Raw genomic sequence first — 111,732 nt, 5'->3', positions numbered from 1 at the left:
ATCTCACGAAAGCCATAAGAAAGGATGCGAGGTCAAAGGTGATTATACACGTGTGCTCAAAGGCAGGGCCAGGTTTTATAAAGCTTCTTTTAACGACCGACTTTGTGCTTACTGCGCGATTTCCATTTCATAGCGGTGCTAACCGTAAGCACAAGAAAATGCATGCTTACCTTCCGGTGCTTAGACTGAACGGAAATGAATTACGTCACAAGGCAAATCCATGGTGAACGTGCAAGTTGGCCAGTAATTGTTTTGCCAACCTGTGAAATACGCTTACACCTTAGCCCCTTTTTTCCTGCAACAGCAAGCGCGAAAATGTTAACGTTAACCAGCGCTATGAAATTGGGCCCTGATCTCTGGCGTGTTTAATGAGCCTTGAAATGTGACGTCAGATGTTCAGGCTAGTATCGGGTATGCAATATTATTACAATTCATGATACCATTACCTGTATGATATGCGATGAAATTCTCGCACTATTAGTAAATGTCATCCACCACTAGTGCTGCCCTTTGATTGGTCGGCGCATCTTCAGAAGGCAACCCCCACATACCACCACAGCGCCAAGCAGAGATTGTACTTGAAAAGACCACGAGACTCCAGTATGCCAGATTGCTGGCTGGGAAGGAACCGTCTTTCGTGTGTCGCAGTAACCGATAAAATTGTGTGAGCTGGACACTTTTCTTTTTAATTTGCTGAGTTATCATTGGACATTCATTGGAAGATTTGGCGTAACTTACTGGTGTCTAGGACGCCGATAGAAACGGGAAGATGCACAACACGCAGTGGGTTAGCTTCATTAGCGCTGTGGTTATCGGTAAGTCAAATTTGTTTTTATGTCAGTGTGTTTAAACAATTATTTAATTTAAAAAAGTTCTGCTTTGCAAACTAATTCGACATTCGCTCGCGCGTGGAACTGCCTTTAGCCATCGGGCAATATCGGTGGTCTTGTTCGTAAAGGCAACTTGGACGCAACCAACTGCAGTGCATGCTTCAGGACCACCTTGGTATTAACACGTGATTGAGTAATTTTGCAAACAATGTCTTACAATTGATGTGGCATTTAAATGTGAATGAATTATCTTCTTGGAGATTGCCTGGAACTGGTTGCCTGTAAATTGCCTGGTGTGACATGGCCCGAAGACATCTGTTCGAGTTTGTCAAAGGTCGTGGGTTCGAATCCCATCCGAGAACTTTGCATGGATAATTGTTCTTATAGAATTCGGGAAAGTATCGAGTACACAGTGCTCATACTTCGTTGTAAGGGTAAAACCAAAATTACATGTTTGTATGCATTTATAAAAAAACCTGTAGCGGTCGAGGTTTTATACCACCCCCCCCCCAAAAAAAAAACCATGACCGCTACAAAACCATGGAGCATGATTACGAAGCTTGATTTCGAGACCTCAAGTTTAGAACTTGAGGTCTCGAAATCAACTATCTAAACGCACACAGCTTCGTGTGACAAGGTTTTTTTTTTTCATTATTATCTCGCAAGTTCGATGACCGATTGAGCTCAAATTTTCACAGGTTTGTTATTTTCGGCATATGTTGAGCTACATCAACTGTGAAGGCTATTTTTTGACAATTACCAATAGTGTCCACTGCCTTTAAATGCATGCACATTTTATGTTGATAGTCCAGTTTTAGCTGTAAATATAAATATTTAAAATGCCATATTTAAGGTGACGTTAGATATGACGCTTGATAACGTCATCGTGATAGGACCTAAAATTGAAGATGTTACACATCCGACTTTAATACATGTAAGGTTCAAAATTGATTGATTATTTCTGTCTTTGAAATAAGATCTTTTAACATTGCACCCTTTAAGGTGATGTCAAACTCACGTGACACTTAGTGGCGTCAATAGAAAGTGACCCTAATATAACATTGGAATGTTATTCGCATCCCAGCTTGAATACGTGCAAAGTTTAAGTATTTTTCTTATTAATATAAATCTTTAAAAATTGCACCTTTAAGGTGACGTCTTGATGACACCATGGCAACTTTGTTGTGATATTGACGATGTCTCATTTGGCTCATAGCTTGGTATATTATTTGAAGTTGGTCTGATATACACAAGTTTAGATTTTGGCCCGGATTTTCCTTTTTTACAGAAAAAAAAGGCCAACTTTGAACTTCCGGAACGACCAAGAGTACGATGTAGTTCAGCAATTAGCAAACGGTCATTTTTAAACTTAAGTGGCTTGTAAGTTGATACCTTTATGACGTTATGATGACGACAAGGGTGGATCCAGACAAAATAATATCTGGGGCAAAATCTGTCCACTGGAGTGTTCGAGCCTGGAGCGCGTCTTTAATACGGCGTGGGATTTGCGGCCCGCTAAAGGCCCCGGTAAATTTTGCATTCTATTATGACCTATCGTTCAATCTATATGTTATAGGTCAATATTAAAGGGACACACCGGCCGAATTGGGCTATTTGGGCCACAAAATAGACTAAGATATGACTTCAACGGTCTTCCAGGAATGAAGAAGAACACTCCTTAAAAAAAATCATCAAATTTAGCCGTTTTTGAGCATTTTAAGACAAAAACGCAGGTCGCGTGGTTGTTCCAACCAAAAAGTGGTACAAACAACCACGTGACGTTCCGGGCTAGTTTTACTTCCAGCCGTCTAAAAGTAACTTACTTAACAAAATTTAATTCTTTTTTTACAAAATTATTAACGAATAGTTGACGAAAAAGATCATGTATTCAAATTATCGCTACAAAATGTAAATAATGGTGAAAAATCTAACGTAAGATTCGCATTCAAAGAGTCCGTGTATAACGGAAGCTTGTTGTATAGCCCACGGCGTGAAGCAATCAGAACGTAAGCCTCGGGAAATTATACCATACCGCGCATGCCGTGTCTCGTGGGGGGCTGGAGGTGTAATGTAATCCCAGGCGCTATGAACTCCAAGCGTGCGGGTCTCGCCGTTAGCTTGGGAGGGGTTGGGAGCCAGACATCAAAGTACGTGTTTGTCATCGTGGGTTTGTCAGTCGGTACACCTCGTGTCGATTCCGTTATTTCCTTTGATCGCATAATGCTCTGTTTTGTTTCATGGCTCCTAGTTTCTTTTTGTTATGAGTTTTCAGGTAATTAAAAAAGACTGATTATGTCAAAACGTAGGAATACCGCATTTTGTTATATTGACAGTGTTATTGTGTGAGTAGCTTAAAAAATGTTTTACAAAGAAGAATAAAGGATAAAAAAAAAACGGAGACCCCGCGATCGTAAAAAAGGACAGGTGAATAAGAATTTTGTAAAAGGTTGAAACAAAAATAATGATAAAAAAAATTCATCAAAGCATTTTTTGTCAACATTTTTAATTTTTTTTATTCTGTGAATGAAGTGTTATTTTTGAGATTGTTGAGGCATTATTTGGTTCTGTTCCAAGCTACGCAGATACTCAGCTACGCTTACGTTCCTTCAAATGAGTTACGCTATAATATCAACAGGTACGTTTTCAAGACCGAGTCAAGATACGCTTAGGTTCCAAGATATGCTTACGTTCCAAAAGATAAGGTTATGTTCTAAGCTACACAGCTACTCAGCTACGCTTACATTCCAAGTTTTGCTTACGTTCCTTCAAGTTACGCTATAATAACAAAAGGTACGCTTTCAATCCTAAGTCAAGTTACGCTTACGTTCCATACGCAGCTACGTTTACGTTCCAAAAAACCCAGCTACGCTTACGTTCCAAGATATGCTTACGTTCCAAAAAATATGGTTACGTTCCAAAAGATATGGTTACGTTCCAAGCTACACAGCTTCTCAGCTACGCTTAAACCAAGACACAATTAGGTTCCAGTTACGCTATAATCAAAAGGTACGTTTTCAATCCCGAGTCAAGTTAGGCTTACGTTTAATACGCAGCTACGTTTACGTTCCAAAATACCCAGCTACGCTTACGTACCAAGATATGCTTACGTTCCAAAAAATATGGTTACATTTCAAGCTACGCAGCTACTCAGCTACGCTTATACAATCCAAGATATGTTTGGGTTCCAGTTACGCTATAATCAAAAGGTACGCTTTCAATCCCGAGTCAAGCTAGGCTTACGTTTCAAGATTTGCAGCTACGCTTACGTTTCAACCCCCCCCCCCCCCACCACCGAGATAACAAAATCTTTCACTGTGAACAGGGCCCATTGATCAGTTCATATGTTTAGCAGAAAATACTGCTTACAAATTGTCTTTACTGTTTGAAAATTTAGTCGGGCATCAGCCAAAAGTTTTCAAATTTAATTAAAATTTGGCTGGTAATCAGTTTCAGCTTTGCAATACTATTTTGTGCTAAGCAAATTTTGTGCCACTATGAAGACATTATGAAATTGGGTCCTGGCACGTCGGGAGCACATAACGCCACGATCGCATTCCAAACTGCATCATGGCTGTGCGGTAGTATGCCTAGTTTACTGGGCCCAGGAATGCTTTATTTACTTGTCCCTGTCCCACCATATTCTGGGTTTATTGTGTTCTTCGTGACGATCTTTGTATGTACGTCTACGTCTATGCCGTTTATGCTGGTTGTATGGATAGACTGGATTCTTATGCTGCGTCATAGTAAAACGTTGCTATAAACAAAGCACCATAATTGTAAGCATACAAATTTCCTTTGAAACGAAAGTTGAAGAGCTGTTGAAAGTATAAACATTGTGAGAAACGGTTCCCTCTGTGAAATAACGTAGTTTTGAGAAAAACACGTTATTTCTCTATTAATTATTAAAGACCTGCTTGAACGAAAATGTCAAGTCGTGAACTTTGCTAAATTTCCTTTAAAATGTTTTCAATGAATAAGACAATCGAGTCACATGATTATATATAGATTTTAATTGTGTAAAAAAATCATATCAAGCGCTTTTCAGAAAAAATTGCGAAAATTTCCGTTACGTAATCACTCTCAAAGCGTCATAGTTGTGAGCTCCAATTTGTAAAGCTGCTTTGCTACAGCGTGAAGATATAAATGACGTCAGCGGCATTGTCCTTTGACGCGCGCCGTCAACGGCAGAATTGTTGTTAGTTTTTCAAAACCTTTAAATTTGGGGCCTGGGGCCTTATTCATGAAGCCCTCGTAAATCGGTCACTTACGTGGCTCTAAGTAAGACTTTAGTAAGACTTTAGTAAGCCCTTACGTGTTATTCACGAAGCATTCTTACCGCTTTACTACCGCGTTACTTACTAAACCTCTCGTAACGCCTTCTTAAGCGGGAACGCGCTTGAGCTGAACAGTCATGGATTTGTTATGTAATTCTATGGAGCGTGATCTCATTGTCCAGAACGAGTATTTATACAGTGACTGGACTGGCGTCATTTAGAAGTTATTTGTCACCCTGCGAACATGGAGAACTAGACTAAAGCAGGGAAAAAGACCGTTCAACGCGAGGAGGAGGCAAAGGGGAATCATTGGAAGGCGAAGTTTCTCGCCTGCTGAGATAGTGAAGTTAGTTGACCTTGTTGCATTGATATGGTAGGTGCTTTTAACAACAAATTTTCAGATGTTGTAACGCTGAAGAGAAAGGCCGACACCTGGGCAAATCGCGGAGAATCGACTGTGTTGGAAGTCCTCAGAACTACCAAAGTGGTTCATCACAAATGGGATGACATTCAGATCTTTTGCAAGCTTTCACACGACGCAAACATGCAATGAGAGTACAATATGTAGTTGGTTACACCTAAACTAAAAATATAAAATAAATAAATAAACGAAGTAAATGAACGAAGTAAATAAAGTAAATGAAGCAAATACTACAAAGCAACTCGTTCGCACCTTTGTAACCTCCCGACTTGATATGGGAAACTCTCTCCTCTATGGACTGCATAATAATCAAATTTACCGCTTGTCTCGCGTTCAAAATATTGCCGTCAGAATTGTAACCCGGTCCAACACTAGAGTCACATCACACCTATCCTACAATATCAACAACAGAATCATCTTCAAAATCCTTGTGTATGTCTATCGCTCATATCAAAAGGCACGTTATCACCATATCTCTCAGAAGGACTCCAACCCCATACTTCAAACCGCCAGTCTATATGCGATCTAATAACAAACATCTTTTAAGGAAACCCCTGGCCAAAACATCATGGGGTGAAAGATCAATTACTTCTGCTGCTCCCTCATTATGGAACGACTTGCCGGATCATGTTAAACTTTCTAAATCAATAGCTTTGTTCAAAACTTCCCTCAAGCCTCATCTAATGAGGACTTCATAACTTTTCCCCGTTTATTGTGTCACTGCGCCATGAGCATATTTAGATGGATACCCGCGCATTGTAAATGCCCACTATTATTATTACTATTAACTAAATAAATAAACATAAATAATTATTTAACGATAAAATAAAATAACAAAATCACGAAAAATTTACTAAAAAGTGAGAAAAAATAGGTAAGTAAATTCTCAAAAATTTTGGTAAAGTGAGAATATGTCGCAAGGATTGTAGAGCATATTAAAAGTTGTTGCAATTGACATAAAGCTCAATTCGCCCGAAAATTTTGGCCAGGAATGTTGAAAAGGGGCTTAAGAAAACGCTACGAAGCCGAAAACACCCCACGTAGCACTAGTAAGGACTTACGCACTCGATTGAAGATACGAGTGCATGCTTCGTGAATATGACGCAACTCGCCAAGAACGAACTAGTAACAGGTAAGTGCCTACTAAGGCCTAAGAAGGCTTCATGAATAAGGCCCCTGATTTTTTAATCAATACTCACGAAAAATTCGTCATCAAAATTACATTAAAATGGTGAACAAGTGCATTGTAAACAAGTTAGAATACCATTTCCGTTAAAAACATTTCGCTCAGGTTTAAGGACTTCAGGCCTAAAGCCTTTTATAAGGCATCTGAAAGCAAGCAACCAGGGTCTTTTTCTTTCATTACTCTTTTGCAACTTCGACGACCAATTGAGCAAAAATGTTCACAGATTTGTTATTTTATAAATATATTGCATACAGCAAGTGAGAATACTGGTCTTTGACAATTACCAAAGGTGCCCAGTGCCTTTAAAACAAATCTAAATTGTACAGCAGCCGTTTCATGTGTTAGGCCTTTTGTGGTATGAAATGGTTTCTGCAGGAAATAGGCCTACTACTAGTTTTTACTGAGAAATAAGTGTTTATTTTTTAGTTGATTCTGAAACACGTTTCAGTTAGTTTTTTTACTTGTTATATTGCGAGCTTTGTTGGGAATTATTGTTATTAATTTGTGTGTGTGTGTGTTTTGAAGGTTAAAGACAGTGGACACTATTGGTAATTAATCAAAATCATTGTTATCATCAAAACTTACTTGGTAACGAGTAATGGGGAGAGGTTGATATTATAAAACATTGTGAGAAACGGCTCCCTCTAAAGTAACACAGTCTTCTAGAAAGAAGTAATTTTTCACGAATTTGTTTTCGAGACCTCAGAATTAGATTTTTAAGTCATGAAATCAAGCATCTGAAAGCACACTAATTCGTGTGACAAGGGTGGTCTTTTCTTTCACTTAATGAAAGAAAATATAGTAATACTATCTCGCAACAGGTTTGTTATTTTATGCATATGCTGAAATACACTAAGTGCGATAACCAAAGTGTCCAGTGTCTTTAAGTCTGTTTCCCTCAAAATTCATCAAAAATGTGTTGTTAAAGGGACACACCGGCTCACCGTTTACGCAATTTAAGGGTGTAGAATCATAAATAATGTTTTTATAGGTGGTTGCTGTAAAAAAAAATCATCAAAATGTCACGTATTTAGCGAAAAATTATTTAAAAAAAACAAAGCGGTAAAAGGCCAGCGTATACGTGTTTCCAGCCGTTGCAACTGTCAAATCTTCGTGACATTGTCGCTCAATGTTGTAAGTAGACTGGTGCTTTGTTTATCAATAGTTACCAACAGCGTAACTTATGCCTTTAATGCGAAAACACCGCGAGAGCGAGGAACCGCCTGCGCGCGCCAACACAGTACAGTAGTGAAATCTCAAAAACACAAGAACGAACGTCAGAAATTTTGAAATAAACGGCAACTCGGATGGAAAGGCAACTCAGGAATAACCGAACAACTCGAAAATAAAATAACTATTTTTTGTTTTTATTCATCCTCTAAAATAAACCAAAATGACAACCTATTGTTTTTTGTAGGTCGTTACGCCGCGTCAAATACTCACAGCCTACGGAATACTACTTTTTGAATTCATTAACTTATGACATTATAATGAAGATGAATGAACATCACACTAAAACTAATTGTTTTCTCCTTCATTGTCATGTTAAAAGTCAAATGCGAAGGGGGAAAGTAGTTATGGTTTGACAAAGCCTTTACAAATAATTGTTGTCGTCCTTCTTAAAAAGAAAATCACCAATAAAAGTACAGGTAACCGTTATCGAGAAACACTTATTGTTCCCTTATTGAACCTTAAAGTCACCTGGAAATAGAATTTGTTTTCTTTCAAACATAAGAGTATATGCCTACGAACAATAAAACAATTTTTTTTTTAGTAATTGTTTGTCACGATTTATATGTTTAAAAAATTTATAAAGTTGTTTGGGGGGCTGACTCCGCCTACCCCTTTTGTAACGTCAATCGAGGCAGACTTTGCCTGCAATGCGTATAGTAAACACACGTGCAAAGTACATGTACGTCCAAGTCGTGAGTTGGTACGTTTCAAAAAGTGTTTTTCTGAATTCAGCAGCAATACACCTGGTCGGCATTGCCGGAAAAAACAAAAAAAATTGTTTTGAAACGTACAAACTCACGACTTGGTCCGTACATGTGCGCAATTGTGTTTACTCTACGCATTACAGGCAAAGTCTGCCTCGATTGACGTCACGAACAGCGCCCTCTCGGGTCGGGGTCTACTCTTAAATTTGTAAATAACATAAGAACTGATTTTTTAAAACCTTAGTTAACTGTTTATTCAAATTCCACTCATCAAAACACATGTATTAGTGGCAAAAGCTTTATTTTGAAAAAATACCACTTCCAGGTGACTTTAAATAATTTTTTATTCATTGACAAAATTAACGGAACTGAAGATTTTAAATGTACGTAAACAATTAACAAGCCATGATATAGTTTCAAAATTAAACCACGACTCTTGTAACCCATTATTTTTTATTTTCTGCATAATGTAAGCCAGGGGACAGAAACGTCTGGTTATAACAACATTTGTTAATTTTTAACTATTTCTGTGACGTCACTCTATTGTTGAAGGTGTTGATTATAATCTACATTTTCGTTACGAATCTACATTTAAGTATAAGTCCAGTAGAAAACAGCTACAGTTGCAATAATGACCGGCCGAAGTTTGGACAAATGGAATAAAGTATTAGAGATGCCAATAAATACACAACTTGATACGTAAAACATGGACATGATCGAAAAAGCTGATTTCTGTTCGACCTGGGAGAACCTTCAATTAGAAACTCTACCTTAGAGTAAAACTTAAAACTTTACGCTGACAGTTACTTGTGTGTATCGATAGAAAACATCCAGAATCATAGTACCTAAAACGTCCATTTAGCTATATCTGTACCATGATAGTGCAGTAGGTCCAACTCGACTTTACATGTAATAGGTATATCGAAAATCGGGTTAAATATATCAAAATGACATACATGCGAATGACAAGTTACAGCAAAAAGTTACGTTCTACGGAACTCACCCAGATATTCTTCTGCACATCAGGTTGATGTATGTATCATCGGTTACAGTATTACTCCAACATAGCACCAAGACTCACTTCCGGAATCCCTCAGACAAACCATAACATCACTTTCTTCCAGTAGAAAATCAAAACACAGTTGTTCTTGCTTGCTTTCCAACATCTTGACAAAACTTGACCGGTGCCTTTAAATGTTTCTCTTTTTCAGTATAAAGTGCGCCTTATAAATGCTGTAGTTTATTATTATTATTATTATTATATTCAATTGTATTAGGAAAACGATTGTGGCTGAACTTTATAAACGAAGGAAAACCAAGAGTTAACAACGCTCTATGTGAGACCCTTCCCTGGTGGCAAGTGTAGGAACGACTTCTTTGCGAAACTCGCTGTAACGCTTGCATGGAATTATACAAATAAAGGAATGACCGGAGCAGGTCACTGGACATTCCAATAGGCTTTGTCTCTATAAAGCAGTCAATGACTTTGCGGAATGCGAAGGCGGTTGGTTACACTAATAATCTTTTTCCTTTGAATCGAGACTTTCATTCTTGCTCCACTAGACAAGCCAGTCTTATTCATGCTTTTTTGTGGTAGAACAGTTGATGTTACTTTCATTCATTCATTCATTCCTTCATTATTGGTTTTTTATAAAAAACAAACTCCCATGGCGACCGGAGGTCGAATTACAGGAAAATATACAGAGATTAAAAATAAGAAAAAATCACACTAATACACATTATTTAAGAAATAATTGATGAAGGAGAGACAAATATTTACAATGTATCAAACAAATTGTTCTAAAAGTTGCAAAAAACCCAACCTGGATAAAAAATATTGCTGGCACAGTCAAAGGGCGCATAAAAAGCTGCATTCTATTGCAATTCAGTTGTTAAAAAGGCGTGTGATGTGAGGGAGAGGGCTCTTTCTAGTGCGCTCTGATCGGCATTTAAACTGACCCAGAAGTCCGGAGTTCCTAAGTTGGTACTCACTATCATACCTCTGTTTCATCCAATTATCGCTTTATTCTTCCAGTCGTTTACAATTCTTTTCCTATTAAACTTAGACAAGGTTTTCTAAATGTTCCTCGGAAGCACTTGGTTAAAAAAGAGACTTTTATTTCATTAAGCATAACCGTTTCCTATGTACACATTTGACTGGTCATACTTTTAAATAACAAATAATTCTTCGAAGGAATGAAATAGCAATTCGGGGAAGACAGTTAAAATAATATTTTATCGTTCTGTGAAGGAGAAATGAATTTTGATATATCAAAGCCTTAGCCTTTATGGATATTTTGTTCATCCCGATTACAAATGAACGTCGTTAAAGTACAAGTACATTTGGTACTGGGCCAGTGCTTGCATTAAAAAGGCAAACCATAAGGGTATGATGATACATAATGTACTAGGCCAGAAAGGCAAACCATAATGGTATGATGATACATCATGTACTGGCACAGTGCCGGCCTGATAAAGGCAAACCATAATGGTATGATGATACATCATGTACTGGCCCAGTGCCGGCCTAAGAAAAGCACACCATAATGGTATGATGATACATCATGTACTGGCCCAGTGCCGGCCTGATAAAGGCAGACCAAAATGGTTTGATGATACATCATGTACTGGCCCAGTGCCGGCCTAATAAAAGCAAACCATAACGGTATGATGATACATCATGTACTGGCCCAGTGCCGGCCTAATAAAAGCAAACCATAACCGTATGATGATACATCATGTAGTGGCCCAGTGCCGGCCTGATAAAGGCAGACCTTAATGGTATGATGATACATCATGTAGTGGCCCAGTGCCGGCCTAATAAATCCACACCATAATGGTATGATGATACATCATGTACTGGCCCAGTGCCAGCCTGATAAAGGCAGACCAAAATGGTTTGATGATACATCATATACTGGCCCAGTGCCGGCCTAATAAAAGCAAACCATAACGGTATGATGATACATCATGTACTGGCCCAGTGCCGGCCTAATAAAAGCAAACCATAACCGTATGATGATACATCATGTAGTGGCCCAGTGCCGGCCTGATAAAGGCAGACCTTAATGGTATGATGATACATCATGTAGTGGCCCAGTGCCGGCCTAATAAAAGCACACCATAATGGTATGATGATACATCATGTACTGGCCCAGTGCCAGCCTGATGAAGGCAAACCTTAATGGTATGATGATACGTCATGTACTGGCCCAGTGCAGGCCTAATAAAAGCAAACCATAACCGTATGATGATACATCATGTACTGGCCCAGTGCCGGCCTGATAAAGGCACACCATAATGGTATGATGATACATCATGTACTGGTCCAGTGCCAGGCTGATAAAGGCAAACCATAATGGTATGATGATACATCAAGTACTGGTCCAGTGCCAGCCTGATAAAGGCAAACCATAACGGTATGATGATACATCATGTACTGGCCCAGTGCCGGCCTAATAAAAGCAAACCATAACCGTATGATGATACATCATTTAGTGGCCCAGTGCCGGCCTGATAAAGGCAGACCTTAATGGTATGATGATACATCATGTAGTGGCCCAGTGCCGGCCTAATAAATCCACACCATAATGGTATGATGATACATCATGTACTGGCCCAGTGCCAGCCTGATAAAGGCAGACCAAAATGGTTTGATGATACATCATATACTGGCCCAGTGCCGGCCTAATAAAAGCAAACCATAACGGTATGATGATACATCATGTACTGGCCCAGTGCCGGCCTAATAAAAGCAAACAATAACCGTATGATGATACATCATGTAGTGGCCCAGTGCCGGCCTGATAAAGGCAGACCTTAATGGTATGATGATACATCATGTAGTGGCCCAGTGCCGGCCTAATAAAAGCACACCATAATGGTATGATGATACATCATGTACTGGTCCAGTGCCAGGCTGATAAAGGCAAACCATAATGGTATGATGATACATCAAGTACTGGTCCAGTGCCAGCCTGATAAAGGCAAACCATAATGGTATGGTGATACATCATGTACTGGCCCAGTGCCGGCCTGATAAAAGCAAACCATAATGGTATGATGACACATCATGTACTGGTCCAGTGCCGGCCTGATGAAGGCAAACCATAATGGTTTGATGATACATCATGTACTGGCCCAGTGCCGGCCTGATAAAGGCAGACCATAACCGTATGATGATACATCATGTAGTGGCCCAGTGCCGGCCTGATAAAGGCAAACCATAATGGTACGATGATACATCATGTACTGGCCCAGTGCCGGCCTGATAAAGGCAAACCATAATGGTATGATGATACATCATGTACTGGCCCAGTGCCGGCCTGATAAAGGCAGACCATAATGGTATGATGATACATCATGTACTGGTCCAGTGCCGGCCTGATAAAGGCAGACCATAATGGTATGATGACACATCATGTACTGGTCCAGTGCCGGCCTGATGAAGGCAGACCATAATGATATGATGATACATCATGTACTGGCCCAGTGCCGGCCTGATAAAGGCAGACCATAATGGTATGATGATACATCACGTACTGGCCCAGTGCCGGCCTGATAAAGGCAAACTACTATGGTATGACGATACATCATGTACTGGCCCAGTGCCGGCCCGATAAAGGCAAACCAAAATGGTATGATGTTATGGGCCAGTGCCGGTCTGAAAAGGCAGACCATAATGCTATGATGAAACTTCATGTGCTTGGGCCAGTGCCGGCCTGGAAATGAAAATGATAGCAGAAAGCTTCCTTTAAAATATTACTTGCTGAGGTGCTTTTTTTTTTTTTAAATTGGTAAAAATAAGCCACGGAAATTATTTTAGCATGCAAAACGTATTTTCGTGAATTTGTTTCACTCACTTCTGAAAACCTAAAGCACCCCAGCAATTAATATTTTAAGATTAGCTTTCAACATTGTGTTCTGTGCTACACAAAGGACCCATATCCTGCAACGGAGATTAACCTGGGTGCAGTTATGTGTTTTTTTTTAATCCAAAAACAAATTGATCGAACGATTACATTTTGAAAACTTACAATTTAATGTGTAAAACTTAAATAACATCGATAAACTTAAACTAAATTAAGAAATCCTGCTCCAAATCCTACTACTTTGGGCGATCAAGTGGCTACTTTTAGCCACCGATACAGCCCAGCAAAAAAAAAAAAGCGACACACTGTATGCGATAAATTTGGAAACTCACTTAGCTTGTGTTTGTAGACAAATCTAACGTAACATCAAAATAAAACTAAACCAATAGTCAACATTGGTACGCTTTGTTCCACGATGGCGATCCCATATAGATCATAAATAATTTCACTTTCACAGTTGACTTGTAAAACGTTATTGCCGATGAAATTGTTTATTCATCATCATTGTAGTGTCAAACAATACAGACTCATAGCATTTAATCAGTATGAGCATTTAATGCGTAAACGCATACAAAAGCTCTTTTGTTAATCGTTATAAATATTATATAATCACCATACAATTTCCCAATAGCCGTGAACGAGAGGCATACATTGTTCCCTAGTGACTTATCAATTATAAACCTGAAGTTAGAAAGAAACATGACGCCTATTGATGTCAACAATGAATAGATGTTGTTAATTCAAGGATAAATTATTCGTCAGTCTTGATGTCAAAATTGTGGGCGGGGTCTCTGGCCAAAAACCATCAAGACGTCGTCCGTTTTTACCAAGTTGTTTTTGTGATAACTTAATGTGTATTGTGGACATTAAAGGCACTGGACCTGAATATTGTCAAAAACCAGTGTTTTCACAAAGTTTTGTTTTTCTTCAAACATTTGTATTATGTGTGAGAGAGGTGCCACTCAACAATTAACAGCTCACGGAAAGGGCCTTAAAAAGAGCATTTTCAAAAATCGCAGCAAAAGAATCCTATCAAACACTGTTCACTGTTACCTTTGAGGTATTTTAAACACCTATACCTAAACGGAATGTTTGCAACGAAAACCGCTGGATAAGGGCAACGAAATGATTTTTTTTTTACACAATTAAAATATATTTATAATCATATGACTCGATTTCCATATTCATTGAAAAGATTTTAAGTGAAATTCAGCAAAGTTCACGACTTGATATTTTCGTTCAAGCAGGTCTTTAATTCGGCGCGGTGCAGTGGCCATTGACCCGGTCGTCGCCCAAGAAGGGAAACCCGGGTCAAAATGTTATTCCCTCATTAGTCTCGCGATGCCATGTATAGATTGTTGAACCAAGCGTAGCCAGCCGCAATCTATCCCTACCGTTGATCAAAACACTGCAACTTTTCTTTTACTTTGGATAATCTTATTTGAAACATTTTATTTCTTTTAATTTAAAGTGTCCTTGATGAGGTTCGCAACAGTTACAGCATTTAGTTGCAGCTTCGGGAGGGAACCGGACCCTAAGAAGAACGGCATTATACGGTGGGTCATGCCGTTAAATCACCGCCTTCGATGCCAGTGTACCAGCATCTACCCTGGGGGCATGAACACGTATACACCCGAGAGAGCGTTTGATCCGTTTTACACCGATCACCCTCTATTCACAGACCTCGATTGTGAAATATTCAACTACTTCGATTGTGAAAGTGAGTAGCCTAAAGACAGTGGACACTGGTAATTGTCAAAGATCAGTCTTCTCACTTAGTGAATCTCAACATATGCATAAAATAACAAACCTGTGAAAATTTCAGCTCAATAGGTCGTCGAAGTTGCGAGATAATAATGAAAGAAAAAAACAACCTTGTCACATGAAGTTGTGTGCTTTCAGATGCTTGATTTCGAGACCTCAAATTCTAAATCTGAGGTCTCGAAATCAAATTCGTGAGAAATTACTCATAACCAAGTAAGGTTTTATGCTAATCAGTATTTTGAGTGATTACCAATAGTGTTCACTGCCTTTAATGAAGATATTAAACCACTTACTCTTTTTTTTATCCCGATGGATAACTATTTAGAAATAGTCTTGTTTGGTCAATACTGTTTGTTTTTGCACCATTTGACTTTGTATTTGCGCATATTTTGATTTACGGTACAGGGCGAAATGTATCATTTTCACTTTATATCTGCCATTATTGGGAAGTCTACTCTACAAAACTTGTCCTAATCTTACTTCTTCATAAAGTGATTGTCATTATCAATCATTGTGATTACACGGACTTCTTATTCTCAGATTGCTCACTGACTAACTGTGAAAACGGAGGTACATTCATAAGGCCCATTCACACGAGCGCTGCAAACGAGGGTCCCGTGCGATTTCATAACATCGATGTTATGAAATCGCAAATCCACGTCGTGTGAATGCTATGTATGTTACGAAATTACCTGGGTCCCGTGTTGTTCATAACACAGATCGAGACCTCCTCCAAGAAATCGCATCGATGTTATAATCATGGGGAGCCATCGTCTGAACCGAATGCCTGCGATCGTAACGAGGGACCGCTGCGTTACCACGTGCAGAACTATGGAGGAAGAAATGGGCGAACTATAGCATGCATATACTTGTACATGTACATACACGTGATATATATCTGCTCAACGCTGGACAACGATCGTTTGGCTGGTGGGTTTTGTGGCCGGATGTTAGACCAGTCCAAACCTTGAAGCAAAAACATCGTTCAATCGGGAGCAGAATACGTCTTTTGGCAAAGCTTTTCGATGTTTTAATTCACCATTTGTTATGTCTCATCAATAATTCCATATTTAAAAAACATTTTCATTCAACAATGTAGCATTTTTAACGTCAAAAACTCTATTTGAATCGTGAAATTTTGTGTTTTTCTTCGACTCGAACATGACTCGACGTTGCTGGATCGCTGCAAAGCTCAAACCTTGAAGCAAAAACATCGTTCATTCGGAAGCAGAATACGTCATTTGGCCAAGCTTTTCGATGTTTTAAATCATTATTTGGTATGTGTCATCAATATCAATAATTTCATATCTATAAAGCATTTCCATTCAACAATGTAGCATTTTTAACGTCCAAAAAGCTATTTGAAGCGTGGAATTTTGTGTTTTTCTTTTTTTTAGCTTCGAAAACGTAACCCCCTTCTCGCCGGCCGCCGGGATGAGAGTTACGTTATCGCAAATGTTTTTAAAATATTCTACATTTTATGTGACTTAAAATGAAATTGATTTCAATGAAATTGATTTATTTTATTCCTTTTAACTGTAAGGTTTTTCGCCTACCCAAACGAGGGACGTATGTTTACATGTGTGTGTGCGTGTGTCGTGTGAATGCTCGCTAAAAAATCGCACGCGGTAAAGGTGACAGACGGCTGGCGCCCTTAACCAGGGACCCTCGTTTGCAGCGCTCGTGTGAATGGGCCTATAGACGATCCCTGCCATTGCTCCTGTGCCCCAAAATGGACCGGCAAAACATGTACTGGTAAGTGCAACTAAGCCAAAGCAACTAAGTCATTGCAACTTAGCCAAAGCAATGTACATATACATGTATATGCAAACCTGGATTTGAGATATTCTGCTTAGAGAAGCAAACACAATGACTGAACGGGCACTAGTTCCGATGGACTTCACATTAATTTGTTTCCCACCTAACATCTCAGAGCGAAAACAATGGACCGATCCGACCTGTCAATCAACTGTGCGCGTTCACCCATTTGACCAATCACAGCAATGATTGTGGTCGGACAAACTCGGTCATGCGTGCGCGTATATTTGGCACACGCGGCAGAATCGTGCAGAATGTCATTGGGAGTGCTCATACACGTGTCTTGCTCACGTGCGCGGTGGGCGGAGCTTAGTGGAAAGCCGGAACGGTCCATTGCCCAAAGTGTGAACGGCAATGCATTTGAACCACCGCCAAACGTCACTTAAAGAAACACGTTGCCTTGGACCGGTCGAGTTGGTCTTTGATAAGCGTTTGAAACAGTTTGTTATGTAGATAGATAATTTAAAAGTAGAATATAATGATCCACACAAATGTACCTCGAAAATGCACGGTTTTCCCTTAAAGGATTTGGGTACTTTTTAGGTACTTTTTGAGAAATTTTACTTGGTTTGGTTTGGCTAAAACAATTGACTCTGAGAAACCATGACTCGTATCTCAGTTTTTCAGCATGAGTCGTTTGTTAACTGTAGCGTCATTACTACCCGGAGTGACACACTAAAGACCCACTCACTGTTGCCCTTATTGTTAAATGAATCCCATGTCAGTCAATGTTATCAACGTCAATAGAAACTTGACTGCTAATCCATGAATTAAAGGCAGTGGACACTATCGGTAATTGTCAAAGACTAGCCTTCACAGTTGGTATATCTCAACATATGCATATAACAAACCTGTGAAAATTTGAGCTCAATCGGTCATCAAACTTGCGACATAATAATGAAAGAAAAAAACACCCTTGTCACACGAAGTTGTGTGCGTTTAAATGGTTGATTTCGAGACCTCAAGTGCTAAACTTGAGGTCTCGAAATCAAATTCGTGGAAGATTACTTCTTTCTCGAAAACTATGGCACTTCAGAGGGAGCCGTTTCTAACAATGTTTTATACCGTCAACCTCTCTCCATTACTCGTGCTCAAGAAAGGTTTTATGCTAATAATTATTTTGAGTAATTACCAATAGTGTCCACTGCCTTTAAATGTGTCTAAAATTATCATAAATTTCGTAAAAATAATAAGTTTCGTGAAAAAGCAGTACTCCACCAGACACTACATCAGAAACAACAAGTTTGCTGGTTTTCGTTACTCATAAACACACAATTTCTGCAGTAGTCCAGTCTCCAGACGGCTTTTATTTATATTAGCCATTATTTACCCTGAAGAGAAAATTGTTTCCAGAGTGTGCATTGACTGGCTGTGAGAATGGCGGTACGCTCGATGCAGCAACCTGCAAGTGTACATGCCCGAAACAATGGATGAGAAATGACTGTGCTGGTATTAAGTAGAAAGTCATGATTCATGGTCCTTAAAGGCCGAGTTATAGTCGGTCGCGCGATGGTCCGGCGATGGAAATCTTGACGCGCGATCATAAAAAGACACAGTTTTTAGGCCTCAGTCTTAGGATTGCGCGCAAGATTTCCATCGCGCGACCGACTGTAAACAGGTGTGGCGGTTTCAACTTTCCGCCGTGTTCAGTTTTCCGAATGACCAAATACGGTAACATTACGTCATGCGATGCCTGCGCACAGCAAGCAAAATTGGTCAATTTTTAGTGCTATATTGAGTCATCCGCGTTAATCTCCAGTAGCTGTCATGGCGGCGTCCACGAGTACAACGAGCGGCGAACGCGTGGATCGTATGAGAGAATTTGGTGTGGCACAAGCAGTGTGACCTGCTTAAAGTTGTACGCATGAATACGTGTAAAGATGGGGCAAGAGGATGTGACTAAACAGAAAAGAATCGTAATAATAAACAATTTGGGGTCACTGAGAGAACTACAGTACTCGCCAGGGTACTCGCGGTGGTATTTTTGTCTGGCTACGTCACCCGGAAAACTGAACACGCCGGAAAGCTTAAACCGTTCGAACAACGTGGTGAAATGTCCGGCTACGTAACCCGGAAAACCGAACACGGCGGAAGACTGAAACCGCCACACCGGGTTAGAAGGAACACGTTGCCTTGGATCGGGCGATTTGGTATTTGAAAAGCGTTTGAAACCGTTTGTTATGAAATGCATATGGTGAGATTGATAATTCAAAAGTAGAATATAATGATCCACACAAACATGCCTCGAAATTGCACGGTTTTCCTTTCACTTTGCGAACTAACACGGTCGGCCATCATGGAGTCCAAACCTTATTGACTCCACAAAATGGCCGACGGTGTAGCTTTCACGACATAAAAGGAAAATCGTGCAATTTCGAGGCATGTTTTGTGTGGATCATTATATTCTACGTGTACCGTAATGTTAATTTATTAACAAGTTACGTTCGAGAGATAGTTTTGTTTGTAAATTAATACAGAGTGTGCATTGAGGACGGATAAGGATTGTGCGCATGGCGGCTCGCTCAGTGACACCACATCGGCCTGCAAGTGCACTTGCACAGGGAATTGGTCAGGAAACACCTGTACTGGTGAGTATGATCTTCATCGCTTTTGGTGAGAAACATTGAGATGCTGACCATTTAGAGACATTTTTTACTTAATGGTTTGGTTTGGATTTTGTTCACAACAAACGTTTGAATAAACGTTTGTGTTGATTCTCCAACCATAACCCTTTAACTCCTCAGAGTGACACACCAACGACCCACTTCAATTGATGAAATTGTGAAGGGAGTCCTATTGCAATGCTCCCTTTTCACAGCCGATAGAAACTTTACTGATAGTCCACCATGCAATGTGTCAAAACTGTCATCTCTTTTGTAAACAAAACTCAAAATAACAAGGAATTAATGCAGCAGCCCCTTGGCTGCTGCACAGTCTCTGATGGTTTATAAAGCCACGAAACAAACTAAAGTAGGACAATCTAAATGTTCAATCAATTTCACCATCTATGCTTTAAGAGGATACTTTCTGCCTCACTGCAGAATCTGAACTGTTAAAACTGACATCATATGTATTGCCATTTAGATATCAAAAAGGAATACAAATGTAGTCCTACGCCATAATTTAAACACCATAACAAAGAACTTGAATCCCCACCGAACGACAATTGAAATAATCCACAATGAAATGTTTAAAATCTAACCATCTCTTTGAATAATTATCGGGGATTGTCATTTATTTATATTAACTTCTTGCAGCCTAGGCTCCAGGCAATTTATGTTAACACAATTTTTTAATTTTATTCACAATTTAAGCTCGAGAGATAATTTTGTTTGTATATTAAAGGAACGTTACATAATTGGTAAGAAACAAAAATCGTAACACGGTCTAATGATGATGATAGTTGAAAACATCCCTTGAAATGTTTCTGAAATGTCATATTTGATGAGAAATAAATAATCTAACTTCGCGTTTGGAGTTTATCGATCAGTGAGCGTCTTATTCATTTTTATTTTGGCATCGATGCAATGCAAAATTTGTAATCGGGTTTTCACTATTCTCTCATGACCCAGATGGCCGATCGATCTCAAACTTCTACAGGTTTGTCAGTTTATGTATATGATGGATTACATAAAGTGCTTACACTGCCAGGAACTGTTTTGTTAGCAAAAACCAATTCTGTAACGTTACTTTAATACAGAGTGTGCATTGGTTACCGGAGATTGTGTGAATGGCGGCTCGCTCAGTGACACATCTGCCTGCAAGTGTACTTGCACAGAGAAATGGAAGGGAAACACCTGTGCTGGTGAGTATGATCTTAATGTTTACATGTATGGACATAAATTGGTAAAACCTCCAATATTAATGATCATAATAACCGTTGATGAGAAGCAACGAGCTGCTGGCCATTTTGAGAAGTTTTACTTGGTTTGGTTTGGCTAATTATTCACCCAAAACAATTGAATCTGATAAACCATGAATGCATGACTCGTATCTTTGAATATTGAACTGTTGTCATAACTCCTCAGAGTGACACACATAAGACCCATTCACACTAGCCCTAACTAGCCCTAACTATCCCACACCTCTTGCTTGTTCTGTATTCTGGTTGGCTGAAACACGGTCGCGTGGGATGAACTAATATACTTATATTGACTGGAAACGAGGTTACTAGTATACGTCTATTCCCACGAGGGGACTTTGAGTGACCAGAAGCACGACCTATTTCCCGAGGCCGAAGGCCGAGGGAAATAGGTCGCTCTTCTGGTCACTCACAAGCCCTATAGGGGGAATAGACGTACACTATAGTCACCGAATTATGCCAGTCAATATGTGTTTTATAACACAGCTCGGTCTTAAATGTGAGATAAGAACAGAAATCTGGAAAAAAAGGGTTTCAGCCTACCAGAATACAAAACAAGCAAGAGGTGTGTTATAACACACCTCTTGCTTGTTCTGTTATAACACACCTCTTGCTTGTTCTTGCTTGTTCTGTAAACGTGACAGGTTTTGGTTGCTTTCTTAAATCCTATCACACATAACTCCCTAAAGTTACTCACCCACACTGCAAAAACTGGGGTGCTTAATTGACTTTCCTGGTATCTATATGTGACAACACCAACACGGTGTTATTTATCCCCGTTACTCTATCGTTGGTAAAATTAACACCGTGTCAGTGTTGCCACATATAGATCAAGAGAATCAATTGAGCACCCAGTTTTGGCAGTGCAAGGCCTACTTACAATATTGTCGAAATTGTGGAGGGAATCCCATTGCAATGCCGATAAAAATTTTATTGATGTTTCACCATGCAAAATATTAACATGAGACATTTATTTCCAGAGTGTGCATTGACTGAGTGTAAGAACGGCGGGACGTTCGATGCAACAACCTGCATGTGCACATGCCCGAAACAGTGGATGGGAATTATCTGTGCAGGTGAGTAGGATGTCTCTTATTATTTTACAGTTTAATAGATTGAGTTCCTTATTCCAAATTGGTGCATATTAAAATATTATCTGTTTCATCCTGATTGCGCAAGAAGAAAATACAAATAAATCTTCAAAATAATTTTAACCGTTTGTACCCGATGAGAGTACTTCTGCCCCACTGCAAAAACCGGGGTGTTAAATTTTACAGTTTGGGTGTTTCATAGAAAGAAACAAAAGAATTAAAGGTACACCTTAGGGTGTTCAGACAACACAAATTTCTATAGAACAGGTTGTTCGACGTGATAAGAGCATGGTTTTGTGCACTCGCTCCAACTGGTGGGGTTGCACCGAGATAAACATATAATTTGACATATGACATTTTCGAAACCACGGCTCAGGTTTGCTCAGGCTTCGTCTACCCTCTTGTGTTATTTATTATTATCGGTTTGTTAAAAATCAATGGCAGCCAAAGGCTGAATTGCGTCTAAAATTACAGAGCCTAAGAAAACATATATACTATTTTGAAATTACAGAAACAAATTCTTCCAGTCTCATATTTTCACTCAAACCGTCGTCTGCTGAAGTTGTCAAACAAACACTACAATCTGTACTGATTCACCGGTATTTATGTCCATGATGTTGCGTACAAAAGTCCCAAAATGATTTTTAAAAATCCACAAAAACGAGCAACATTAACGAAGAGAAATAAAAATGCGTTTGCAGCCAGCAAGGGGCGCCCTCAGCCAGCAAGGGGCCCTGTGAATCCCTTATGCAATGGTGAAGTGTCTTGCTTAAGGACACAAGTGTCATGGCTGGGGATTCGAACCCACACTCTGCTGATCAGAAACACCAGAATTGGAATTCGGTGCTCTTAATCCGCGCTCGGCTACGACACTTCCACGATAGAAACTTAAAGTCACCTGGAAGTGGTATTTTTTTCAAAATAAAGCTTTTGTCACCAAGATATGTGTTTTGATGAGTGGAATATGAATAAACAGTTAACTAAGGTTCTCATTTTATTTACAAATTTAAGAGTAGACCCCGACCCGAGAGGGCGCTGTTAGTGACGTCAATCGAGGCGCGATACTATCGATACTTGAAGAGAAAATGTGTAGTCTGGCCCCGTACACTACGTCTGGGTACCTGATCGGTATGATGCCTACGTAAAGAACTACGATCACGGAGCAGACTGCACGCACTGTATGGCTGCTGTGCAAGCGGACGGTCCACAAGGATTACCCTGCACGGTGAATCGCAAGCTAAAAACATGCCCTCAAAGTTCAAACTTACCCGAATTATTCACGTTTGGCATATGCTCCTCTAGGTTCGTCACGTCTTTCAGGTACCTTCTTTGACTTCCCACTCTGGAAAAGTTGTTGGGATGGCGTCATGTTTTAGAATAACCTTTCTCTTCATGTCAAAATGTGTGGTGTATACCGGATTCAGCACGACGGCTCGAAGTGTTCGCTGCACTGCGCTGAAAAAGACGTCGGACCGGACCACTATTGCTCGTGTGAGTCTGACTTTCGCGGCCCACAACCGCCCATACTTTGGATCTACAGGAAACACAATCCATGCAACCTGACCCCATCTTTAGTTGTTTTGCTGCATCCAGCAGCAATACACCTGGTCTGCATTGCCGAAAAAACGCAAAAAAACTTTTTTTTCGAAACGTACAAACTCACGACTTGGACCGTACATGTACTTTGCACGTGTTTACTCTACGCATTGTAGGCAAAGTCTGCCTCGATTAACGTCACAAAAGGGGTAGGCGGAGTCAGCCCCCAAACAACCTTTTTAAACATATAAATCGTGACAAACAACTACAATTTTTTTAAATATATTTTTCATAAGCATATACTCTTATGTTTGAAATATATATATATATATCCAGGTGACTTTAACTTATATTCCACCATGCAATGTGTCAAAGCTGTCATCTCTTGTGTAAACAAAACTCAAAATAACAAGGAATTTATGCAGCAGCCAAGCCTCTAGATGGTTTATAAAGCCACGAAATAAACTAACCAATATTAACATTTTAAGAGACGATTTTGTTTCAGAGTGTGCATTGACTGGCTGTGACAATGGCGGTACGTTCTTTGACACAGACTGCGCGTGCGCATGCCAGAAGCCGCGGAATGGAAATACCTGTACTGATGATGAGTAAAATGGCGTTCCTCATCTTCATCTTTTCCAAGATCGCGTTCCTCATATCAATTTTTTGCATTTCAAAATAATACTTGTTGCGTCCTTAGCGCTCAAAAGGAAAATCTAAATGTTCAATCAATTTCACCATCTATGCTTTAAGAGGATACTTTCTGCCTCAATGCAGAATCTGAACTGTTAAAATTGACACCATATGTATTGCCATTTAGATATCAAAAAGGAATACAAATGTAGTCCTACGCCATAATTTAAACACCATAACACACATTTATGCAGCAAGAGTTTTATTTATGTTATTTAAGCAACCTACGATATTAATTTTGATTCTGTCGTCGGTATCTTTTTGAGACAACACCCATGATGTCAATTACATCTACCCCAGTTTTTGCAGTGTATTCTTAAGTGACCATCATGCAGTAACACTGGTATTTCCCCCTGACAACTGCCATCGCGGCAAAGAAAGATCAGCAACAGAAACTGTTGTACAAAACTGTCGGCCGTGAAAACCGGCGTTTATGTTCACCGTCGTCTTTCGCTTGAGAAGGGGAAGGGGTTTACATAATTTTTGTTAATTCTAAAACCTATGACATGATAAAACTTAGTTTCGATTGTTAATGGTGGATACATATTTAATAATCAAATATCACAGACAACATAAACTTTATCGGTATTTCACCACGAAATCTGTAAAATCTTTTGATCGCCTTTGTTTACAAAACATATTTAATCTTCGGTGATTGTCGTTACTGACATGAACTTACTGCAGCCAACTTGGGCTTTAGACAATTTGCAGTAACCAGAAAAGCAAGAAATGTCATTTTCTTACATCTTACGTTTGAGGGATACGTTTTATTGTTTTTAAAATGATTACAGAGTGTGCATTGAATGCTGACGTTTGTGCGAATGGCGGCCAACTCAACGAAACAGCCTGCATGTGTACTTGCAATGAGAAATGGACGGGAAACACATGTGCTGGTGAGTATGATCTTGACCACTTACATGTAGGGTGTATAATAGGTATACTATACTCGGAGTTTTTTTAGCTTAACAACTTTTAGTGAAAAGCACTGCAGCTGTTGCTTGTTTTGAAAAGAATATTGGATTGTTGTCCCAAAAGCATTTGAATCTGAGAAACGATGCATGCATTTTCCAATTATCTGAGGGTTGGTGTCCGTTTGCAAATTCAACGGCCAGAGGTGCGGTTGGTACCCGCTGTCCTCACAATGGATTAAAAGTTCTTCTGAACCCTCCCCCCCAAAAAAAAAAAAAAAAAAAAAAGTGACAATGTTGAGGCTGCTTTCTCCAACCCTGCCCCATAACTCCTCCCCAGAGTGACACGGCCCCTAACAACTGCCGAAATTGTGGAGGGAATCCTATGGCAATGCTCGCCATTTCACCGCATATAGAAGCATTACTGATATTCTACCACACAATGTGTGACTGTCAAACAATTATCTCCTTTGTAAATTTGTTAGAAAAGGCATTACAAGACATTACAGCGAAACTAAGTTTGTTGATTGTTTTTTCACGGACTAATTGCAGCAGTCCAGTCTCTAGATAGCATAAGCCACGAAACAACTATTAACATTAAGATAATTTTGTTTTAGACTGTGCATTGACTGGCTGTGAGAATGGCGGTTCGCTCGATACAGCAAACTGCACGTGCTCATGCCTAACACAGTGGATGGGAATTACCTGTGGTGGTGAGTAGAATGTCTCTAATTATTTTACATTTTTATAGAAAGACTTCCTTCTTCCAAATTGGTGCATATTAAAACAGTATCATCCTTGTTTTAACCTTATTGCTCAAGAAGAAAATAGAAATAAATCTTCCAAATAATTTTAACCGTTTCTACCCGATGAGAGTACTTCTGCCCCACTGCAAAAACCGGGGTGTTAAAGTTTTACAGTTTGGGTGTTTCATGGATACACAAAAAGGAATCAAAGGTACACCTTAGGGTGTTCTTACAACCCACAGTTCTACCGAACAGGTTGTTCGACGTGATAAGAGCATGGTTTTGAGCACGCGCTCCAACTGGTGGGGTTGCACCGAGATAAACATAGAATTTGACATATGCCGTTTTCGACAGCTCAGGTTTGCGGACTTCGGCTTCTTATGTGTGAAGCCACTATAAGGACAGCACACGCTTTATAAATATCCGGCAGCCAAAGCTGTTGTTTCGTAAAAGTCAATATTTTTTTTACTGAGCCTGCGGAGTTAAAACAAAAACTTCATTATGATGCCGAAAGCGATCTAAGAGCCAACCCGCTTTAGGCCCGGTCACACAGGCCTCGATAACGAGAACGAAAAAGAGAACGATAAAAATGCACGCCCTTGATTGGTTGAATGAGCGTTGGCGTTTTCTGCGTGGAGCATTTCAACCATCGATGGCGTGCATTTTTATCGTTCTCGTTTTCATTCTCTTCATCGGGGCCTGTGTGACCAGCCGTCGATTTCACAAAACGCTAAGATTAATCTTTTCTCGAGTTAGGACGAGTAAGTCGTCCTACCTTAGGAATAATCTTAAGGTCTGCATGCTACAGTGCAGGGTTGGGACTCGTCCTATGTCTGAAGATTAATCCTAAGTTAGGAAGAGTTTTGTGAAATCGACGGCGGGCCTTTAGCGTCGTTATCGTTATCGTTTTCGTAATCGCTACAGTGTGATACAGCCTTTATGGATGTGTTAATCCACGGATGTTGCTCATGATATTTAATGTTTTCCTTCTTAATGTTTAAATTTAATTCTAGAGACCAGACACTACGACTGCCAAGACTACTACGATGATGGTGAAAAGGGGAACCGTGTCTACACTATTTACACATCGAAGTATCCACAAGGCCTCGAGGTACGCTGCGACCTGACCAACTGGCCAGGATCAATTGTAAGTTCCTCCTCCATCAACATTTATATTCCAGTTGCTGAGAGTTGTCATGTTCAATATGTCAAAGAATGTGGTCTCTTATAAGAATTTGAATTCAACTCATATTAAAACGTCAAATAAATTGTAAAAAAAAACAACTGCGTTAAATTCGTTATATTTGTGAACATCTTTACGTCAACACGTCAACATGTGGGCGGGCCAAATGTCAATACCTGATAACATTTGAGTCCGCCAGCATCAAATCCGCACCAAATTAAAGCGATTATCAATTCATGAATACTCTCTTCACAGAGCCTCCCATTGTTTAATTTGCCACAAATTTAAAAAAACAATCGGTAGGTTGATCAATACAAAATGTACAAGCTGATATAGACTTTTTGGCGTATCCATTGTCCTTTTAAAGTATCCATGTGAATACAACGTTAACAAATTAACACATTGCACAGTGGTTTAAAATCCTATGTGACCCCGACATCGACAAGTTTCTGTACAATAATCGGTCAAAATACCTTTATAATCGGTCAAAATACCTTAATAATATCTCAAACATGTCTCAATGTCATCTTTAGGTAGATGAAACGTGGTTATCCATTAAAATAATCCTCAATTTATCGATCCGTGTCGCGATTCACGAATTATTGTGACAATTTTTATGATGTGGTTTTGAAGCAAACAGAGGGCGCTGTATCTTCTGTGTGTAATGTTAATGTACACGATGTTTTTGGTTAAAAACAGCATTCTGAAAACTTAGTTTTTGGGAGTGAAGGCGATCTTGCGGGATTTCGGCGCTATTTTATTTTCAAAGCTAAGTAGTCACTCTATCATTTTATGGAAACAAATACAAAACATATGTTGGCCGTTGGTGGCCGATTGGGAAAATATCAAACGTTTTTATTTTATTTTTATTTTTTCCTTAATTTTGCGATGTAAACAAATGCTTTTTTGAAAATTCTCATTTTCAGGAGTAAAAAGTCATTTTCGCTACTTTACCGTGAATTTCTAGCCATAACGAATGGTTACTTTACTAATCTATTACATATTTTTAGCATTTCGTCCAGGCCCTTAATGGCGTATTTTAAAGATGTGTGGCGGTATTTTTTTTTTATAGGTAGCATTTTTTGACATTTTAGTCGAAGATTTTAAAGCATTTTTGCCGTATCATCAAAACTTCGGTCCGTATTAAATTTTCTACAGTGCGAAAGGTCACTTGAACAGGTAATTTAAAAACAATATTTGTTTTCTCAAACAATTTGTATATGCCTACCCAGGTATTTTTTTTTTAACATAAGGGTTTGTGATTTTTGCTGAAAATAAACGTATGTCACAATATACGAACTACAATTCCTTAAAAAACCTGGGTAATAAATTTCAAAATTAGTTCTTCTTGTTCAAGTCACCAAAGATATGTAGTTATCTCAGAAAACAAAATCGGATCTGATGTCTGGGTCTTAAACCACTGTGCATTGTGGACCTATAATACGGTTACACAAGATTTTTTTGTTTTTAAAAATGGTGTTTATCACCACAATAATACCTTGGTAAATATTGTTAATTAAGTTTGTTGGTGTTTCTGTATTCTTGATTTTGAAGGTCATCCAGAGGCGTGTAAGTGGTGACTTGAACTTCACCCGCGGATGGGATGAGTACAAGATGGGCTTTGGTAACTCAAACAGGGGGAGCTTTTGGCTGGGAAATGAGAGGGTCCGCCAGTTAACTGATGATCAAGACACCAAGTGGGAGATTCAAGTCAAGGTTTTGGATTCCGGAAAGACTCATCAGTGGAGTGATATAATTGGTAATTTTCGCCTCTCGGGTGAAAACTACACTCTTCATGTTGACGGTTCAGTGGACTGCGGAAACGGTAAGCATAATCTTCCTAATTCAATCACCAGACTCGTATTTTATGTTTATTCTGTGGACGCTGACCCTATCGAGATCCCGACACAATGCTCCTTATAAACATGAATTATAGGCAGAACCCACCACCATTTCCATAATCATTTTTGTTTAAACATTACTTTTAAATATGAACAAAACTTTTCAAAAAATTGTTCCCAACCATCAATTCAACTAAAACATGTGCAAATAAAAATGTGTCAATTAGGTTGTATGATTTTGTCTGCAAATGGCTTAGCAGGATCTTTCTCATTCAATCACTTTGCCCGTAGACTTGTTCTTAATTTGAGGAATTTGTATACTTGTTTCACGGACGCTTGTTGATTGAGATCCCGCCACAACACACCCTCTTGATTACAAAAGCAATTAACCCTCCAAACTTTCAATTTTAATTTTTTCCGTAGTTGTACATTTTTTCATCAGCAAAACCTGTATTATTGTCAGTAAAATTTGCAAACCAACGTGTTGCATTTTTGTTACTCAGGTGGTGTATTTTCTTCTGCAAATGGCAAGCCATTCTCAACATACGACAGAGACAACGATGGCGACAGTGAGAGGAACTGCGCCCGAGAGTCGAATGGAGGCTGGTGGTTTGATGGTTGTGATGATGGAGAGATTAATCTTAATGCTGAGTATACAAATGATGGCTTTTTAAACATAACCTGTTTCCCAAATCAGATTGACAGAACCAGGCTTGAAACCAGGCTTAAAATCAAACGTATGTTAGGAGAAACATTCACACCCTAAAGCAAACCCCAAATTGCCATAGATTCCTGATTTTAAACTTGATATTCCATGCGCTTTTCTGTTTAGAGCAAACCCATCGGAAATATAGAATGCTCAGTTCCAACAAAAGCCAACAGTCGCATCGGAATCAAAACAGCACTGTGAAGTATTCTTAGACTTCTATCAATGTATTGTAATTGTTTGCATGATCGAAAACGAATCCGGTAGGTAACAGACGCGTCTGGATTTGTAGAAACAAAAAATACAAATCATCGGAAGAAGTGTTGTGTTGTATGATTAGCTAATTGTTGTAAAGTAATATGTTAAGTAGGATTTGAAACTTTGCATGGTGGAAATACGATATACAAAGGTTTGCGGTAATACCATGTAATAACTATCTCTAATGAGTTGGGGTGGTTCTGAAAAGAACCATTGGTTTCAACTCCTATAAGTAATCTATTGTTGTAATTTTTTACTGGAGCCAAAAGCTTCTATGGAGTCAGGGAGGGGGGAGGGTCAAAATCTCAAGTAGCTTACTATTAAACAAAAAATTGATCAAACTTCTGTTTTTAATTTGAAGATTTTTTTTTTATATTAATGTCATTATTACTATTCTCCGTACATTTCCCCCAGTTTATGGTTACAAATATTTGTTTTATAAATCACTGATTAACTTCATGGTTGGAAATCCTTATTGTAATCAGTAGTTTTAAAGTTTAAAAAGTAATAATTTCTTAAAATTCAATTGGTGTATGTTGTGGTTTTTCGGACCTTTTAAATATTTTACCATTGTGAATCACTATTAAGCTTTTTTATTTTAGGTCTTTAAGTTCATCCTAAGCAAAACGTCATGTGTAATGAAGGGGAGTAGTTAACTAGTTAAATTATACCCGTTAACTATGCCGGGGGGGGGGGTAAACAATTTAGCTCTGATTTTGAAACTTTTAAAACCCATCAACAAGTGGAAATGAATGACAGCATACATAATTAGTGAGGCTTTTATTTCTTTGTATGCGACTCAATCTGATGTGAACGGTCCATAGGGATGAATATTCATTATGAAGTATCAAACGCCATTCATAATTCAGCGTCATCCAATACTCGCGGGATGAACGCATTCAAATACAAGTGATGTTTGGAGTACAAAGGGTACAAGAATAATATACAAAATAAACAAAGCTTATAGTATTGGCTGCTCGCAGTGAAAAAAAAAACACTTTTGGGCTAGGAACAATGTGTATAATTCACTTATTTTGCTCTTTTAAATGGACACTTGTCTTTTATTCGTAAAACGGAGGTAAAAATTCATTGCACTTTTAACTGCACACTGTTGTTTGATGAATGCACGTAAATGCAAGAAAATTATACGTAAAGTCACAGTAGTGTTGCCGTTGATGTGTTTTTAGTAGAAATGTTATTTGTGTTATTTATGAAAAAACAATCTTTTAAATTTAAGATAACAATGTAATAAAGAAATTCTTTCGGTGTGATTATATCTGGTAATAATTGAACTGCTTATGAAAACAATAACATTGAAAGAAACTAGCATGACCAAAACGTGGGACCCATTGAGTTACTGGTGCGTGCTGATGAGTCGCTTCACGACTTTTTTTAAGGGAAAATATAAGGGTTGTTGAAATCGTTCAAATTGTGTCGTCTTGAATAAAGGTATAGATATACTGTAACAAAATCATTGGTCGCGCTTTTGAGATATCGCCGAAAATCCGGGCGATTATGTCCTTGCCAAAATAATGGGCGGGCAGGCACATCCTGAGAGAGGTTACTGTAAGTAACGCTTCTCAGATTCAAATTTTGGTGGATAAACAACTTTTATTAAATAGCCCACAACTAATTTATATCACTATAAAGTGATGAGTAAGTTTGTACTGCCATTATTCATTTTAAGAGTGATCACTGTTTTCTTTGTCAGATACTGTGCGCGCTCTCTAAGTGCTGTATATTATTATTATTACTTGATTACCAAACGTTCATTCCTTTCAAATAAAAATAGAGGACCACAGCCCAGTGGGCAAAATACGTTGAAATAACGTTGAAACAACGTCATACCCCGACGTTGAAGTAACGTTGAATAAAAGTTGGAATTGCAAATAGTTTTCACGTTGAAATGCCGACGTAAAAACAACGTTAAAATCACCATGTTGTTTCAACGTCAAGTTTAGAAGTTAAAACAACGTTGAATAATAGTTGGATTTGCTAATCGTTATAACGTTGAAATGCCGACGTAGAAACAACGTGGCAATCACATTGTAGAAACACTGGCTCTTTAAATACCTAGTTGATTAATTATTTATTATCATTAGTGTTAGTTAATACTACTCTGTTGTTTACATGTACTTGAATAGCCCGGATCCCCTTTGCACAATTATTATTAGCATTCATTATTGTCATTCGATTCAAGGAACATGGTAGCCTTTAGTCAAGGCGCACGCGGCACACCGGATAGCACGCACAGCCCCAAAAATGTAACGCACGAAAAAAAGACTGTCACCGCGAGCGGCGAAGCCGCGGAGCGCCTTTTAATACCAACTCATTTTGGGGGCCTTATGTTTTTCTTTACATTTGCCAACGATTTTGGTGGGAGAAAATGTAACGAATTTGCATCGAACGTTCTTGTGACGTCATACAAGTAATTGTGGCTTCTTATTGGCCAGCAAACTCACCACGCTAATGCATTATGCATTACATTTTCTCCCACCAAAATCGTTGGCAAATGTAAAGAAAAACATAAGGCCCCAACTTTGAGTTGGTAGTCTTTTTTCGTGCGTTACATTGTTGGGGTTGTGCGTGCCATCCGGTGTGCCGCGTGCGCCTTGACTAAAGGCTAGGAACATGGCCAAGATGGAGACAGCATGATATAAAGGTATATTGAATAAGCTCCACAACCAATCGCTTTGTATGGCATTGCCATATTAAACGAAATTGCTGGAACTATCACTAAATCCGTTGCCTGCGTGTGAACAGACAAAACAGATTTGAAGTTATTAATTATCAAATTGCTACATGGCTACAATAACATTTTATTCTGAAAACATACAGGGCGTAACTGCCTAAAACTGTTTGAACACAAGAAGTGTTATCTACAATACAAGAAGTGTTATCATTGTTATACGTATTGCACAGCTCGTGTACAGGCGCGCACGATTTGATTGTTTGTCATCAAAGATGTCGGCCAACGTCGGAATTTTACTTCTATTTCGTTGGTTTACATTATTGTTTAAAAATTGCGGACGTAAAAGAATCAAAAACAGTATAAGTTTTAAAGCTTCAAGTTTCCAAAAACAAGAAAAGAACATTTGAGAACACTCTGAACTGTTGAAGGATATAGTGGTGTCTTTAAAACTTTATGGCCCCGTCACAAGAGGCATCTTTTACGGGCATCTTGGACGCAACCAACTGCAGTGCATGCTACATTAAGACAAATTCGGTTGCACGTGGGTCTATCTTTAAAAATTGTATTCCAACCCCCAAGAAAAAATTTAACGGCCGCATTTGAAAGAATTATGTTCTTTAAAGACACTGGACACTATTGGTAATTGTCAAAGACTAGTCTTCACAGTTGGTGTATGTCAATATATGCATAAAATAACAAACCTGTGAAAATTTGAGCTCAATTGGTCATTGAACTTGTGAGATAATAATGAAAGAAAAAACACCCTTGTCACACGAAGTTGTGTGCGTTTAGATGGGTGATTTCGATACCTCAAATTCTAAATCTGAGGTCTCGAAATCAAATTCGTGGAAAACTACTTCTTTATCGAACACTATGTCACTTCAGAGGGAGCCGTTTCTCACAATGTTTTATACCATCAACCTCTCCCCATTACTCGTCACCAAGAAAGGTTTTATGCTAATAATTATTATGAGTAATTACCAATAGTATCAACTGCCTTTAACCATTGTGAATCACTATTAATTTTTTTTAGGTCTCTAAGTTCAGCCTCTGCAAAATGTCACGTATTGCCAACGCGAACATTTTCAAAATGGCTGCCATGACTCAATTCTTGTGAAACTTTAGGTCATTAAAATGAAGAGTAGTTAATTAATTAAATAATACCAGTGTATTATGCCGGGGGGGGGGGGGGGGGGTAAACAAGTCAGCTCCGACTTTGAAACTTTTGAAACTCATGTGGTAATGAATGACAGAATACACTGTTAGTGACGCCTTTGTTTCTCTGTAAGCGACTAAATCTGATATGAACGGTCCCTTATTCAACATTTATTTTAATGATCAAAACGCCCTTGATAATTAACGTCAGCCTATACACGTGGGATGAACTCATTCAAATACCAGTAGTTTTTGGAAAACAATGGGTACTTAGAACAGACAACATACAGAAACAAAGCTTATAATTATATTATCGGCTGCTTTGACATGGAGTGCATTTTTTTTTTTTTTTTTTTTGGGGGGGGGGGGGGGTGATGCTTAAAACAATGTGTGTTAGTCCTTTTATTGGTCTTTTCACTGGATACTTGTCTTTTATTCGTAAAACGAATAAAGTCCGGGACACATTGAGTTGCCGGTCCATGCTAATGAGTCGCTTCATGACCTTGACCTTGGTAATCACATACAACAATCTGAAATTGGACACTCATATTGATTTTATGTGTAAATCTTTTAACCGTAAACTTTATTTTTTTAAGACAGTTAATACGTTGTAATATACCAGCCAGTGACATGAGAATTGAATATGCATCTCCTGTCTGTTTCTCTGGACTAACTCTGTGTTTGGATTGGTTGCAAAAGAAGGCCTTTCGCATCATTCTCACCTATGATTACTGTATGAGTCACCCTTCGAGAAGATTTGTAATGACTTAACTATTCTTCTCATATCACAGAGACTTGAAAAGTTGACAATACATTTCGGCAAAACACTCCTCAACTCAAACACATCCTGAGAGACGTTACTGACAGTAGCGCTTCTCAGATTCAAATTTTGGTGGATAAAAACTGATACAATAATCCAAAACCATATCACTTCAAAGTGACGAGTAAGTTTGCACTGCCGCTAATCATTTTAAGAGTGATTACAAAACGGTCATTGTTTTCATACAAATAGATGGCAACAGATGTTCTTAAATATAATATATATATTGTTCTAAACATAATTTACAAAATGTTGAATCAACAATTTAGTGTTAAGTAATAATGTATTTGAATGTTGTGCTTGTGTTCACAATTTAAATAAAATTGCACAAAACCCACTTCTGTGCGTTAAAGAGTCAATTAATGCCCGAGGTCATCACTCAGGCAGTGTAGATTCTGCACATAACAATCCGCGAACGGATGCTTGATTTCGGAACCTCAAAATCAAATTCTGAGTTCTCGAAATATAATTCAAATATTTTAGTAGAAACTTGCTTCTTTTTTTCGAAAACTACGTTACTTCAGAGGGAGCCGTTTCTCACAATGTTGTATGTTACAAAGTAAGTTTTTATGCTAACAACAATTTTGAGTAACTACCAATAGTGTCCAGTGCCTATAAACTTAATATCAGAAGAAATTTTGGTGGAAAATAAGTTTTTTGATCTCATAATATTACCAACAACAAAAAGATATCCATGTCAATAAAAACAAAACAACCCCCAAAAAAAACCTGGGAAAAAAAATTATGCGGGTTTTCACATACATGTTTAATTAGTACTTGATGACGCTTTCACCGGCTGGTTTTAAGGGGAAGGAGAATAGTTTCGAATTATTTCTGAATATTAATTTTATGTTTTTTACCCATACACCGATGTTTGTTAGCACTGTATACTCAGTACTTCCCGATTCCTTATTTCTGAATGTTGATTATACCTTAACTGTACACTGGTAGTGTGCCCGTGGCTGATTAGGACTACAATGTATACGTAAACACCCAGTAAATATGCTGCCACCTAGCGTTGCAAAGGCTCCAACTGGTGTAGACGGGTTTAGCCTGAGCATCTGACGTCACGCTTCGAGGCTCGTGATAAAGACAGGGGCCCAGTTTATAATACGGGTGTGCAATTTTATTAAAAGAAATCATTATTTTACTGTTATCTGTATAGTATGCAGTCACCTAGGCATAACATTTAACCGGCACCTGTAATGAATTCCCCGGTCTATATCGGTGAACTTCATCCATCGTTCATGCTGCCTTTTGATTGGTCAGCGCATCTTTAGAAGGCAACGCCCAGAGTTCACCACAGCGCCAAGCAGAGATTGTACTTGAAAAGACCACGAGACTTCAGTATGCCAGATTGCTGGCTGGGAAGTAATCGTCTTTCGTGTGTCGCAGTTACCGATAAAACTGAGTTTTACGCGTTGTTGTACATCTATCCGCTGTGTTTATTTTATGAATATTCATTGGAGGATTTGGCCTAACTTACTGGTGTCTAGGACGCCAATAGAAACGGGAAGATGCACAGCACGCAGTGGGTTAGCTTCATTACCGCTGTGGGTATCGGTAAGTCAATTTTAGCCTTTCTGCAATGTTGCATTTAATGATGTCTGATTTGAAAGTGATTCCATTATTAATTTTGTTCAATCTCCACATAGTTAATTATCCCCTCATCCCGGAGCTCAATTGCGAAGTTATCGGGATCGCGTAAAATGTCCCGGTTTCCAACAAATATCAATTCAGTTTTTCGCATTCTAATATAAGACATGTAATACTACATTATTGAACGATTCTTCAGTTGAATTTATACAGACCGTTTTTTCTGTATGAAAAAAAAATATCAATCCAATATTTTACCTGTTTACTGTACATAGGGCGACGTATGTTGGGAGACCGAACAGACTCAATTGTTAAACTGGCGTCAACCTGTCAACTCAATCAAGCAATCTCACTGATTTTCAAATGGTTTTCAACTATTGATCAAATCAGCGGCATGTGATGTTGAACGTACGTTAGTGTAAACCAAGGGCGACACCAGGGTATTGTTAGGGGAGGGGGGGACACGACACCCACACAACTTTGAGCCTAAGGGATGCACCCCCAATAAAAAATAAAAACAGAAAATTAATTACAAGTCTCAGAAAATGTTAAAGTGTCAAACTAACAGGATAACTTTAATAAGAGATGTTAAATTTTCATCGGGGATAAAAATTATTAATTGGTTTTTACCCATACACCGATGTGTGTTAGCACTGTATACTCAGTACTTTCCCGAGTCCTGTGAATAAATATCACAGGCATGTTACTCGGGTGAGATTCGAACCTATGACCCTTGCAATTTTAGAGCAGTGTCTTACCCACTAGACTACCGAGATTGCCCGGTAGCTAGAGGCAGTTCGATGTTTTGGCAGCGGGTACCGCAACGATAATAAGAGATGTTAAAATTGCATCGGGGATAACTTTACATAAACATGCATTAAAACACGTTATTTAATTGTATGACTCCATCTTTCTCTACATGTACCAGTTCTGATCTGACTGTTATAATCAGCGTTTTGGTGGACTGAAATCTAAAATGTTTGTCCTGCTCATTTTGGTTAATTTTTATGTAGACATTTTTAACAGGAAGTTTTCCACCACGACAAATTTTAGACGCACTTCTTTTGAAATAGTGTTTTTAAACTATTATTATAAGAAAAATAAGGGAAGCAGAAGGCAAAGGTTTAAAATTATGTATGTATTTGTTTTTCTTTTCTATAAAGATTAAAATATATAATAATTTCCCCCCTTATCTGTTGTATATTTCTTCTTGGAAAACAACTAGTCCCTTTGTGTATACTGGCTATAACCTTTACGATTTCAATAGAATTACTTTCGCTCAACTTGTTCTCGCCACTGTGCCAACCTTAATTGCGAGGAAAATAATCTTGAGCACGGAAGCTACAATAAAATCGTGCGAAAGGCTGAATAATTATCAGGAAACTATAATATCATGATGCCTGAGTAACCACATTGCTAAGCAACACCTAATGATAAATGATTACCAACAGCACGACACCATATCCGCGTGCCCGTAACTATAGTTGTAAAAACCGGGCCACACGGTCACTCCCTTACAATGAAACAAAGAAGCGCAGGCAGACTTTCAAAAAACACCCCTATATCAAAAGTGGATCACACTTAATTTAAAAAAAAAAAAAAAATCTGAAAGGGTAAATGATATACAAAAGAACAAACTCTACTTTTCCTTTTGAAGCCATTGGACCCCGGTACAGAACAAAAAAATATATAAAAAAATAACAGATTTACAAATAATTTACTGGGTTTACAGAAGGTAATGGTGAAACAATTCTCTTGAAATATTAGTACATTTAATGCTTTACTTTTTGAGAAAACTGTAAAACAGTATAAATTCTTGTTAGCGAGAATTATGGATTTATTTTAAACACATGTCATGACACGGCGAAACGCGCGGAAACAAGTTTTGGTTTTTTACCGTTTTTTTCTCCCGACTCCGATGACCGATTGAGCCTAAATTTTCACAGGTTTGTTGTTTTATATATAAGTTGTGATACACGAAGTATGGGACTTGGACAATATTGTTTACCGAAAGTGTATAATGGCATTAAATGTAAAGGTGCTTCAAAATTACCCTCTTTTCATTACTTAAATAACAAAAAGTGCCACCTTAAAAAAAAAAAAAAAAAAAAAAAAAAATGATTTTTGAAAGGGAGAAAGTGAAATCTATTAATAAATGTTGTCGATGTCAACAATACATTTTTTCTATTAGTTTGGTTTAGAATATTTTCAAATTAAATTTAATGAACATTGCTTCTTTTTGTTTAAGCATCCTGGTATGGGTTCGCAACAGTTACAGCATTTAGTTGCAGCTTCGGGAGGGAACCGAACCCTAAGGAGAACGGCATTATACGGTGGGTCATGCCGTTAAATCACCGCCTTCGATGCCAGTGTACCAGCATCTACCCTGGGGGCATGAACACGTATACACCCGAGAGAGGGTTTGATCCGTTTTACACAGATCACCCTCTCTTCACAGACCTAAAGATAGAAATTGACAACTACTTTGAGTGTGAAAGTGAGTATCTTAGGTAAAGATAAACAAATTGGATACCATTGGCTGCACCAATCAGTTTCAACATTGAACAAAAAATGAATCGATAATTTACTTAACTCTGAAGAGCCTTTCATTAAACTTTGTCTCATGTCCGGTGCACTAGCAAGTTTTGCTTGATGACGTTTTCCTAAATTGTGTTACCGCCTTAAAGGTCATTGTAAATGTGACCCACTTTCGATCGAAATTATTTTTTTCTCTCATAGCTTTCGTATTTTTCGCCCAACTACCATAAACATTGCCAAAAAACACACACAAAAAAACGCTCATCTCCAAACGCAAAATTAGATTCATTATTTCTCATAAAATATGAAATTCCAGACAGAAATATTTCAAGAGATGTTTTCTACTATCATTATCATTCTATATGTGAATCTGTGGTCTTCATGGTTTTTGTTTCCTACCACTTCGGTAGCGTTATGAAGGTACGTTACAAAAAATTTCATATGCATCGTGTTAGAAATATATTATATCACTATTAACATTTATACTGACTACCATTCTCAGATTGTTCACTGACATGTGAAAATGGAAGTACATTCATAGACGATCCATGCCATTGTTCGTGTGCTCAAAACCGGGCCGGCAAAACATGTACTGGTAAGTATTGCGGGCACAACTTAAGAACGTAATGTGGAATCCTTGATACTTCAGATAAGCAGACAGACTGACTAGACAGGCTCTTAGATGGACATAACCCATGTTTCCCCCAAAAATTTGTGAATGGAATCTGAAAGCAAGACCCTATTGGTTTGATGTTGTTCTTAAAGGAACACGTTGCCTTGGATCGGTCGAGTTGGCCTTTGAAAAGCGTTCTGTAACCGTGTGTTATAAAATCGATATGGTTAGAAAGATGTTGTAAAAGTAGAATACAATGATCCACACAAATATACCTCGAAATTGCGTGGTTTTCGTTTTACGTGGTCGACAAACACGGTCGGCCATTTATGGGAGTTAAAAATTTGACTTAATAAATGGCCGACCGTGATAGTTTGCGACGTAAAATGAAAACCGTGCAGTTTTGAGTGATACTTGTGTGGATCACTATATTCTACTTTTAAAACATCTTTCTAGCCATATGTATTTTATAACAAACGGTTACAAACGCTTTTCATAGACCAACTCGTCCGATCCAAGGCAACGTGTTCCTTTAAAGACACTGAACACATTGGTAATTGTCAAAGACTATGCCTCACAGTCGGTGTATCTCAACATATGCATAAAATAACACACCTGTTAAAGTTTTAGCTCAATCGGTCGTTGAAGTTGCGAGATAATAATGAAAGAAAAAACACCCTTGTCACACAAAGTTGTGTGCTTTCAGATGCTTGATTTCGAGACCCCAAATTCTAAATCTGAGGTCTCGAAATCAAATTCGTGGAAAAATTACTTCTTTCTCGAAAGCTACTTCAGAGGGAGCCGTTTCTCAGAATGTTTTTTACTACTAACCAATTCCCATTACTCGTAATCAAGTAAGGTTTTATGATTATTTTGAGTAATTACCAATAGTGTCCACTGCCTTTAATTGATACAGAGTGTGCCTTGACTACCCAAGACTGTGCCAATGACGGTTCGCTCAATGACGCAACCTGCACGTGTGAGTGCCCAATGAATTGGAAGGGAAACACCTGTACTGGTGAGTAGGCCTGGGCGAATTATTCGAATATCCGGTTAATGGCGAATAGGTTTTCCTATCCGTAACCGCGAATGCCTTTTTTTTCTTAACCGGATATCCGCATAGGGCGCGAATACCTATTTACAAACCGGATAATTCTGTAATTACAACCGAGTAACCGGATATTCTTTAATATCCGAATATCCGCGGACGTCGGGCGACAACTGATATGAATGTTTTGTCTGAATCCTTATGAAACTTCTATTAAGACAGCATAAAACAGCATATATTAAGTATTTAACTATGCTCACCTCCGTGAAGAGTTAAAACAATGACATTTCTGACGTAATTTGTTCAAAGATTACAAAAGTTTTCCTTCACGTAGAGTCAATGACGATCAAAAGAAAAAGCAAATCGCCATCTTTAAATTAGATCCGGTCATTTTTATGAATGAACCGAGTGACACTGTCTAAAACTAATATCAATCCGCCCAAAAGATCTCATTCACAAACGAACAGCGCCCTATAGCGGCAAAAAAATATATATATTTTTTAAACAGCGCCCTCTAGCGGCGAAAAAACTATTCCAATATCCGGTTAATTTCGGATAGTTGGCCAGCGGTATCCGAATAACAAAATTTCACTATTCGCCCAGCACTACTGGTGAGTATGATCTTCATTGTTCTCATGTATAGCCAAAGATTGGTAAATACTTGAAAATTAATGATCATATCAAATTTTGGTGAGAAGCACTGCAGCTGATTTTGAAAATGTATACGTCAAAGAATGGTTTCGGAAATGATTGCTCGGCCCCAAACATTCGATTTTATGAAACTACGAATTCATCTATCGTTTCTGGGTTGATGAGAGTTAATGCCCGTTGGCGGCCAGAGATGCGGTTATAATTCGATAAACACTGTATCGCCGATACCCGCTGTCACATCGCAAAGTATTGATGGATTTGATGTTCTTGTAAAACTTCTTCAACAGTTTGTTGTTGAATGTCTCAAGCAAAAATTGAGGATGGAATCCTACTGATATCCCATCTTGCAATGCGTCTTAGAACCTTGTCGTCTCTTTTATAAAAACAAGAAACTTCCACAAGAAAAGCCACAAGAATATAAAGCAATAAACTATAACATTGCTGATTGTCTTTACTAACATAGACTTAATGCAGCAGTCCAGTCATGGACGGACTTACATCCACGAAATGCTGTTAAAAATTATTTACCCGAAAAAGAGATAATTTGTTTCTAGATTGTGAATTGACTGTCTGTGAGAATGGCGGAACGCTCCATGAAACAACCTGCATGTGTCTATGCGAGGAACACTGGATTGGAAAGACCTGTTATGGTGAGTTTAATATCATTCATTTTTTTATATAAATATTTTACAAGTTTTCGTTCCGTATATCAAATTGGTGCATATTCAAATATTATTTGTTTCGTTCAAAAAGAAAATATTAATTTTCAAACAATTTAAAAGTAAGGGTGGCCGCTGTCAACAATTAATTTTCGTTAAGCGTTCCTATTATCGTGGCCCTTTCCCCCTTAAAACAAAAACAAAATGCCTCGTTGAAAAGCGGATTTTTGAGCTGTCAAAGATTGTATATTTTCATACTTGCTCTCTAAATGCTAAATAGTGAAAAGGCACTATTTGAAGAGCCATATGAAGGACAACTCCTTTTCGAGTGGTCTTTCACTCTTTGAGACTGAAGTTTGCATCTTTTTGAGTGATTTTCACTCTATCCTGGAGTGAAACCCCTCTAAAAGAGTGAAATAACCACCACTCTTTTTAAAGAGCCATTTGATGAGGGACAACTCAAAATGTAAAGAGTGGTGATTTTTACTCTTTTACATTCAGAGAGTAAAAAGGTAAACTAGACAGCGAAGCTGCCATGGCGAGCTGCCGATCGCCAGATAGACCCAATGACTGACAGAAATACCATTCTCTTGATCAACTGATGGTCAAAGAGGTTGAGACATTGACAAGTATGAAGTACTGGCCATTTAAGGTTTTCATTGTTTTAGCTCATTCAACTGGAACCAGTGATGCACTCTTTGAGTTTCATCCTTTCATATTATCTACATGAAATCAGCAATATTTGATTTAAATCTGTACATCATTGCAATAAGGAGTGATGACAAAGGAGTGACAAATTTAAGATTTAAGTTTGTGTTTGGTTCTTTAAAATCCAGATGTCAATGTTTGAGCCTGAACAAAAACATTAACATTTTTTTTAAATCCAAAAACTTATTCCAAAAACTTTAACATTTTTTTTCTCTCCAAAACTTCCAACATTATCGGAAAATATAGCTGAAATTACCAAAAATGATTGGCAAATACATAACAATCTCACACGGGCTTGTACATACCAAAAAAAAAACTCAACTTAAAGACTGAAACTTAAGCGCGGACGGCCGGACGGGACGGACGGCCGGACGGGACGGACGGACGGCCGGACGGGACGGACGGCCGGACGGGACGGACGGACGGACAAAATCGGTATTACTTAGGCTCGCATTCTGCTAAAGCAGCTCGCCAAAAAACAGCCCTATTTGAATTTAAAGGCAGTGGGCACTACTGGTAATTACTCAAAATAATTAGCATAAGACCTCACTAGGCAACAAGTAATGGGGAGAGGTTGATAGTATAAAAAATAGTGAGAAACGGCTCCCTCTGAAGTGGCGTAGTTTTCGAGAAAGAAGTAATTTTCCACAAATTTGATTTCGAGACCTCAGATTTAGAATTTGAGGTCAAGAAATCAAGCATCTGAAAACACACAACATCGTGTGACCAGGGTGTTTTTACTTTGTTTATTTTATTATTATCTCGCAACTTCGACGACCAATTGAGCTCAAGTTTTCACAGGTTTGATATTTTATGCATATGTTGAGATACACCAAGTGAGAAGACTGGTCTAACTTTGACAATTACCAAAAGTGTCCACTGTCTTTAGTGGTAGAACCCAACTTAAAACCCGATGATTACTTGTAAACATTCAATGTGGCTTCTAAGGACCTCATACTCCTAACTTTCAAGAAAAAAATAACATCCTGTTTGTTGGTTACAGCCTGGAAATGCTGCTTACAACTGTTAATTATAAATAATAATAATAGTAATAATAATACAACTTGTAATGCGCACGTATCCATCCTGATAGGTGCAATAAAAACCAAAAACAAACATACAAAGAAAAACAGACACAACAAAGTTAGTCCTTGAAAACCTGTGACATAAGATAAGTTTTGAGAAGAGATTTGAATGTTGTGGTACAAAAACAAGATCAAGCATATGGAAAAGTTTGCGGTAACGCCATGTAATGACTATCTCTACTGAGTTGGATGGTTCTGAAGAGTTCGATCAGTATGCCCTGATCGTCTTCTGGAGAATCTCCAGAAGACGATCAGGGCATACTGATCGAAACGTCGAGTTGAGCCAACGGTTCTCTTCAGAACCACCCCAACTCATTAGAGATAGTCATTACATGGCGTTACCGCAAACCTTTCCATATCGTATTTCCACCATGCAAAGTTTCAAATCCTACAAGATCAAGCATGGAACTTGATCGAAGATTCCTTGATGGAGTGTAAATCTGAAGAAGTTCAGAAATCTAGTGGATAATGCTGGATAAATATTAAATAATCAAAATAATATCACCGCAAACTGGTGTTCCGCCATGCAATATGTCAACTCGTTTGTACATACAAAAAATAGCATCTGTGATTGTCGTTACTGACATGAACTTACCGCAGCCGAGGCTCTAGAAATTATATTAGCGAAATATTAATTTTTAATATAATTTACGATCGAGAGATATGATATTTTGTTTAAAATTAATATACACAGTGTGCATTGACTCCCGAAGATTGTGCGAATGACGGCTCGCTCCTTGGTACAACCTGCACGTGTGATTGCAAAGTGGGTTGAATGGGAGATGGCCCTATTTTATAAAGCCTGTAAGCAAAAACAAAAATTGCTTAGCATGAAATTTCTTCCTTGATGATAACAGGATTACCAACCAACAAATTTCCATGTGATTTTCAGGATAAGCAAGCTGAATAACAAGCAATATGCAGCAAATGGAAACTTGATTGGTAATCCTGTTTTTATCAAGGAAGAAATTACATGTTATACTACGAACGATCGCCCACAGATGAGCAATATTTTCCTTTTTAATGTTTTCATTTCAATCTAGAGCCCAGATACTACGACTGCCAAGACTACCTCCAGGCTCATCCTGACAGTGCGATAGGTATTTACACTATTTACCCATCCAAGTATCCAGAAGGCATTGATGTATTCTGCGACATGACAAACTGGCCAGGATCAATTGTAAGTTCCTCTCCTACCAAAGATTGTACAATGATTAATAGTAGCACATTTTTTATATTACACTCACCAAGGGTTTTCATGCTCTATACAGTCAAAATATGCAGACTTTACATAATTATAATCTAAATAAATGTCTCATATTCCTGTCGGCGGACCAAACATAACATTGTATCCGCTAATATAAAATCCGCCCTTACTCAAAGCATTTATCAAATCACGAGTCTCTTACACAAAGTCATTCAAAAAGACCCTGGTAGCGACGAGTTCTTAAATTGCCGTTTAAAACCAGCAGGGTCGTGCGCTAAAGGCCGGCGAGGGCCTTGTATCGCACGGCCACGACCCTTCGTGGTTTCAAACGGCAGTTTTAGAACAAGTCACTACTCTTTTATTCCCATTTAAAATGCCTGTGTGGTTAAAGGGCGTAATTAAGTAAGAAACTTTGTAAAACTTTCCGTTTTCCGACGTCCTTGAGCTCTGTACGCGTATTGCATTTTTATGAATGAGGCAGTTTTGGGATATGCATTCGTGCGCATAATATGCATCTAAACGTATCCGAAAACAACCGGTTATAAACAGCCCAAGCTGGTCATTATCAACCTTTTAAGCACCCCGCGTGACGCGCTCTCCACCAATAGGTATAGCGAAACCGTAGGAGTTATTTATGAATACGCTTAAAAACACTCGAAGAACTTGATCAGTATACATTAATGTTATTTTTTTTGTATTTTTAGGCAGCTATAATAAATAATGAACACATTATGGAACCACGACGGTTGCAAATTGTAGTTTTCTTTGTACAGGGTGCTTGACTACAACAATTATAATTTATATGTTTATTTATTTTAACCCTTCGGACATAAATCTTTGTTGACAGAAAAAAAAATCATCAAAGCGATCGGCCCTCCCATAATATACCTAGGATGAATTTGTTGAACAAACTTGGTGATTGTCTTTCCTATATTCTTGATTTCAAAGATTATCCAGTTCCATTTAAGTGGTGACATCAGTTTCAACCGAGATTGGGATGAGTACAGGGATGGCTTTGGTAACATAGCTAATCAGAACTTCTGGTTGGGAAATGAGAAGGTCCGTCAGTTGACTGAGGGTGGCAACACCTCGTGGGAGATTCAAGTCAAGGTTAGGGATTCTTCAAGATGGTACTTGAAGGAACTCCGTAACTTTCGCCTCTCGGGTGATAGCTACACCCTTCATGTTGACGGTTCAATGGCATGCAGAAACGGTAAGCAGAATCTTTTTCATTCAATCACCAGGCTCGTAGACCTGTTATTGTTTATGTTTAGAAAACTGAAATGTACATCGCGGACGCTTCCTGAACATTGAGATCCCACCATAATGCTCCCCTCTTTAGGCAGAACACAACACGTTTTTATAACTTCAAATTCTCAAAATATACTGTTAACTTTTCGAAACAACTTTTCGAAAAGTGTCCCAAACCATTATAATGCAACTAAAAATGTACACAATCATGGTTGTTCCATTTACTCAGGTGGTGTGATTTTATCTGCAAACGGCATGCCATTCTCAACATACGACAGAGACAACGATGGCGACAGTGAGAGGAACTGCGCCGAGGAGTCGGAGGGAGGCTGGTGGTTTAATGGTTGTGTTGATGGAGAGATTAATCTTAATGCTGAGTTTACAACTGTTTGTTTTGGTAACGTAACTATTGGTGGTAGCGCGCTTAAAATCAGACGCATGTAGGCCTATGGAGATATGAAACATTCATACTCATAAGACAAAGACAAATTGGCCATCGAATCCTGAATTTCTGGGTGCCTTACAATGCCCTTTTTCTGTAGAAGCCAAACCACTGTAACAATCAGAAGCTCAATAATTTTTTAATCCAAGACCAATTACCCCTTCAACCCACCAGCGACTCTGAGGCTCTCGTCAGTTGGATTATCGCCCGGGGATCCAGTTTCAAAAAGCTGCTGTAAGCAGAAAAAAAAACTTCATAGCACATTTCATTGTACCCCCCCCCCCCACCCCCCCCCCCCACCCAAGAGGGAAAAAAGGGGGAAAAAGAGAAAAAGAAGAAGAAACAAACAGAGTAGGAACAATATTTTGCGGACTTTGTATTACTTTAGAAATAATTTCAGAAGAATGTAAGGTGTAACAAGATGTGTTTGAACCGGCCTAGATTGCACCAGAGAGCATCTACGGCGACCTAAAGGAGAGCATCTAAGAATGTTAACCTATATTTTTTGCTATAATAAATTGGGAGAAAGTTTAAGTTTAAAAGTAATCAATTCAACAATTTTTTTGTTCATGTTTTTAGGAAGACAAGGTTAGCGCTTTGTCGGACCTTTGTTATCGTAAGATTGTGAATCACTGAAGGGAAGTGGCTAATTTATTAACCAATACGTCAACTTTGTTGGTGGGCAGGTGTGGGGGGGGGGGGGGGGGGCTGGTGAACAAATTTAGCTCGTGAAATCAAAATTGTTAAACCCATCACTTTGGTGGTAAATGGTAACAGCACACCAATATGATACTTTTGGGGCGCTTGGTGGCAGCAGACTTACCAGGAAAAATCCATTGTTCTCGGTAATGTACAGAACTACGTATACGATGGGAATTTACCTAGTAAGTCTGCTGCCACCTAGCGTTCCAAAGTCTCCCATTTAACGAGGTTGTTTTTTCTGTGAATATGACTATATCTGATGTGATGAGTGGTCCAATTATGAATAATCATTTTGAACCAAGCGCCATCCATAATCAATTTTGACCTGTATAACGTGGGTGACCGCGCAGTTAAATGCCATTGATGATTGGAGTGCAACGGATACCAGAACAGGCAACAGAAACAAAGCCTGTAGTATACTAAACGTATAAATAAACATCAGCTGCCTGAAGTAAACTTATCTAGTTGTAGTTAGCTTAAAAAAGGTGTATCATTTAGACACCATTATTTTTGGCTCAATGCTTTTTTAGCTGAACATTGTGAATCGTGCTCGAAAAGCGATTGTAAACATTCATTGCACCTTTATCTGCACATTTTAGTAAACTATCAAAACAAACAACCGTAAAGTAACACTAGTAGTGTTGCCTGTGAAGTGATATAAGTAGAAATGTTATTATTTTGTAATAATTTATGAAAAACAATAACAACCTTTCTAAATTTTATTAACGATGTAATAGTTAAATTATTGTGATTTGATTATTGGGTAATAACTCAAGTGTAAAGGAAAACAATAACATTTAAAGATCGACTAGGACAAGGGACCCATTGAGTGACTAATCCACGCTGCTGATGAGTCGCTTCACGACTCTGCTAACAAGGAAAGTTTACCTTTGTTTTTTTGAAAGCATAAGATTGTTTTATCCTCTCTAATTATTAGGGAATAACAGTGCGAGTACCCGGTCTTCACTGCGTGGTAATGACCGGGTTGGTGGCTGGCGCTGCGCTGCTAGCGGACCGAGCCGGATGCGAGGTCCGTTAACAGCGCCAGCGCCTTCACTGGGGTCAAAGGAGGCAAATGATTGGACGATAGCTGGTCATTGTGCATTAAAACGAGCGCATGAGCTCAGCGTCAGTTTATACGCGCGCACCTGTCACACGCGCGCACTCAAAATTGATACATTTTCAGCGCGCGTACGCGTAAGTGCGCGAAGTTGCAATGAAACTAACATGGATATAAATAAGCATGCGATACAGTGCAACGCGCAAGGTTTACACAATGTATGCTGATTTAGGGGGGCACTTATTCGCTATTTTCCAAAGCCGGTCTTTGTTCGTATATATACCACCGTTAAAGGGACACACCGGCCGAATTGGGCTATTTGGGCTACAAAATAGACTGAGCTATGACTTCAACGGTCTTCCAGGAATGAAGAACAGTCCTTAAAAAAAAATCATCAAATTTAGCCGTTTTTGAGCATTTTAAGACAAAAACGCAGGTCGCGTGATTGTTCTACCAAAAAGTGGTACAAACAATCACGTGACCTTCCGGGCTAGTTTTAATTTCAGCCGTCTAAAAGTAACTTACTTAACCAAATTTAAATCTTTTTTTTTACAAAATTATTTACGAATAATTGACGAAAAAAATCATGTATTCAAATTATCGCTACAAAATGTAAATATGGGTGAAAAATCTAACGTAAGATTCACATTCAAAGAGTCCGTGAAACGGAAGCTTGTTATATGGCCGCTTTGGTTTTTTAAAATCATTTTTCGCTAAATACGTGACATTTTGATGATTTATTTTACAGCAACCATCTATAAAAACATTATTTATGATTCTACACCCCTAAATTGCGTAAACGGTGAGCCGGTGTGTCCCTTTAACACTCACGCACGTGACCGGGTTTTGATCAATCAGAGACTTGAAACCGTCCAAGGTAAAGTTAAAATTTGAAAATACCATTTCAAAAGGTGGTCGCGTTTTGCAGAATTCTCCAAAAGTCCGAGGCGGTTAATATGCCCCGCCGGAAGAATAATTTGTAAGAAGCGGAACAGACAATCTGAGAAACGTTACTAACGCTTCTCAGATTCAAATGTTGATGGATAACACCGATGTCCACAACCACATCACTTTGAAGTGATGTAAACAAGTACGTTTGTACTGCCGTTAATTTTAAAGGAACACATTGCCTTGGATCGGACGAGTTGGTCTATAAAAAATGCATATGGTTGGAAAGATGTTTATAAAGTAGAATACAATGATCCACACAAGTTTGCCTCGAAATTGCGTGGTTTTCCTTTTATTGTGCGAACTAACACAGTCGGCCATTTATGGGAGAACATTTGACTCCCATAATTGGCCGACCGTGTTAGTTTACGAGGTAAAAGGAAAACCGTGCAATTTCGAGGCATGTTTGTGTGGATCATTGTATTCTACTTTTACAACATCTTTCTACCCATACCCACATGCATTTTATAACAAACGGTTACACACGCTTTTTATATACCAACTCGATCGATCCAAGGCAACGTGTTCCTTTAAGAACGACTAAAGAGTGATCACCATTGTTTCTTTTCAGATATCAATAAAAGACTATATAGGCGTATTGTCCTAAAGACATTTAATTTTTTTTTTTTTTAATCTAACATAATTAGATTAAAATGTTTAGGAATGTTGTATGTCAATTTCTTGCTTCTGTTCACAATTTCAATAAAATTGCACAAAACCCAAGTCTTTGTCTTATAAATTCATTTATTTCCCGAGGTCATCACTCCGTTGATGTAGACTCTGTACAATCCTTGGACTGAATCGAATAGTCATTTAAAACACAGTTGAATCCCTTCATGTAATCCTTCATACACAAACTGACAAGACAAACCTGTAGAAGTTTGAGATTGATCACGAGAAAAAACAGAGTGAACAATCGATTACACATTGCATGAAATCGATTCAAAAAACAAAAAAAATGTTACACCCAGTGAGCGAAATATGACATTTCAGACAGACATATTTCAAGGGACGTTTTCTAATCATCGTCACTTGACCGTGAAAGTTTTATGTTAAATCTGTGATCTTAGACGATGCGTTAAGTGTTGACGTATTCTTTTCCGTATGTATTATTAGACTTGCGAAACCTTTTTATTTAACTTTATCAAGCTGCCGCCATTTTGGGCAAGTTCCCTGCATACAATGACAGACATGAATGCTAACATACACTACCCAAGAAAGGAACCAGACTATGTTTTCGTTTAGCCTCTGTTTAGTTACTATGGTTTGGATCGGAGAAAAATGAAGTCGTCCGCTTCCAAAAAAGGGTAAAGACACAAAGTTTACTTCACAAAAGGTTCATGGCCAACAAAAAAAATGTGTTTTTTTTACTACACTGCTCTGGCGTGATCCGTCATCAGAGAGGAGAAAGTAAAAACAGCACAGCGCCCTCTGTCGTTTGTATCTGGCACCGTTTGGAAATTATAATGTTGTTCCTGTTTTTCAGCGTATCGCGTGTTCATACAATTCATTCGAAACTGATGCGAAAGTTATACTTGGCAACGGCCATGCCAGCTATAAGCAAGACTTCACCGGTGGTGAATAATTGGCTGAAAAACACTAAATAGTGCACGCTTCGTCACTGAAAATCTACTGAAAATTAAGAAATTTAACTTTAAATAACTAGTCAACTTTAGGGATTGTTGGCTCTGAACAGAGCCGGTGTGGCGGTTTCAACTTTCGCTGTGTTCAGTTTTCCGAATGACCAACGGTAACATTACGTCATGCGACGCCTGCGCACAGCAAGCAAAAGTAGTAAATTGTTAGTGCCGTACCGAGTCCCGGAAAACTGAACACGGCGGAAGACTGAAACCGCCACACCGGTGTCCCAGGGATTCTATGGAGGTTCGGTCCCCAATAGGAGTTAAAATGGCTGTAGGAGGATAATTCAAAAGAGGGCGCTACCAAGAGAGGTACACAGTTTGCCATTTTGGGGGACCGAATTTCCGGAGGGACGGATCTCCCGCCACACCGGTTTGGTCTCGACGTTTCGAACAGTATACTTTGCTGTTCGTCTTCTGAACACAAGCTATTAGCTTTAAAGGGCCTAGGCATGTACACTATTGGTGATTACTCAAAATATTTGTTAGCCAAACCACTAACTTGGTAGGAAATGGAGAGCTGTTGGTAAATATAAAACATGAGAAACGGCTCCGTCTGAAGTAACGTAGTTTTCGAGAATTAAGTAATTTTCCACTAAAATGTTTGAATTTGATTTCGAGACCTTTCAGAAATCAAACATCTGAAAGCACACAACGTATACATAAAATAACAACCCTGTGAAAATTTTAGCTCAATTGGCCGTGGAAGTTGCGAGATAATAATTAAAGAACTAGACATTAAGTGTTTGTGAACAAACACGAAGCTGTTCCGTGTTGTTTTGCTTGGATTGTGTGCTTCATTGCACAAGGAATCTATATAACTTAAAACAAGGTTTTCAAGAATGTTGTGTAGCTCTTGATGTATGGTTACACTTCCGATTGAAGTAAAGGTCAACATTTCCTCACAGCTACCAAAGACTAATCTGCCATGCCAATAGGAGTCTATAACTGAAATAGTTAATAAAACGGTTGTGTATATCTTGATATAAGGTCCCACTTCCGGTTGACCCAGAAGTAAAGGTCAACCTGGGGTCACCGTTTTTCAAAGTTAATATTTTTTGCCTAAGAGTGTAAAACTGAAAAAAGTCTGAACATTGGCTGTGTACTTTTTGAGATATGGTCCCACTTCCGGTTGACCCGGAAGTAAAGGTTAACATCGGGTGTAAGTTATTTCAAACTTATTTGTAATGCCCAAGTGGTCTACAACTGAAAAAAGTTTGAAAATCGGTTGTATATTTCTTGAGATATGGTCCTACTTCCGGTTAACCCGGAAGTAGATGTCAACTTGAGGTCACGGTTTTTCAAAATAAATCTCCAACCCCCAAGGAGTCTATATATCTACAGTCTAAAATTCGGCCGTGTACTTCTGAAGATCTTGTGCTGCAAAGATTGTCTATTGTAATATGCAAATGAGGGTCACGTGGTTAATTAGTTACAAATTTAAACATTTTTCAAACAGAAATAAAAAGATGCCAACTACACGACATCGTCTTAGACCCTCCTCAAATAAGTCCTCTAACCATACAGGTCCACATTGCAATAACCATAGAGACAGTATATTTTTCAACACAAAATATCAAATTTAGGAAACGAACAGATAAATTATTTTGAAGTTATTAAGTTGTTGACTATTTAAATGTTGACATTTGAAGAGCCATTGTGTTTGTGCACAGACACAAAACGTGCAATACATGACGTCATGGTGACGTCGTCCGGATTTTAAGGCCAACGAATAGTTATGCAATACCCAATAAGTATTGAAAATAAATACGATCGGACGTATAGTTTTTGAGATATGGCGATCTAAAGATTGGCTAATTAAATATTCATGTCGTTATAACTTAGTTAATTAATTAATTAATTTATGCTAATTACAAATATCTGTAACTTCAAAACCTATGCTTTGATATGGTATAGGATTTGACTCTCTTATACTAAGTATGACTTTTGCTAGACACAAAATGCCCTGGTTAAACCTATGGGTTTAACGGATACAAAGAATAATAATAATAAAAACAAATAAAAATCTTAACAAAAACAATAGCTGTGCCGACCACTACGTCGGAACAGCTAATAAGAATAACAACAATCTCGACGAAAACAATACCTGTTCCGACGGTAGGTCGGAACAGCTAAAAAATACCCTTGTCACTTCAGATGCTTGATTTCGAGACCTAAAAATCTAATCTGAGGTCTCCCAAAATCAAATTCGTGGAAAGTTGCTTCTTTCTCTACTATATGTCACTTCAGAGGGAGCCGTTTCTCATTTTTTTTGTTTTACTTTGAACCTCTCTCAATTAGTCGTTTCCAAGTAAGGTTCTAAGCGTATGATAATTATTTGTAGTAATTACCAGGTGTCCAGCCTTAAAAACAAACAACAAATTACAACTAGAACATTCACGCGTAAGAGATTCTTAAACGTATAAACACAGGCAAGATTAAATAAATTAATTGATAATCCTATGGTTCAGCTTTCCAATATTAGCAGCAACTGAGGAATCATTTTGAAATGCAACAACTACATGTAGGTTAAGACTTACATGCCACTTAAAAGAAAAAGTGTGGTTCATTCACATAGCAAGAGCCTTGACGTTTGGTTTTAAAAGCAACTATATTTTTTATACAGCATCCCGAAAACTAACATCAAACACTAGCTTAAAGTTATTACGCCAATTGTTACGGGATACCATAATGTTGTTCGTTTTGCAAGAAAGACAATGCATTTTTCAAAAACAAACAGTTCACAACTTCCAATAACAACTTTCAGTAACAAACTAACACGAGACTACGTCAGCAACGATGAAATGAACAAGCAGATACAAAAAGTATCACACCATTAAAGGGCAACATTAATCACAGAGACCCGAAGGACAACAAACCCTATACATTTCGTCTTCCAACAACTTGGCCAACCTGTGTGGCGAAGTCCTCCATTTATATTCACACACAGAAAGAAAAAGTGGTTATCATATGTTTTTAGAAGAGACGCGTAAATCCGTTGTGCATTTCTAAAATAACGTTTCGTCCGCCGAGAAGAAAATTATTTCAATCCGCAAAATTGTGTAACACGTTTGTCAAAAAACGTACAGCACCTCTCAGCAAGATCTTTTGAAAAAGCTTTCTACCATCATTATTTAAACCGTGCACGTTTAGTGAGCATGTGTGGCGGTTTGTGTTTTTGCTCGATATCAGTGGGAATAATGAGTTTTATTACAAATTTAACGTTCATATGATAGACATCAAATGATTATGAAATATAAAAATACAACTCACAATTGGATTTATTCAATTCAATATTGAGCTTTTTGCTTTTATGCGTATATAAAAAATTGCTAAATGCAAGCTATAGTGGGCCTATGTTACAATATTTATTATTCAACTGATCTATAGATGACTACATCAACAAAACTTATATTTCATAGAGAAATTTTGTTGCCACAACTATAAGACCAAATCATTCTTAAATCTTGAATATCATATAAAAAAGAAATAGTTTTACTCTAACAGTAGACATTTTTTTTATAACCATATTTCTTGTAATTTTTGAGAGATGCTTACGCATTCTCATTTAAATAGTTGTGCATTTCGCGACACCCTTAATAGTTCCCACACGCCCATGTGATGAAAAAATAGGCCTGGCCCCCTATGAGTTCTAACCCAGAACTTTTTCAATATACATTGCTTTAACAATATTCTATAACAAAATCGCAAATAAGCTGAGCAGGCTTTAAAGCCATTATACACTTTCGGTACAGAAAAAAAAAGTTCACAGATTTACAAATAATTTACAGGGTTTACAGAAGGTAATGGTGGAAGACTTCTCTTGAAATATTGTTCCATGAAATGCTTTACTTTTTGAGAAAACATTAAAACAATATAAATTCTCGTTAGCGAGAATTACGGATTTATTTTAAACACATGTCATGACACGGCGAAACGCACGGAAACAAGAATGGGTTTTCCCGTGATTTTCTCCCGACTCCGATGACCGATTGAACCTAAATTTTCACAGGTTTGTTGTTTAATATAAGTTGTGATACACGAAGTGTGGGACTTGGACAATATGTTTACCAAAAGTGTATAATGGCTTTAAATGTTAAAACTAGACCTAAGCATACAACATTAAACAAACTAAGTACAGTGTAAACAGCGTTCTTTATTGTGTGCAATCCAAATTTAAAATTAAAACCCTAACACTGAAAGTTTTAGCAGATTGAGCCAGCAACCATACTCAAAAGAACAATACAGATACTTATATATATATATTTACGTGAATTAAAAAATAAAGTAAAACAACCAAAATGTATATGCAAGCCAATTAAACAAATTTGATGCAAATTTAATGCAAACTCATGTGAGAAAAATTGTTCGCTTAAAAAAAGGCTTTAAAAACCCATAACATTTGATGCAGGATTTAAAAACAGCATCATCTAATAAGGGAATGACTACAGCTGATAAGAACTAAAAATTAAACTAATATTTAAAGGTTAAAACGATTTTGAAACTGTTATACCAAAATGTTGAATTAACAAAATCGATATCTTCATCTTCAGTTGCATAACTTCAAACTCTGCAATCATTTCATGAACAGAATTTACTTCAGGAGTGATTTAGTATCCGGCTGCGGAAACACATCAGATGATGTAGAAAGTGGGCGAGTGGAGTAAGCAGGTGGTGGATTTGCAACCATGTAAGCCGGGTTGTCATACCCGGCTTTGTCTCCATTGCTTTGCAGCGCCATATCATTGGGAGTGGCATAGGGGTTCTCACTTTTGGGTCGCTCCCGCTTCACACCCCCCTCTGCACCCCCAGTTGGCATTCCTTGAACGGTGTCGTTATTAGCGTTATACGCTAGACCAGCATTGGAGAAGCGAGAGTTGTAGATGTGATCAGGAATGGGCACACCACCGTCCTGCTGCCCAGGCTGGTTTCGAGGTCTGGTAAAAAGAAAAGAAAAATCATATGTTCATAAAGTAACTTCATAGTACATAGGCAAGTTGAAGCACAAGGTTGAAAAGACCAAGTTAGTATAAGTCTTTAAAAGAAAGTCATTCTACTTAAAGGCAGTGGACACTATTGGTGGTTACTCAAAATAATTATATTAGCATAAAAAACCTTACTTTGTAACCAGAAATTGGGAGAGGTTGATAGTACAAAACATTGTGAGAAACTGCTCCCTCTGAAGTGGAGTAGTTTTCGAGAAAGAAGTAAATTTCCTCGGATTTGATTTTGAGACCTCAAGTTTAGAATTTGAGGTCTCGAAATCAAGCATCTGAAAGCACACAACTTCATGTGACAAGGGTGTTTTTTTCTTTCATAGTTATCTTGCAACTCCAATGACCAATCGAGCTCAAAACTTCACAGGTTTGTCATTTTATGCATAATATGTTGAGATACAGCAAGTAAGAAGACTGGTCTTTGACAATTACCAAGAGTGTCCACTGGCTTTAATCAATTTATGTATAACAAGTTGATCATAAAACTTCTATATTTTATTTAGATGATACCAGTTTTGATAGATGGAGGAGTTGGGGGCTTCAACATAATTAGTGGGGGAAGTTCTGATGCCCAACAGTCAGCCTTATTATACCAATACACATCCTCACAGCACTTCCCAAGCACAGACCAACAGTTTGCCTTATTACTAATAATAAGATCTTATATAGCGCATTTCACAGTAACCTTCTAAATGCGCGTTACATTAGTGCCCTGCAGCTGATTTCACGAAACGCTAGGATTAACCCTATCTCGAGTTAGGACGAGTAACTTTTCCTAACTTGGGATTAATCTGAAGGTCTGCATGCTACAGTGCAGGGTTGGGAATCATCCCAAGTCCTAAGATTAATCTTAAGTAAGGAAGAGTTTAATGAAATCGCCAGATGGTCATTGGGCCACTAACATTCCTTAAATCTTTCTCAGCTCCCTTCGGAGTAAACAACCTGGGCAACCTTTTAGCAGTCCATAGACTTTTTCATACACAATCAACCTGTACCCTCGCACGTACCCATTTACGTGTGTACCCCTGGGTGAAGAGAAGCAATTAAGGAGCAATCAAGGACACACGTTTTACAACCAAGATGCAAAGCCAGACTCTTTTGACTTAAAGGGAAGGTACATGTTAGGTAATAACTCAAAACAAATATTAACTTAAAACTGACTTGGTAACAAGCATTATGAAGAGCGGTTGATAGAATAAAACATTGTGGGAAACGACTCCCTCATGAAGTAACGTAGTTTTTGAGAAAGAGGTAAATTCTCACTAAAATAATAAAAGACTTCTAGCTAGAAGTCTTTTTTTCTTTTCTGAAAGCACACAATTGTGTCCAACAAGGGTGTTTTTTCTTTCATCATTTTCTTGCAACTTCGATGACCAACCGAGCTCAAATTTTCACAGGTTTGTTATTTTATGCATATGTTGAGATACACCAAGTGAGAAGACTGGTATTTGACAATTACCAATAGTGTACCTTCCCTTTAACTACCAGAACTTGAATTCGATGCTCTTTAACCTCTGGGCCAGGACACCCTAAACTTCAAACTGCAAACCCATACCTTCGCTTTCGGATGACCTTGAACATGATGACGGCCGCGATCAGAATAATTACAACGAGAAGAATAATTCCAAGTGGTAATCCAACAACCAGTGCTGTGGACTGAGCACCTGTTGGGCACACAATCAAATAAATACCTCAATCAAAAACAACTGTAATTTACCAAAAATTGTGTAACAAAATTACAAAGAGAGAAGAATTTATACAAATATGATTTTCACAAATGATACAAAAAAAAAATAAAAAATAAAAAAGTCATCAACATTATGGCACAGGACAACTTTTTCTTGCAAACCGTTATAAAGGTATCAGTACCCAATGTTTCTAAATTGTGGGTTGTATCTTTAGCCTCTCAACTTACCTCTTGTACCAGGCACATTGACATCATTTCCTAAAAATAAATAAAAAAAGAGAAATTTCTGTAGCTGTTGCAATCGGTACACACAAAAAGGTATCCGTGTGGTAATATTTACTGTCCAATCAATGTATCAAATTTAGACAGAATTGCTGCCTGATTTTAAGTCATTGTGCAAGTGAATAATGTCACAAATCAACTTCGAAACAAAAATCAAACAATAATTTATTTAGTTTGACTTGAGCATTGTATCTGACTATATCCATCCATGTTCCAGAATCACACACCAATCAAATGGACTTGAGATAATGTCTCAAACCTTCAAAGAAAAACCACAAATAATAGTTTTGCACATAGAGACTGTATTCAGTACAAACAATAATGGTGTTTTACCCTTCTCGCAGTTATCACCAGTGTAACCTGTTCTGCAGTTGCATTTTGTTTTGCCATTCCCTGTTGGATAACAGGTACCACCGTTAAGGCAAGCTACATCAGCACAACTGACATCTGCATTGGAATTAGAAAAATCAATCAGGTTATATTATTAGTCAATCTTCCATCACATGGGTGTAGTACTATAAATGAGTTTTTAATTTATAGAATAGCAAACAACACATCAATCATACTTAAAATTATTGTTTTGCGATTTACGTGTACACAAATGCAGGGCTATAAAATTGTTTTTGATCATAACATAGGTACATGTAGGCCTACACTAGGAGAGCTTTAGTATCAATCTGTTATCAAACGCCTTTACTTTCACAAACACATTATTTGAAAGATATACACAATTGTAGAATACAAGAGAGTTAAGCCTAAACTGAAATGCAGAAATATAAGAGACTAGGCCTTCTACACATTTGAAGAATGCAACTTTTAGAATAAAGTTCGCAATTGCAGAACACAATAGAATAAACATAATTGAAAAGAGCAAGAGGATATTGAAAAAAACAAAAGAATATCAACTCTTGAATAATATGAGAATACACAATATTGCAGAACTTAAGGAGCACATGTGAACAGTATCAAAGTACGAATAAATACACACATATTCTAAAAGCAACAGCATTATAATAATTGATGAATACAAGAAAATATACATAAATGCACAATACATTGAGAATATACAACTGCAGAAGGAGGGGGGAGGGAAATGACAAGAAAGAAAATTGCACACAATATTCTGAATGCAAGTGACTAAGGGCATATAATGAGGGCAGAATATAAGAAAATAATTTCACAAATGCAAAATTCATGAGAATATACACCTTGCAGAATATAGGAGCCGATTCAAAACTACAGCAAGAAAGAGAAAAGTTGTAGAGTTAAAAAAATATACACATATTCTGAAAGCAAAAGAATTGCAAAATACAAGAAAGTATGCACAAAGGCAGAATATATATTACACATTGCAGAATAATGGAGATTCAAAATTGCAGAAAAAAGAGAAAGTTGTAAAGTATAACAAAATATTCACATATTCTGAAAGCAAATACATAATATAATTGCAGAATTTGAGAAAATATGCACAAATGCAGAATACATATACACATTGCAGAATAAAGGAGATTCAAAATTGCAGAAAGAAAGAGAAAAGTTGTTAGGTACACAAAAATATACACATATTCTGAAAGCAAAAGCATAATATAATTGCAGAATTTGAGAAAATATGCACAAATGCAGAATACATATACACATTGCAGAATAAAGGAGATTCAAAATTGCAGAAAGAAAGAGAAAAGTTGTTAAGTACAAAAAAATAACACATATTCTGCAAGCAAAAGCATAATACAATTGCAGAATACAAGAAAATATGCACAAATGCAGAATACATGCGAATATACCTGTGCAGAATAAAGGAGATTCAAAATTGCAGAAAGAACGAGAAAGTTGTAAAGTATAACAAAATAGTCACATATTCTGAAAGCAAATACATAATATAATTGCAGAATTTAAGAAAATATGCACAAATGCAGAATACATAGACACATTGCAGAATAAAGGAGATTCAAAATTGCAGAAAGAAAGAGACAAGTTGTAAAATACAACAAAATATACACATATTCTGAAAGCAAAAGCATAAAATAATTGCAGAATACAAGCAAGTATGCACAAATGCAGAATACATGAGGAAATACACATTGCAGAATAAAGGTGATTCAAAATTACATCAAGAAGGAGAAAAGTTGTAAAGTACAACAAAATGTTCACATATTCTGAAAACAAAAGCATAATATAATTGCAGAATACAAGAAAGTATGCACAATGCAGAATACATATTTTTTTGTACACATTGCAGAATAAAGGAGATTCAAAGTTTCAAAAAAAAGAGAAAAGTTGTCAAATACAACAAAATATACACATATTCTGCAAGCAAAAGCATAATTTAATTGCAGAATATAAGAGAGTATGCAGAAATGCAGAATACATGAGAATATACACATTGCAGAATAAAGGAGCTGATTCAAAATTACATCAAGAAAGAGAAAAGGTAGGATTTGAAACTTTGCATGGTGGAAATACGATATATAAAGGTTTGTGGTAACACCATGATAATGACTATCTCTAATGAATTGGGGCTTGGGGGTGGTTCTGAAATAAAACCGTCGGTTCCAACTCTTGATAACAATAGTTCTTTTCAGAACCACCCCAACTCATTAATGATAGTCATTACATGGTGTTACAGCAAACCTTTCTATAAGAGAGGTTTGTGGTAACAGTGTGGATATCTCTTAAACCTCCTGTTGTTCTCAGAACAAAACATTCCTAAAACAAGGGAGATATCCACATGGAGTTCCCGCAAACCTCTCTTGTTACAATTAAACGTATTCAAATGAAAACAGGTTGATGTTATCCAACATTAAAAGTGAAAACAGTCTTTGTCATCGCTTTTCATCTACACTACGAAGGGTACAGGGACTGCAAAATTTGTGAAATTTTGCATCCCTCAAGCCATGAATATTTGATACAATTTTACAGGACTCACGTGTTCCACATGTTGAGCCAGAGTAATTGGGCAGGCAAGTGCATTTAACAACTGCAAACTCAACTCGACATGCACCTCCGTTAAGGCATGGGTTTGTCAGACAGAGGTTCGCTGCAAATAGAAAGATAAAGGTTGGACATCTTTATCTGATTCCAATTACACCATTAGGCAACAAATAGTTTCGAGAGAGGCCACACAATTATGTTCCTGACTTACGACACTTATTAACAGCAACATACACGATTTCAAAATCGAATACACCAAATAAAAGGGCAAACAAAATATTGAAAGGTAAAACATACAGCACATAAATAAATACATGAATGACTATGAGGAAAAAAACGTTTTCTGTTTTTCAAAAGATAAAAACAGAAAACAGTGTTTTTAGTGTTTTAAAGATAGTACAAAGGCCACAGGTTGGGCAATGAGTGACAATAAGATAAATATTTTACTGAACCCCCCCCCCATAAACTTTACCTTATATGCACAGTGTAGTAATTAATCCAGTGGTAGTTTTTTTTCTTGGCCTTTAAGAATCAGTTACAATATTTGACTCTCATTGCTCCTTAATTGCTACAATAATAACAATAAAAACCATTTTCTTTTATGAGGTTTGACTAAAAGCGATTCCAACATTTTGTTCGTTCTTTAAACAGCTCAGCTCCCTCAACAAATATTCACTACTCGGCCAAATCAATCACAAGAACCGTCCCTGCCCTCACAGGTACCCATTTACCCCTGGGCATGCTGGGTGGAGAGAAGCATTTACAGTAAATTGTCTTGCTCAAGGACACATGTGTCACTCGACCAGGAATCGAACCCACACTCTGCTGAACAAAAACATCAGAGCTTAAGTTTGGTGTTCTTCTCCGAAGAACTCAAGGTACTTGAAAGTAATTAAAGTAAGTGCACATTTGCCTCCATCCATCCCTTATATTATAAGTATGATAAACTAACCTGTTTCACAGTTTCCACCAGTGAATTCCTTGGGGCATGTACATTTTGTCCTGCCACCTCCAAAGGCTATGCATGTGCCGCCATTCAAACATGTTACACCAGAGCAATCAACGTCTACACATGGAAAAATAAAGTAACTCAATAAAAACCAGCACATGTGAATATACGCCTTGCACAGATGTCACACCAGCAACCATCTGCACCTTGTCTGGAAAAATTTAATAAAAACCTGAAAATACCCCCTCCATTGGTCAGTGGCATGCCAGTGTGGGGGAGCACCTTATAAGTAGTCATATAACCCTCAGCCAAAAACCTCCAGAAAATCTAAAAAATCCACTCCGCAGTTGTAGAATACACAGCAAGATCGTTATCTAAAGAGCACGATCTACCTGGCAAGTAGGCACTATAACATGGTGTTACCACAAACCAATATTTATATTGATACCTCACCATGCAATGCCTCAAATTAATCTTTTGGTATACTTACGAGTTTCACATCTGACACCAACAAAAGCTGCTAGGCATGTGCATTCAGCCTCTCCAGTAATACTATTGGGGGAACAACGTCCACTATTGAGACATGGGTTTGACATACAGCCACTCTCTGCAAACCAAAATTTGTACATACATGTATAAAAACGCTTTTAAAACCATTGAATTTTATAATTTTTGTATACAATGTTTACTGGATAATGTGATATTTGGACATGTACATGTAGCAATCTCAAATGAACTGCCTCATACTCTACATGTTACAGAGTAGGAAATCGTCACCTCCAGGGTCAGACGCAGATTGGTAATTTTTGCAGGCTCAAATTCGTAACATTTCTGTACTTATACTCTTAAGATTAGACTGAAAACTAGCTTGTTTAATAAGGCATATCTGTAATTGTTCTTTGGCATGCACCTCACCCAACAACTAGTGCTTGCACAATATTGCCTAAATTTCTATGGTTGACTTCCTCCATACCTACAATATTGTACATGTTTTTGAAAGCATACTCGTAATAGATAAACACTTAAACAAATTCTTACGTGTTTCACATGTTGGGCCAAAATAATTGGCCAAGCAAGTACATCTGACTGAAGCCTGGTCAGATTGACAAACACCTCCGTTAAGACATGGACTTGACTGACAGAGATTCGCTGAAATGAAAAGAAGAGTTGGAAATCTAAATTAAATTCCATTCAGGCTAAAATAGGCAAAGAAAAGTCTGTGGACTGGTGGAAAACCTACTACTTAGGTTGGGTAAACATGATAAAAAATTAAGGCCCTTATAAAGCGCTCTTACACAGGGTACCGCAGCACTTAATTAAGGAAACAGTACAGACTAGTCTTCAACATATGCGTAAAATAACAAACCTGTGAAAATTTGAGCTCAATCGGTCATCGAAGTTGCGAGATAATAATGAAAAAAACAAAAACATGTAACACAAAGTTGTGTGCGTTTAGATGGTTGATTTCAAGACCTCAATTTCTAAATCTCAGGTCTCTAAATCAAATTAGTGGAAAATTACTTCTTTCTCGAAAACTATGTCACTTCAGAGGGAGCCCGTTCTCACAATGTTTTATACTATCAACCTCTCCCCATTACTTGTTACCAAGAACGGTTTTATGCTCATAATTATTTTGAGTAGTTACCAATAGTGTCCACTGCCTTTAAAAACATGTACACCAATAATGAACTTTCAAACTGTCTTAGAGAAAAAAATAAGGACAATTACTTCTTTTTCACAACTTGCAAACATGTACAGTTGGATTGGAGACTATACAACCTTCCTTAAACAATTCAATATTTTGGATAAAAGTACATGTAGTTTTCCATCAGGAAAAAAACAAACCCATAAACATTGTTTGCAAGTTAATTTAGATTGTGTGATTAAAAGATCAGGAGGTTGAGATACATGTAATGCAAGCCCAATTTTCAAATGAAAAAGTAAAATTTCAAAAGATCACCGATAGGAAAAGAGTATACTCACGTGTCTCACAGTTTATACCAATGAAGTCACTTGGGCAGATACATCTTGCCCCGCCACTTCCATCGGATAAGCATGTGCCGCCATTCAAACATGTTACACCAGAGCAATCAATGGCTATTTATATGAATAAATCAAATAACTAAATAAATAACCGATTAACAATCTCATAATGTCACAAATTCAATATACCCCAATTTGGGGATGGATAAGAAGTACTTTTAGTATATACATGTACATGAGGCTATCCTATTTGGTATAACGATGGAGGAGAGTAACAAAGGAAAACCCTGACAATGCCCCTGTCTGACCAGTGGAAAAAGATAGGAGACCTCTAGCTGGACGGCCGATTAACAGGATTAACAGCAGGATTAGATCTCTTTGTACAGAAGGTGTGGTACTGCCACTCTGCACTGCTTGCCTGCTTGTAAAGATCATGAATCATTGGAGACAAGAATTGCAAAAATACACAGTCTTCGCATGCGCAGTGTGTTTTCTTTGTCTTTCATGGATGCGCACATGGTACAAACGATTGCGTTGTTTTTTCCGGTTCTTTTTTTTTCTTTTCACATGAAAATCGGAGTTGTAGAAGGTGAGTTGTGATTGACTTCTTCATTTACAGTTTGTGGTGTTTTCATGGAAATATCACAGTATATTTTTACATATATTGCAACTTTCCGGTCACTAGCGGTGGAACAAAATTTGGGTATATAAGCACACGAGGGTGATTGGTATTCAATTGTGTTTTTCGTTTTGGTGGGAGAGAGCAGGCACAAATTTTATCAGGTCTCAAAAAAGTATTTTTTTCTTTATTATATCCATACGACATACAACGCCATAGTTGCGTGAAGAACCAAGTGCACACGCGCAAACTCACATATGCCAGGTCCCCCATTGTTTGTGTAAGGTATGTGGGTGATTATGAGGTGTCCTTAAAACGACCGCGGTACCACAGGTTCGCCTTTTGATGTCCCTTCGCTCGAACTCCTTCTCTTACTTCCTCCATGGTATAACGACGAAATTGTGAAGTGCTCTTAATCTCATTCTTATTAAACCATTCAATGCACTATTGAAAATGGATTTTAACCGCTTCTTTTTTTGTTGAAAATCTCTATTACTAATGATTCCACTGTGACATTCCACAAAAAAATGACTCCTTCAAATTAAGTGTCAAGGTTAAGTTTGTATTTTATAAAGTGTTATAATCTTGGTCAACTTTATACCTTGTTTCACTATCGTGCCTTTTTGGCATGTTTGTAAAGTGAGGAGTAGTTAGTTGTAAGTTTAAAGGCACTGGACACTATTGGTAATTGCCGAAGATCAGTCTTCCCACTTGGTGTATCTCAACATATAAATACAGTAACAAATCTGTGAAAATTTGAACTGAATTGGTTGTTGAAGATGCGAGATAACAATGAAAGAATAAAGGCCCTTTCTGATCCTTGATTTCGAGACCTCAAAATCTAATTTTGAGGTCTCGAAATCAAATTCTTGAAAAATTACTTCTTTCGAGTAAACTACGTTACTTCAGAGGGAGCCGTTTCTCACAATGTTTTAAGCTACATGTATCAACATCTCCCCATTACTTGTTACCAAGTCAGGTTTTGTGTTAATAATTATTTTGAGTAAATACCAATAGTGTCCACTGCCTTTAAGTATAAAATTTCCTCGTGAAAAAATCAACAAAATCAATATATACTTACTTGTTTCGCATCTGAGTCCAACAAAAGCTGGTTGACAACTACATCCAGCCGCTCCATCATAACCTGGGTAACAAACCCCGCCATTGAGACATGGGGATGAATGACATTCATTTTCTACAAAATACAAACATACAAATAACTTGAAGTTTTCACCTTGATTGTATTATCAAATATAAAGAAAAATCTTCCAAATTCAGAATCAGTTGTAACTGTCTGGAATTATAGTCAGACAGCACAAATTATACATAAGAAAGTAATAAGAATGTTCTACTTTAGTGTTTGCCTTAAAATGACTGGAATAAGGAATGAAATAAGAAACAAGTGGGGAATGGGCTCTATGAAATTGGGTTTTATTTATAGCTGAAAAGAGCACACAACTTTATTTTGTTGTATTCTTAGACACTTTTGCCATTATGTCCAAATCTAAAAATAACTCACAATGGAGAAACAACCTGTTGAATAAAATCATCAAGTATTGTGATTGACACAAAATGGTCCAAAAATAACCCCCACAATCATTTTGAGTAATTATGTCCATTGCGCATAAGATGTTCCTACAGGTGTAGATGTAAACTTGTTCCTAGATGAAGCTTTGTAAAGGTTCCTGCACCAGGAGTGTCACCTATGATGTGACATGGCGCATTAGTTTTATTATTATTAAAAACATGAAAAGAGACGTTCCAACGTGGTAATATCCTGACTGATGGAAAAGGGGGAATGCAGAATCAATAGGGGACTTTCGGAACGCTTGGTGGCAGCAGACTTACTACGTGTAGGTTAAATCCATTGTTCTTGATAATGTGCGTGTTCTCAGAACTTCATAAACAATGGACAAATACATGTACCTGGTAAGTCTCCTACCACCTTTCATTCCAAAGTCTCCTATTACAGTATACTCACGATGTTCACAGAACTGCCCGACCCAGTCTGAATCGCAAATACAGTAATATGAATACCCATAGTCTTCATAGCAAGAACCGCCATTCATGCAGGGGTTTGAAGCACATGCGTCCTCTGTTAGGATTGAACACATGATTCAACAACAATTTTAGGCACTAATTAAATGCTCAAAATAAGAGAGGTTTATATTACCTCTTTCTGTAGTGTTACCACTATCCTGATACTTCAAAGAGACAACGAAGGGGATTGCCTCATTGCCCCATAGTCACTGCATGTGTGCCCTTGAAATTCTCCAGTAGAAATTAATATCCTGATAGGGTGTCATGGAGAAAATGCCTTGGTGCCCTTGCCCTTTAATAAACGAAGCATACAGGCCTGGTGACCGCGTTACCATTATCCTAACGTTAACTAATCTATGCAACACTGAACTTTACCCTGGGTCCTAATGATGGGGTTGAACATTAGCAAAAAGACATTGTATTTAAATGGATTGAATTGTTGAAGAAGTTGAGAAAGTATGCAGATTAACCCTTTTCAGCACTTTCTCAAAAATGAAATTGGCTGGGGCTTAAAGGAACACGTTGCCTTGGAGCGACCGAGTTGGTCTATAAAAAGCGTTTGTAACCATTTGTTATAAAATACATATGATTGGAAAGATGTTTTAAAAGTAGAATGCAATGATCCACACAAATTTGCCTCGAAATTGTGTGGTTTTCCTTTTACTTTGCGAACTAACACGGTCGGCCATTCATGTGAGTTAAAATTTGACTCCCATAAATGGCCGACCGTGTTAGTCGACGAGGTAAAAGGAAAACCGTGCAATTTCGAGGCATGTTTTTGTGGATCATTGTATTCTACTTTTACAACATCTTTCTAACCATATGCATTTTATAACAAACGGTTACAAACACTTTTCAAAGACCAACTCGACCGATCCAAGGCAACGTGTTCCTTTAATCAAATGGTAAGATGAGCATACTGAACCTACGTGATATACTTTTTTGTGTTGTTAATATTAATAATAATAAGAACATTCTGTTTTTATTAGCGCTTTATATATACACCGTGTCTCAAAGTGCTTCCAACGTTATTACGCCTGATCACTGGGCCATTTCATTCCTTAAACAATCTCAGCTCCCTGGGAAGTATACAGCCTGGGTGCCGCCAAAAATGTAGCGCACTTAGCTAAACCAACCAGAACCATCTCTGCCCTCACAAGTACCCATTTATCCCTGGGTGGAGAGAAGCAAAGTGTCTTGCTCAGGGACACAAGTGTCACGACCGGAATTTGAACCCACACTCTGTGCTCTGATATCCGCCTGCCACCACACCCCACAAGACTTATAGTTTGCTCAGTGATTTTTTTTTTGCTAAAGCCATACACATATCTATGTTGGTCACTTCAACCAATTATATATTGCATTGCCACCAGACCTTTCAAAACAAATACCTACACAGCCAGTTAGGCCTACATAGTGTAAGAAACAACATAAACTTTTGAAATGGCTGCCGATAAATTATGATTCTGGGGAAAAGTTTTATATGTATGGATAGCTTATGGACTGAACTTTCATATAAACACCAACAAGTTTGATAATATTTCCTGCGCTACCTAACTTTCTTACCCTTGACAAAAGTGAGCGATGCTCACCCAAGCATGAATTATTTCCAGACTTCCTGGTGTCATCTGAAAGTTGAGTCCATAAGCTATCCATACATCAGTACATATAAACCTTTACCCAAAGAACCATACAGTTTTTATTCGGCAGCCCATTCAAATGTGTATAGTTATTTTTAGACACGTGGTAAATTCAGTTCACAAATCCGCTTGGATTGATGCATTGTATTTCCAAAATGCGTCTAATAATAATAATTACAATTCTGTAATATTGCAAGTTATAATACTTTATTTAAAAACTTGCTGGGTGTTCGAGATGCAGTAACCGCCCCCCAAAAAAATAAATGAAAATGAAAATCTGTGACATGAGATAAGTTTTGAGAAGAGATTTGAATTTTGTGGTTCACAGACAAGATCTAGGATTAAGTGGTAGAGAGATCTACCTGTACTTACCCAGTTCTGTTTCGCATTCGACACCAGTGAAGCCAGTCAAACAAGTACAGAATGCCCCAACATAGATACCATAATCACCAAAACAATAACCCCCATGCTGACACTCGAGTTCATCACAAGGATCGCTTACATCTGCAACCAATCATACTTATATCCTTAGTAACTAAAATACTCACTGTAGTGTTTACCTCAAATCATTCACATGTTATAATTAAATGGGAATCAAACAGCAGTGCCTAATAACATGCCAAAGGGTTTCGCTACCTTTTGACATGTTTCTACCATGGTTTATAGCAATTAGATTTAAACCAAATCCTTTTTATGGTTTACTAACAGTAAATGTTTTTTTTTCTGTCTGATTTATTTAACTGAGGCTAGAAACTTTTACGTACCCGTTTCACAGTGAACTCCCGTCGATCCATAATTACAAGAACAATATGGAAAACCATCGTAGTAGGTGTAACAATATCCATCATTGCAATTGAAACTATCACATAGATCAGTAAATTCTTTAAAAAGGGAACAGAAAAACAATTACAATTAATTTTGTATGTACTTTTGGTAATACATGTATCTTAACAAGATTACGTAGGTAAAACAACCATTATGAAAAAAAATAATATTAAATTAAAAAAAAAAATAAATTGATTGTACACGTATAGGGTTGGAAATACACCTCGGCGACTAGTGCGACTAGTGTCATAGTTGCGATTTTTTATTGCTTCTTGGTTAATCGTGTCATCCTGTTGAATGAACCAGACATCGGTAACACAATCCTTTAATATTTTCAACAAGAACTTTACAACATTGTGCATGGGGCAAACATGATGCAATGCATCTCGTGAATTAAAAATTATTCAGAAATACCTCAGACAGTTTCGCTATTCCTATTGGTGGAGAGCACGTCACGTGGGTGTGTATAAATGTTTGTTTATGACCAGTAAAAAGTGTTGAAATATGGGCATGACACGCGAGCTTTGCACATGTGCTTATAAGACAGTTTCTTCATTCCTATTGGTCGAGAGCAACGGTGGGACAGTTGTGCCACATCACGCGATACGCGCAACGTGCACAGCATTCCCTTATAAGTAGTTGTTTACCATTTCTTAGCTGGAGGGGTGTTTTGTTGAAAGAAATCATTGAACAATTATAATTTTTGTATTTATTTTACTTTTTGACCAAATCTGTTGATGTTCTTTGACCGAAAAGGTATTTATGAATGGGAATCAAAGTGTGTTAGAATCGGTTTTCAACCAGTGGTTTAAACCCACCGAGGCCTGGTTCTTGATAATTTATCTTGACTCCGTCTCGGTAAAGTTATCAAGAACCAGACCTTGTTGGGATAAAACCACTAGTTAAAAACCTCTTCACCACACATTGATTCCCTTAGTCACGACTAGAGTCGAAGTCACAACTGTTTGAGGCGCGACTACAAGTAAACATTCACTCTTCATTCTAAAGAGGTTGTGCTTAAAGCTATAGGGATTTTTTTTTTCTTTTTTTTTTTTTCGATAGTTCATTGTTTTGATTCCTTTACCTGTTTCACATCTCAGTCCAGTCCAACTGTCAGGACAAATGCAACTCGTTTCCGACCCATAGTAGGATATACAAAAGCCTCCATTCAAACACTGTGTGTTGTCACATGGGTCCGATATTTCTAAAGTGAAGAGCGAAACATACGCAACATATGTTATTATGCAACAAAGTTTCCAAATAGACCAGTCAAGGCTGAATAAATGTTCACACATTTTTGCAACCACTTGTTTCCCCAGTGCATTGTACTTTAAAGGCAGTGGATACTATTGGTAATTACTCATAAGTAATTTTTAACATAAAAACTTACTTGTTAATGAGTAATGGGGAGAGGTTGACAGTATAAAACATTGTGAAAAACGGCTCCCTCTGAAGTAACCTAGTTTTCGACAAAGCAGTAATTTTCCATGAATTTGATTTCGAGACCTGAGATTTAAAATCTCAAAATCAAGCATCAGAAATTACACAACTTCTTGTGGCAAGGGTGCTTTTTCTTTCATTAGTATCTTGCAACTTCCGATGACCGATTGAGCTGAAATTTTTACAGGTTTGTTATTTTATGCATATGTTGACATACAGCAAGTGAAAAGACTGGTCTTTGACAATTACCAATAGTGTCCAGTGTCTTTAACGCGTCAAACTACAAACTAGCCCGCATTTTGCTTGAATTCAAGCGAAAACCTACACATTTTCATTGAAAGTACATTTCAAACTTCAAGGTCATAAGCTAAGAACAACTTATCAACATTGGTGTGCTGTAAACAAAAGCCCCAAAAGAACATTCACCATGTGAGTAATAACATTTGATTTGATAATGGCGTGTCATGACCTAACGGTTAAGTGCACCGGAGTCAAGCTCTGGTGTTTGATCAGCAGAGTGTGGCTTTGAGTCCTGGTCGTGACACTTGTGCCGTCTAGCAAGATACTTAACAATTGCCTTGTAAAGTTGGGGAGGTAGTGCTTTCTGCTCTACCAGCATGGCTTCTGATGGATGTTAGCCAAGCCTACATCCAAACGGACAGGGGGTAACCCTGTTTTCAGCAGTTGGTGGCAACAGCCCCTGGACAAAATAAGTTGTCCCAGACCTTAAAGTGGCCTTCAGGCCTTTTGTGTCTGGCGACTTGCATAAATAAAAAAATAAAACATTTACAATGTATACACCTTGGATAAGTTAGCCTTTTTTTGGAGAATCTGAGTCTTTCCACCGCCCGGTAACTTGAACTTTGACCGCATGAGGGTGCTCTCAATAGTATTAATTATCACTTCCAGGAATATACAGGATTCGTCCTACAAATTTTTAGTCAGCATTTTGTCGAATTTATTCCGCCAAGTTTTACAAGTGGGATGTATTGGCTCCTTAAAAAAGGTCTTATTGTCATGATGTCTGTGGTGGTTATGTGTTCCAGTCTTTACTTCCTGTTTTGGTTATGAATGAATAAACCCCCGGAAGTGATACAAATATGTTTGAGAGCGCCCTCACGCAATAAAAAATACGGCGCATTGGGTTATGATATGCCCCTCCTATTAAGCTATGGTCTCTATCATCCTTACCTGTTTCACAATGCTCTCCAGTGTAGTCATAACCATAACATACGCAGTAAGCTCTACCAAAGTTCAAAAAACACGATCCACCGTTATGACAGGGCCAAGAGTCACACGAAGCTGTCTCAATTGCTTTGGAAAAAAAAAAAGGGTTTATAATTATACTTCCATTGGTAACAACGGGGAACTTAACAGATTGCAAAGTTCATGTATATGTAATCATAAATTATTGAAAACACAAATTTAGGAAAATGATAAATACCATAAATTTATGTGAGCACAAAACAATGTTTTTCAACAAGTTATTTAGTCTTCGAGAAAGACTCTGCTAGGGTCGAAACGTCAGGCCATTAACTATTTTTTGCATTTATACTCTCGGTCCATTTGGTTGGTAAGTTGTTTGCAACAGCTAATTCTATTTTCTCAAGTTATTTAGTACATAAAAGTAATCAGTAGCAGAATCATGTAAGTATTTGCATATTAAATTAAAAGAAGACTCAGGCGAGTATTTGTGTAGTGAAATAAATATTTGTTGTTTGAGTACTTGGCTAACAAAAGACTTGAATAAGTTTTGCTTACCAATACTTTCTACCCTGTGAAACATTGTTTTAATTTGTTACAATGTAAATTGACCTTAAAGCCATTGGACCCTTTCGGTAAACAGTATTGCCCAAGGCCCACACTTTGTGTATCACAACTTCTATATAAAATAACAAACCTGTGGAAATTTAAGCTCAATCGGTCATCGGAGTCGGGAGAAAATAGTGGGGAAACCCACCCTTGTATCGGCACATTTCGCCGTGTCATGGATGTGTTTAAAATAAATCCGTAATTCTCGATATCGAGAATCGATATTGTTTTACTGTTTTCTCAAAAAGTAAAGAATTTCATGAAATAATATTTCAAGAGAAGTCTTTCACCACTACCGTCTGTAAACCCTGTAAGTTATTTGTACATTTGTGATTTTTTTTTTTTTCTGTACCGAAAGGGTCCAATGGCTTTAAGTGGAAATTATTGGTGGCCTGGCTAGACAAACATGCAATACTTCAGTCTGTTGGTACACTATGTACCAACTAGACCCGTGTTCAATTATAAGCACGAAGTACTGGGGGAAAAAATATTTGAATATCGGGTTAATTTTGGATACCGAATACCAAATTTCACTATTCGCCCGGCACTATAGTACCAACACTTATTCCAGTAATGTTGGTCATACATGTACACTGTATTATGCAATACAGCTCCTTTGTGGATTTTTAGCAAGACATGCTCTGAAAGTTCGATTGATGGACTGAATTGAAAATGTGACCACCTACATGTACTTACACAATTTTCTCAAAACTGAAACTGCTAGTTGACAAATAGTTAAATAATTTACTAAATTGTGCATTTTCATTAGAACTAGCAACAACAAAATACAAGGAGTGCATTGAGTCATGAGCTAACTACTCGGCAAAAGGGCATTACAATGTCAAACCCAGAGTCTTCAGACAGTGCCTTTCAACACATGTGCAAGGAGTGGAAGCCTTACTTAGTGCCTAATGCACACCTACTGTAATACTTCATGGAGACAATAATTATATGCAAATGCCCCATGAAATGTTGCAACAGAAATTCTTAATTATTCACAGAGGGAGCGCTCCCTTACAAAAACACTCACAAAATAATCATCAAGCATTAACTTGAAAAGAGACTTTCTGCTTGATACCACGACAGTCGAGTAACCACTTGGGACCAAAGATAAAATATTTGGTAAGGTTTCAGTTATCTAATATTTAAAAACTACAAAAATGTCCATTTTAAAAGTACTTTAGAAATTCAATAGGGTTATATTAATAATGTTCTCATAAAACAGCAAACAATGGACTTATGTGTTTCAATAAGATACAGGGATAACATATTTTTTAAGGTTTGTAGCTTTACTATCACATGAAAAACTCAAAAGTACTTTCAAAATTATGTAGGGCTATAATCTTCTCATATTCCCTCATAAAATAGTAAACAGTGGGCAGTCACAACTAGTCCCTTGTCCACGGTTTGTGTAAAAAAAATACAAAAAACAAATAAAGTTTAAACTACTTACATGTTTCACACTGAGGTCCTGACCAGCCATCAGCACATACACACGTCAAACCATAAAGGGATTTACATGTACCCCCGTTGTAACAAATGAAGCCTGGCGAATCACATGCGTCACCAGTTGCTGCAATAGGATAATAAAACAGGTTTATTCTAAGGGTCATTCTTCAAAGGGTCATTCTTCAAAACAAAATTTGCTGCATCATTGCTTGTTTTTAAAATTTGAAAACTCAGAGGAGTAAAAAGAATAACCAAACATGGTTATAAATTATTAGGAAGGTGTGACACAAAATTAACAAGAAATGAAATAAAGAAATTAAACAGAGGAGCAAAGACCTTTAACCAATTTCTTTCACAAATACTAGTACATGTATCAATAGTATGGCAAATATTATGTTGTGATGCTTACCACTTTCACACGCCAAGCCACTCCAGCCAGTTGCACAAATACAGAAAAATGAAGAATTAGTGGAGGATATGCAGATCCCATCATTCTGACAAGGTTCACTGTCACAAGCGTTGACTGTCAAAAAAGGTGAGAAAGAGAAAACAGTGGGTTAGGCAAAATTAAGAGCTGTTAAAAAGGAAGGGTGCATTTGATCTTTTTTAAACACTTCCAGGCCCTTAGGAAGCTCAACAATAATGGTCGCAGGCCCGTCTGAGAAGTTGATTTTTGAGTTAATGCCAGCGCAAAGTGCCAATATTTAAGGCATGGCGTTCGGGAGCCCACTTTGTATGGGAACAAGGTTTGATTCTAGATGTGCTGTGGTGAAATTTGAGGTCGATTTCTGACCAGTTTTTCCTCACTTTTTCTGTTACCCTGCAATAGACCTTTTAATTTCAATTTCTTATCTTAACACTATTATCTAAACATTTAGCTAAAAAGTATGTTTATCTTACTTGTATTTTCACACTGATCTCCAAAAAAGCCATATGGACATTGACACTCGTAAACATCGGTGTGTCTCCAGAAGCATTGACCACCATTCAAACATGGTGCTGATCCACAGGGTGAAAAGGCTGTAAGAATGCAACACAAAATTATATTGAAATAATTAGTGGAATGATAATTTAGGAATAGTTATACAACATGACCATTTTGTATAGGCAACTTTCCTTCCGTTTTATGAACTCAAAACAGTTTTGAATATTATGAAAACTTTCTTCCCATTTTCATGTTAACGCTGCAGCATGATAATTACTATTTATACCAATGTGGAAGTTCAGCCAAAAAAAAAAAAAAAAACACACAATCAGAAGATTTGTTTTATTTTCTTTTTACAAAAATGTGAATTGATAAAACAAAATATATATATATTTTCATTTATTTACCCAAGGTTTTCACTTGAAATTCACTAAATCTTAAATCCTTGGGTAATACACAAAAGGTCTTACTCATATGGGGTGAATAACAACTGAACAAAACTTCACCAACCTTTCTCAAAACAGGCATTGGAGCCTATGCATTGGGGGTTAATAATAATAATGGCATAACGCAGGCCTGGTGATACCCTACGGAGGCTACAAAAGCGATTGCTTCCTTGCCCCCTGGTCGCTGTCTTAGTGCCCTTGAAATAATACAGTAACAATTTACAGTTTCCTCATGGGAGGAATTCCCCCGTTTAGGAAGGAGAAAATGCCTTGGTGCCCTTGCCCTTTCAGAAACGAATCATAGCCTTCGGGCATACATGTTTATACGCATTGCCTCATCAGTCTGTCACAAAGTGACATTCCAGGCACAGATCCATTTAACAAAAGTCTGAGTTAACAAAACAAAGCGACACTCCTAGCATAACGATTTTTCATTTACTAGACTGAAATGTGAATGAAGGCATAAACAAATAAACAGAAGATGCAAGAGATGAGTTTTTAGTTTGTTCTTGAGTGAGCGGTACATGTTTGTATTAAGTCTTCTTGATGAGCTTTGCTCCATAGGGAAGGACCAGACCCGGAGAAAGATTAGGTTACATAAACATAGTCATATATTTATATGTACGTGTAGGCCTACTGTTTAGTATGGAAACTATAAGTGTAATATTGATACAAAACTAGAAACATTAGCTTGCAGAGACCTGTAAATGGTTTAAACTGCAAAATGGAGTAAATGGCTGACATTTCAACCCTTTTCAATTACATAAGCAGTGGAGTGGTAATACATAAATAATGAGAGAGAGTCAGATAGCACACATACAAAAAAGCATGTTTGTTGTGTTATCATTTCGCCTTCGAGAAAGACTCTGCTAGGGTCAAAATGTTAGGCCATTAACTATTTTTTGCATTGATACAAATGTGATTAAACATGGTACACAACACACACACAATTTGAACATAATTACCAAGCACAACACAGAGTGTTTACTTACATTGTGTACAGTTAATGCCATACCAATCTGGGCTGCAAATGCATAAGTAACCACCATCATCAAGCCGATCACAAGTTGCCCCATTTTCGCAAGGGTTCAGATACCAAATTTCGCATACATGACTTGCTGGAACTGAAAAAAAAAATTAAAAAAATTAGCACGGATCATCATTAATAATAATAATATAATAATAATGTTAGCATTTATATAGCGCCTCACAAAGATCGGAGCACAATTTACATACAAACAAACAATGCAATGGCAAAGACAAAAAAAATAGTATCAGGCAAAAACAAAATGGTAGGATTAAACGAATAAAATGAGTTTTGAGTCTATTTTTGAACAGCTCCAATGTGTTGGCTTCCCAGATGTTACGGGGAAGGGAATTCCAGAGCCGGGGAGCAGCGGCTTGAAAAGCATGATCTCCTATGCGTTACTTAGTTTTGGTGACATGAAGGCGTGTTTTGTCGTATAATGAGCGGGTGGCATAGACGAATAAGTTGAAAGAAATAGCCATGAGTTAAACTAGTTAAAGGCAGTGGACACTTTTGGTATTACTCAAAATAATTATAAGCATCAAACCCTACTTGGTAACGAGTAATGGGGAGAGGTTGGTAGTATAAAACATTGTGAGAAGCCGCTCCCTCTGAAGTGGAGTAGTTTTCGAGAAAGAAGTAATTTTCCACGAATTTGATTTCAAGACCTCAAGTTTAAAACTTGAGGTCTCGAAATCAAGCATCTGAAAGCACACAACTTCGTGTGACAAGAGTGTTTATTTCTTTCATAGTTATCTCGCAGCTCCGATGACCGATTGAGCTCAAATTTTCACAGGTTTGTTATTTTATGCATATGTTGAGATACAGCAAGTGAGAAGACTGGTCGTTGACATTTACCAATAGTGTCCACTGGCTTTACGCTTTAAAAGCACGATGTACATATGAGCGTGACTTCAATTGACCCATTATCGAAAAACTGTAAAAGACATTCAAGATAGCAAACTCTAGCTCAGTGTGTCAAGGCCCAGCAGTCTAATGCACAAAGTTCAAGTTGTGTGTCAGAATTATAACACAATGGGGTTTTGAATCGTCCCAACTCTAGTCCTTAATGAGCAGACACTTTGACTCTAATTGCTCATTGTCATTTATGTCCTTTCTTACAGATTCTGCTCGGTAAAGAACTAGAAATTGAAAATTTTGTAAACTTTTGTACAGCTTTCAACTTTCTACGACACACTTAGCATCATGTTTACCTTTAAAATACCAGTGAAGAGCAGAGGTTTTTATTCGTGTACATATAATGAGTTTATTGGTTGAAATTATAACAGGATCTGTTTCGTTGTAGGTATATTCTAAATGAGATGTTCTCATAATGGATCACCTTCTTCTACAATACAATACAAGGCATGGGCGAGTGGTTAGGGCATCAAATTCAAGTTCTGGTGGTTATTGAGTCACTGAGTGTGGGTTTGAATCCCGGTCATGACACTTGACCGAGGGCCATCACTATAATTTCTTCTCTTTACCAAGGGCAAGGGGTATCAATTTGTACCTGCGTAGGAAAAGGTCGATATTATGCTTGCAAAAGCAACTTGAGCGCGATGGCAGCTCAAGGCTGTATACTCCAAAGGGAGCAGTGAGATATGTTTAGTGAGAAATGCGCTATACAAGAAATTTTATTATTATCATTATTATACAAAAAATTTGAAACATTGTACTCACTTTCATTTTCGCAGTGCTCACCAAAGAAGTTACCCTGGCAGGTACAAATGACTAAACCATTCAGTGACTCACATGACCCTCCATTCTGACATGGATGGTCCAGTAAGCAGGGATCGAGTGGATCCGCTATCAAGAGAAAACAATAGCAGTATAGTTACACTTTTATTTGGAAAATTAATTGAAAACATGATTAAGGCAAAAGCTTAAAGGAACTGTGTCTCGACCTAGTCTTCATTGTGAGTTATGGTTGCTGGGTTGCAGCCAAATAAGTTAGGTCCATAACAGCGGCTAGGCACCAACCTGTTAATTATACCTTTCACCAAAAAAAACCTGTAAAAATCTTCAGAACTGGTGTTTTGTCCTTCCTCGTTGTGTTCAGAAATGTTCTTCATGTTTAAAGAGCTTTCACTTTGGTGTGCCACCTAATTTTTTTTACATACAGTTAACAAGTTATGCATATGTTGAGAACTGAAGACTACATGTACTTTGGGCTCTGTAACAATAGCAAGCAAGGGCTGTTGATCCAACCCCGTCTTGGGCTCAAACTCCGGCTCCTAGCTCTCTTTGATGTTGGAAACACTGTGCAAAATGCACATTGTTTAAAGGGTCTATGTAACTTTTCAAAATGTCCATAGATTTACATTAAACTTACAGGGTGTGAAGATAATGATAGTGGAAAGCTTCCCTTCAAATATTACTTACTGAGGTGCTGTAGTTTTTGAGAAATTAGTAAAACAATGTCATGAAAATACGTTTGTAAATGATTAAAATAATTTTCATCTCATGAGACGAAAATTATTTTCATGACATTGTTTTACTCATTTCCCCAAAACTACAGCACCTCAGCACCTAATATTTTCAGGGAAGCTTTCTACTACCATTTTAACTATCTTCAAACTGTTTAGTGTAAATTAGTGGACATTGTGTTTTTTGTCATAAAATAGTTACATAGACCCTTTAAACATGATATCCTATAATAGAGAATATCTTGGATGCTGCATTGTAGTGGTCAAGTCACTGTGCATTATTCAGTGAAGTGCACATTTTAGGCGACGCAGCGCTTACATGTTAACCTATTGACTAACCAAATGGTGAGTGTGGCACAGTTGCGGTGTGTGGCGTGCGTGCAATGGTGATCAATAATTTCACTTCAAGGAAAAACAATTGAAGAAAACACTAGTTATTGCAAAACAATTTTAATGATGGGTGTGGTTTACTACCGATCTCACAGTTGAGCCCATACCATCCCGGAGCACAGTAACAGTACGGTACACCCGATATCTCTGTACAGTTGCCGCCATTTTGGCAGATGTAACTCGCACACGATGTGGCCGTTTCTAAAGAAACAAAAAGTACCAAAAAAATTAAAAGATGTTAAATTTGCATCAGGGATAATTTTATTTTGTTTTTTTACCCACATATAAACCAATTTTATTTTAATTTATTTATTTATTATTTACCCCAGGGAAAGGTCCTCTCAGTGAAACACTGTTTTTAAAATTGTATTAATGCAAAGATATGTGTGATAGCACTGTATACTCAGTACTTTCCTGAGTTCTGTGAAAAGAAATCACAGGCATAATACATGGGTGGGTGTTGAATCCACGACCCCTGAATTTCCAGAGCAGTGTCATATACCAACTAGATGTTAAGACACCTGTCTGTTTTTATTTCAACGGAACTGGGGAAAGTATCGAGTATACAGTGCTATTAACACACACTGGTGTTTACGGGTTAAAAACCAAAATGAATACAAACAAATTGTTATTGCTATTGTATTGCTATTGCACTGACTAGTGCTGGGCGAATAGTGAAATTTTGTTATTCGGATACCGCTGGCCAACTATCCGAAATTAACCGGATACTCGAATAATTTTTTTCGCCACGAGAGGGCGCTATTTAAAAAAAATATTTAAAAAATATTATTTTTTTGCTAATAGAGGGCGCTGTTCGTTTGTGAATGAGATCTTATGGGCGGATTGATATTAGTTTTAGACAGTGTCACTCGGTTCATTCATAAAAATGACCGGATCTAATTTAAAGATGGCGATTTGCTTTTTCTTCTGATCGTGATTGACTCTACGTGAAGGAAAACTTGTGTAATCTTTGGACAAATTACGTCAGAAATGTCATTGTTTTAACTCTTCACGGAGGTGAGCATAGTTAAATACTTAATTTATACTGTTTTATGCTGTCTTAACAGAAGTTTCATAAGGATTCAAAAGTAACATTTATATCCGTTGTCGCCCGACGTCCGCGGATATTCGGATAGTTAAAGAATATCCGGTTACTCGGTTGTTATTACAGAATTATCCGGTTTGTACAGAGGTATTTGCGCCCTATGCGGATATCCGGTTAAGAAAAAAAAGGCATTCGCGGTTACGGATAGGAAAACCTATTCGCCATTAACCGGATATTCGAATAATTCGCCCAGGCCTAGCACTGACACTAACAAACCATATTGAATTCTGGAAGTATAATAAAACATAAATGCAAGACACACTCATGTGTTCAGATTCTACATATCACTGATGCATAGTAGCTTTATAGTTGGCAATTGACTTGTATAAATCATTATTTTTTCATGTCTCATAAAGAGTATCACTTAATTTTGTACAATATTTTCTGTATTTTAATGTCTTTTAGTGCAGGAGATCCAAGCCAATTTCTATTGAATACTTGAGCAATAAACAAATTAATCAATCAATCAATCATTCAATGAAAAATATTGTTTTAATACATACAATGTATATTAAAGGCAGTGGACACTATTGGTAATTACTCACAATAATTATTATCATAAAACCTTTCTTGATTACGAGTAATGGGGAAGAGGTTGATATTATAAAACATTGTGAGAAATAACTCCCTCTGAAGTGACGTTGTTTTCAAGAAAGAATTAATTTTCCACGAACTTGATTTCGAGACCTCAGATTTAGAGTTTCAGGTCTCGAAATCAAGCATCTGAAAGCACATAACTTCAGGTGACCATGGTGCGACAAGGGTGTTTTTTTTCTTTCATTAATATCTCGCAACTTCGACGACCGATTGAGCTCAAATTTCCACAAGTTTGTTATTTTATGCATATGTTGAGATACACCAACAGTGAAGACTAGTCTTTGACAATTACCGATAGTGTCCAAAGTCTTTAAAGGAACACGTTGCCTTGGATCGGTCGAGTTGGTCTTTGAAAAGCGTCCTGGCACCGCTTGTTATAAAATCGAATATGGTTAGAAAGATGTTGTAAAAGTAGAATACAATGATCTACACAAATATGCCTCGAAATTGCGTGGTTTTCGTTTTACCTCATCGACAAACATGGTCGGCCATTTATGGGAGTCAAAACTTTGACTCTCATAAATGGCCGAATGTGTTAGTTCGCGACGTAAAATGAAAACCGTGCAATTTTGACTGATACTTGTGTGGATCATTATATTCTACTTTTAAAACATCTTTCTAACCATGCATTTCATAAGAAACGGTTTCAAAACGCTTTTCATAGACCAACTCATCCGATCCAAGGCAACGTGTTCCTTTAAGCAGTGTGATGCTCAGTACTTGTACCAGTATAGGTGCCTACTTTTTCTTCTAAGAACTCAAGAAAGTACTGGGTGTACAGTGCTTAATCTGCACCAGTGTAATTGAACAAATAATTTATGTTCAGCTTTTGGTTTCCCCCGGTATTATCAACATAAACTTACCAAGGGCACAGTTATCACCATGGAAGCCAGGGAGACAGAAACAGACGTATGTACCGATGAAACTAATACAAGACCCATAGTTTCTGCATGGAGATGATGAACATGGATCCTGAAAGTCTGAAAAAAAGTCTACAGAAAAAAAAAAAAGATTATAAAACCAAAATACCGTGCCCTATGACTCATGTCCCTCCCTAACAAAAAGTTTTTGAGCATGCTATTTTACTCCGATATACAATTAATGAACAACTTTTGAGGATCCTTTGTGGTAGCATTGCAGCCTGCCCAGGTAAATCCAGATTGCTGAAAAACAACTTAAAATTCAAGGTTTTTAAATATATTTTCTAAAACTAAGTTAAAGAAATCTTTTTTGTGCGCGTTGGGTTGTGTGAACGCGCGTTTCGAAATAGATTACGCGTTATTACTAATAGCTACATGTATAAATTGCGTTCCAAGTAATACAATGTACATGAGCTAGCCACCCAGCACGCAGAAGCCAGCTAGTCTTAAAAAGCTCCATCTGCAGCTGATTTCACAAAACTTTACGCAACTGCGTTAAGTCCACTTGCCAAACAGATATGGCCAAACTTGCGCAAGTCGACTTACGCAGCTGCGTTAAGTTTTGCAAAACCCACTGCTGGTCTTTATCTTTATTGATGACTCTCCCCCAGTATGAATCGTGAAAATGTTAAATGAATAACTGTTTTGGGTGTGAATAAATACACCCCCAGGAAGTGATACAAATATTTTTGAGAGCGCCCTCATGCGGTAAAAAATATATTGATAATGAAAATTTCAAACACACCTGTTTCACAGTCCTCTCCCTGCCATCCATGATCACAGATACAAAAACCAGTTCCAAATATTTCTTGACAGTGGCCATTGTTACAGTCCATTGTGGCACAAGCACTGGTGTCAGCTACATAGAAAACAAATAAATAAACACCATTATTACTGATATACCCAACATGTGGGAAAGATTTCTTCATGGAAATTCATCTAATGTAACTAGAATCAACAGTCATTGCTTATATAACAGATGTACTTTTATTTTTCAGCTAGCTAATACAGTGCACCCTAAGTATAAAATAAATGGCATGTGCAGAGAAGTCTGGAAAGCAATGATCTTGCACTTGCAAAAGACACAGTTTTTCTTTTTTTATAATTCAAAGTTTTGACGAGGAGGGTTGTCTTGTATGTAAGGCATATTTGAAACCTCCAAGCGAGGTACTTATTTTTCACGAAACACAATTCCCAATTGTTTTACAACGAACCAGAAGTTTATATCAAAAAAATCCAAGAGAAGATATTGTATTCTTGTAGATTAAATTGTGCTAATTTTTCGTAAAGGATTTCATTTTATAAAGCACTATATGATCATGCCTTTTGTTGGAATGGCACTATAGGCACTGTTTTGTTTTTATTTGGTTGTTTTATTTACACGTAGATGATCTTCTCATCAAAGGAACTCAGCAAACTCCCAAAGGAGATATAAACACCAAGCTGGCAACACCCAATCTCTCTCATACTACATTGGTTTGACATCTATCATTATGAATTACATAAATCAAGAAGCTGTGATCCAGCAACTAAAAAATCAAAACTTATTCTAGTCGTTCTGAAATCAGCAGTAAAAGCTTAGTGTGATTGCAAGGCCTGCAACCAAGGTGACAAATTATTTACTTTAAAAATTGATGACCAAACTCTGAGACTCACCGTCAGGTTGTGAACAATCCAGACCAGTCCATCCTGGAACACAATCGCAGGTGGTTACTCCATAGTATAATTGACGGCATATCCCACCATTTAAACAGGTGTATATACCACAGGGAGTAGAGGCTGTGGAAAAAAAAAACACTCACATCCATCAACACTTTTGATAAAATCTTGACAAACCTGTTACACTGTCCCTGGTCAATCAGCCAGAAAGAAATAATAATAATAATGATGTACATTTATTGGGCGCTCATATCAATAATAAATGCTCAAGAAAGTCATCATAATAAAATATAAAAAAACTTTAATAACAAAATAAAACCTATTCCCCAATGTGTTTTTAGCTTTCTCTTTCATTCTGATATGCTGAAATTATGCTGGAGCATGACCTCAATGATGATGGTATGGGAACTCCAGAGAAAAGGGGAAGCTCAAAGGCTTTATATCCCCCCATGACCTGATGACCTGTTAGTTCTTATAACTCTAACAGTTTCATATGACGACCGGCCGACTCTTCCAGGAACAAAATGTTTGATATGATCATGACATGATATATATTCTGGTGCTAGACCACACAACCACTACGATAAACACAAATCCAGAGTAAACCAACAAATCTGAATGTATGAATATCTTACAAATACTGCAGCTGGGTCCAGTCCATCCGTAAGTGCATTGACAAAACACGTTGGAATCACCCCCATCACCTGCGAGTATTACACACGTAGCACCATTTTGACATGGATCCCTAGAACCGCATGATTGCCCATTGGGTTGATCTGCCATAACAAAAAGCATAAATAAATGTATAAATCAAATAATAAAGCACAAGGAAACTGACTGGGTAAATAATTTTGGGATAAGCTATCACATTTTGATTAGAGCAGGATCTCAACTAACAACCTCTGGATTAAAATGCAGGGCTTTACAAACTAAGCCCTTGTGTTGTAGTATCTTTGTTCAGGGGTGCCGGTCAAGTCACCGACAATAAAATAACCGTAAGAATACAGGAACAATAAACCTTAATTATGGTAAAGTGACTTATATCTAACATTTGTTCATTACAAGTTCTTAAAACACAACAGGGTCCAATGTCGAGCTGCTTGAGCACAACAAATCCCATGGCACAATAAAAGTTATTCTTAAACCAGAATATTGTGTCGTAGCCAGCCAAAATGCCATGTCACTTTTATGTTACTGTTCCCTGCCTACATTATTGTTATGCATTTAGGTACGCTATTCATGGTAAAACCATATCACAGCGTTTACAAAGAGCAATATACTAAACATAATACAAACAAACAACAATAGAAAAAAAAATCAATTAGGAAAGAGGTATGTTTTGAGAATCTTCTTAAACACATTCACTGTTTCAGCAGATTTAATATAGGAGGGAAGTTCATTCCACTCTTTAGCTGCTGAAACAGTGAATGTTCGATCTCCCGCCTTACTGTGAGTCATGGGAAAAGTAAGGCGAAATGGATCTGCATTAGAGCGAAGATTTGTACGCAAAGGTCGATACAACTACATGTATATACTTACAAGTCTCGCAGCTGTCACCCACATAATCTCCTAGGCAAATGCAGTACACAGTTTCTAAGTTGGTGTAGCACGATCCCCCGTTCTGACAGGGGTTGTAGTAACTGCATATGTCATCAGGAGTAGCTAAAAGATCAACAAAAAAAGCAGGCACTGACTTCAAAGCAGCGGTCAACGCAAACTAATGATCTTTAACATGTTTAAAGGCAATTTGGACACTATTGGTAATAATTACTCAAAATAACTGTTAAAGCATCAAAACCTACTTGGTAACAAGCAATGAAGAGCTGTTGATAGTATCAAACTTGTGAGAAACTGCTCCCGCTAGTAATGTAGTTTTTTTATAAAGAGGTTGTTTCTCACCGTCTCAGATATATTTAAAAAGGCTTCAGGTCTGAAGCCTTTTTTTAGGCATCTGATCTGAAAGCACACAAAATTGTGCCAACATTTTTTTTTATATTATTCTCTTGCAACTTCATTAACCAATTGCTTACAAATTTAACACAGATTTGTTAAATTATGCATAAGTTGGGATACACCAGAAGACTTCAATGTAGACAAGGTACTCATCCTAACTCGAGATAAGACTACTCTTAACTCTTTGTGAAATCCACCCCAGTGTCTTTACAAGCAAGAGTTAAACAAAATCCCATGAAAAGTTAGTGTGAGATTTACTTACTTGCTTCGCAGTTTGTTCCCCAGTACCCTGTGGGGCAAAGGCAGACTGGGTCACCATGGTCAGCATCACATACACCACCATTTAGACAGACGATGTTGTTACACGGGTGGGCATTCTCTAACGAAGGGCAGAAACACTATTGTTAAATTCTGGTAATCAGCACCAGGCCTGGGGGACCAGTGAAATTTACTTTTTGACAAGTCGTGCCACAAAAAGTTGCCACTTTGACACTAGTCGCAACTAAGATGCTTTGCAGCCTTAAGTGTGTAACTTGCCACAGGCGCAATACTCATGCTGGAAGTATTGAAGGATTGTGTCACTGATTCTTCAATCCTTCCAGCATGAATATCTGCAGATATCTATCAGACATCTGATTGTGTTTTGAAGGTAAATTATGGATTTGTGCATGAATAGCCCAATAATTGGTGAACCAAACAGGTAGTCGCGACTATTTATGTTGTAACTGTGTCGGCACGATTAACCAAGTAGTTGAGTGGTCCAACTCGACTAACTAATGACACTAGTCGCCCAGGCTTAAACAACACTATGTAGCCAAACGCAGCAACAAGTAAATCATTACAAATGTGGTATCATTTTAAAGAAGAACACTTCAGCTTTGCATTGATAATTTAACATTATACAAAGAGAGTAATAAATATAAACATATTATATACGTACTTGATTACAAAAAGTTTCCTAACTTTGTGTGAGCAGCTTATATTATTGTGAATGAAACTAGTAGTAAACAGGCCTGGAAAAACTAATAGCACCAACATCAATTGCTGTGGTGCCCTTTGCAAATTTCAAATACAAATTCCAATTTTCTTTATAAAAATGTCCCAAGTCCCCAGACATGCCAAAGGAAAATTGAAGTGCCCCTTCATAGGCCTACATTAATAACTGTAATTATGTACAAAATTAAGTTTAAGTTTTCCATACCACAGAAGGTTCCATGAAATCGTTCAGTGCAAAGGCAGTAAATTCCTTCAATTGTAGTGTCATCATGGTAACAGGTTCCTCCGTTTGAGCAAGAAATACGGGCACAATATGACTGTGTGGTTGCCGCTGTGAAAAAAAAAATCAACCCAAATGTTGTTAATGGTGACTTCACTAAGACATGAGGCCTCTATAGCAACTCAAAATTTACAATACTTTTTCTAAACGTTACACTATCGGTAGTTATTTGTTTGTTTGGTTATTTTAACAGGACTGATTATAAGAAGTTTGACTACAAAAGATCTGCAACGAGGTACACGTACAACATACAAATACATAGAACCATACATATGAGTAGCATTGAGTATGGTTTCCTTCTGTTTGTTGAACCCCTACGGCTGGTTCTGTAGAATGGTGGCATCCCTTTATTTTGTGGAAGAGCCAACCCAGTTGGGTTGGACATGCTGGAGAATGAGTGCGTCAACTGGGAATGAACTGCGTAGCACATAGTTTAACTTAAGGCTGTAAGCATGCTGTTCCTAAGACTCTAGAAATTGGGCCCTCCCTGATGATAAAGGCCTTGTGTTTAAATAAAACGTAGCCAGGCGGTATTAAAGCCTTACAACAAGTTTAAACATACTCAAATTCACATGACCATTGTGATGCTAGAAAGGTGTCAAGTTTGTGAGTGTCACATAAAAAAGTACAACCGTTCACGGTTTTGTGTTATTACGGTTTGTCACAATTAAAATGCTTTTAAAAAGCTTTTAACTGAACAAGAACTAAACAAATATCATGTCATAATCACTTTCATACCCAACAGAAATGAAAGATAAGTTGTTATTTTATCAGTCAACATTTAACATAATAGTTTTTTAATTTAAAGACTAGAAAAGATGAGGGGGATATTTGTATTCAAAACAACTGTTGGACATGCCAGTCAAAACAACTCTGGCAAGTGGCATCAGTCCTGCGATCCAGTGTACAATTTGAGCCATGTTGCATGGCTATAATGGTGCTTACCTGTTTCGCATGATGAACCAGTAAAACCCTCTCTGCAACCACAACGCCATGATGGGGGATTAGTGTACTCAATCAGAGAGCAGTGGCCATCATTAAGACATGGGTTACTGGTACAGACATCGTAGTATTCTGCAATGGAAAATAGACATTAGGAATAATTGGGCACAAAATATGATGTCTGATTGTGGTTCTCTTAAGTAAATTATGTTGTCGTGAATATAAGTACCGAAACTGTATGAGCATTGAGCATGCAACACAAATGGTTCACAAGCTGGAAGTCGCGACCATTTCTTTATATTCATGACAGCATGATGAACCGAGTTGTGTGACGACTATTTTGCCTTTGGTAGTGGAGGCACGATTAATAGCGTAGTTGAAAAAAATAAAACAGTTTTCGCAACTCAATAAGCAATCAATACTACGACAATATACTACTTGGTTTTGGAGCAATGCATGCAGTAAAATGAAATACAATCTGTCTTGTAAACACTAGCCCCATAATGTTCCGATCCAACCGGCACCATTGATATCAATTTCTTTTGCTTATTTATCTAGCCCCACTTGTGTGGCCAAGGCTAGCTGACTTAGCCACACGTCCATACCATTTCCTCACCCGAAGCGCAAACAATTACGAATGTTCCCATAAATAGTCGGGTTCCTGCAATTGTTGCAATTGAAGTACCATAGGGCTGATGTCTACAACTTCAGTGATAATAGCATTATTATAGATCTGTAAGTTTCATGATGGAGATCTTTGCAGACAAAAAAGCAACAGAAATTGATATCAATAAAAATAGTGATGGGGCCAAAAGTACGGCAGAGTGGATTGGACCCATTTATGGGGCTATGTAAACAGTTATGGCACAGGCCCGCGAAAGCGGGGGGTGCTAGGTGGGTGCTGCAGCACCCCTACCAAAAAACGGGGGTGCAAGCTAAAGCACCCCTAATTTTCTAATGTAATGGCTGGGAATAATGGCTCGGAATGCACGACAGGGGCTAGAGTATCTAGGACCAAAAACCTTCTGGGGCCCGCTTATTGGCTTCGTCTATTCTCTGGAAAATCCACCATACACCCATTGGAAAAAATGTGCTCTGGCGGGCCTGTTATGGCACTCTCTCTGTAACCATAAGAAATTTTTTAATAATGCAGACACCACCTGCCACACCTATCAGGACAGATCAGAGCCCCATGACTTTTTACTGTAATTTGCTGAATATTTTTAATGACTAATAAATTAATGTGATCATCAGACTGTCAAACTCTTGTTTTATTATATTTTTATTATATAATGCTATACACAAAAACATTTACTGTGGCATTTAATGTATATTTTAAACAAACCTGGAGTGTGGTGTGGAAGTCACAATTGCTAACATTAAAAAGTCAGAGAATGCACTTCGCATTTCCTTACCAACCACAACAATTAAACGGTTAAACCATAGAGTAAGGACAAAAAGAAATTTTGTCCTTACTCTATGGTTAAACTTATTCACGGTATAATAAAGAGAACCGAATTGCCTCGAAAATAATGTAAACCTTACCGATAATAACCTTCCGAGAATAGGGAACATCCGGTCACAATCCGCTATGAGAAACATTGGAACTTTTAAAGAAAAAGAACTTTTTTTGCATGTCCTGTGTTCTTATATCCGGCATTGTGGTGGAGAGTGAAGCAGACAACATCGACAGAAAATGAAAGTGTGCCAATTTTTTGCAGTTAGGCTGGTGCCCTGCCAAAGCCGTGTACAAACAAAAGGAGGCGTCTGTGAACCAGTTTAGTGACGTAACAGCCTGTAAGTGGTCACATGGGTTGTGTTTCCGACTGCCGCAGGCTCCCCGTGGTCAACTACCTCCATATGGTATAGGCAAACAACAAGTTAAATTGAACGTTTCTTAATCATGTCAGAAGAGCTTTGTTCTAAACTTATCTTAAGACTATTGTTTTTTTTTACACGGAGCCAGTCAGCCATAAATCAACAAGAGCACATCGCCACCCAGCGTTGCTGCTGTCAGTCCCTCATCACGGTCGAAAGACTGCAGTATTATTTTCACCACCACTAGAGGGCGCTAGAGCACTTTGACGGTCACGGCCACACCCATGACCCAATTTAATTCATGGCTCGCTTGTATTTTTAGCCGTCAAATTCTACGCTGAGACGATCAAGTTTGATCGCTATTAGCTAAACCGTTTAAGGCATCTCATTCACCAGTTAGCGCTTGCACAAAGTGTATTATGCGACAAATGAATGTAAGTTGCCAAAGTACGGGGGGGGGGGGGGGTGGGGGGCACATAAAACCCGCTTGGTGAATGAAGGGGGATTTTAACCAGCGAGCAGACCGATGTTGTGGCAATCTGGGGTTTACTGGACCCCCCGTAAATTTTACTGTTAGTTTTATTGTTTAAAGCCATTGGACCCTTTCGGTACAGAAAAAAAAAAGCTCACATATTTACAAATAACTTACAGGGTTTACAGAAGGTAGTAGTGAAAGACTTCCCTTGAAATATTAATCCATGAAATGCTTTACTTTTTGACAAAACAGTAAAACAATATCAATTCTCGATAGCGAGAATTACGGATTTATTTTTTAACACATGTCATGACACGGCGAAACGCGCGGATACACGGGTGGGTTTTCCCGTTATTTTCTCCAGACTCCGATGACCGATTGAGCCTAAATTTTCACAGGTTTGTTATTTGATATAGAAGTTGTGGTACACAAAGTGTGGGCCTTGGACAATAGTGTTTACCGAAAGGGTCCAATGGCTTTAAAGTAGTATGCCTTATTTTTTATTTTATTTTTAACGAGCGTTTTTATTCAACCTTAACACATTGTAACCAGGATATCATTATAGGGAAGGTTTTTTTCCTTTGGTTGTCTTGAAACTAAAGGCATTACTTTCGGTTAGAAGCCTACAACGTGCAGCTTGTGATAGTTTTAGCGAATTATTCTAAAAAAAAATGTTTACTTCCGAAAATGTTAATCTGAGAAGCGTTATTTCAGATTGTGTAGTGCTTAAAGATCGGGATATTCTCTTTGCAAGGACATATTCGCTCCAAATTTCTGGCAACAATGTCAAAAACGCGATGGCCAATTGAAATAATGTTAGTTTGATTATACACATGAACAATTGTATAGCCTTAAACGAATCGAACGGTTTAAAGGCAGTGGACACTGTTGGTAATTGTCGAAGACTAGCCTTCACAGTTGGTGAATCTCAACATATGCATATAATAACAAACCTTTGAAAATTTGAGCTCAATCGGTCATCGAACTTGCGAGATAATAATGAAAGAAAAAAACACCCTTGTCACACGAAGTTGTGTGCGTAATTAGATGGTTGATTTCAAGACCTCAAGTTCTAATTCCGAGGTCTCGAAATCAAATTCGTGGATAATTACTTCTTTCTCGAAAACTATGGCACTTTAGAGGGAGCTGTTTTCACCATGTTTCATACCACCAACCTCTCCCCATTACTTGTCACCAAGAAAGGTTTAATGCTAATAATTATTTTGAGTAATTACCAATAGTGTCCACTGCCTTTAAGAACAGTTTCATACCAAAACCTTTCGAGTCGAATGAGCCAAGGTGAGGCCTTTGCGGCTTTTGGTTGGGGCGCTTTAAGGGAAGATGTGCGATTGCTCTCGCAGGACAGGTGTAATTTAGGACACTTTAAATTAGAGGCGCTTTACACATACAAAAACCACACAAATCTCAAAAACCCTTACAACCTTTACTGAAATAAATTTTTTCACAGGCTTGTTGTATTTTCAATTTGTTTCATTTTCACATGTTTGTTGTAACTGCAATTTGTTTCATTTTTACAGGGTTGTTGTAATAATAGTATACATAAACCATTTCAAAAAAAAGAAACCGAGTAGGCCTACTGTGCTACGAAACTATAATTATTCAGATATTTACGCAAACTTTTACAATTATTGTGGAAAAAAATAAGGCTGTGTAGCTACTGTGTCAGAATTAATTGTTGCTTTTCCTTTACGGATTCTAAGGGACCATTCAAAATAGTCAATGTAAAATAACTTGTACAGTGATTTACAAAAGATAATACTCACGGCAGTTTTGGCCAGCGTAGTAGCTCGGGCAGAAACACACTGGAGTCCCGTGTACGTTGTGGCAAGTTCCACCGTTCTGACAGTAACCAAAGACACACGGGTCTGGTGGAATGGGCTCTAAAATCAGATATTAGGGAGAGAAAACAAAATTAGTCACTTCGCCTTCAAATGACAGTTTAAACTACCACCCTTACGGTCGATTCACGGACTCCAAGATTCAGGGTAGCACTACAGGCATTGGACTCTATTTGTAATAAATCAAAGAAGATGAAGCTTGAAAACGTCGGTGATAACGGGCAATGATATAAACAGCTGCAGCTGCCTCTATTAAAGTAGGCAAACCAAAAGTGTAAAATTACACTTTGGACGGCATAATTTGTTCAGTAAATATTGTTTCTGAGACACAGGTAATTTCTCACTCAAAATATCAAAAGAATTCAGGCCTGAAGTGTTTTAGGCATCTGAAAGTACACACAGTTTGTGCCTCAACAATTGTGTCTTTTATTCTCTCTTGCAACTACGATGAGTAATTGAGCCAAATTTAACAGATTTGTTATTTTATGGATACGTTTTAGTTGTGTGTTTTTCGCTATTATTTATTATTGAAATTAAATGATATACAACTTGAAGCCTATTTATATAGCTCATGTGCTTTTTCGTATGCAAAGAAAAACATACATAGAGTTAACAAACCTCTGAAAATTTTGGCTCTTTTGGTCATCGAATTCGCAAGAAAATTGAATTCCAAAGAAAATTTAAAAAAGCAATATTGCACAAGTTCAATAAATTATATTATTATAAGTTTGTGCGCTTACAGATGCCAAAAGGGGAGTTCAGGCCTGAAGTTTTTTTTTTTTTTTTTAATTTTAGTGAGAAATTACCCCCTTCTAGAAAACAACGTTACGAGGGAGCCGTTTCTCACTACAACAGCTCTGCATTGCTCGTTTCCTAGAAAGTTTTAAGTAACAACATTTCTTTTGAGTCATTACCAGTTGTGTCCATATACCTTCAAAGGGTCTATGTACTTTTTGTATGGCCAAAAACACAATGTCCACAGATTTACATTAAACTTACATAGTTTGAAGATAATGATAGTAGAAAGCTTCCCTGAAAATATTACCTGCTGAGGTGCAGTAGTTTTTGAGAAATGAGTAAAACAATGTCATGGAATAATGATTTTCGTCTCAGTGATCATGAGACGAACATTATTTTAGCGTGCCAAAAGGTATTTTTATGACATTTCTTTACTCATTTCTCAAAAACTACACAGCACCTAAGCATCTTATATTTTAAGGTACGCTTTTTACCCTCATTAACTTCAAACGGTGTAAATTTAATGTAAATCTACGGACAATGTGTTTTGTGTTACAAAAAAGTACCCACATCCTTTAATAAAACCACGGCCTTTGTAAAAACAGTGTGGTATTTGAATTGCGAGCTATGCATAATAGAGTGACCTTATCACCCCAATTAGTGATATTAGTACAGCCTGGCGCAAATGATGCACGTTGCCATGGCTGCGCCGCCATTGGCAGCAAAATCATTTTGTGTTTACTAGGAAAGCATTGGAAAACCCGTTGTCTGTGTTAATTTTTGTAATCAACTTGAGTGTCTTTCTCAACAATTTACACAATTTTTTGTCTTGACATGAGAGCATACAAAAATTATATACATTACACTTATAGATGTATTTGAAAGTAAACATAGGATGAGTACGTACTTGTACTGAAAAACTACCAAAACAACCTTGCCGCTGGTGACACATTTTTAAACTCAACCGTGTAGTTTTCGCGCCTTTTACACTTCTCCTATAGACACTACCTGTTGCATGAGCCATTTTCAGGATTCAGTGTTTGTTTAATTGTTATTTTTTCACGACATGGACATTTTGTACATTGTAAAGAAAGACACCTAACTCAAATCTTTACCAAATTATTAGATTACGATTTTTCAACTTCTTCGTATACATTAACGCGCTGCCACAGACACGGCAATAGGTTTCGTGGGGTTTTGTTAAACAGCCAATAAAGGATGATCTCAAAATAATATATACATTTTTCTAACAGCTGCAGTCCATCCAGGAAACATAAAAAATATAACGAGTCTCTTACCTCACGTTAAACATGGTAACAATGTTTTTTCTCCAGAACGCTCCAAGCAAAATTTCTAAAAAACGTGGGGTCAAACAAGCCCGCGCGACAAAGGAATTGTGACGTCAGTGGCGGCTATTTGGTGTGGAAATGCCAAAGCTGGAGAACTGTGTTCAAAACCAAAAGGGGAAAATCGTCACTGGCGTCCAGGTGATTATAATAGATAAGCCGTTTTTGACTCTCGGCTGAAAAAGCCGCGCGGCCGGGTGCATTTTTGACTCGAGTTATTTATTACTAAATGCAAATTTTGAGAGTAAAATGGTTAGTAACCGGTATCTGCGATGTCTATTTGGCCATAAAAAGGTAATAGTTGACATTTTGATATCATCCTTTATTGGCTCTTTAATAAAAGGCTTAAAGGTACTGTACAGTGGACACCTTCGGTAAATCATTGTCAAGAAGACCAGTATTCTCATTTTGTGTATCCAAAAATGTATAAAATAACATTCCTCTGAACAATTTGGCTTGTTTGGTCATCGCAGTTGCAAGAGAATAATGAATAAAAAAATAAACAAATAAACATACAAAAATGTTGCACAAATTTGTGTGCTTTCAGATCAGATGCATAAAAATGGCTTCAGCACTGAAGTCTTTGAATATTAAATTTTGAGTGAGAAATTCCCTCTTTCTCAAAAACTACGTTGCTTCAGAGGGAGTCCTTTCTCACAGTGTTTTATACTACAAAAGCTCCCTATTTCTCGCCATCAAGCATTTTTCTTTATGATAACATTTATTTTGAGTAATTACTAATAGTGTCCATTGACTCTTTAATCGAGAAATGTTGCGCAGCAGAGATTTTGTCGAGTGTTGCTTTGCGTTTGGTGTGGCTGTGTGTGTGTTGAGATGGGTAAGGCTGCATTTTGCGAATAATTTTGTTCATTTGTAAAACTGTTATTTCCATCTCAGAATTTGTGAAAGCTACACTCTAAAAAAACACTGGCACGGTATAAACACAAAATGTTGTTGTAACCACTTGTTAACCACGTTGATTAACATGCTTACTATTTTGACACCTGTCTGTCTGAGGTTATAATGTAAAAAGCGTGTGTACAAAATATATGCTTTCAACACTGTTGTACAGCGTACACTTACCCACTTGCGGCGCATAGGTTGTGCTGTCATCATCCCATGGCCATGTGCAGTTTACTGCGTGTAACTGAAGGCAAAGCAACGCTCCGAGCACCCACCCCACCGGGCTGCGAAAGACTTTCGCTGACACAACCATTCTGGCACTAGTTTTACTATCAGTAAACCATGCAGTGCTTCTGAACATTTAAACTAAAAACATAAGCCTGTTACTGCTGTGGTATGAGCAATTTGACCAGAATCCACGATAAGTTTGAAGTGGCGAGTTGTCTGAGTGACTACCAAACCGAGAGTGTTTATGATCTCTCTCTCACTAGTTGATCATGTTCTGCGAGCCGTGCCGTACCAGGAGTTGACACACACCATTGTACTCATTTTCTCCTGGCCCTGGTGCAGATCGAAACACACAAAATGAAATTGAACAGAAAAATATTGAGCTCAAGGCTCACTGAACCCTTTTCTGGATTTTCCCTCTACGTCCTGTTTCTGCCGAAAAACTCAATGTGTATAGAAAACGGAACAAAACCCTTTTCTGCGTTGGTATTTGTACAACTTGGGGCCCCAAAGGGTTTAATGGTTACGTTGGCATAGCAAAACTGTTAAGTCATTTTAAAGTAATTTTTGTTGGCTATCATACTCTTGCATTATTTTAATAACTGTTTTTTATTACTTGTATATATCCAAAGTATAATCTTTCCACCCTCAACATTTTGCGGGTTCGATTGGATTCTTTATATCTTTCTTATTCCCTCACTGTATTTGATTATGCTGTTTTACACATACTTTCGTTTCCATCTTATAAAGTTCCTGTTTTGTCTGACTAGTTAATGGCTATGTTTTCAATTAGATTGTGACGTCTTCAGTATGTTAGTAATAGTTTGCCTCTCTGTTTTGTTATTCTCATGGAGGTTTCACGCCACTGTCCCCCTCCCACCCCTCCAGTCGACCGAGGTGCTTATCCTTGTATTATACACCCCATTACGTTGGGAGATCAGCTTGAAGCACCACAGGAGCTGGATAGCTAAGCTTCTGTCTTACAGTGCTCCACCTTCCATGTTTTGGTGACCAGGGCCCAATTTCATAGAGCTGCTTAAGCACAAAATTTTGCTGAAGCAAAAAAAAATCCTTGCTCAGTAAAATCAGGTTACCGGTCAAGACTCCACTCAATTGTTATGCTAAGTAAACAACAGCAAAATACCAGTCACAAAGCAATGTAGATGGCATGAAATTTTTGCCAGTAACATGTAAAAAATAAGCGAGCTATTTTCGTGCTTTTGCTTAAGCAGCTCTATGAAATTGGCCCCTGTTGATACGCTGAGAGACAGGTTCTTTGGTGTTTCTGTAAGAGTGCCCTGAGAGTCTAAAACAATGCTGTTTTTTTTTAGTGGTAGTTTTTTTTCTCAAAAACATTTGTATACCGTCACCGTTTTAAGGTTATATTAGTTATTTGACAGGAGATCTTATTGGTCTTATTTTTCTCACAAAACACAAAATTCTTAATGTTTTTGAGGAAAAAACACATATTAGGCAAACATGCCTCGAGGCTGTGTAAACCAGGGCACAATTTGATAGAGCTGCTGTAACCAAAGTAGTTTGCTTAACACCTCTCTGCTTAGCAAAAAATAAGCGGGATTCCAGTCACAAGGTTATTTAAACAGGTGCACTTGAGTCTTTTAAAGGGAAACCAATTGAAATTTGCAAAATGACCAAAAATTTTCACAGGTTTATTATTCTATGCTTAGGATACACCAAGTGGGAATATGGTCTTCGACAATAACGTCTAGTGCCTTAAATCAATCAATCAATCAATCAATCAATCAATCAATCAATCAATCAATCAATCAATCAATCAATCAATCAATCAATCAATCAATCAATCAATCAATCAATCAATCAATCAATCAATACAACCTTATAAAGGCAGTGGGCACTATTGGTAATTACTCAAAATAATTATTAGCATAAAACCTTTCTTGGTAAAGAGTAATGGGGAGAGGTTGATAGTATTAAACATTGTGAGAAATGGCTCCCTCTGAACTAATGTAATTTTCGAGAAAGAAGTAATTTTCCACGAATTTGATTTCGAGACCTCAAGTTTAGAATTTGAGGTCTCGAAATCAAGCATCTGAAAGCACACAACTTCGGGTGACAAGGGTGTTTTTTCTTTCAATATTATCTCGCAACTTCGACGACCGATTGAGCTCAAGTTTTCACAGGTTTGTTATTTTATGCATATGTTGAGATACACCAACTGTGCAGGCTAGTATTTGACAATTACCAATAGTGTACAGTGTCTTTAAGGATTCGCGGTGACTTTGTGAATGTATAGCAGTTATGTACAGGACACAGAGAGTTCGTACCCGTTGGCACGTATGCAATTGCAAGTACCAGTGCGATGGATTAGCACTATATATGTTCTTGAAGATCGCAATAATAACAAAACTTTATAAAGCAAACAGTGGGTTTGAAACGCTTGAGTCTATCTGAAGGACACTCTTTCATTGATGTATTTACTTTCCTGTTCGTATGGTTTATAAACGGGGAAGGTAAAATGAAATCTTTTCAAAAAAATTCACATCCCAAGGTTTTTTATTGTAAGGGCCCGTGCAGTATATAGTAAATAGGTTTTTATTATAAGAGCCTCAAAGCATGTGGATGAGGTAATGATTTTCAAGTAATTATCAATAGGTATACGCGTATTGAAATCATTTGTATCACCTTATAGTGCTCAATAAGAATTGAACTATAGTATATAAGTTGGTTTGAGTATCACAATGTGTGTACTATCTATACCTGGCTATAAGTGAATTCTGTTTTTTGAGAACTTGTCTCGCTGTATAAAATATTCTCTACCGCGGAGTATATTTTTCGGAACTCGGGTGACTCCTCTGTTCTGAGAACCTGGTTTTTTTTTTAACTATACTACATGGGCTGTAAAACAATTGGCCGGGTTAGCTTTGTGGATCAGAGGGAATTCTCGTTTTTAACTTCCCTAATGCCGACTGAGTTCTTTTGTCTCAACGTATAGTTTGCTTTAGTCTTCATCAGGAGACAGAAAAGAAAGATTTTTTTTCTTGTTCCCCTTTTTACTAAGTTGTACAGAATAGCCAATTATGAATTGTCGGTGTGTGTATATCCGGTTGAATAACTGGTATAAGCTGGATCACAACCTTTTAATTGGAATTTTTAACATCCTTTTCATTTGAAATTTTTAATATTAAATATACAATGCGGATAGCAGATGACATTCCTCTCGCTTTGTGGCTCAGTGATTCGCCCCTCAAATTGTTGGCTTAGTGCCCCTCGATTCCCACCATGGCACTGTGTACGAACAACGGCACAATGAACGTGTCACCATTTGGTTGGTACTTGTTTGAAAAACGCCAGAGAGTATTATTTATGGTTCCCTTTTCTATCACACACGGCTCGTTGATGCGTATAAATAGAGACACAACACAAAGCAATGACGTAATATCTCGAAATAGACGGACCCATACCCTGGATCTACCATAGTCTGACGTCATAAAAAATTGTATTGAAATTCACCACTTACTAGATGACGATGTGTATTGTTGGTGTATACGAAAGAGATTTTTGTTCTCACACTGTTTGTGAAATTATTATGACGATGACAGAAAAAGGCTGTATTATGACAAATTAATGACGTATTGATCACTTTATAAGGCACTGGAAACAATTGATAATATCTCAAAATAATGGTAAGCATAAAAACTTACGTGGTAACGGGCAATGGAGAGCTGTTGGTAGTATTAAACATTGGGTGAAACGGTGCTCTCTGAGAAAGAAGTCATTTCTCACTGAAATTTTTGAATTGAATAGGTCTCAATTTCAAGGCATCTGAGTGAAAGCACACAACTTGTGCTACATGGATGTTTTTTTCTGCCATTCATTTATAACTATATAGGCATGTATGCAAAAAAATATTCCCATTGCACCGCAGTTAAAGGAACTCCCCACAAATAATTTTGCTAACAAAACAGTTGCTGGCAATGTAAGCACTAAATATAATCTACTATAAACTGACAAACCTGTAGAAGTTTGAGATCGATCGGCCATCTGGGCCAAGAGAAAATATTGAATACTGTTTACAAATATTGCATGACGTCGATTAAAACAAAAATGAACAAAACGCTTCAATAAACAATAAACCCCACATGGGAAATATATAGTTTTATTTATTTCTCACTAAATTTGATATTTCAGTCATACATATTTCAAGGGATGTTTTCTACTATATCACCATCATTAGACCGTGTAGGTTTTATGTAAATCTGTGATCTAAGACGACTTTCTTTTCTAACAAATTATGTAATGTTTCTTTAAAGACACTGGACACCATTGGTAATTGTCAAAGACTGGTCTTCACAGTCGGTGTAGCTCAACATATGCATAAAATAACAATTCCAGTGAAATTTTGAGCTCAATTGGTCGTCGAAGTTGCGATATATTAATGAAAGAAAAAAAAAACACCCTTGTCGCACCATGGTCACACAAAGTTGTGTGCTTTCAGAACCTTGATTTCGAGACCTCAAATTCTAAATCTGAGGTCTCGAAATCAAATTCGTGGAAAATTACTTCTTTCTCGAAAACTACATCACTTCAGAAGGAGCTATTTCTCACAATGTTTTATACTATCAACCTCTCCCCATTACTCGTAATCAAGAAAGGCTTTATGATCATAATTATTTTGAGTAATTAACAACATTGTCCACTGCCTTTAAGCAAACGAGAGGCAAATATGTTACAGCTTAGATAAATAAACAAGTTATAAACAGAAGCAAGCAGCCGTCAAAATGTCAAGATTCAGTGTTTTAGTAACCAATTTGGATTAAAAAAATCCAAAGGGAGGGTTTACCTTTGGTAACTACTCAAAAACGTAATGAGCATAAAAACTACACTGATAAAGAGAACTAAAGGGTTGTTTATCTCTTAAAATATTCTTAGAATCAACACCCTTTGAGGTAGTGTATTTTCACAGAAAGGGGTTACCTCTTCACCCAAACTTTTAAATCTTCGAAATGCATGAAAGCTACGAATTTCGATGATCAATTTATATAATATCTTGTGATTTTTAAGGACCCCCGGTGGAAATAAGCCGTTTTCAGCTTGGTGTGGATATCATTGGCTTTAATCAGTGATAAGTTTACGTATTTCATATGTATGTGTATGCTCAATTTAATGCCACAGTTTTTCACATGTTTTTGTGTATGCTTATATACCATAATTGCACCTAGGGATGATACTGGTCTTTGACAATTACCAACAAATTAACAGCTGCAACGATGGGTAATGTAAAATTGGAGAGGTAGTAGTGTAAAACGAGGGAGGTAGTACTGTAGAATTGGGGAGGTAGTGCTTTCTGCTCTACCGGCTAGGCTTCGGACTGATGATACCCAAGCCTGCATCCATATATTGACTGTAAAAGGGGCCGGGTAACCATGTTTCAGACCTAGGAGTCGTTGGCAACGGCCCCTGGAATAAAACAATATTGTAGCCCACACGTTGAAGTGGCTTTCCGGCCTTGTGTATCTGGCGACTTGCATAAAAAATATATACATATACATAAAAGAGGTAATAATAAACGTTCAAACAAACAAATATGGAGAAAAATGACAACCCAGCACACAAAACACAATATATAATAAAATTATGTCCAAATACACACTGAACCATATAGATTCCAAAACCTCAAGTTTAACAAATTCCCCCCCAAAAATATAAAAAATATAAAAATTGAAAAATAAACAAGTATTGTGGTTTATTATTTGATATATATACTATATATATAAAGAGAAAGTAGTACATTACTGTTCTACATGTGTTGACTAACCTCTAACCTATAAAGTGTTTGAAAAGGCCTCTATCAGGACTAACTTTATATTGTGATAGTTCAGTTTCACTTTAATCAGTTTATCTCTTGATGTTGTACCAACATCAATTTGATATTGGAAGTGTAAAGTGTCGTGGCCGAGCGGTTAAGAGCACCGAATTCAAGCTCTGGTGTTTCTGATCAGCAGTGTGGGTTCGAATCCCCAGCCGTAACACTTGTGTCCTTAAGCAAGACACTTAACCATTGCTTCGTGGTTAAAGCCGTTGGTCCCATGTGTTGTGTAACGCATGTTAAAGAACCCAGTGCATTTTTCGAAAAGAGAAGGGGTTCGCCCCGGTGTTCCTGGCTGTGGCTGCTGTATGCGCCGATAGCACCTTGTAAACCATTATAAGGTGCTAAATAATTGGGTCTCAAAATTCATCACTGCAATATTACCTATCTTTCTGAAAGTTTGTATATATACTCAGCGCCTTGAGTACCTTGTTTGGTAGATACGTGCGCTATATAAGACTTCGATATATATATATTCATTAGATTGATAACACTCACCACAGACGCACTAAAAGAGATTCAGAACACAGTGTTTTATTTATACTAAGAACCGTTTTTTTTCAGGGAGTACTTTATGTTATCCTGGGATTACCTTTTAATGAAGCGGAAGTCATAAGAACCGTTTCCTTTAAAATGAACCATATTGGACATTTCCAGAAAAAAACCCTGAGATAATCCACGTATAGTGTGACGAATTTTACCTGACTTGTATGGTATCCTGACACTTTCTATATGGAACTACATCAGAACCTGACTATTAATTTTACATGAAAAGTGTATGCTGTTTTAAATGTGATTTTTCAGGGACAATTACAAAAAAGAAATCGCCATGATATCCATCATTTTCGGAATCACCCCCCCCCCCTTCCCCCACCCAATTAGGTAAACTGGGTATGTAGTCAACTTTTATTAAAACATGACGCTCGAAGTCACGATTTTGAAATCTGGTATAGAGGCCTGGGGCCGATTTCACGAAACTTTACACAACTGCGTAAAGTCCACTTGCGCAACGTTTATAGCGTAAGTGCGCCATAAACGTTGCGCAAGTGGACTTACGCTGTTGCGTAAAGTTTCGTGAAATCGGCTGCTGGACTATAAAGATGAAGGTCTGTGTGTATGCGTGTAAACCACGACCCTTGCAATTCTAGAGCAGTGTCTTCGAATCCCACCCGAGTAACATGCCTGTGATATGTGTTCACAGGACTCGGGAAAGTACTGAGTATACAGTGCTAACACACATCGGTGTACGGGTAAAAACCAAAATTAATATTCTTTATCCCCGATGCAAATTTAACATCTATTATATATAATAACTTGTACAAAATGAAAACTTGATTCAGTTAATGAACAATAAATATATAGCAATAGACACCCTTTGATGAGGAAGTGTAGTTTCAGAGACAGGTGTAACTATTCACCCAAACTTTTGAGTCTTCTAAAGGCATGAACAAAAACTACGAAATTCGATGCTCAGTTTATATATCTTGTGATTTATAAGGACCCCCGATGGAAATAAGCCTTTTTTAATCAGCTTGTTATGGATATCATTGGCTTCAAATCAGTGTAAATTTCACGTATTTCCTACGTATGTGTATGCTTGATTTATTGCCACATATTTTCACAGTTTATTGTTGTATGCTTACACCTAGGGATGATACTGGTCTTTGACAATATTACCAAACAATTATCAGCTGCAATGGTGAGGTAGTGTAAAATTGGGGAGGTAGTGCTGTGTAATTGGGGAGGTAGTGCTTTATGCTCTACCGGCGAGGCTTCGGACTGATGATACCCAAGCCTACATCTGTATGGACTGTAAAAGGGGTAACCCTGTTTCAGCCCTAAGGAGTAGGTGGCAACGGCCTCTGGAAAAAATAAATAATTGTAGCCCACACCTTCCGGCCTTGCATAAAAAGTGAAACAACTATAAGGAGGTCAAAAACGTTCAAATAAACAAATAATATAGAGACAAATGACAACCCAGCACAAAAAACAAATACAACAAACTGTACCAAAACTAATCTAAAAATTGATTTTTTTTTTATATATTTATAAATATGTAAAGAGAAAGTTATTGTGGATGAAATAGAGATTTTAAATGTGTTGACCTACCTCTAACATATAACAATTCGTTATTGTATAAACACATCAAATGGTATGGTTAATAAAAACAAAATAATGTGTTTTTCTTTCTGCTGATTGATTTTGCTCTTTGAACTATTCTCACTATTGTCAGTGCAAACATGAAAGTATACATATTGAAGAGTATAACATACTCTGTTTTGTTTATAAATTTAAATAATTGTTTTTCACAACAACAGACAAAAAGAAAAACATTGAACAATGTTCATGTCATGTAGGTTCCTTGAATATGGTGCAAAGATCACACGGGTTGGGGGAGAATTAGTCCATTTTCAATCAAGTGTGGCACACAAATCCCCATAGAAAAACAAGTCATATTGAGTGGACAAGTCATTTTGAGTGGACAGTGCTAAATATATTGGTGTCAGGTAAAAACACAAAACTGTATTTTTTTTTTGTATCACGGGTTCGACAGATATGTTGCAGGTCTTAGAGTGCCTAAAACATAGCACCGCAAAATCACACACGAAATCTGAATCTTAAAACGGGATTTGCTACGGGCGATGATGTCAACATCATATTTAGACCTGGGCCCATTCATGATCTGCATAAATACAATGGACACTATTGGTAATTGTCAAAGACAAATGTTCTCACTTGGTGTATCTCAATATATGCATAAAATAACTAACCTGTGAATATTTGAGCTCAATTGGTCGTCGAAGTTGCGAGATAATAATGAAAGAAAAAAAAACACCCTTGTCACACGAAGTTGTGTGCTTTCAGATGCTTGATTTCGAGACCTCAAATTCTAAATCTGAGGTCTCGAAATCAAATTCGGGGAAAATTACTTATTTCTCGAAAGCTACATTACTTCAGAGGGAGCCGTTTCTCCACTGCCTTTAAGCAACAAATAATCCTTGACAATATTTGTCTGCTATTGCAGAAATGAGCAGGATACAAGTCACCAATAATTGGCTGGTAACCTTATTCTGGTAAGCATCATTTGGTTGTGCTTAGCTAGTTTTTGTGCTCAAGCAGCTCTACGTAAACGGGCCGTATAGATTGATGCATATCTTATATGGGTCTGGTGTCCTATCCTGTTCACAGTGATCTCCTTGCCATGCTGTTTGACAAATACAATACGCAGCACCCCAAGAATTCTGATAACAGCTCCCTCCATTAAGACAGGTCCAATTTGCACATGGAGAAGGTATTCCTGGAGATAAACAATACACCCAAGTTTGATATTGTAGTAAACACATTATATTGTATGTTTAATCGAACATTACTGAACAATTGTGTTTGCCCACTGATGTCATACGTCCGCCTACCCCATCCATTTTGATGGTCGAATTGAATGTAGTTTGTTTTTTACCTATTATTATATTGATGTGTATTGAACATTACTTATACAGTGCTTTCCCGAAGTCTGTAAACAAAAATCCACATGTAATTTTATTTGTCTTCAAATAAATTGGATTTGAGTGCTAATTACACATTGGTGTAGGGTTAAAAATACAGATTGTGTTCCTTATTCACAGTGCGAAAATAAAAGGTTAAATAAAATAACATTAAAGGTGTAAAAGATATGTTGCTCGTCTATATACCATTTGCAGAGAGCCTAACAGAAAGCACCACAAAATCACACACGAAGTCTGAAACTTAAATTGGGATTTGCTATGGGCGATGATGTCGACTGGTACATTTCTGCTTAGACCTGGGCCCAATTTCATAAATCTGCTTAAGCAACAAATAGTCCTTGACAATTATAATGTCTAAACTATGGTTACCGCTCGATAATCCGAAGGTTCGATGGTCCGAAGGTTCAATAGTTCGAAGGTCCGTTAGTCCGAAGGTTCGTTAGTCCGAAGGTTCAATAGTTCGAAGGTCCGACAGTCCGAAGGTTCGATAGTCCGAATGGCCTTTTAGTCCGAAAATAGGATAAGGTTAAATATTCCGAAGGTTCGGTAGTCCGAATTGACAATCAGGTTCGATAGTCCGAATCGACAATAAGGTTCGACAGTCCGAATTGACAATAAGGTTCGACAGTCCGAATCGACGATAAGGTTCGATAGTCCGAATTGACGATAAGGTTCGATAGTCCGAATCGACAATAAGGTTCATTATTCCGAATCGACAATAAGGTTCGATAGTCCGAATCGACAATACACACGCGCCATTGCCTGTGTAGAATTTATTTTGGTTCGCCATGGACGCGGTAACGATTTCACGTTCGAAAGCCGACGCGCAGAAAATGCACACGGGAGATAGGCTTTGGACGCGCTAAATGTCACGTGCCGACGGCAACAAGTCACGTGACCACGGCAACGCACAGAAAGTGAACAGGGGAGATAGGCCAATGGCGGACCCATGCCAGAACCCGTGTATGTACGCGCGGCCGATCTAGTTATTTCAGTTATTTTAATTTATATCTATGAACAAAACGAACTTCTTATTTAAATTTCCCGACGGTGTGCGTCTTTCGAACCTTAATCGAACCTTATTATCGATTCGGACTATCGAACCTTATTGTCAGTTCGGACTATCGAACCTTATTGTCGATTCGGACTATCGAACCTTATTGTCAATTCGGACTATCGAACCTTGTCGTCGATTCGGACTATCGAACCTTATCGTCGATTCGGAATAATGAACCTTCGGACTGTTGAACCTCGTTTTTGTTTCGGACTATCGAACCTTCGGACCAACTAACCTTTTTTAAATTCGGACTACCGAACCTTCGGACCAGTAAACCTTCGGATCGATGAACCTTCGGACTAATGAACCTTCGGACTATCGCATCATATGTTCGGATTAACGAACCCTATTACATTTTCGGACTAATGAACCCCCTCTTATGGAAAATTTGCGCGTTCGGACTATCGAACCTTCGGACTATTGCACCTTCGGACTAACGGACCTTCGGACTATCGGGCGGACCCCTAAACGATTGCAGAAATGAGCAGGATACAAGTCACCAATAATTGTGACATTGTAGTTTCGCAGGAAAACATGAACATGTAGGTTCCTTGAATATGGTGCACAGATCACACAGGTTGGGAGAGAGTGAGTCCATGTTCAATCAAGTGTGGCACACAAATCCCCATACTTAGAAAAAAGAAATCATTAATTAGAGAAAACAAAAACAAGTAAAGACTTGATGTTTACTTCTTAGCTTTGTGATGATACCCAATACATTTGCTCCGACACTCAGTTCTTTGATTTACACTTCTTCTATTGCTATAAACAGAGGATCATCAAGGGTTACAGCACATTAATAAGGGAATCAATGTGTGGTGAAGAGGTTTTAAACTAGTGGTTGAAACCCGCCGACGTCTGGTTCTTTGTAATTTTACCGAGACGAAGTCGAGGTAAATTAAAAAGTAAAAGTAAAAGTATTTTTTTTTTGTCAATGATTTATTTCAACACAACACCCCTCTATAGCTATGAAATGGTAAAAGGCCCTCTGGTAAAAACTCCTTATAAGGAGATTGAGGTGCGCGTTGCGCGTATCGCGTGATGTGATCGGGTGTTCCAGTCCAACGGTTGCTCTCGACCAATATGAATGAATAAACGGTCTTATAACCACAGGTGCAAGCTAGCATGTCAAGCTCCATTTTTACTGGTGTTAAATCATCCGTTTAAACACCCGGCCCCCAGCGTGATGCCCTCTCGACCAATTAGAATGGATAAACTTTCTTTTAATTAGGTATTTATAAATTTGACTTCCTCTTTGATAAGTGGCTGATTGATATACTTACTTGTCTCACAGTGTGTACCAGTGAAATCCTGTAGGCACAGACATCTTGGCCCGCTAACTCCATTTATGCATCTGCCATTCATACACGTTATAGCACCAGGGCATCTAGTTGTGTCTGTATTAGGGAAAATAAAACACTTAAAATCAAAACCTGCACTAGTCATCACTTGCTACTGTGCCATTTGTGTTTGTATTTAAGCAATCCTACTCTCAGTATAAAGTTCTTAGAATTGTAACAATAAAAAGTCGCAATAGCTGGGTTAGAAAATACTCTAAGCAATACTGACCAACAATTGCATTAAATTAGCCATCTACTATAGGTGTAATCAATTGTCACTATATTTTTCTCGTGACCCAGATGGTTGATCGATATCAAACTTCTACAGGTTTGTCAGTTTATGTTTGGTAGATTACATAAAGGAATCACACTGTCAGCAACTGTTTTTTGACAATAATTATGTAATGTTCCTTGAAATACTTAAATGAAAACATGAACCTTTTATGTATTTTCAAATTGTTGGTGAGTTACTTATGAGGTAAACTGCTACAATCTGTGCCAATCCATGAATAATTTGATCATGAGCTCAACAGGGTTAGAATTGTAATAATTTCATTCACATTCCGTTTTACCATTCATTGTTGGTTTATCCGTAAAAATAACACTCGGCTGTGCGAAGGAATGGAAGTCACGGGTGAGTTTACTTGTAATGGTAATTTTTTTTCCAGAGGTGTGGCGCAGCGTGTGAGAAATATCGGTCACTCGGTGACTTATTGGATATGGGCTCAAAAAGGGGTTAGAATTGTGAGATAAGAATTGTATTAAAGTGTTATTATGCTAATATACCTTTTGTAGACCAAGGTTTTGGCCATGACATTAATCCATAGCATAACCTGATAGAAGTTTCAGCTTCATCATGTTGTCAAGCTTTTTAGCAAAAAGAATCAACAAGAAAAAGGAATTCGACAGGGCGAAGTTTTCTTGAGAGGGAGATCATGAAGTCCAGTCTGGTAAATACGTTGTTTATGCTAAAATAATGTTCGTCTCTTGAGGCGAACATTATTCAAATTAATTTCGTGACATTACTTAATTTGTTTAACCTCTGTGAAGCGCCTCGTTACCCTTTTGAGGTTAAGGGCGCTATATAAAAACCGTTAATCATTATAATTGTTGTTCTTTACGAATTTTTCAAAAAAATTCGAACCGTGTAGTTAGATGTTAAAGGCAGTGGACACTATTGATAATTACTAAAAAGTAATTATTAGCATAAAATCTTTTGGTAACGAGCAGTGAGGAGAGGTTGGTAGTATAAAACATTGTGAGAAACGGCTCCCTCAACTGTCGGAAGTGACGTAGTTTTCGAGACAGAAGTAATTTGCGACGAACTTGATTTCGAGACCCCAGATTTAGAATTTGAGGTCTCGAAATCAAGCGTCTGAAAGCACTCAACTTCGTGTGACAAGGGTATTTTTTATTTCATATGTCACATGAGTATAATACACATTCCGTTTAAAGTCACCTGGAAATATCAATTTTTGTTTTCTTCAAACATTAGAGTATATGTTAATGAACAATAAAATATTTTTTTGAGTATTGTTTGGAACGATTTATAATATGTTTAAAAAATAGATAAAGTTGTTAGGGGGTGACTCCGCCTACCCCTTTTGTGACGTCAATCGAGGCAGACTTTGCCTCGATCGAACATTGAACATTGAACACACAATGCAAGTTCTAATCGTGAGTTTGTACGCTTCGAAAAAAGGTTTTATTCTTGCATTTTTCCTGCAATGTCGACCACGTGTATTGCTGCTTGAGGCAGCAAAACAACTAAATATGGGGTCAGTTTGCAAAGTGGTCCGGTCCGACGTCTTTTCCAGCGCTGTGCAGCAAACACTCAAATATCGCGCCTCGATTGACATCACGAACAGCACCCTCTTGGGTCGGGCCTACTTTTAAATTTGTTAGTAAAATGGAAATTAAATTTTTAGAACCTTAGTTAACTGTTTATTCATATTCTACTCATCAAAACACATATTTTAGTTACAAAAGCTTCATCTTGAAAAAAACACTTCCAGGTGACTTAAAAAGTTTTTTTATGTTATGTTTATACCTATATGGTTTATTTGTAAACAGGGCGGCAATTGGTTGAACTGCAGACATTTTTAACAAGTGAACAAAATAAAGGGTAATGTGGTAAAAAAAGACAAAACACAAAAACCAGTAAAATGTGGACCATACACAAGTATCACTCGAAACTGAGTGGTTTTCCTTTTAACTCGTCGACTAACACGGTCGGCCATTTATGGGAGTCAAATTTTGACTCCCATAAATAGCCGACCGTGTTAGTTCGCACAGTCAAAGGAAAACCACGCAATTTCGAGGCAAATTTGTGTGGATCATTGTATCCTACTTCTAAATCATCTTTCTAACCATATGCATTTTATAACAATCGGTTACAAACGCTTTTCAAAGACCAACTCGACCGATCCAAGGCAACGTGTTCCTTTAAAACAACACCAATGTAATTGTTTGGGAGTGTCATTTTAACATCATTGATTATAAACTTGGATTTTCTGAATTTATAATAATGAGAATTGAATGACGGCGGTGTCCCATTCAGTGACGCTCCAACCACTGTTGACTTGAGACTTACAACAAAAACGGTAAAATACATCTTGATGAGTTTTACGAGATTATTTTTCTTCAACTCATCTCTAATCAATACCATGTTTCCATGTCTACTTGGCAATCATCAGTTGCCTTTGAGTGATTATTAACACAATCCGTATGGTATCATGAAGCTTGGTCAAGACAATTATTCCAACATTGCGCTACAGGTAATAATAGTACGAAATCCGAATGCGGACTTTTAGTACCGAGTTGAGTTTTTTTTGCAACAATGTGTGTTATCAGATGCCAAATTAAAAGGCTTCGGGACTGAATTATTTTACTATTTGAGAGACAAATTACACATTTTCTCAAAAACTACTTTATTTCAGAGGGAACCATTTTTCACATTGTGTTTTATCAACAGCTCTCCAAATGCTCGTTTTAAGTTGTAAATTATTTCAATTTAATTATTAATAATTTTTATCATTAATTAACCAATAATGCCCAGTGCCTTTAAACACTAAATAGAGACAAATAAAATGTGTCTTGAAACAAACTAATATGAGACACCAAAACAAGAGTTATGGAAATGTTTACTTGATTTCCCCTCAAAATCAAAAGGGTTTGCCTTTTATTTTAAGTGTAAAGGTTTTCGATTTAGTAACTATACATTATTTACTCCTATAAAAATGTCATTTCAAGTATTAACGTTTATTTTACACTACAAGTTCTCAAGACATACAGGGGTTGAAATTAAGTGTATTTTCATGGTAGTCAGCGGGGCTAGTAACCAATAATTGTTAGTAGCCCTGATGATATTTTGGTAGCCCGAAAGACACATTATGTCTCGCGTCACGGCTCAAACTTTACAATACACCATAGCACAGTTCTTTGTTGTTTGTAATGATGATTTTTGCATTGTTTTTCCACTAGCCCGTTGGGCTATCAAACTGGAAAAAACAGTAGTCCGGCTGTAAATCTGGTAATCCCGGACTAGCGGGCTAGTGGCAATTTCGACCCCTGACATAGCATATACATCATAGTACATAGATAAGCAAAATAATAGGCACAGAGAGGATGGAGGGAGAACCAGATTGTGTGAGGCTATCAGATTAAGAGATGTTATACCGCCCTCTATTGAATAACATTGGTTAGTCCATATTCCAACCCAAGATGTCTGATCAGTGATAATTAACATAATATCAGGAAACGTACAAATCAGTATTTCTAGTGTCTCAGATCAGTGGTTAATCCTAAACACCACAACTATGAGAGAAATTATCGTTATTATTTATTCGGCCAATACAAACAAACCAAAGAAAGAAATATGGAAAATAAATACAACTATACATAAATTAATAAATTAGATTAAATAAATGAAAATTAATTATAAAATAGTGTATAAATTATAGGGCTTAAGCAAATGGCTGATGACATGGGCCGTTTTGATTTAATTGATGGTGAACAATTTCACATGGGCTTAGTAAATTAATTTTGTCTGAATTTGATTTAATTGATCGTAAACAATTTCACATGGGCTTAGTAAATTAATTTTGTCTGTATATAAAAAGAACTGCCAAACCAAACAGTGCGAGTAGTGTCCGGCTTCCCTGAAAAATGCTAATGACGCACAGAGAACTATGCCACATATGGGATAGCATGAATACTTGTACCTCATTTGTGTTTCAGTGTGGTAGCGTATGTTTGTAATGAAGGTGTTTGGTCTAATTATCTTATTAACTACTTACCATTTCCGGATGACATCACCGTGCCTAACACTGCCCTTCAGCAGCTTAAGCAAAACATCACCAACCTCACTGGGCTGCGAATCATTCCCATTTAATGTCAACCCAATACTGTTTACGCTACAGTTTTGCAGAAGACCACCATAGCAGTCCAAAGATGTTATTTTATAGGCATGCTGATTAAATGTGTAGGTTTGTCATCAAACTCCTGGTGCTGCTGGTTGTTGTCAGTGACCTATAGGATCAAGCTGAAGTGTTTCAATAATCTGCTATCCGGTTCATGTGACGGTCTCACTCTGTTAAATGTAGCCTTGATCAAGGAGCTCCAGCCGGCCGTGACCGGAGCTCTAATTCGCTAAAAAATTCCTCTCCGAATTCCGCCAGCGCACTCCCAACACAACAGTGCGTGGATCAGTGTTTATAATTTATGTGCATTGTACATGTATGTGTACATTGTACTGTGTGGAGTACAGCCACGCGTACGAGGTTGATAGAACGACCGCACTCACGACTTCTCTACTGATCTCTCTGCAAATGTACATGAACAAAGAATACGGTCTATGTACACTGGCTATAATTCCTTGCAACCGAATCGTACTGCACCGGGCCGGGGCACACTGGCAGTAGAGGATACCAGTCGTATAATATTATACGGGCTGGATGTGATGCACTCTATTGTACACAAACCAATGCCCGGTTCTACCACACAAGAACATTGAACTCAGTTTTGCCACTGGCTTATAGGCAGTGGACACTATCGGTAATAAATTACTTACAATAATTATTAGCATAAAAACTTACTATGGTAACAAGCAATGGGGAGCTGTTGATAGTACAAAACACTGTGAGAAACGGCTCCCTCTGAAGTCAAATATTTTTCAAGAGAAGTAATTTTTCACTTATTTCATTTCGAGACCTCGAGCACACAGCCTTGTGTAAAAGTTAGGGTGTTTTTTTCTTTCATTCTTTCGACTTCGATGACCAAAGAAGACTAGTCTTGAAAATTACCTTTAAAAAGGGTATGTTCCACACCCGTTACGACCCACGTGGTTTGAAAAGAACTAGATCATTTCTTCAACTATTTTATGTGACGTCACTCTATTGTTGAAATTGTAGATTACTTTTACGAATCTACAAAATAAGGATTTATTGTTAGCTGAGCAAACTGACATTGTACTCGACAATATTGCAAGCACTAAAGCTAGACCTATATATTTTGCAAAATAATTATAAAATGTAGCCAACCGCCGTTTGGCAAT

The 111,732-nt window shown here is 37.6% G+C and overlaps 3 protein-coding genes across 4 annotated transcripts; 2 read left to right on the top strand and 1 right to left on the bottom strand.

Moving 5' to 3' along the window:
• Positions 1-6,623: 6,623 nt before the first annotated feature.
• Positions 6,624-29,727, top strand: LOC139938235 (uncharacterized). The gene is made up of 10 exons (XM_071933644.1): positions 6,624-6,657; positions 14,991-15,239; positions 15,824-15,860; positions 16,980-17,038; positions 18,455-18,550; positions 19,579-19,689; positions 25,809-25,904; positions 26,951-27,084; positions 28,675-28,945; positions 29,465-29,727. The coding sequence occupies exons 1-10, from the start codon at positions 6,624-6,626 to the stop codon at positions 29,725-29,727; spliced, it is 1,350 nt and encodes a 449-aa protein (XP_071789745.1).
• Positions 29,728-36,109: 6,382 nt separating this feature from the next.
• LOC139938234 (uncharacterized) lies at positions 36,110-47,026 on the top strand. The gene is made up of 8 exons (XM_071933643.1): positions 36,110-36,155; positions 38,437-38,685; positions 39,229-39,321; positions 40,256-40,357; positions 44,534-44,670; positions 45,646-45,910; positions 46,178-46,335; positions 46,970-47,026. The coding sequence occupies exons 1-8, from the start codon at positions 36,110-36,112 to the stop codon at positions 47,024-47,026; spliced, it is 1,107 nt and encodes a 368-aa protein (XP_071789744.1).
• A 2,829-nt stretch (positions 47,027-49,855) lies between these two features.
• Positions 49,856-94,737, bottom strand: LOC139938743 (uncharacterized). Of its 2 annotated transcripts, none has more exons than XM_071934361.1 (31): positions 94,383-94,737; positions 91,141-91,257; positions 87,067-87,195; positions 86,047-86,172; positions 85,108-85,224; positions 84,432-84,554; positions 83,528-83,668; positions 82,890-83,012; positions 81,979-82,092; positions 81,177-81,305; positions 78,696-78,812; positions 77,476-77,601; positions 75,758-75,889; positions 74,295-74,414; positions 73,804-73,917; positions 73,399-73,518; positions 71,325-71,447; positions 69,778-69,897; positions 68,633-68,749; positions 68,241-68,372; positions 66,170-66,283; positions 65,270-65,383; positions 63,570-63,683; positions 62,625-62,735; positions 62,077-62,193; positions 61,590-61,703; positions 60,633-60,743; positions 58,040-58,153; positions 57,653-57,682; positions 57,293-57,401; positions 49,856-55,677 (listed from the first exon to the last, which is right to left on the bottom strand). In XM_071934361.1, exons 1-31 carry the CDS (start codon positions 94,561-94,563, stop codon positions 55,335-55,337), a joined length of 3,912 nt encoding a protein of 1,303 aa, XP_071790462.1. In that variant the 5' UTR covers positions 94,564-94,737; the 3' UTR covers positions 49,856-55,334. The 2 variants fall into 2 exon arrangements, with proteins under 2 accessions (XP_071790462.1, XP_071790463.1); XM_071934362.1 differs by having other exon boundaries at positions 81,177-81,293.
• Between the last annotated feature and the right edge of the window lie 16,995 nt (positions 94,738-111,732).

The sequence above is a fragment of the Asterias amurensis genome, chromosome 6 (genome assembly GCF_032118995.1).
Source record: "Asterias amurensis chromosome 6, ASM3211899v1".
Classification (NCBI taxonomy): domain Eukaryota; kingdom Metazoa; phylum Echinodermata; class Asteroidea; order Forcipulatida; family Asteriidae; genus Asterias; species Asterias amurensis.
Note: the sequence above shows the minus strand (reverse complement) of the source record. Positions and strands in the feature narration are given on the sequence as shown.

Bases quoted from the DNA above. Each gene is read 5' to 3' on its own strand.
- LOC139938235 (XM_071933644.1), top strand. From the start codon at position 6,624: ATGACGCAACTCGCCAAGAACGAACTAGTAACAG. The intron at 25,905-26,950 runs GTGAGTAGAATG...ATTTAATTCTAG, and splicing joins GATGGGAATTACCTGTGGTG to AGACCAGACACTACGACTGC. The intron at 27,085-28,674 runs GTAAGTTCCTCC...TTGATTTTGAAG, and splicing joins CCAACTGGCCAGGATCAATT to GTCATCCAGAGGCGTGTAAG.
- LOC139938743 (XM_071934361.1), bottom strand. From the start codon at position 94,563: ATGTTCAGAAGCACTGCATGGTTTACTGATAGTAAAACTAGTGCCAGA. The intron at 61,704-62,076 runs GTAAGTATACCA...TTCCATGTGTAG, and splicing joins TGGTGTCAGATGTGAAACTC to ACGTTGATTGCTCTGGTGTA. The intron at 58,154-60,632 runs GTGAGTCCTGTA...ATTCCAATGCAG, and splicing joins TGGCTCAACATGTGGAACAC to ATGTCAGTTGTGCTGATGTA.
- LOC139938234 (XM_071933643.1), top strand. From the start codon at position 36,110: ATGCACAGCACGCAGTGGGTTAGCTTCATTACCGCTGTGGGTATCG. The intron at 39,322-40,255 runs GTAAGTATTGCG...TAATTGATACAG, and splicing joins GGCCGGCAAAACATGTACTG to AGTGTGCCTTGACTACCCAA. The intron at 45,911-46,177 runs GTAAGCAGAATC...CCATTTACTCAG, and splicing joins TTCAATGGCATGCAGAAACG to GTGGTGTGATTTTATCTGCA.